Source organism: Rattus norvegicus, chromosome 11, assembly GCF_021556685.1.
Source record: "Rattus norvegicus strain SHRSP/BbbUtx chromosome 11, alternate assembly SHRSP_T2T, whole genome shotgun sequence".
NCBI classification, from domain to species: domain Eukaryota; kingdom Metazoa; phylum Chordata; class Mammalia; order Rodentia; family Muridae; genus Rattus; species Rattus norvegicus.
This window is the reverse complement of record NC_141544.1, coordinates 94,108,787-94,234,257: the sequence shown is the minus strand read 5'-3', so window position 1 is coordinate 94,234,257 and position 125,471 is coordinate 94,108,787. Positions and strand designations below refer to the sequence as shown.

The 125,471-nt window shown below is 45.7% G+C and overlaps 1 protein-coding gene and 1 long non-coding RNA gene across 15 annotated transcripts; one reads left to right on the top strand and one right to left on the bottom strand.

The window, feature by feature from the left end:
* Positions 1-15,298: 15,298 nt before the first annotated feature.
* Abcc5 (ATP binding cassette subfamily C member 5) lies at positions 15,299-109,515 on the bottom strand. Of its 14 annotated transcripts, none has more exon segments than NM_053924.2 (30): positions 15,299-16,692; positions 18,562-18,726; positions 19,546-19,659; positions 20,295-20,373; positions 24,170-24,329; positions 30,496-30,685; positions 35,238-35,327; positions 37,135-37,321; positions 38,477-38,605; positions 38,686-38,839; positions 41,185-41,314; positions 41,568-41,714; positions 42,157-42,341; positions 45,080-45,179; positions 48,639-48,782; positions 50,200-50,403; positions 52,008-52,080; positions 52,205-52,329; positions 63,257-63,328; positions 66,061-66,417; positions 69,739-69,846; positions 71,973-72,121; positions 73,640-73,787; positions 74,293-74,466; positions 74,591-74,824; positions 79,229-79,376; positions 79,973-80,128; positions 80,311-80,468; positions 105,998-106,175; positions 109,411-109,515. In NM_053924.2, coding segments are annotated over 29 exon segments (4,311 nt in total). In that variant the 5' UTR covers positions 106,127-106,175; positions 109,411-109,515; the 3' UTR covers positions 15,299-16,590.
* A 5,090-nt stretch (positions 109,516-114,605) lies between these two features.
* On the top strand, positions 114,606-121,625 carry LOC102547398 (uncharacterized). The gene is made up of 4 exons (XR_015633686.1): positions 114,606-114,663; positions 120,258-120,360; positions 120,476-120,523; positions 120,653-121,625. It is a non-coding gene; the product is annotated as an uncharacterized LOC102547398 (long non-coding RNA).
* Positions 121,626-125,471: the final 3,846 nt, after the last annotated feature.

Here is a 125,471-nt window from a genome sequence, read left to right as displayed (position 1 = left end):
CGTGGTCCCCTTGCCTCAGTTTGGAGCATGGACGGGGTAGGGCATCCACAGATAGAAGGCCAGCCACAGCAGGAGCCACTGCCACCCCAGGCTTCTGTCTGAGAAGACAGAAGAGTTCTGGAGGCGGACAGCGGTGACAGCACCACAGTACAAACATACTTCCCGCACCGAGTCACACATCGAAGCTCGCTGAACTGTCTGGTCTGCATTGTGGTTTACTATACTCTAGTCATTTTATATTTCCTTCAGAATGTCATACATGCATACTTTTTAAAGCCTACCTACCCCTACTCTCAACTTCTAATTCTTACTGGTACCCCAAACACAGCACCAAACTACTTCATGTCCTTTTAAAAGAATTATTTTGATCACACTACTATGTCCAATTAGTGGTGCTCATACAAGTGTGGATGTGGGACAGCCACTGGGGCACAGGCAACCTGTCAGTGGTCATAGACACATGAAACTGGTGCTCCTTCCCCAGCAGCCAGCAGCTAGCGATGGCTCCTCAAGAGGAGGTGAGACTTCATAAACCCGTGGCCCCTCTGTGCTAGAGTAGCTTGACCTTGCGCAGGTAACCACGGCTGTGGGGAGTTCATGGGTGCAAGAACCATGCATGTCTACGAGACAGCCTTTCACAGCACCCTGGCTCTTAAAACCTCTCTGCCCTCTCTTCTACAATGTTCCCTGAGCCCTGGGTGGGAAGGCACTGATACAGATGTTCCTTCGGGGCTGGGCACTCAGCAGTCACTTGCTCTCGGCACTGTGACCAGTTACGAGCCTTTACTAACCTGGGGCTGGGAGAAGCTGATCTGACTAATCCGGGTTGGTTTTGTTTTGAGAAGGGATCTGGAATAGTTCAGACGGCCCTCAAATTTGCTACCCAGTGGTGGATGACCTCCTCCGCCCAAGTGCTGGAGTTACAAGTGTCCACTCTGTCCAGCTTTTACTACTATTTTTTTTTCTTTTTGAGACAGTGTAAGTAGCCTAAACTGGTCTTAAGCTCTAAATAGATGAACCTGGCCTTGAACTCCTGATCTACTTAACTGTACCTCCCGAGTGCTGGATTACATGTAGTGCTACCATGGCCGGCTTTGTAAAAGTGTCATGCGGGGTACTGATGGAGGACATCACAGTTTCATCAGAGGCGTTAGTGTAGGTGAGGGTGTCCATGCAGCAGCTGAGGTGACGACTGGGGAGAGAGAGAGAGAGAGAGAGAGAGAGAGAGAGAGAGAGAGAGAGAGAGAGAGAGAAGGAGGGAGAAGGAGGGAGGGAGGGAGAGAGCGAGAGCGAGAGAGAGAGAGAGAGAGAGAGAGAGAGAGAGAAGGAGGGAGAGGGAGGGAGGGAGGGAGGGAGGGAGGGAGAGAGAGGAGGTAGGGAGAGAGAGAGAGAGAGAGAGAGAGAGGTGAAAGAGAAAATGGCTCTGTCCTGTGCCTGCATGTCCCGCCTGGGCACCACTGATCCAGCTACCTGGAGCAGGCATGTTCCCCAGAGCCTTCTCAACAGACACAACATTTAAAGATTTTTCTTTATGACGGAGAACCTATCGCCCTACTGGGAAAGGTGTGCTGGCCTTTGACAGACTTCCTCCCTCCCTTGCCAGAGGATTACAACATTCTGCCTGCTGGGAAACACATCAGTCCAAACCTCCCAAGTGTGTTAACCTTTGACAGGTTTCTTCCCTCTCTTTTCCAAGCGTTACAGCATTCTGGCTGCTTAGGACGGGATGCGGTTTCCAAAACAGACACTCCCAGCACACCGGGCCACTCTATTTCAAAGACAGAAGGTGACAGGAACATGGACGCCCCCAGGGACAAAAGTCTCTACTTCTCAGCCTCAGTGACTAAGCAGTGGCCATGTGGCTCTTTTTAGGGGACTTCCCACGTAGCATATGGATGACCTCGGTCTAGCTGCCAACAACTTGTTCCAGGCCCTTGATGGACTCCTTAAAGTCTGTTATCACTGCAACCCAGGCCATGTGGCTCTTTTCTCTTTAAAATTCTGGAACAAGAATGGACAAAGCAGATCACCCCCCATGCCATTATTACTCTAACAATTGTGGTAAACCAATATGCCCTTTCTGAGGCATGCACACATATTTTTTAATTGCATTTTTATTTACATTTTCAATGTTATCCCATTTCCTGTTTCGGCCCCAAAAACCTGCTCCCCCACCCCCACTTGTATAAGGGTGCTCCCTTCCTTACCCACCCACCTACTCCCTCCCACCTCCCCGCCCTGACATTGGGGACATCGAGCCTTGACTCCCTCCCACCTCCCCGCCCTGACATTGGGGACATCGAGCCTTGACTCCCTCCCACCTCCTCGCCCTGACATTGAGGACATCGAGCCTTGACAAGGCCAAGAGCCTCTCCTCCCATGGATGCCCGAAAAGGTCATCCTCTACTGCATATGAGGATGAACCATAAATCCATTCCTGTGTTCATCCCTGGGAGCTCTGGGGTGGGGTGGGGGAGGTCTGGTTGGTTGATAATGTGTTCTCCTTATGGGATTGCAAACCCCTTCAGCTACTTCAGTCCTTTCGCTAACTCCTCCACTGGGAATCCTGTTCTCAGTTCAATGGTTGGCTGCTAGCATCCGTCTCTATGTTAGTAAGACTCTGGCAGAGCCTCTCAGGAGACAGCTATAGTAGTCTCCTGTCAGCATGCACTTCTTGGCATCTACAATATTGTCTGGGTTTGGTGGCTGTATATGGGATGCATCCCCATGTGAGGCAGTCTCTGATTGGCCTTTCAGTCTCTACTCCATACTTTGTCTCCATATTTTCTCCTGTGAGTAGTTTTGTCCCCCTTCTAAGAAGGAATGAAGCACCCACACTTTGGTCTTCCTTCTTCTTGAGCTTCATGTGGTTTGTGAATTGTATCTTGGGTAATTCAAGCTTTTAGGTTAATATCCACTTACCAGTGAGTGCATACAATGTGTATTATTTTGTGATTGGGTTACAGCACTCAGGATGATATTTTCCAGTTCAATCCATTTGCCTATGAGTTTCATGAAGTCATTGTCTTTGATAGCTGAGTAGTAGTCCATTGTGTAGATGTACCACATGTCTGTATCCATTCCTCTGTTGAAGGGCATCAGGGTTCTTTCCAGCTTCTGGCTACTATAAATAAGGCTGCTATGAACATAGTGGAGCATGTGTCTTTGTTGTATGTTGTAGCATCTTTTGGGTATATGCCCTGGAGTGGTATAGCTGGGTCCTCAGGTAGTACTATGTCTGAAGAACTACCAGACTGATTTCCAGGATGGTTGTACCAGTTCGCAATCCCACCAACAATGGAGGAGTGTTCCTCTTTCTCCACATCCTCACCAGCATCTGCTGTCACCTGAGTTTTTGATCTTAGCCATTCTGACTGGTGTGAGGAGGAATCTCAGAGTTGTTTTGATTTGTATTTCCATGATAACCAAGGATGTTGAACATTTCTTCAGGAACTTCTCAGCCATTCAATATTCCTCAGCTGAGAATTCTTTGTTTAGCTCTGTAACCCATTTTTTTTTGGTTTTTTTTTTTTGTTCTTTTTTTTCGGAGCTGGGGACCGAACCCAGGGCCTTGCGCTTCCTAGGCAAGCGCTCTACCACTGAGCTAAATCCCCAACCCCTGTAACCCATTTTTTAAGAGGGTTATTTGGATCTCTGGAGCCTAACTTCTTGAGTTCTTTGCATACATTGGATATTAGCCCTCTATCAGATGTAGGATTAGTAAAGATCTTTTCCCAATCGGTTGGTTACCATTTTGTCCTATTAACAGTGTCCTTTGCCTTACAGAAGCTTTGAAATTTTTTTTAAAGATTTATTTATTCATTTATTATATATAAGTACACTGTAGCTGTCTTCAGACACACCAGAAGAGGGCATCGGGTCTCCTTACAGATGGTTGTGAGCCACCATGTGGTTGCTGGGAATTGAACTCAGGACCTCTGGAAGAGCAGTCGGGTGCTCTTAACCGCTGAGCCATCTCTCCAGCCCAGCTTTGAAATTTTATGAGGTCCCATTTGTCGATTCTTGATCTTAGAGCATAAGGCATTGGTGTTCTGTTCAGGAAATTTTCCCCAGTGCCCATGTGTTCCAGGCTCTTGCCCACTTTCTCTTCTATTAGTTTGAGTGTATCTGGTTTGATGTGGAGGTCCTTGATCCACTTGGACTTGATCTTTGTACAAGGAAATAAGAATGGATCGATTTGCATTCTTCTACGTGATGGCCTCCAATTGAGCCAACATCGTTTGTTGAAAATGTTGTATTTTTTCCACTGCATGGTTTTAACTCCTTTGTCAAAGATCAAGTGACCTTAGGTGTGTAGGTTCATTTCTGGGTCTTCAGTTCTATTCCATTGATCTACCTGCCTGTCTTTGTACCAATACCATACAGTTTTTATCACTATTGCTTGAGGTTAGGGTTGGTGATTCCCCTGGAAGTTCTTTTATTGTTGAGAATAGTTTTCGCTATCCTGGGTTTTTGTTATTCCAAATGAATCTGCAAATTGCTCTAACTCTATGAAGAATTGACTTGGGATTTTGATAGGGATTTCATTGAATCTGCAGATTGCTTTTGGCAAGATGGCCATTTTTACAGTATCAATTCCGCCAATCCAGGAGCATGGGAGATCTTTCCATCTTGTGAGATCTTAAATTTCTTTCTTCAGAGACTTGAAGTTCTTATCATACAGATCTTTCACTTGCTTTGTTAGAGTCACCCCAAAGTATTTTATATTATTTGTGACTATTGTGAAGGGTGTCATTTCCCTAATTTCTTTCTCAGCCTGTTTATCCTTTGAGTAGAGGCAGGCCACTGATTTGTTTGAGTTAATTTTATATCCACCCACTCTGCTCAAGTTGTTTATCAGGTGTAGGCGTTCTCTGGTGGAATTTCGGGGTCACAAATATACTATCAAATCATCTGCAAATAGTGATGTTTTGACTTCTTTTCCAATTTGTAACTCTTTGATCTCTTTCCATTGTCTAATTGCTCTGGCTAGAACTTCAAGTACTATATTGAATAGGTAGAGTGAGAGTGGGCAGCCTTGTCTAGTCCCTGATTTTAATGGGATTGCTTCAAGTTTCTCTCCATTTAGCTTGATATTGGCTACTGGTTTGCTGCATATTGCTTTTACTATGTTTAGGTATGGTCCTTGAATTCCTGATCTTTCCAAGACTTTTAACATGAAAGGGTGTTGAATTTTGTCAAATGCTTTCTCAGCATCTAATGATATAATCAAATGGTTTTTTTTCCTTTGAGTTTGTTTATATAGTGGATAACATGGAAAATCTGGATAAATGGATAATTTTCTAGACAGATATCAGTTACCAAAATTTAATCAGGATCAGATAAACCATCTAAACAGTCCCATAACTCCTAAAGAAATAGAAGCAGTCATTAAAAGTCTCTCAACCAAAAAACAAAAACAAAAACAAAAACAAAAAACAAACAAACAAACAAAAACAAAACAGGACCAGATGGGTTTAGTGTTGAATTCTATCAGACCTTCATAGAAGACCTAATACCAATACTCTCTAAACAATTCCACAAAATAGAAACAGAAGAAACACTACCCAATCCCTTCTATGAAGCCACAATTACTCTTATACCTAAACCACACAGAGACCCAACAAAGAAAGAGAACTTCAGACCAAATTCCCTTATGAATATCGATGCAAAAATACTCAGTAAGATTCTTGCAAACTGAATCCAAGAGCACATCAAAACGATCATCCATCATGATCAAGGAGGCTTTATCCCAGGCATGCAGGGATGGCTCAATGTACAGAAAGCACACATATTTCTCAACTACTTCATGAAGTACTGGGAAGTGTGTTTCACTTCTGTTTGCACTTGGTGAGGTGAAGTCACTTGCTAGAGGTAGGAAAGCTGTAATGGAAACCCAGGTCTTCTGTATCCAATTCAGGGCTCTTTTCAAGGTTGTCTCCTGATGGGGCAGGGGAGGCTGTGAACCAACACTGGCAAAGGTGAGCACCTAAAGGTGAAGAGGTCATAGACAGAGACAGAGAGACAGAGACAGAGACAGACGTAGACGTAGACATAGACGTAGACGTAGATGTAGACGTAGACGTAGGCATGGAGGACCCCAGAGTTTACCATGCTTGTGTGGTTCTAATGCAGCCCCAGAAGAGTAGGCTGCTGCCTGTCTCCTGTGAGTAGGTATATCCATAATTCTCCTAGTGCCAGGAAGGTAGAGGGTCCCTGGAATGGCCACTCCTTCCTCTCCACCTACAGAGTCATCAAGAGCACTTTCCAGGACTCAGACAGTGGATATGGAGAATTACAGCCTGAGCCACAGCAGCCAAGCTCCTCTCCACACATTGTCTCATTGTACAGTGTGCCCCAGTGCTGCTTATGAGTCACAGGACAAGTACAAGTGACCCAAGTCCTATGGCCAGGATGTGAAATCTCAATAAGAGAGAAGCCATTTCTGGAAAAGGTTTGGAGACCTAAAGACTCCTAACTTAAGGACAAACTCCGAGCATATCAGGTTTGCGGACTATGCTGTCGGCGCTCTCTTTCCCCCTCAAACACACACGCAAACTCTACAATACCTCCACTGAGCGTCCAGTTGTGCAGTTCAGGAACATGCTGTGAAGTCTGCCAGCCTGGCTCGAATTCAGTGCTGAGAATCTACAGGGTCGCTCAGTGGGATCTCAAACTCAGTCATGAAGAGAGGGGGGCCAACAACAAAAGACTTCTGCATCATGCCACGCTCCAAGGTGTACGAGCTCAGGGATCGAAATAAAGTTTCACGTCCAAAAGGTGCGGAGGTAAGACCCCAGCATCCTCACAAACCGCCGTCAGTCCTACGCACAATGCTTTCTGCTGTTGAAGAATCCCACCTGTGGAGCTGGAGAGGCGACTCGGCAGTTACAAACTTCTCCAGAGCATCCGACTTCAATTACCAGCACCAATGTTACAGCTCACAACTGCCTTTAACTCTAGCTCCAGGGTATCTGACACCCGCTTCTGGTCTCACTGGGCACCTACACACATGTAAGAGGGACTGGGGAGGGGCACGTGCTCCAGAGCTCTAGAATTATTCATCGGACCAGAATGTCTGTGCTGTAGGTAGGTTTTCAAATATTAAATATACTCAAGATAACCACAAGGATAAGGGGAACAAGCTGAGATAAACACATGGCGTGAAACACATGTGTTGCAGAGCTCCTGAACTCAGCCTGAGAAGCCGAGACTTTACCTGGGATCAGACTCTGAAAACAGACTGGACCACTCTGTGCTAGGCACAGCACCAACAGAGCAAAGCACTGATGACTTCCTGTAAAGGCAACACGGCGGGGTGCTCTGGTGGGGTGTTCTCAAGGCAGGTGAGATTTTGTAGGAATGGGGGATGGTGTACACGGTCTCAAGGTGTCATTTCTTTTAGCCAACATTGCTTTACCTAGTTAAGTATGAATGCCAATATAAATGGTATACCAGTAGACATGGCTGTCCCGGCCCTCTATTCTCCACTCGTTTACAGAGGGATGGGCACAGAAGTGTCTTTATCTCAGTGCCAAACAGTACCTGGCATTTATTGGATATTCAATAAATATTTTTAGGGAGTTTGCAGAACAGACTAAAGTCCAGGTACCAAGAAGCTGTGAGAGAAGATGGTAGTGGAATGGTAACTGAGGGTACTGAGGACCGGAGGAAGCACAGTAAGATGGGGTCGGGGTAGGCCCAAAGCACACTGCTTCTCAGCACCGTCAGAATGGCTCCAGAGCACGCCAGCTAGATCCTGTCAAGACCATAAAAATGGGCCAGATCTATGTCCCCAAACCTTGAAACCTCTAGACAAAATCAGTATATTCACTCCAAGTAGTACATGTCCACAGGTCTACCTGGATGATACTGGGCCAGTCTCTATGAGTTCAAGGTCAGCCTGGGCTACCTAGCAGACTCCTGGCCATCCAAGGCTACACAGAGGGACCCTGCTGCAAAACAAGAAAACAAATCAAATGTAAAGACAAGCAGGAGGAGGAGGAGGAGGAGGAGGAGGAGGAGGAGGAGGAGGAGGAGGAGGAGGAGGACACAACTCGACTGGGCATACAAAGATTGGTCAATAGTTATTTTCTCACTCTTTTTTTTTTTAGTTTATCTGATGGTTCAGGACCCCGAGATTGTAACTGTAATGAAGAAGGGAAGGAGGGGGCAAGGGGAGGACTGGAAGTGAGTGACTCTGGAGAAGGAAGGACACTGTGAGTTAGCTCAGTGATGCAACGCTGAGTTAGTAACACTCACTACTCACATCCTTCCTTCTGAAACAAGGAATGGAGAGTTGGAGGTAAGCTGAGGGCCGCACCCATGGTGATGAGGCAGTGGCACTGTAAAGCAAGGAAGACTGCTGAGGTGCCTGGTGTGGGACATGGTCGTGGGGTCCCCTGGCAGCCAGTGACGAACAGTAAGAGAAGCCATACTTGAATCTAAGGACGCTTGTCCGGTTACCAGAGAGGAAAGGACACAGATAGACAGGACGGTACTTTCTTTTGTGGTATGAAGCAAGAGGAGCATAGGAGGGGAACCAGGAGATGAGAGAACAAGTCAGAAGAAAGTTGGTGTCCATGCAGCAGCAAGCGGAGCAGGGAAAACAGTGTGGACGTCCCCTCTCATGTTGCTTCCCTCTTTGGAAGATGAACTCAGTGCATAGCAGCACTTTAGTATAGATCAACTCTGCCCAGCAGCGCTTCTGTAATTGTCCTTCGCCATGTAACACAGGAGCCAAGTGCTGCTGGCTCAGGAGGAGAGGCAGATAGACCTCTGGGAGTTGCAGGCCAGCCTGGTCTAACAAAGTAAGTTCCAGGATGGCCAAGGCTACACAGAGAAACCTGTTCTCATGAGAACAAAAATCAGAGAGGGAGGGAGGGAGGGAGGGAGGGAGGGAGGGAGGGAGACAGAGACACAGAGACACAGAGACACAGAGAGACAGGAGAGAGAGACACAGAGAGAGACAGGGAGAGACAGAGAGAGACAGAGAGAGACACAGAGACACAGAGAGAGACAGGAGAGAGAGACAGGGAGAGACAGAGAGAGACAGAGAGGAGAGAGACACAGAGAGACAGAGAGAGACACAGAGAGACACAGAGAGAGACAGGGAGAGACAGAGAGAGACAGAGAGACACAGAGAGACAGAGAGAGACACAGAGACACAGAGAGAGACAGGAGAGAGAGACAGGGAGAGACAGAGAGAGACAGAGAGGAGAGAGACACAGAGAGATAGACAGAGAGAGAGAGACAGAGAGAGAGATGACAGTTTTGATTTTCCTCTCTTGAAATAGGCTCTTTCTTTTTTTTTTTTTTTTTTTTTTTGGTTCTTTTTTTCGGAGCTGGGGACCGAACCCAGGGCCTTGCGCTTCCTAGGTAAGCGCTCTACCACTGAGCTAAATCCCCAGCCCCGAAATAGGCTCTTTCTATAGCCCAAACTGCATGGAGCTTGAGATTCCCAAGAGCTGATTCGATATATAATATTTATACCTTTAATTTTTATTTAAAAACATATTTTTTCATACAGTGTGTTCTGATCATGGGGTCCCCTTCCCAAGCTTGTCCCCACCTCCACAGCCTCCCAACTCTATATCCTTTCTTCCTCATTTGAAAACAAACAGGCAACCACAAACCTAGAACAGGACGAAATAGACAAATGGGGAAAAAATAGCCAAAGAAAAATAACAAGAAACACATACAGAGACACACGCACTCATACACACAAAATCCTCATCGAAACACAAAATCAGAAAACATAGTATAGAAGCAAAAGATCTCTCAGGTTAAAAGAAGGAAGGAAGGGAAGGAGAGAAGGAGGAAGGGAGGGAAGGAGGGAGCAAGGGAAGAAAGAAGAAAGGAAGGACAGAAGAAGGTAAGGCAGGTCCAGACAAAGCATTGCTTACCTTTGCTCTCTGGTACTATCCAGGCAAAAACTCCAAAAACACCAGACTTTGTTTTGTTTTGATCATCAACTGTTGGGCATGGTGCCTGCCTTTAGGTGTGATTTGTATACCTGGTGATACACTGTTGGAGAAATCTAATTATTCCTTTGTGATCAGGTGACAATTGGCAATAGCCTCTGGGTTTGTGCCAGGAGTACCCTCAGGACTGGTACTCCATCTGGGTTACGGTACAGGCTGTTGTCTCTGTAAATGCATATATGTCCATCTGTCCTATTGTATCTGGAAGCCACTTTCTTTGGTGTCTTTCATCCCCACCAGCTCTTACAATCTTTCTGCTGCCTCTTCCATAGAGTTCCATAGACTCCTGAGGTGAAAATTGCCCTTTCAATTTCCGTAAAGAATTCTGTTGGAATTTTGATGGAAATTGTACTGAATTGCTTTTGGTAGGATACTATTTTTCCAATCTGAACCATGAGCATGGGAGATCTTTCCGTCTTTTGGTACCTTCTTTAATGTCTTAAAGATTTTATAATACAAGCCATTCACTGGTGTTGAGGTGACCTTCTGTTTGGCGAGTTATCCCAACACACACACACACACACACACACACACACGCTTTGAGGTTACTGTGGAAGGTAGTGTTTCTCTGACTTGTCATTTGTACATAGGAAAACTACTGAGTTTGTGTGTTAACTTTGTATCCTGCTACCTTGCTGAAAGTGTTTATGAGCAGTAGATCTTAGGGTCATTTATGTATAATCATCTACAAACAAAGATACTTTGACTTCCCTTCCTGTTTGTATCCCTTTGATCTCCTTCAGTTGTCTTACTGCTCTAGCTAAGACTTCAAGTATTATATTGACCAGGGTTGGTGAGAGTGGACATCTTTGTGTTGTTCCTGGTTTTAGTGTAATTGCTTTGAGTTTCTCTTTGTTGGGGTTAAGGTTGCCCGGGGGCTTGCTGTAAAGTGCCTTTATCATGTTGAGGTATGTCCCTTGTAGCCCCAGTCTCTCCAGGACTTTTCCCGTGAAAAGGTGTTGGAGTTTTGCCAAAGGCCTTCTCTTCCTCTAATGAGATGCTCATGTGGTTCACATGATTTTTCTTTCAGTCTATTTATGTGGTGGATTATAGCTTTCAATTTATGTATGTTGAACCATCCTTGCATCTCTAGAATGAAACCTATTTGATCATGGTGGATGAATTTTGCATGTGTTCATGTATCCAGTTGGCAAGTATTTTATTGAGAAAATGTACATCTATGTTCACAGAGAAATTTGGTCTGTATATTTTTCCTTGGTTGGGTCAGGATAACTGCAGCCTCATAGAATGATTTGGCCAGTGTTCCTTCTGCTTCTATTTTGTAGACTATTTTGAAGAATGCTGGTGTTAATCACTCTTTGAATGTCTGGTAGAATTCTGTGCCGAGTCTACCTGCACCTGGGCAGATTTTGGTTGGGAGACTTTTAATTACTGCTTCTATTTCACTAGGAGTTGCTGTCTGTTCAAATTGCTTACGTGATGTTGATTTAACAATAGTAGGTGGTATGCATCAAACAATTTATCCACTTCTTTCAGGTTTTCCAATTTGATGGAGTACACATTTTTTTAAAGTACATCTTTATGGTTATGTCCCCGTTTTCATCTCTAATTTTATACATTTAGATCTTCTCTCTCCATCTTTTAGTTAATTTGGGTAAAAGTTTATCAACCTTATTTTCTCAAGGGAGAAATTATTCCTTTCATTGATTTTTTTGTATTATTTTTGTTTCTACTTTATAGATTTCAGCCAAGCCCAATTTTTTCTTGCGATCTACTCCTTTGAGGTGTGATTTTGTTCTAAAGCCTTCAGCTTTTAAATATATTGTTGATATAAGCGCGCGCTCTCTCTCTCTCTCTCTCTCTATATATATATGTGTATATATATATATATGGCAAGTTTGTATAGCACTAAGTGCCTATGATATATATATATATATATATACATATATATGTGTGTGCGTGTGTGTGTACATATATATATGTATATATATATATATATATCCTTTTAGAATTGCCTTTTAGAATTGATTCTGAAACCTTTTTTTTTCTTTTCTTTTTTTCGGAGCTGGGGACCGAACCCAGGGCCTTGCGCTTGCTAGGCAAGCGCTCTACCACTGAGCTAAATCCCTAACCCCGATTCTGAAACTTTTTAATTTCTTAATTTGCCTTGACCGATTTTTCCCTCAGCGGAGCACTGTTCAGTTTGCAGGAATGTGTGCTTCCTGTTGTTGATATTCAGCTTTAACTGTGGAGGTCAGATAAAATGCATGATGTTGTTTGAATTTTCTTGTATCCATTGAGACTTGCTTTGTGTCTGAATATGTGGTCAATTTTGGAGAGAGTTCCATAAACTGCTGAGAAGATATATTCTTTTGTTTGGGCAAAATGTTCTGTAAATATCTGCTAGGTCCATTTGATTTTGTCATCATTTAATTACAGCATTTTTGTTTAGTTTTCTTTGGATAACCTGCCTATTAGAGAGCGGGGTTTTGAAACTGCCCACTATCACCATGTGATGGTCAATATCTAATTTTAGCTGTGGTAGTAGTGTTTCTTTTATTAACTTGAGTGCCCTTGTGTTTCTTTCGCAGATGTTAAAAATTGCAACGTCCTAGTAGTCGTTTTTTCCTTTGATGAGCTAAGTAGTGTCCTTCCCTAGCTCTTATTTCTGGTTTGAAGTCCTACTTGGTCAGATATTAAGGTAGCCATATCTGCTTGCTTCTTAGTTCCATTTACTTGGAATATCTTTTCCCATTGTTTTTCCCTGAGGTCATGTCTATCCTTAGCGGGAAGAAATGTTTCTTGGATGCAGTAGAAGCATGGATCCTGTTTTCTCATGCAAACTGTTAGTCTGTGTCTTTTGATTGGGGAACTGATACCATCAGGGTGGGAAATGGTCACTGAGCAGTTTGATTCTTGCTGTCCCGTGGTGGTGGTGGTGTGTGTCCCCCCCCCACCCCCTTTTGTTTGCTGGTCTGGAATTATTATTATGTTTTCTTGGATGTAGTTAACCTCTTCAGGTTGAGTTTTTCCTTCTACCACCTTATGTAGAGCTGGATCAGTAGACAGACAGACAGACAGACAGATCGATACTGGTTAAATTTGGTACTATCATATATTTTTCATCCATCTATTAAGATTGAAAGCTTTGCTGGGTAGAGTAGTCTGGGCTGGCAACTGCAGTCCTTATTAGAGTTTGTAGAACATCTATCTGTCCATGTCCTTCTGGCCTTTGGTCACTGTTACTCTAAAGGCTCTGGGTTTTGTATGTTATTTGCCGTCCAGTCATTCTTTGTTCCGTATGCTTTTAGCGTTTGACTATCGTGTGTTGTGGGAAATTTCTTGTCTGTCTCCGTCTGTTTGTCCTGTAAGCTTCTTGTACTTTGATTGCTACCTCCTTCTTTAGGTTAGGGAAATTTTCTTCTGTGTTTTGTTGGAAATATTTTCTGTGCCTCTGACTTTTTCTCTATTACTATTATTCCTAAATTTGGCGATTCAGTGTCCCTGATTTCCTGGATCTTTTTAGGTTCAATGTTTTCTTTGACTGCCATATTCATTTCTTCTACCTTATTCCTCACGCCTGCGATGCTACTCGGGCATCCTGCTGAGGTTTCTGTCTGACACCCCAAAGTTTGCATTAGTGGTTTCCTCTCAGTTTGTGATCATCTCAGATACTTAAGTTCCTCTCACCATCATTGCACTGTTGGGTGTTTTTACAAACTTCACATCCATTCATGTCCTCTTTACAGCTCTTCAAAGTCTTTGTCTTGTGCTTCAGCTGGTTGAATTTCCCATGCTTCTGTAGTAGGGCTGCTAGGTCTCAGTGGAGACACATTGTCTTGGGGGTCAATGATAGTGCTTTCCTGCTGGTGTCTAGGTTTCAGATGATTGTGATTCTAAGCAGCAATTATCTGGTCTTTGCTGTGTGGGTGTTCCGTTCCCTCGTTTTTGTTGCCCTCTCTGGATCTTAGGAAAGTATGGTGGCTGTGGGTGGCAGTCCCTGCCAGTCCTGGCCACCTGGGGTCCAGGGTAGAGTATGTTTCTAGGTATTGGGGACTGACACAAAAGAATGGGGATGGACTGACTACACGTGGGGGTTGAGAGGATCCTCAGGAAGGAGGAGAGCTGGGTCCATTATAAGGTTTGGTGGAGTCCTCAGGGAGTGAAGTCAGAGATGGAGGACAGGAGCCTGTGAGCAGTCTGCTATAGACTGGGGATGAGATGGGAATCTGCAATGGAGGACAGGAAAGTAAAGATCACCTACCCAGTGTCTAGCCTGATGTGGCCACTGGCTTCCCTGGTGGTTCTAGCTTTGACAGTTGACTCAAAGGAGCCAGACTGGGCGAGAAGTGGGTGGTTGATAGGGTCCACAGGAAGAAGGAAAGCTAGGTCCACTGTGAGATGTGGTAGAACTCCCAGGGAGTGAAGACAGAGAGGGGGACCAGCAAGTGGTCTGCTACAGACCTGGATGAGATGGGAATTTGCAGTGGAGGACAGAAAGGCCTACTTGATCCGCAGGCTGGGAAGGCCGTGGGTTCCCAGGTAGACTGCACCTCCAGGTAGTGGCACTTGCACAGGGGAATGGATGTGTGCTGTGAGGGGGGCGATGAAAGGGCCCACAGCAAGAAGCAGAGCTGGCTGGGGGGGAGGTGCAGCAGAGTTCCCGTGGAGTCTTTTCATGCTTTAAAGATAGAGTCTCTGTCTTTACACATGACCCGTGGCTAGCATGGAATCCACTTTGTCGATGAAGATGGCCTCAAACTTGCAGACCTCTACCTGCCTCTGCCTCCCAAGTGCTGGGATTGAAGATGTGCCACCACCCCCTGCCAATGGTAATTGATTTTAAAAAGTAATAAGGCTAGGTCTAAAAGATAATTTCTACTAGTTGGTGGCAGAATCAATATTAAACTAATAGTTTAAACACATTTTTGAATGAATTCAACCTAACACAAAAGCTTTAGGCTGAGCGTGCACCCTTCTGGAAAGGCCTTCTCACTCACTGGGTGAACCTGAATGAAGCAGATGAAAGGACAGTTACAGCCTTCCGGTTGCCACAAGCCCTCAGTGTAACTTGATTTCAAACACACACACGACAGCCACCCTGGCTGCCCCACTCTTCATACTCTCTGACCTCTGACAGAAGCGGGTGCTTCGTTTGGTGACTATGCAGAGGAGGCTGCAGAGACCAACGCCCATCACCCAGGGTTGGAGTATCTGGGGCCCCTTGGCCCTTGCAAGCAACCCTTCTGCAGATGAGATCTATCATCAGATATTAGGATCCAGGGCTCCAGTGCTACAAAGCCATTCAAAAGGACCTCACACCGTCTCCAGACAACTATTTTATACAACAAGAGTTTTATAAATCCAAAATAATTTTATTCACTTTTTCAGATTTTTGCTTTCATAAGGTGTTTAGCAAACATGCTAAGGCGATAGAATGTCTAATTGGTCACGACATGCAACGCTGACCACTCAACTGGTGACAGTGGCAACCACACCCACCCAAGCTAAGAGCCCCACAACACAGGGGGTCTGCAGGAGCGCACCAAACCACACAGCAATCAGCAACCTGAGGTAGGTCTCTTTACAGTACAAAAAACTTCTACACCAGTGTGAGACACTGATTAGCAAGAGCTGCTGAGGGGTGCAGACTTTGCAGAGGAGACTGAAGTGAGGAAGAACGGACCCCACACTCCTGAGCCCTGTTGCTGAGCTCTGGAGCTGTGGGGTCAGGCAAATGAAAACGCCACCTACAACAGCAGCAGCAGTGGAGCCCGGGTGGGGGCTGGGAACCAACTGGCCGGGGAGCTTGGGAGCTCTGCGGTGGCCAGCCTCAGGAACCTGAAGCACGGAACACTGGCAGCAGACTGGACCTTGCTTAGAAATGACAGCAGAAGAAGGGAGGCAGAAAGAAGCTCTCCCCTCTGAGGAATGCTGGAGTTCTCATTCCTGAGAGGGGAAGGGGGTGGGGCTTTGCCCGCTGCTCTAACATAAATGGCAACTGACAGGGAGACAGGAAAGCAGGAGCCCTGAGAATTCACGGTGCTCTGCAAGGCCTCCTGCAGCCCACTGTACTGGGTTTCCACTGGGGAGCCCACGGAGCAGGCCATGGAGGGCCCGCTGCTGCCAAGTGTCTCCCCCTGGACACCTAGGGAGCCCAGCACCGTGAAACGACCAGCTGGAGAAGGAAACACTGCCTTTCCTACAGCTAAGAGCAAATGAGATCTGTAGTGCAGTCAGCTGTACAAAAACAATAGAAATGAAAGCGCACTGTGTTAGCACAGTGCTCGCTTTAATAGAAAATAAACCACTTACATTTACTGTAAATATAGGCTATGTACAGAATTATATATAGACATAGCTACACGTATAAAGCTTCGTTATAGGCCACTGATACGTTATAGTAATGGTTCCCTGAACCTCTTAAGAGTGCAATTAAGAACAAAAACTAAATTTCATTTAAGTGAATAGGGAATAAATACAATAATCAAAATATGATTTTCCTTAAAAGTGAGACACACAGCTAACCCTGAACTGTCGTGAGAGAGAAAACCAGGAAAGGCGAGGTTTCAGCAGGACAGGATGAGGGCCCAACCAGGAAGAGAATGGCAACGCTCCAAGGAAGAGACTTCCAGCGTGGGAGGAGTCAGCCCTTGACAGCCACCTTGTTCTCTGCAGCAGCACACATGGCATAGAATCTTGAGCTGTCGTTGGACAGAAGGACCGACGGGGTGTCAAACTCCACCACCTGCAAAGGAAGAGGCACATGAGGCTGTGACTGCGGGGGTCTCGTGGACTCGGGGTCCACTGCTGAGCACCCATGCCTGGGGACAGAACGGAGGACTGAACTGACCCACGGAACCCAGGGAGCCAGGGAAAGATGGCGAGAAAGGATGTGAGCTTCCTCCACAAACATCCTAGTTCTCTCATCTTTGGAAGAAAGCAACATCAGTATGGCTCTATAATAGAAACTACAGCGGAAAACTACAGCTCAAGGTGAGGGCGAGTTGATCTGACTTCGGTCAGAAGAGGAGGAAATCAGGATTTGTAATTGACAGAGAGAACAAGGAAGCCAGGGATCAGCACAAGCACAACAAGCGTCCACTGCTATGCTGGACTTCATGCAGCAGAATTCTGCAGGCAAAGGAATGAGTCGCCGGCAGGGCTGGTTCCTCATGGCAGCGGCAAGCCTGTGTCTGTTCCTATATCCTTTGCCTAGATCAGTGGTTCTCAATCCTCCTAATGCCGCGGCCCTTTAATATAGTTCCTCATGTTGTAGTGATCCTGACCATAACATTATTTCACTGCTACTTCATAACTGTAATTTTGCTGCTGTTATGAACTGAAATGTAGATATGTGACATGCAGGATATCTGATATGTGACCCTCAAAGGGGTCATAGCACACAGGTGGAGAATTGCTGGCTTGAACAAAGGCAGGGTGCTAGAGAGGTGTCAGGGGATCTCTCTCAGTGCTCCTAGCAGAGCTAATGGAGAGGAGCACATGGAGAAACAGTCTGTCCTTTAGACATGGTGCTGAGGTGTGATGGTGGATGAGATGGGATCCCGTATCTGGTGGGTAAGGGCGAGCACTGATTGCTAGTGACGCAGAGCCTGGGCTGGCTGAGCTGCAGGCTGACCACGCGCTCACTGCCCTCGAGGGTTCAGACCTCCTTTCCTGGGTTTGTCTATGTCTAGGGCAACAGTTTCTCACCTGTGGGAGTGCGTGCATGTGGTGAGAGAACTGCAGGGGTGACTGTTACAGGCTGGCCTCCTGTCAGGGTGCTGCTGGGTGACTGGTACAGGCTGGCCTCCTGTCAGGGTGCTGCTGGGTGACTGGTACAGGCTGGCCTCCTGTCAGGGTGCAGCTGGGTGACTGGTACAGGCTGGCCTCCTGTCAGGGTGCTGCTGGGTGACTGTTACAGGCTGGCCTCCTGTCGGGGTGCTGATAGGTGACTGTGTTTGCTTTTGTCTGTGCTGGGCGCTCTGTTTAGTGATCCACAGTGCACCACTCAGCTAGGGTTCAATCCTTAAGACTAAGAGGGACAGAGGCTCTCCAGGGAGGCAGAGGACCATTCAGCTGTGGCGAAAGGGCTACAATGGATGGATGGATAAGGCTCTGGGGAGTTGTGTGGAAGCTTTGGCATTTAAGTAATGCTCTTTAGGGACTAGCGGTTTTAAGCTGGCCAGTGGGATGGTCTGTGTAAAGCACAGAGGCTGTCCATGGGCAATGGCAGCTGAGAGTGATGTGCAGAGGTGAGTTAAGACCAGACCATGCCAAAGTGTGGAGAAACAGGATGAGAAGTCTGGCACCACTCCATGGTGGCAGAAAGAAACCCAGGGTGGCCACTGCTTTGACTTTGGGAAGCTCTTGTGTGTGAGGAAGTCACTGAAGTGCATGTACTCTGTCTGGCCTGTGTCACAGTTTATGTGCCACAGAAGAGTAGGAGCATTTCTGGGCCACAGGGACCTGTCTGGTCAACACAAACCAGAACCAAGTTGCCATGGCTGTTTGGTGAATGTCCAGGAACATAAAGAAGGCAGGCAGCCCCTCCCCAACCTCTTTTCTTCCCATGCAAAGCCCCATGCCAAGCAAGAGCTCCTGAGGAACTTAATACCTGTCCCTGGGCCAGCACCATGATCCTATCAGAGCCCAGAACTGTGTGCAGGCGATGGGCAATGGTCAGCATGGTGCAGTCAGCAAATGCTTCCCGGATGGTCTCTTGGATCAGTAAGTCTGTCTCTGTGTCCATAGCGGCTGTAGCTTCATCTAAAATCAGAATCTGCCAGGGAGCAGAGGACAGACGGACCCAATTACTTCCCCAAGCATTCTTGTCCACCTCAAGTTTACTAAGAAGCATTTCAGCATTTAAATCCTGTACTCTGCACTATTTCTTCTTAGTAGGTTCACACGTGGACGTGAAAATGCCCTTGGCTTAGAATTCATATAAGTGTGGCAGTGATCTGCTCAAACATGCCCGCTCTCCCCATGACCTTCATGAATACATTAGCTTTTCTGGATGGCAAGTTCCATCCCATGACGGCTCCTGCAGTCTTTAATCTGATGAATCTGCAGTTCTATCCTTAGCCAGAAACAAAGTTGTACTTGAATTCCAAAGGCTTGTGGGAAATTAAGAAAAAAAACAACAACAAAAAAACAAAGCCCAGCTATGGTGGCCCACACCTTTAACCTCAGCACTCGGGACGCAGAGGCAGGCAGATTTCTGTCAGTTCCAGGCCAGCCTGATCTAGAGTGAGTTCCAGGAAAGCCAGGGCTACACAGAGAAACTGTTTCTAAAAACCCCAAACAAACAAAAATAAAAAAAAAAAACAAAAACAAAGGGGGCATGATGGGGGAATGTGTTCAAAATATAATTCATACATATGCGAAAGCCTGAAGAAGAAAAAGGTTGGAGCAAAGATTTCCTTGAAACAGTATGGCAGGTGGTGTTACGACTGACTGGGAACCTGCTGGTTAGAAGGTGTCACTGGGCTCAGAGGCAATGGACCTCAGAGTCTGGTGCCTGTAGACAGAGCTGCACCACAGGACCCCAGCTCCTCCCCACTGCCCACTCACTCGTGTCCCCCACAACGCCGCTTACCTTACAGTGACGTAGCAGGGCCCTTGCTATGCATAACAACTGCCGTTCCCCAACAGAGAAGTTGTCCCCGTTCTCCATTACTTCAGATTCCAGTTTCAGAGGTAGCTGGGCAATCTAGAAAGAGAGCAGAGGGCAAAGTGTGACGACTCAAGCCAGACCTCTCAGAGTCCACAGGAAAAGAAATCATTATAGCCTGGTGTAGAGGCTCACACAATAACCTAACACTTAGGAGGCTAAGGCAGGAATACTGGAAGTTCAGGTCAGCATGGGCTATAAGTGAGACACTATCTTAACACACACACGTGCACGCACACACACTTCCACCTCTGACCCATGCATGAAAAGAAAGAAATTATTCTGAAACAGATGAAAAAGAATTACTCAGGCTTCCAACCAATGAGTACACATAGAAGGACCCATGATTCCAGCTACATATGTAGCAGGGGATGGCATTGTCCGGCATCAATAGGAGGAAAAGCCCTGGGTCCTGTGAAGGCTCATCTCCCTAATGTAGGGGAATGCCAAGACTATGAAGTTGAAGTGGGTGGGAGGGATGGGTGGGAATGGGAAAATCCTCATAGAAGCTCATAGAAGGGGGAGGGGAGGGCTATGGGAGAGGGGGAAAGGGGATAACATTTGAAATGTAAATACATAAAATATCCAGAAAAATAAAATTAAAAAAGAATTGCTCTGGCTTATGTGAAAGACCCACGTGGTCACACATGTTTAAGGACCTCAGTTCCACTTACACATTCCTTCATGTGTGTTCTCTCTAGGGCATCCCAGATCTGCTCTTCTGTGTACTGGTTGAAAGGGTCCAGGTTTGATCTAGGGAAAAGTATAACAGAAACTTCTCAGAGGCCAATGCTTAACAAACAACATTTTTTTTTTTTTTCTGAAGCAGGATTTCTCTATATAGTCCTGATGTCCTGGAACTCACTCTGTAGACCAGGCTGGTCCCAAACTCAGAGATCCACCTGCCTCTGCCTCTCCAAGTGCTGGGATTAAAAGCATGCACCACCACCCCCTGGCAACAAACCACATTTCAATGGCTGTCTGTGGTTAAACAGCACACATAGAACACTGGGTATCAACTCCGAAGGTCACAGGCCCCCATGGACTCACAGGACATCACCTGAGATTGGGGCTCCCTGTTTTATAAAACATAAAGTTTATTATTTTAATTACCCATCATGTTAGCTGTAAAAATTTTTATAAATACAGATATAAAAACACAAAGGAAACGCCTCTGATGCCTGGAAATACGATTTCCTTCAGATATATCCCTCTATGAACAAATGTAGAAAATGCCTTTTTTCCTCGATGGTTATCTGAGAATTTCATGTAAGTATTTCGATCATATTCATGGTGTTTACTCTGACTCCTCCCAGATCCGAGCCCCTTCACAAGCCAGCCAACTATGTACATAATTAAAAACCCATCAAGCACCATCTGTATTGCCCATATACTCTTCGACATACAGCTTCCATTGGAGAATGGTCTCCCGGCAGTGCCCATCTCCCCTCTCCACACTGGCTTGAGCTTGCCCAGGTCTTGTGTATGCTGTTTCAATCGCTGTGAATTCCTATGTGTAATTACCCTGCTATGCCAAAAAACAGTTTCCTGTAGTCATCCTGTGGCTCTTACAATCTTTCTTCCCCTTCTGAGTCTGCAGTGATCCCTGACCTTGGAAAGAGGGGCGAGAGAGATGTCTCTCATTTCGGGCTGAGCACTCTCTAGTCTTTTATTCTCTGCATTAGTCACCACCTCCTCTGATGGGGGATGGATTAATCTCCAGGTCTAATGATGAGTCATTAGAAGTCAGTTTAATATCGTGTCCATTTAGGACGGTAACAGTAGTAGATGCACCTCTAGGACCTAGGACATGTCTAGCCACGGGTTCTTGGTACCAATAAAGATGCCGTGTGTAGGCTTCAACTTGTGGAGCAGCCCTTACGCAATCAAACTGGCTGGTTACTCCATGCTCTTAGGGTCACTACTGCACCCTGGGCATGTCTCACCAGGCAGTCTTTGTTGTAGGTCACAGGGTTCACGCATGGTAAGACTGGTGATTCCTTTGCATCTCCAGTGCATGTTCTGTGACTCAAGGCTGTGGTGTCCTCAACACCAGTGTCCTACAGACAAGCTCTGAAGGGCAGCCAAGAGCATGGCGACCGTCTGCAATGCTTTCTGGGGGAGGCAGGTAAGGGCCTCGCTTGCCAACATCTCCAAAGACATACTCCATTCCGGCGTTGGCTTTTGATTTGTTAGCCTCTGGTGTCCAGTAAGCACACAGTGCCCTGTTATAGGTGATTCCACTGAGACACTTTGGCTATGTGTATGTACATATTTTAGGACGTTTCTTCAGGTGGCTTCGTATTTATTTGAACCAGTGGTCATTTCCCTCCTCAATTACCCTTCCCTGTTTCACTGCTCCCCTGGAACTCGCCATACTGCTGCTCTCCATCTCCTCTCCCTCAAAATGTGCGCACAAGTTCCTGATCTCCGTGGCTATTTCTAATGGAACACACATATCTGGGGACTTAAATGAGAAAAATGTCTATGGCATTTGCCTTCCTAAGTCCAGGGTACCTCACCCAGAATGACTAATTTCAGCTCTACTCATTTACCTATAAAATTTCATGGAAAAAGTTTAAAAGATATTGTTATGGATGGGTATTTTGTTGCATGTTTGTACACTGCCTACATGGTGGTGCCCATGAAGGCCAGACGAGGATGTTAAACCCCCTGGAGTTTAAGGATGCTCCCACTCCTTCTTAAAAGGGGGGAAAAATATCCATAGGAGGGGATATGGAGGCGAAGTTTAGAGCAGAGACTGAAGGAATGGCCATTCAGAGCCTGCCCCACATGTGGCCCATATACATATACAGCCACCAAACTAGATAAGATTGATGAAGCTAAAAAGTGCATGCTGGGCTGGAGAGATGACTTAGTGGTTAAGAGCACCGACTGCTCTTCCAGAGGTCCTGAGTTCAATCCCAGCAACCACATGGTAGCTCACAACCATCTGTAATGAGATCTGGTGCCCTCTTCTGATGTGTCTAAAGACAGCTACAGTGTACTTATATATAATAAATAAATAAATCTTTAAAAAAAAAAGTACACGCTGAAAGGGACTGGAAATAGATCTCTCCTGAGAGACACATCCAGAACATGTCCAATACAGAGATCAATGCTAGCAGCAAATCACTGAACTGAGAATAGGACCCCATTTAGGGGAATTATAGGAAGGATTGAAAGAGCTAAAGGGGCTTGCAACCCCATAAGAACAATAATGCTTCCAGGGACTAAACCACTACTGAAAGACTATGGACCCCCAGTGCAGGGGAATGTGGGGGAGTGCGGTAAGGGAGGTGGATGGGGGGAATACCCGTATGGGGGAGGGGGTGGGGATGCAGGCTTATGGACAGGAAACCGGGAAAGGGAATGACATTTGAAATGTAAGTAAAGAAATATATCTAATAAAAAAAATTTTTTTAAGCTGCATATAATAAATAAATAAATACTCATATAATAAATGTGTTTGCTTTGGAGGAGACTTTCTTTAGTCTTTGAATTGGAGTTATAGAGCTGATAATAATAAAATCTGCCCAATTTGTACTTTCTGTGACTCACCTTGTAACCCTAGACGTGTAATAAAAAAATTATACACATAATCTGTACCTCTTAGATAATCATTAGTCTGTCTTTGTTCTGTAAAATCTGTATAAAGAAGCCATCTGATTGCTGGTCAGTCAGAGCTGCAAGATTCCCCTGACCACCTTGCCTGACTCACTCCTCCCTCCCCTCACCAAATCCTTATCTCCTTCGAGGGTCAAAGGTTAGGGAAGGCCCCTGTCCCCTGCCCTTAGCAACCTGACTACAAAAACTTTTATCTGTCACCTACCTGTACACCTTTGTACACCCAAAGGCCAGGCTCGCTGCCTCACGCTGTTGCTTGTGAGGCTGCTGCCCCATCTTGTGGTTGCAGAGTATACAGTGAGAGTGCGAACTGGACTCAGGACCAAAGCCTTTCAGGACTGCCCTGCCTTTAGTCTACCAGTCTCCTCTCTTCCTCTCTCAATGGTGTCGGAGGGCTTAGTCTAGAGATTCCCAAACAGCTTCAGTCCCCAGCAGATAAAAGGGGAGAGGCATCAGAGCAAATAGGACGTGAGGACGGACAACTGGGTGTTGGCGGAAGCTACTGGGGAAGGTACTACCGCTAGAACGGTAACTCCCAGCCGCACAGTAGAGATAGAAGGAAGGGGTGCACAGGAGCAGTGGTAGTGGCCACCATTTCTGCCCCTATCGTTGGCCAGACTTGGAATTTACAGTACGAATCGATTCAATCTACATCACAACTTAAATGTATCTCTACTTTGGGCTCAAGAGTAGTATCCTGTTAAGAGTTCGTGGGACAGAAATCTGAGTCAAATCTCTGATCTCTGGATGCCTGTGGCAAAGCCCGGCTGAGGTACTTGGTTAATTAAGCAACATACATCACAGGAGCTGCCTCATCACTGCAACAGAAGTCACAAACTCACGGGAAATGCAGGACCCAAGGCCATGGGATTTCCGCTAACCGTGGTGGCTCTGCCAGCATCCGGTCCTTACAGGCTCTCACCTGACTGTGCCGCTGAACAGCACTGGCTCCTGAGGGATGATGGTCAGTTTGCTTCGGAGGTCGGCCAGGCCAATGTCACTGATTCTTACTCCATCGATCTTGATGCAGCCTCCAGATAACTCCACCAGGCGGAAGAGGGCCATCCCTAGAGAGGACTTCCCTGGGGAGTAAGAAGAGGCAGAAGAGCAGTGCTGTGAGTAACTTCTGGAAAGATAAAACTGGCTAACATCAACATGACAACATGTGAATCAACTAGGCAGTTAAGCACCTAGGTGAGGGGCTCTCTTGACCGGATCCTCTGAGGTGCAAAGAGCCTCCTAAATCTGGGCCACACCTTTCGGTGACAGCTCACACGAAAGGAGGAAGCTTGTGCTCTCTGCCTGCTTGCCTTCCCTCTCTCCATGGCAAGCTCGTCTGTCCTGCTATTAAGATATTCCTTTGCTTGTGTTAGAATTCCATGTAGACTGATGGCCAATTGAGACATACAGCCTTGTGGACTTAGCAACTACCAGATTCTTGGCCTTTCTGTCATTTCAGCCATTGATAGATTAGCTAGACCACACCTTATGCCACTCTTAATAAATTCTGTACCCATAGATATCCATTCTGTCATCTCTGTTCTATTAGAGAACCCTGACTAATACAATCTTGGTACCAGGAATGGTTCGAGAGAGATAGAATTATAAGGCTAAAAGTTTTAATGTATCTGCTGGAATAGGCTTTATGATCTGCCAATATTTGAGTTACTGAAGGCTCTCCCAGAGGCATGAAGTGTGCTAGAAATTCATGTCGTGAACTACTTGAATAACCTATTGAGTTTGTGCCACCTCCACCTCCCCACTCTATACCCAGACGTCCTATAGCCTCTCCAGGGTCTCACCCCTGACTACCTCAGGCATTGTCTTTTCTGTAACCCAGCAGATCTACCTGGGACCTACAACCAGGGCAGTGGCCTAGTCTGAGGTTAGGATCCTCCTTACCTGTCTCCCAAACCACAGGACTCTCCACATCATATTCAATCTTTCTGCATAGATTTAGCCACCCCCACACTCCCTCTGTACCAGTCTACTCTGCCCACCTGATTTCACTCCATCCAAGCAATTCCCAACCTCTAGACTGAACCCACCTCAGCATCTTCTCTTCTCCCTGATCCTGTCTATCTGTAACAAACTCAGAACAAAATAACCAAGAAAGTCTACATGGCCAGATCTCATCACAACATGAACACCAACAATAGCAATAGTCAAGTCAGTATCTTCTCCACAAAACCTACCAGCCCTGTAGCAATGCTTGCCCATGAAAATTACACAGATGAACTATAGGACACAGAACTTAAAACAGTAATCAGAAACCTCGTCAACAAATGAAATCAAGGAGAAAAAAAACGCCCACATGAACTCAGAAAAGACAGACGGAAGGCTGGTGGAGGTGATCCAGAACCTGAGGACAGAATTCAGTCTGGAGACAGAAATGCTGAAGAGAACTCAGGCTGGAGTTGAAGATGGACCAACAAACCCCAATGCCCAAGTAGGAAATGCAAATAGAACAAGTCAGGCAGAAGACAGAGAATCAGTTCTTGGAGATAAAACAGAATCTAGATCAAATGGGTCTGTTCCCATGCAGAAACAAAGTCCATCTATCTGCAGCCTACAAGAAACACAGCTCAGCTTTAACCATCACTGCCTCAGAGTAAACAGAGGACTGAAGAACCAAGCAAACAGGACCAGGAGCAACAAGGCGTTACAGTCCTACACCTGACAAGACAGACTTCAAACTAAAACTAATCAGAAGAGGGCGAAAGGCCGCTTCATCCCAATCAAGGGAACAGTTAACCGAGATGTCATCGCTATCCTAAACATGCACATCAAACACCAGGACACCTGATTTCATTTAAAAATAAAAAAAATGTCCACTACTGGAGCTAAAGACAAGATAAACATCAATCCATTAGTGGTAGGTGATTTCAGTATTAGGTTATGGAAGAAACAAATGTCCTCTCTCCCTCCCTCCCTCCATTCCCCTCTCCCCCCTCCCTGTCCCTGTCCCTGTCCCTGCCCCCACCCCGTCTCTCTGTGCCTGCCTGCCACTGCCCTGTTAGCAAGCCGACTCTTCACTGGCATTAGAGCCTACTTTTCCAGGATCCCGGCATACGCTGACGACCAGCTGAGACATCCAGCCTCATGGACAGAACAACAACTGAATTTTGGACTTTCTGTTCACAGCCAGCCATTGTTGGATTAGCTAGACTGAAGCTTGCACGTCATTCTAATAAATCTCATTTCTATACAGACTCTATATTATGGATTCATTCTTTAAGTTCTGATACTCTGACGTTATCACAGAGAAAGGAGCCTCCCTTGAGGAAATGCCTTCATGAGACCCAGCTGTGAGGCATTTTCTCAACTAGTGATCAAAGGTGGGAGGACCCAGCCCCTTGTAGGTGGTGCCATCCCTGGGCTAGTGATCTTGGGCTCTGTATAGAAAGCAAGCTGAGCAAGCCAGGGCAAGCAAGCCAGTGGGCAGCATCCCTCAATGGTCTCTGCATCAGCTCCTGCCTCCAGGTCCTACCCTGTGTGAGTTCCTGTCCTGACTTTCCTTGGTGATGAGAAGCAATGTGGAAGTGTGAGCTGAATAAACCCTTTCCTCCCCAACTTGCTTCTTGGTCATGATGTTTGTGCAGGAATAGAAACTCTGACTAAGACAGGCGGTGAAGTGATCAGCAGAATTTTGGCTCAAGACTGACTTGTAGTAGTAGGTCAGAGAGTCCATAAACTTATGTTATTTCCCAGTCTCAGAAAGTCTAACTGAAATAAATATACTTAGAAGTTAAGAGAAGCTCCACTTGGTTCCATGGCCTGTAAAATGAGGACTATTATGCTTAGAAAGGCCAAACGGAAGCCACTGCAGTCACCTTTACTAGGGAAAATAGTACAGCAAAGCCAGTATCCGCTCACTGGAAAAATGGGAACAAACAATCTGAGATCCAGTAGTGGTAGCCACCACATATCTCCCTCCAGTGCTCCAATCCACGCTGTGCAGAAGACAGACAGACCCCAGAGGATGAACTCGGACGACGTTAATCAAGCAGTGATCCCAACTGCAGATGTTCTATGAGATGCTCACCACGCTGACATCCCCTGTTACTACTGCAACTACTGATCCCAGCAAACGCCCTCATCTCTGTACCTAGCCACAGGGACTACCAGAATCAATCTGCTTTTAGCTGGCAAAGCCAAGAATATACCTGCACAGTTTAACCTTAAGGGTCTGTTAACTCTGCAGCACAGGTTCACAACTTAGTTTGAAAGGATATTGATCATCTGACTCTTCTACAAATATCACGTCAGTCCACGATACTGATGACATTATGCTCATTGTTTCAAGTGAGTGTGCATCAGAGGACAGGAAATAAATACAACAAAAACTGGAGGACCTTCCACCCCAGAGAAACGTCTAGGAGTCAGGTGGTGTGGGCAGGCAGATATTCTCTCCTAGATGAAGGATAAGTTATTGCACCTGGATCCTCCTACCAGCAGGAAAGAAGCACAGTCCTTAGTGGGTGTGGTGTTCTGAATAAAAATGCCTCCCCCTCCAGGTTCACACGTTGGAATAATCAACGTGTGATTGGTCCCCAGTCAGTGGAACTACCTGGGAAGAATCAGAAGGTATGGACTAGCTGGAGGTGGTGTGTGTCTGGAGGCAGGCTCTAGGGGTTCAAAAGCCACAACGTTCCTGGTTAGCTCTTTGTTGAGGTTTGTCCTGTTGCTATCTATTGTAACGCTAAATTCTGTATCTGAAGGTCTAAGCCTGAAAGTCTCAAAAGCCTAAGGATTCTACTCCCACTACAATACCTGCCATTCTCAAGCAGATACCTTTAGCCTCATGGGCGTGCCATATGATTGACTACAGAAGACAAGGCTAGGGCCTGGTTTACTGACGGTTCTGCACATCAAAAAAGAACTACCAGAAGTGATCAGTCACAGCATTATAACCACTTTCTAGCACAAGGCTGAAAGACACTATGGTGGTTTAATGAGATTGCCCCTCAGCCATTGCTCCAGTTTCATGGCTGCCTGCTTGCCATCATGTTCTCTGCATGATGGTCAAGTAGTAACCGTCTGAAACTATAGGCAAACCCCCAGTTAAATGTTTTCTTTTGGGGTTGGGGATTTAGCTCAGTGGTAGAGCGCTTGCCTAGGAAGCGCAAGGCCCTGGGTTCGGTCCCCAGCTCCGAAAAAGAGAACCAAAAAAAAAAAAAATGTTTTCTTTTGTAAGTTTCTTTGGTCATGCATCTCATCATAGCAACAGAACAGTTACTAAGACAGACACCATGAAGAGAAATCTTTGCATTGGGCAGAACTTTGGCTAGTATACATAGTCACACATTTTGCTTGGAAGGAGGAATGGAGGGAGTGTGGTTATTTACTGGGTCACGGGCTGCTGCCAATGGAGTGGCTGAGTGATCAGGGATCTGGAAAGAACATGATTGGAAAATCTGATGAGAAAAGCATCTGGGCAAAGGATACTCGTGTCCCATGTAAATGCTCATCGAAAGGTGACTTCAGCAGAGTTCAGTAATCGGGAAGACAGCATGGCCCACTCTGTAGGCAGTCGGCCTCTCTCTCTCTGGCCACCCTCGTCTTTCCCAGTGGCCCGTGAATAAAGAGGCCACAGTGGCAGAGAGGGAGACTGCGCATGGGCAGGACGGCATGGACTTCCACTCACCAAGGCTGGCCTGGCTGCAGCTATAGCTCAGGGGCAGATTGGCCAGCAACAGAGACCAACACTGAGTCACTGACATGACACCATTCCTTAGGGGGTTTATGAGTCTGTCACTTAGTGGCACCTGACTACCCTGGACCACTGAGGTCAGAAGAGGGCACCAGATCCCCTGAAACTGGAATTATAGACAGTTGTGAGCCTTGGGTGAGGAGAATCAAACCCTGGTGTTCTGCACGTGCAACTAATCTTAACTGCTGACCCACCCGTCCAGACCCAGAAATGGCCTTTTGTAGACACAGTATCATCAGGTGGCAGTTGCCTGGAGGAGAGGGGACAGGGTTCTCCTGAAGGCGATATATGCTTTGAATAAGCATCATATACATATATGTATGTATATACATATATACATTTACTTTTTCATATATATTAATTACAGTTCTATTTTCCCAAAGCTGGGATTCACAGGTCTAGGAATTGGGGATAGGAAAGGGAACGTTTCTGTTCATTAACACCCCTAGTAACCCACTAGGAAAATATTTAATTCCTGTTCCCAAAACCTTAAGTTCTGCTAGCCTAAGATTTTTGGCTTTCCATAGGAGGGTGTTCCTGGAGAAACAACAAACATTTTATTAACCTGGCAGCTTGGGCTTTTCCTGGCCACTGTGAGCTAATAGTGTTGAAGAGGGTGATTGACCCAGACTACCAAGGGCTATTTGATTACTTCTCTACGGTGGAGGGGAAAACGATTATCTAGAGTGCAGGAGATCCTTTGGGGTGTCTCTTGGTGTTACCATGTCCTGATTAAAGTCACTGGAAAACTATCACCCAATCTAAGCAGGATGACAAAGGGCTCAGACCCTGCAGAGACGGAGGTGTGCATCACTCATCCACTGAAAGAACCAAAACCTTCCCAGGTACTGTCTGGGAGTACAGAATGGTTAGTAGAGGAAGGCGGTCATAAATATCAGATAAGGACATATGACTAGATGCTAAAACACTGTACCTGACATTAGTGTTTCTAATTATTGTTAAGACTGTGCATATACATGCACATACATTAAGCAGATCTTTGTGTTTTCTCTACATTAATGTAACATACATACACTGAGATATTAGTGGCTACTGCTATATTTAAGTTGAAAGGCATTACCTCTTCTAAAATACAGAACTAGTTTGCAGCTGAATGTAGTTAGCTGTGCAGGAGTATGACACGGTTACTGAGACATAAGGAGATTGACTGTCACGAGAGGACCTATGATGACTCACCTTGGTTAACGTGACCACATCTGGAACCAACTAACAATGCAGCTGCTAGGCAGGCCTGTGGGGGATTTTGTTTATCTGTGGTACTACGTTCTGGATGCTTTTGTCTACTGAACGTTGCCACATGCTGTTCTGAGACTGACTGAGAAAGCACTGCCTGTCCCAAGAGCAAGGCGAAAGGCAAGCTCAGAGAGCTGGCTTTAGAGGGGCCTGAGACAATAGTGACTTGTGTAGCGGGGATTGGGTTTGTAAAGATGAAAGTGATCTTTGACAAGCTGCCATGTGCTGACCAAAGATTAAATCACTTCCAACGTTCCTCCAGAGACCAGAGCCGTCCTTACCTGACCCTGTTCGTCCCACAATGCCTATCTTTTCCTTGGGCTTGATGGTGAAGGACACTTTCTTAAGGACCAGAGGGAGATTTTCCCGGTATCTCATTTCCGCATTCTCAAAGGTTATTTCTCCCTCCTGGGGCCAGTCATGGGGAGGAGCCTTGTTCTTGATTCTGGCAGGTGCTTCCAAAGAGAGAGTCTGAGGAGAGAGTGAGTGCTTCAGATGCTTGTGGTGTAGCAAAGTTTATCGGAGAGGGCAAGCAGGACAGGCAAGGCAGCTGCCACCGTTGGCCCGAGCTTGCTATAAAAAGGAATATTTTGACAGTAAATGTTCACACCCCACCAACTCAGATCGAGACACAGCACATGACCACTACCTTGGTCTGCAACTGCCTGATTGTACAACACTGCCATGGCCTGAGGAAAGGCCTTCAGGTGGAAATGAGGCCTTCCTATCCCTCAACAGGTTTCACTGGAATTCTTTGAAAATATTCCACTTGAAACAGAATTACACCACTGGTCTGAATTAAAACTGAAGTAAGGTAATTAACATTTATTGAACATCTAAATATGTCGACCAATCCAAGGACTACAGGCTACAATTCCAGCTTTACCACCCACCACAGTGTGACCCACACAAGCCATTTTGCCTTTCTGCTCTTTAGTTCCTCATTTTCAAACTGTGCAGAACTGATCTGGACCTGGGAACACATGCCTACACTACAAAGGCTGTTAGAACGTCCTGTGCAATTTTGTCATAGCTGCCATCCCTCAGTGGTTTAAAACTTCTGTGGCAAGTAGTCATTGACTTCATACCATTAAGGTAAAGAGCACAAGGGAGCATGCATGTGATGTGTGTGTGTGTGTGTGTTCTGAGTGTGTATGTGTGTGAGTGTGTGTGTGTAGAGGAATGAAGTGTGTGTGTGTGTGTGTGTGTGTGTGTGTGTGTGTGTGTGTGTGTAGGAATGAAGTCTGACATTCCCAGCTGGAAGGACCGTGCTAGTACAGGAATCTGGTTGCAGACTGGCATCAGGAAAGCAATCTTCAAAAGAATCAATCACTACTCTGAGCAGTGTCCACTGTCCCTCCACTGTCTGTCATCCGCTGTCTTCCAGCAAGCACTATCTACTCAATGCTGCACTATACATGTGCTCACCACAGACAACACTGTGCAAAGTAGCATCAGCTAAACATGCAGAACAGCTGTCTTCAGGTACATCACTTTTAACGAGAATAGTCGTTTCTTGTTTAAGAAATATCTGATAAAGCCAGGTGCGGGTAATGCAAACCTTTAATCCCAGCACTCTGGAGGCAAAGGCGGGCAGATCTCTGAGTTCAAGGACAACCTGGACTACAAAGTGAGTTCCAGGGTTTTAGGACAGCCTGGGCTACTCGAAGAAAAACCTCATCTCAAAAAACAGAAAAAAGGGGGCTGGGGATTTAGCTCAGTGGTAGAGCGCTTACCTAGGAAGCGCAAGGCCCTGGGTTCGGTCCCCAGCTCCGAAAAAAAAAAAAAAAAAAAAAGAACCAAAAAAAAAAAAAAAAAAACCAGAAAAAAGGAAAAAGTATGTGATAGGGGCTGGCAAGACGGTTCAGCAGGGAAAGGAGCTTGCTGCCAAGCTCAACAATCTGAACTGGATCCCAGAAACCCATAGACTAGAAAGAGGGAACCAATTCCACACGGCCTCTACATGTGCAGTGTGGTGTGTGAACCACACACACACATGCAAACACTCACTAACCAAATAAATACAATGTATACTTTAAAAAATCTAGGTGAGCCACGTATGGTGGTGTGAGCCTATAAAGGCCAAGGCAGGAGGATCATGACTTCCAGGCTAGCCTGAGCTACACAGAAAGACCCTGTATCAAAAGAACAATAAGTAAATAATGTCTTCTGATAACCAACGATGTTCATTTTCAAATTAGTAAAGACACATCTGCTAGAACATACAGGTCTCAGTGAGAAGAGTTCTTCGAAACCACCTCACCATCGACTTTTTAGAACATGAGGTGTCTCCGTCACTGTGAGTAATGATGTAAATGTCCTGACTCTCAGGGTAGTTACAAAAAGGTGATCTTAAGAAAGGAGCAGCCCTGAAAGTCCCCACCAGCCCCACAATGCTGCTTTCTACGCAACAGTGTTCGGGGACGGTGGGAAGAACCAATACTCAGTAACAGCCAAGGCAGGCTCCTACCTCAGACCACATTAGTCTACTGAAATGAGACCCACTCTACTCTGTTGGTCTTGTGCTCTGTGCATTCAGATGCAGATTTCTGAGCCTCAAGATCTAGTTACAGTCTAGACATGGGCACTGTCATGAATGTTTGAAGAATCTCTTGTTCAGTGTGGTATAAAGAACGCTCCCCAATCATCTCTGATTGGTTAGTAAAAGGTTGAACAAATAACTGGGCAGAGGGGATAGAAAGGCTGAACTTCTGATCCTAACCGGAGTCCCAGGGAGAAGAGCTGGAGAGAGGCACTCGAGGACCCAGGAGAAGAAAGTTGCCATGAGGTTGAGCAGGAGAGGAGCCAACAAGAGAATCTGCCATGGGCTGGAGAGATGGCTCAGTGGTTAAGAGCACTGACTGCTCTTCCAGAGGTCCTGAGTTCAAATCCCAGCAACCACATGGTGGCTCAAAACCATCTGTAAAGGGATCCGATGCCCTCTTCTGGTGTATCTGAAGACAGCTACAGTGTACTTATATATAATAAATGAATAAATCTTAAAAAAAAAAAAAAGAATGAAGGAAACTGCCTGTTAGTGATGGCACACACTTTAAAAAAGAAAAAAAAAAAAAGAGAGAGAGAGAGAATCTGCCATGAGAATACAGACAGAGCAGCTCTAACTGAGCCTAACTCAGGTGTGTGGCTGGGGAAGTAGCTAGAAAGCACCTAAGGTTAGGAATGACTGCTCAGTTATTGGGCTTAAAGCTTGTTGGATAAACTTAATAAGTCTTAGTATCAATTATTTGGGCGCTCTCTAGGTGAGGAAAAATTGCCACCTTTAAATTTCATCCTATACTAATCTCCGTCAAAGGTTCAGCAAGGGTTCCTGGTGGCCAGCCTTGGTCGAGGACAACTAGTCTAATTAATATATTTTATTCTTTACTTCAGAAACAGAGCCAGAGTCCCCTGAGCTGAAATTTACCTGAACGCCCCCTCCCTGAGGATACAGCTACAGAACATTTCCTCCAAACCTAAGGCTTGGGGAAGTTTGTAGAAGAGGAGGCAGAAAGACTGGAGGAACCAGAAGATCAGAACCTTTGCTGTGAGATTATGTCTCCTAGTAATATCAAAAGCTACATCCATAGAGTCTCACCAAAATGGTTCCCCAAACATGAACTGAACAAGCGTAGGCAGGCAAAGCCTAGCATTGGATGAGAAGGAAGGTAGGCAGGGAAAAGGGCTAGGAAAGAAAGAGGAAGAAGAGAAGAGGAAATCAAGATGGGGGTGGGGGCAGGTGGTCTTGAATTGCCAAGGTAGCTGGGATGGATTTCTGTAGGCAAAGTTATCTTGTCTATGCGGGTGGTTCTAAGTTTATTGTGTGGATGTATTGTGGATTGATAATTTAAAATATAAATCTGATTGTTGGGTTACAGTTTGTTGAGCCTTGATTTTACCAGGTAGTTGGGAGTTTATACTTTAACTACTGGGAGCAGTTGCTGGGAGTGTGGGCAGAGCCCATGGCAGGGAGCCTCAATAGGCCGGCCACTGCTGGACTTCTAGAACCATGATTTCCCCAGAGAGTTTGCAGAGAGCTGCCGGGAGAGATACTAATCTGAGATTAATTAGTGCTAGTTCAAATGTCCTCGTTGAACAGGGACTAGCAAACACCAGGGTAAGCACGGGAACTGTTCTGCCGCTTTATTACCGCAACAAACAAGGGTGACACCAGTGCATGTGCCAAACTCCACAGGAAGAGCACGGGGAGCCTCAACCCTATGCAAAGAACTACAGGCAACTGATAGAGCTGGGAGTGGGGGCCCTCCCCAGGGAAGAGCACCAGCTGGTACAGTACCGCCAACCAGTCAGTCCTGAAAACATACACACACGGAACACTGTCTGAACTCAACCAGACCAGATCAAGAATTAAAATGATGTATGGTTTGTACTTCAGAGACAGGGCCCAGAGAGACCCCCTAACTGGATGCCTCCTCCCTGACAATACAGCTACATATATAACTCAGTCATATTTTGGAATATATATATGTGTGTGTGTGTGTGTGTGTATAGTGTATATATATACACACATATGTGTGTGTGTGTGTGTATATATATGTGTGTGTGTATACATATATCATATAGTACATATATGCAATTACAATTGGTGGAACAGGGGGCCATGAACTTGAGAGAGAGTGGGGAGAAGCATATAGGGAGTAGGGGTGGATGGAGAAAAGGGAAACAAATATTGTAATTAAACCACAAGCTCAAAGATAAATTAAAAAATTAAGTATAGAAAATGGTGTGTGGGGGGCTGGGGATTTAGCTCAGCAGTAGAGCGCTTGCCTAGCAAGCGCAAGGCCCTGGGTTCGGTCCCCAGCTCCGAAAAAAAAAAAAAAAAAAAAAGAAAATGGTGTATGGTTTTAATCAGTATAAGGAAGATGTTAGGTTAGCCCGACTGAGGAGAAGGTTTCTTTCTGAATGTGTCACTGTTAACTCTAGAAAGCAGCCAGTGAACATGGCTCCTCACCCACATTCAGGCCAGCAAGAACAGAGGGAGCCAGGAAGGCTGCGCCGTCCTGACCTTTATGTAGTGGTTGATCCTCTCCACTGAGGTGAACCGTGCTTCTGTCTCCGACGCCAGTCTAACGGTAAACTGGAAGAGTCCGGTTAACTGCAAGGGAGAAACAAAAGCGGAGAGAGCCTGTCAGTACAGGGCAGGCGGGCAGGCAGAGGGAGCCTCCGAAAGCTGCAGGGCCGCAACACAGAACCAGTCGGTGCTCACGCGAGCAGCATGACGGCTCCGGGCCTGCGGCTCTTCTTGCCCTTACAGCACCACAGCCGCTACCTCAGGAACACAGCGCTGACACGCAGGTGCACCATGCTCTTGGGACCATCTATTCTTTCCCAATAACGCGTGTCTGAAGCTGTGTAACCTTTGAACCACCCACCTACTTTACCTCAGCCTGTTCCTGGCAGCCAGAACAAATGAAGACTCAAACCTATAAGCCAATACTGAAGACACTTCCGGGGAAGTGCCATAAGAGACAACACTGCCCCATGCACCTCAGACCGTAGAGTGACACTGGTGGCTAGTAGGTCTAGACAGAAGCCTGGACATCCACGAAAACGCAGCTCGTTGGAGTTCATTCATTTGCCTTATTTTTATCTTTGCAATACGTTAAAAAAAAATAAAGCAAAAAAATCACACAACAGTACAGTACTAAAATAAACTCCTGGGGGACAGAATTCTCCCTTAATCCACTTATAATCAACACAGCTTCCTGTGCACTTTGCCGCTCCTAACGGTTCCATTCCATTCTGTGGAAGCAGAACCCCAAGACTCTACCATGATATGTCTCAGCTCATGTCTCTCTAAAATATAACGACTCTAAAACAGAGAACTGCAGTAACACTTTTAAGTTTGATAGGAATTACTTGTGTGGACTGATGTCAAATATCTTCTAAGTAGTCAGTGGTCACATTCTCGGATTCATTTTGAGCTATTTTGGACCTTTAATCATCCCTAAAAATGAGAATTCTTATTTATCCTACTGGGAAAGACAGAATTCTAATCAGAAAGTCCATGTGAGCAGCAAATACCGGGGATGGTATAATACTCAGAAGAGTAGAAAGGTGCCAGAGATGAGATGGTGGTGAGCACACCTGTAATTACAAAGTCTCTCTTACACGTTTCCTTAGAAAGATAAAGTGTATCTCCTTTCTTTCTTTGAGACAGGGTCCTACTTGGCTATGTTCACAAGGCTGACCTCAAATCACATGGACTCCATCCAATGTCTCTGTCTCCCAACTACTGGTATTGAAAGCATATATTTCTGTGCTAGGCATGGTAGCATATAGCTTTAACCCCAACACTCAGAGGGCTGAGGCAGGCAGATTTCTGAGTTCAAGGCTAGCCTGATTGTACTGGCTGGCTTTGTGTGTCAACTTGACGCAAGCTGCAGTTATCACAGAAAAGGAGCCTCAGTTGTGGAAATGCCTTCATGAGATCCAGCTGTAAGGCATTTTCTCAACTAGTGGTCAAGGGGGGAGGACCCAGCCCATTGTGGGTGGTGCTGTACCTGGGCTGGTGGCCTTGGGTTCTATAAGAAAGCAAGCTGAGCAAGCCAGGGGAAGCAAGCCAGTAACTAACATCCCTCCATGGCCTCTGCATCAGCTCCTGCTTCTTGACCTGCTTGAGTTCCAGCCCTGACTTCCTTTAGTGATGAACAGCAATGTGGAAGTGTGAGCTGAATAAATCCTTTCCTCCCCAACTTGCTTCTTGGTCATGATGTTTGCGCAGGAACAGAAACCCTGATCTACACTGATCTACATACTGAGTTCCAGGAGAGCCAACGCTAAAAAGTAAGACCCTGTCTTAAAACAAAGAAGCACAGGTATTTAATTCACATAGCAGATTATTTTAGATTCTACCCCCCGGCTCTCTTCCCTGCTCAAACACCCACAATGTGGACCCCGACCTGCACAGCGTAGGAGATGGCGAGGCCCGCGTACGCTGAAGGGATCTGCCCGTGCATGAGAACAATCATGAGCCCCGTGGTGGTGATCAGGGCGATGCTGATGAGGTCCAGCCGCACTGCCAGCCACCTCATTGCACAGGTGAACAAGAAGAAGGGGGCTTGGTTGTCATCCAGAAGCTCCTGATACCTGTGAGAAAGAGGGAACGGCAGAAAGGACAAATAAAGTACCCCACAGCCCCACTCGAACGCCCAGTGGACCGCAGTCCAGAGCAAGGACTTTCAGGTCTTCAACCACAAGAATGGCCTGGAAGCTCCAGAAACACAGACCTCACATAAGAGGACACATACAGGGTGTTCTAATGTTGGTTACCCTTTGAAAAACACTAAAACCCACACTAGAGATGTTAGGGAGGGCAAGGTGTGGTGGTGGACACCTTTTCTCTCAGCATTTAGGAAGCAGGGGCAGGTGGGCCTCTGAGAGTCTGAGGCAAACCTGCACTAAATAGGGAGTTTCAGACCAGCCAGGGCAGCAGAGTGAGACGTGGCTTTTTTCTTTTTTCCCCAGATATGGTTTCTCTGTGTAGCCTTGGCTATTGTTGAACTTGATCTGCGAACCAGATTGGCCTCAAACTCACAAAGATCCTCCTGCCTCTGCCTCCCAAGCACTGGGATTAAAGATGTGCACCGAGACCATGTCTTTTAAAAAAAGCAAAAATCCTAGGGGCTGGAGAGATCCTCAGAGTACTGTCCTTGCAGAAGAGCTGCAAACAAGGCAGCTCACCGACCACATGTGGCTACTATATACAATCCAGAGTACTTAACACCCTCTCCTGGCCTCCCGGGTTCCTGCACATACATAAGGATTACCAGTGAGCTGCCCGGCCATGCCCGTGGCAATCACATGGGTCCTAGGGACCCAGTCCTCAGGTTGTGTATGTAGCAAGTGCTATACAAATTACACAGCCCTTGAAGGTAAAAACATTCACTACAAAAAGTCAGTCTTTTTCTTACCAATTTCTGGGTACCCAGTTCCTCTTTCCATAGACAGCTACTACTTCTTACATATCCTTTCAGAGAGATCTAAACGTACACATACACATTCATTCTCAAAGGGAGCATGTCATATAACCATGTTTGTCTCCTGGTCTGTTTCCAACCTCTCATTTTCCCAGAAGAGATCTTAGCAAGTGGCTGAGTTCTAGTCACAGATCCACTGCATCGATAACACTGTGGAAGATGAGCTCTCCGATCCCAGCTCTGGCCATGAATGGCCCCCGAAGGTCATTCTAACTGTTGAGATGCCAGGTCCCCTCCGAAACCTTTGGCCCCCAGCAACACTGACCTGTGTAGAAACTCCTGCCTTTTGTTATAGGCATGGATGGTGGCGAGGCCCTGAATGCTGGACGTGATATGGGAGAGGAAAGGAGATTGCGTGATATTGTCCAAGCGCTTCAGCTCCCGAATCAGGACCCTGTAAGAGAACAGATTCTGTGTCACCGCAGGAAACTAGCAGCCATGCCTCATCTCCAGCCCTGCACACATCCTGCTTACCTGGAGACAATGTGTAGAACTGAGAAGAGGATGAGGAGAGGCCCCACTGCCACAAGGAACCATGGGAAGACCCCTGCGATCATTCCAACACAGAAGAACACCAGGATCACATTCTGGATAAACATCTCAGCCTGGAATGGCAGACGCACGTCCACTGCGGAGACCACAAGAGAACAAGTCTCAGACTCTCGGGACCCCCCAACAGGAAATTGAGCTTAGTAGATTTTCTTGAAAGCTTTATGAAATTTCTGAGGCCTGAGATTTTAATTGAAGCATTTTATCAAGGAAGAATGAACCCGGTTGCTGTCACTTTCCTGTGAGTGGCCTTCTTCTCCGCCCTCTCTTTCTGGGTCAGTTTTTCCTACTCCTCCTAAACGGTTCCCCTCTACAAAGTATTATATAGCTACAAAAAACACTTGGGGAAACCAACATGAAAGGAGAACAAAGATCATCTATGTTCTTACCAACACACACACACACACACACACACACACACACACTCACCCACACACACACACATACACTCACACACACACTCATAGTCACACACTCACTCACACACACTCACACATTCACACATACACACACTCATTCACACTCACACACACACTCACACACATACCCACACACACACTCACACACACTCACTCACACACACTCATTCACACTCACATACACACATACACACTCATACACACTCACACTCACACACACTCACACACACATACACTCACACACACTCACACATTCACACATACACACACATACACACACATACCCCCCCACTTATACATACGTATACACACGCGCACACACACCCACACTCAATACACACACATACTCACACACACGCGCACACACATACACACACATACCCCCCACACTCATACATACATGCGCACACACACACACACACACACACACACACACAAACCCTGAAACATGTAATCATCAAAGACATGTACAATGTACAGAACCTTCAACGTCAACATCTCCTCTTTTAGCTACTTTCCCCTCCAGCCCTTTTTTGGGGCAGAGGTATCTTCATGAAAACCACAGCTATGTTACAAGCACTGTTATTTTTCTTTCCTTTGTGAGATAGGGTCTTAAAATAAAGCTCAAGATTGCTTTAAACTCGAAATCCTTTCACCTCAGACTCCCATGCAAGGACTGAACCAAGAGGTCTAGCTCTTTTGTCTTTCTGCTTATGTGTGCTGTGTGCAGGTATGCACGTTTGAATGTATATGTGTCTGTGCCTCTGTATGTGCATGTGTGTACATGTGTGTATGTCTGAGTTTGCATGTGTCTGTGCAAATAATATACAGAGTGTGCCTGCATGTGTATAGAAATTGAAACATGTTACACAGCAGTTCTGGTACTGAGCCTGCTCCTGGTTCCTCTGGCCATAGAATTCCACTGACCTACTGACCCCTCAAAACAAGTTCCCTGAGGTTGAGCACTGTGCAGTAGATAAATAAAAACTAACTCTGAGGTGAAAATCTGGGCCCAGTTCCTAACTTGGTCACCCTACAGCTGTATGTATGATCTTGAGCAAACTACTTAACCTTTCTTATGTACTGGACGGGCAAAGCAACAGATGCCTCACAGAGCTGTCGTGAGAATTAGGACAGGTACATAAAACACCCAGTGTTGTTCATTGCAGGATGCAATCCTAGATTCTGGATGATAGACACCCAAGAGTTCCGGTGCTGGCACAGATGGTGCTGCATACAAAAAGCCATCAGACGCTGCAGGTCTGCTCGGGGACTGCAGACAATCCCTTCCAAAGCCCCTCTGCTAGCTCAGCTCTCTGCCCTTGTGTTCAAGTTAGATAGGCAGAAGGAGAACTCAGACAAAATACTGCTGATGTGTTTTGATATATATTGTAATGATAAGTACTGACCCCCAAGGCCTGGCTGCTCCCAGGAATGAGAGAATCACACATACAATGTGACCTTGCTCCTTGACTTAAAACTATTGGTTAAATAAAGATGCTGATGGCCAATAGCTGAACAGAAGAAACATAAGCCAGGTTTGGGGTTCCTGGACTTGGGGTCAGATGAGACTGCGAGGAGAGAGGAGAAGGTGGAGAGAGAAGACACCATGAGCTAGGAATCTTAAAATCATGGCCATGAGAGTGGCCTGTTAGAGGTCAGAGCAGCCCAGATGGGACATAGTAAGGACTAACTTAGGGTTATCAATAGGAGGGATTCTAACAGCATAGAGAGTAGATGTCTGCCCAGCTTTAGTGCCGATAAAAGCTTAAGTAATAGTAAAGTTGTGCCTTTTATCTGGGAACTGATCAAAGGCAGGGTGAGTGAGATTAAATATATCCACAACACTGATACAAATGCCAGACTCTCAGCTTTAGGAGAGACCGAGCTGCATATTCTCTCTACACTGGAGGAAGTGGGGGGATAGGGGGGTTGGGGGCTTGGCACCAGAGGCAGTGAGCAATGGTTGGACTCCAGAGTGTAAGAAAGGACCAGAGAGAGATACCTTCATCCATGTCTTTGGAAAACCTGTTGAGAATCCTTCCTGTTGGGGTAGTATCAAAAAACTTCATGGGGCTTCTCAGGATCCTCCGGAAGAGCTCATCATGGAGCCGGGAGGAGGCTCTCAGTGTACCCTGGGGAACAGAGACAGAATGGTCAGGCCCAGAGACCCAGGAACTCAAGGAAGGCTCACTTCCCATCCCTGTAGGTGACCACTGTGCAGGACGTCCATTCTCAACGCTGGGGGAGCACAAGTGGTCAGAAGTCATGGGTGCCTATCAGGGTCCACCCTACTGCACGGACGTACGCGCTTACGAGGGCACATGGCACACCAAGATCCCACGTGCCCTGGGGAGGGGTGCACCGAAGCCCCGCCCATTGTGATACCTTGACAAAGACAACTCCTCGGATGGCCTTCAGGATCAGCATGACTGCCATGGAGAGAGCGTAGATGCTGGCATAGTACTGCAGGAAGGGGTTGTCCCTCATGCTGTCACTCACAGAGCTTCTGTTCCCTTCAAACACCGTGCTGTTCTGTTTGGAGGTGAGGAACCATGGAGTAAGATTCCTGAGGCAGCTAGGTCACTTTCAGTTCCAGGAGAGAGCCACAGAGAATGACCTAGGGCCTGGCCATGGCATATGTAACACAGTCTTGCTACACACTGCTTGTTCTAGTGGGTGAACACAAAGAGTTGGAAACTGCCCCACTTACTGACTAGCTCCATAGCCCCTGCGTTAGCCGGGGACGTTTTTTTCTGTGAGACTGTATTACACATCTCTGTCCACCGCTTTGTCTCCTTAAAGCATCTTTTAACTGATACACAGAACAAAGTGATGAACGTTACTGGGGTATCCCGTGATGTCTCCCAGGCTTCTTGTCAGTGAAAACTACAGGAGTTTCCCTAAGAACGGTCAGGGACTAAGGGAGGCAGGGCCGCATTATCAGACACGTAAGTCTCGGCGATGAGTATCTCACCCCGCTTCCTTGCTTGATCCAGTAGCTTAGCCACCAGGTGCTGAAGGCAGTGCTGCCCACATTGAGCATGAAGAGGACCATGATGACCAGGAAAGCCAAGGGACCCCCTGCAGCCTGGATGTAGACCCAGTAAACTGACCAAGGCACGGAGCCCTGCCCTTTCTCCTCCACCTGCACGAGCTGCCCTGGGAAAGAGGAAAAGATACATGACCTTAGAAGGGAATGGTGCTCAAGAAAGTTTGGTGGAAGCTGTGGATGTGACTGAAGCGCCACGCTCTGCCCAAGACCCATTTATCACTGGGTTGTCATAGAAACCAGCTTTGGGGCGGCAGGAGGATGGACATAAGCTAACTGGCTAGGCTACAGCCAAACTGTGAGGAACTGGCTAAGTTACAGCCTGTTACACTGTTCTCCACTCTGAACTTCTGCACCTTGTTCCTGGGTCTGGGACCGTCCAACGGGTGGATCGTTTTCCCCAAATGAACTCTGTTGCTTTCACCTGTGTAGGGAATGCCCCTTTACGAGGCTGTTCCCCTCTCACTAAGGCACATATACGGCAGCAGAATAACAGAACCTTTAGCCTCAGAGGACGCTGGATTAGAACCATCTACTCTGCATCAAAACACTTGTTCACTGAACATCTTCTCAGCACCATGTACAAGATGAGGCCTCACGGGGCCCTCACTGAGGACGCGTCACAGTCTGAAGGCCAGGCCAGCGAGACTCGGAACACGTACCAAGTGCAATAGCAGAGTCTATTTCATTCGCCTTTAGTCTGAGGATGAAGAGTAGGCCACGTTCCTAAACCTGCATGTGACAGCTAACATGATGTTTTACCTTTCACTCACTGTGCTTAAGTGTGTAAAGCAGAATTACCTCTTGCTGAGTTTTCAGACCCAGCACAAGTAGCCGAGATGCCTATTTAACAGATCAAAGCAGACCCTCAGTCCCTACCTGTTACAGGGCCTGCATGGCATTCCCTCTCTCGAGCCAGGAGCTAGGCTGCCCTTCCCACAGAGGCCTTATCAACCCAGGCATTTTGGTTACCCACCCCTTTTGTGTCTTTGACCTCCTGGCTGCTCCAGGTTCCCCTCTCCCCCCTCCCTCCCCACTTGGTTCAGGGTCATGACCACTGTGGACTCTCCTAGCTGTGCTGCCTCTGGCTATGCTCCTTTTTACCTACAACAATCTTGTTCCTGCAGCATACCCAGGAGCAGTCCAGTCCTTTCCTAGCCTTTTTATCTTTTTTTCTTTATCATTCATCTCTAACTTAAAAGCCTCCCTGGGCCAAAGGTTGGCTGGAATGTTAATGGCCATCCTTATCTTTTTATCGAAAGTGTTGTTTATGCATACTGTTAACCTCGGCTCCTGCAACAATGTGTGGTTATACTTAGACAGAATGCAGCCTTTCACTTGCAGGATGTATGACACACACAGAAGGAATGTAACCTTTAACCCTGATTGCCTGTGACTTGATGCTGCACCCTGGGAATCCAAGTGCCGGATGCTGAAGCCCGGGCAGGCTAGGATCTCAGGAAGAGCCTCTTTGTTAAAGTTGCTCTTGGTCAGACCCCAGACCCACAAGGCCGGCCGTTCCCACCCAGGAGAGTAATTATCCACAGAAGCAGGGCTGTGCCCCGAACACAAGTGATCATCTTGTAAAAACCAGGCAGCTCCCCTCAGAGCGAGGCCCAGGACCAGCAAGAGGCACTCTGACTAGAATCGCCTCATCGTGTACATCATGTGCCCAGGTCTTCCTCCATTTAATCCTAAAGCTCATGTCAGGGCCACACGGGTGACCGTGGTGTCACTGGACCCCGTTATCTGTGCCCCTCCCCAAGGCAGCCACATTGAATAAATAAATGTCCTCTCTTGGTTCTCGTCATTACTTGGTAAACTCAGGACTGGTAGCTGAACCATTATCGGTGCTACCAGAACCCAGCTTTTATCCTAAAAATTCCCATTACAAGGTAAGGAGGTGACTCAGCAAAGAGATCATTAAACAAACTGCATTTTCTTCTGATTTCGAGGGCGATGTGTGCTTCATAGTCACAGTGATGAAAATGCCCACGTCACTGCAAACCGCTCTCAGACCATCCGGATATGGTAAGAGGTCCGAGCAGGCAAACGGCCGCCTCTAACTTCTGCAGACTTCTCTACAGACAGTGCTAGGCCAGGCACTGAGCCCACCGGTCTGGCACAGACACTGAAAACAAAGTGCTGGACTTGGACTCCAGCTTTAACTGCGATTCTAACTGTAATAAACGGAGTAAAAAATGCCTTTTGGACATGGAAAACTTCCCCAGGACACCAACGGCTGCATTTGATAACCAGAATTTGGTGACATTACTTGCTCAAGATAACCAGATACAGTGCCAGAACCCCATGCACAATGCACAGCATATAAACAGAAGCCAAGAACGATGTTCTGCACATCTGAAGAACCGTGGTCGGCCCTGCAGATGAGGAGTCTCCCCTCGGATCCTGATCCTCAGTTCAGAGACGTCTGCCACAGACTGGACCTGTCCTTAGCTAAGACCTGCATTTCTTGCTCAGGACACCAATGCAAGTACAGAGGGGAACAGAAGGAAGGAAGAGGGGAGGGAGGAAAGGAGGGAAGAAGGGAGGGAGGGAGGGAGGGAGGGAGGGAGGGAGGGAGGGAGGGAGGGAGAGAGAGAGGGAGGGAGGACAGGTCAGCAGGCTCACCCAGGACGATTCAGCTGTACATACCCACAACTGACTCCACCCCTTGCTTGAAGAAAAGGCAAAGGACCAATCATCTGACTTCCCTTGTTTGAGCACACCCAAGGTCCCTCACCTAAACTATCTCAGAACTTTGCTATTCTAGAAATGTAGACGCAGTGGTGGGAAGCATTCTCTCACATTATTCCTGAAATAACAACCCTCTCAAAAATGTCCTTACCTTCCTCCGACTTCACTGCCTTCTCCTTCTTCACTGACCCTGGCTTAGGGCCCTTGTCTTGTGATTTTTGTGAACCACTAGCTTCCTTTTTTGAATTAATCTAATAACATAAGAGAAAAATTCCAGTCGTGAGATGTTCAATCAGATGAATGTCTACAGGACCCATACTAGAGAAGCGTTCACTGAGTAATAAATAAAACACATATGAGTTCTTATTTATTCTTGATACCAAGTGTCTGGGTCAGGCTGACATTGCCCCTGATCTCGCTCAGCCTCTTGAGTGGTGGGATCACAAGCCAGACACCATGCCCACACACCTTTCTCTTTTTAAAGCTATTAGTATTTTTTGCATTTTTTATTGGATATTTTATGTATTTACATTTCGAATGTTATCCCTTTTCCCCTCTCTTTCATCCCCCATCTCCCCTCCCTCTACTTCTATGAAGATGCTCCCACTCCCACCTACCCACTCCAACCTCAAAACCCTGGCATTCCCCTACAATGGGGAAAGAAGTCTTCACAGGACCAAAGGCTTCTCTTCTTATTGATGCCAGGCAATGCCATCCTCTACTACATATGTGGCTGGAGCCATGGGTCCCTCCATGTGTACTCTTTGGTTGGTGGTTTAGTCCCCAGGAGCTCTGTGGGGTCTGGTTGGTTGATATTGTTGTTCTTCCTATGAGGTTGTAAAATCTTCAGCTCCTTCAGTCCTTCCCCTAACTGCTCCATTGGGGTCCCCATGCTCAGTCCAATAGTTAACTGTAAGCATCCTCATCTGTATCAGTAAGGCTCTGGCACAGCCTCTCAGGAGACACCCATATCAGGCTCCTGTCAGCAAGCACTTCTTAGCACCAGCAATAGTGACTGGGTTTGGTGTCTGCATATGGGATGGATCCCCAGGTGGGGTAGTCTCTAGATGGCCTTTTCTTAAGTCCCTGCTCCACTCTTTGTCCTGTATTTCCTCCCGTGAGTATTCTGTTCCCCCTTCTAAGAAGGACTGAAGCATCCACACTTTAGTCTTCCTTCTTCTTGAGCTTCATGTGGTCTGTGAATTGTATCTTGAGTATTCCGAGTTTTTGTGCTAAGATCCACTTATCAGTGAGTGCACACCGTGTGTGTCCTTCTGTGACTGGGTTACCTCAGCCACTCATCAGTGAGTGCACACCATGTGTGTCCTTCTGTGACTGGGTTACCTCAGTCAGGATGATGTTTTCTAGTTCCATCTACTTGCCTAAGAGTTTCATGAAGTCACTGTTTTTAATAGCTGAGTAGTAAGACAGCTTCCCTACAGTAATCTACACTAATTTCCTGTACTAACAAGCTCTTAAATTTTTTGCAATCCTGCTAGTCCACTAACATTCTCCACTAAGCTGGTCAAGACCTAATCTCCCAAAACAGAGTTTATTAGATTATCCTCTAATTTGTCCTAGTGATAAATTCACAATGGAATCATGCCCATTCCTGCTATCTCTAACCTGCCTGCCACATTCTCAGTCCATCCCCAATGGCCACCATTTCCCTCTGCAACCACAGAAACCCAAACTTGTCTGCTAGCTTCCGTGAGCTCTCTGCACTCTGGCCCTGATCTTTGGGTGGTTGGGTCCTCTCCCACTTCACAGCTGCCCACAGCTCCACTCTGCAGCCATACTTGACTTTACATCAGTCCTTAGCCACAGCTCAACTTCCCACAGCTGTGCCCTGTCCCCCTCCTCCTTCCAATTTCAGTCACAGCTGTCCCTACTCGGATGGGTTCAAATGCTACATTTTTGGTAAGGTGACCTACACTCCTGTGCAGTAAAGCCCGGGTGCCCTCAGGACTCTGGGCACACTGCGGTCAGTATCTGATTAGTTACCTTTAAGAGCAGGAAGGCACTGGTCTGCCCTCTATCACCTAACATCCTTCAGGGACAAAGGGATTCTCGCTGACAGTCTTCTACACGGTGCTCACTGCCAGCTCTCCGCAGAACGAGGCCCAGCAGTGATCACCAAACAAACAAAAGACCCCCACAAAACTATTAAATGCTCCCTTTGCCAAGATTCTGCTACATTTTTAGAAAATCTCCTCCATTTAGGTCACTGAATTCAATTTTACATGATACAGCACTGAAAGCTGGCCCCTCTGGGTGGCACAGGTGGTGGACGCAAACAAAATCCAGCAGGCTTACCAACTAGACTTTCTAAACACACAATGAAAAATTTAAAGTATGAAATCTCTAGAGAGCTGAATCTGGGACAGAATCTAAGGCTTTAAATATATTTAGTACAGTACGGGAGTGAATGCACTGTCTGAAATAACATTCCCGTAATCTGTGGACCACTTACTGGGATAAGCACTGGGTAGTATTACACATTACCAAACGCGACAACTGTAAGCAGCCACTATGATGTACATATCAGGGAACACGTGCTACGGTGCACAAGTGGAGGTCAGAAGACAACTTTGTGGGTTCTGGGACCTGAACTCAGGTGGCCAGGCTCACAAAGCCAGTGCCAGTGTCCACTGAAGCCGCCCGCTGGACTCCTACCACTGAAGCATCCGGCTGGCCCTGAGTGACATTCAGAAAGCATTCTCTCCAGCTAAACATCCATCTGTTCAGGACCTATTCTTCGCTCCTTGGACAATCCAGTATTTTAGCTTCTCTCCCTCTGAATTTCCTCTCCAAGTTTACAAGAACAAGGCAACAATCCGAAGAGGGCAAAGCTTCCCAGAAGTCATAGCAGACCATAGAACTTAAATCTCTATCACGGTGTCTCTTGGGAAGTCATTGGTGATCCCAGCAAGGCAGGGGGTCTATCAAAAAGCCTATCAAACCAGTTATGCAAAAGTGAACCGCTGAGGTAAGACAAGAGCGGAGGTCCCAGTAACGTCCTGCGCAAACCTCAAAGTGACCTGGCAAGCAACAAGGAAGCTCAAAGCCCCGCCTACATCGCTCTCGGGACCCGAGGAGAGTGGGATGTTGCCAGGAAGGAAGCATCGCCTCTGGGACTGCTCCATGCTGAATTCTGAATTCTTGGAGCCTGTGTGATGACGCACTGACAGCTGGCCCCTCTGGGTGGCACAGGAGGTGGACGCAAACACAAAGAACTGGAGAACCAGACTATCCTTATCGGCAAGCTGCTTAGCTCACCTGAGCCCCAGTTTTCTAAGAGTGGGAAAGGGCTGTATTTGACCACATAACTAATAAAATGTCTAATGAGATAGTATCTATTTAACCTAGTACCCTAAGTGCCAAATCAGGATCTGAGATACCATGGGTCATTTCCAAACACACACAGTATTTAACTCCCTTCCCTGACACCTTGTTCACTTGTATGTCCAAAGAGAGCCTCACACTGCTTTAGTCAGCTTGAGGAGCGAAGCCGTGACCACATGCTGATGCGCAACCTCTCCGGTCCTCACCAGCTCCTCATCCTGCTCTCCCACAGGAGAAGGAGCAGGTGAACACGGCACAGCAGTGTGGTCCTGGGAACCACAGGCTGTTACACCGAGCTCTTCCGGCTTCCGTGTCATCATGGCTCCCTGGGTAGAAATGAGACGCACAAACCCAGTAAGCCTTACCTCGACCGGGGGTGTCTCTCCCAGCAACAGGTTATTAAAAATGGTAGCGTAGTCTCCATTTAAGTTCATCAGCTCCTCGTGGGTACCTCTCTCTGTGATACAGCCTTCTTTCATGAAGATCACCTCATCACAATCGACCAGGTACTGGAGACAATGGTGAGAAAACACAAAATTGCAGATGCTCATGCAAATGCGTGCAGACATCCAGTCTTAACTCAGTGAGTCTCAACCAGAGATGCCTTGGCCGTCCGTCTGACAACATAGGTTGTCAATATAAGACATCACCGGGGTAGAGTGGACCAGGACCTGAATGTGTACGGCAGACCGCTCCCCACCAAACAACGAATCGGCAGTCTACAGTATCAAGACTGAGAGACCCTTAGCTTTAGTTTACTGTGCCCTACGATATAGGGCAGACAGTATTTCTTATGTCTTCTGATGTTGACGATTGGTCTTCTGCTATCCATTGTAATGTCAAGTGAGGGCCCCAAGACCTGTTGTCTCAGAGACATGAGAGTCCACACATAGACCTTGTCCCCAAGTTATTTCTGATTGGCGAATAAAGATTCTGACAGCCAACAGCTGAGCTGATTAGGCATCGGTGGGGTCTGGGGTTCCTGGGCTTAAGAGCAGGGGAGAACAACAGGAGGAAGAGAAGAAGGTAGGAGAGAGAAGCTGCCATGGGGTAGGTGAGTCGTGAAAATGCCATCCTGAGGGCTGGACAACTAGAGTCAAGAGCAGCCCGGATGAAACACAGAAGTAATAACTCGGGGATACCAATAGGAATTAGATTCTAGTGGCACAGAGGGCACATCTGCCCAGCTCTTGTGCTGACTAAGGCTTACTGTAAATAAGGGTTGAGTGTGTCTTTTATCCAGGAACTAAATGGTCAAAGGCAGGGTAGAAACCCCAGGACAGAATCAGATAAAGTCTCTACAACATTCTGATGAAGGAGCTGCACAAGGTTCCCATTACAGTTTAAATCCTGGCTGAGGGTGGTGGCCCAAACCTTTGACCCCACACTCAGGAGGAAGAGGTGGGTGAGCCAGCCTAGTCTACAAATCAAGAGCCACACACAGTCATAGATAATCAGCAAGTGTCTCAAATAAATTAACCAATTCAAATCCTTTCACTGCACGGAGAAGTAGATAAAACTTACAAAAAGGGAAACTGGGCCCCCAAACTTAGGCTGACAGCTCGGACACCTAGGCAAGCGCTCTACCACTGAGCTAAATCCCCAACCCCTGACAGCTAAAGTCTTAAGTGAATTTCTGAAAGGTCTGCGTGTTGTGATTGATGGGGAGAAGGTACAAACTGTGCTTCTCATCCACAGATGCCATCTCGGTGCTTTCTATGACTAACTCGCTTCCGAATGCTTTTAACCTGTAGATCTACTGCAGGACCAGAGTGTTCCGGGGACCCCCGATTCAGGTGGCCAACTGAAGGACTGCTACACTGGCTGTTTGCTGAGGAGATGGAAAGTTACCTCTAGGAACCTCTGGCCCAAGCCCGCCTCTTTACCAAGCCCACGTGAGCAGCCTAGGAGAGAGAGGTACCATACCTGTAACTGGTGTGTGACAAACAGGACCGTCTTAGACTTGAGACGCTTCCGGATAGCACTGTTGAAGATGTGGTTGCCCACATGGGCATCTAAGGCACTGAGGGGATCATCCAAGATATAGATGCTTCTGTCACTGTACAGGGCTCGAGCAAGGCTGATTCGCTGGCGCTGCCCACCACTCAGGTTGGCTCCTCGCTCTCCAATCTATGAACCCAAAAGGAAAGCAAAGGAAAGCCTCTACCTTAAGTCCAGAGCAGTGTTTAACGGGCACCCCAGTCATCTTCCTCTCCCTTCCCGAAGCCTACACAACCTGCCAGCGTGAACCCTCGAGGACTGAGGAAGTCGCCCTACAACCGTCAAAGTGCCAATCAGACATCCATGTGGCTTTGACACTGCCCCGGGTCCCCCTCTTCTACCTGAAGAACGTCGTAAAACAAACAGCACCCTTGCCTAAAACTCTTTAAGAACCCTGAAAGAATCTAAACACAGGTACCCTGAGATTTAAAACGTGTAAATTACGAACCCACACGACGCCATGCCTTTTTCTACACGGTGCCTGCATCATCTCTCCTGGGACATTCTTCCACCCTCTTCTAACTCTATCCACAAAAGACGGCCCTTCTACTCTGTGCCCGTTTATCTGGCTCTCTTGTTCCCTTAACTGAAAGCTTCTTACTCACACAAACTACCGTCCTACTCCTTTATAGTCTAAACACTGGACAACCACAGAGGGTGTCACACACACACACCTGAGAGATGCCACTGTCTGAACAAATGAGTCATTCAATCGTCAAACGCTACCTGGTGTTCTGCTGCTCTTTAAAGTGTTATCCTTAGAATAAAAGCATATACATATATAAGCATATATATATACATATGCATATATATACATATGCATATATATATATATATGCATGCTATTGATCAGAGGTTCTCGAAGCTGGTATGTATCAGAATGACCTGCAGAGGTTATTATAACGGAATGCTCATGAGTATACCCTAACGATGCATTTCTAACAAGTTCCCAAGTGGTACTGATGCCACTGATCTGGAGACCAAGAGTTGAGAACACAGGAACTAATTAACCCATTACCAAAACTGAATTGAGGGTTCAACTGAAGTCAGCTAAGCAAAAGCACCAGACCCAGAGACCACGGGACAGGTCACAGGAGAGAAGCATCACCAAGGAAGCACACAGCGGGCCCTGAGGCAGTGCTCCGAGACTGCTCAGCACAGGAGAGAGAACGCTAAGGCTCTCTCTATCTGGTAGAAGGCAGTGGAACCTCAGAAAGACCTCAGCGTGTACTTGTTTTTGTTTGACTTGCAGTTTCAAAGCCATCTATGCGTTTCTTTCCACCACCCCCACCTCTCAGGCGGCGTCTCAACAGCCCTGGAACCCGGTATGTAGACCAGGATGCCTCTGCCTGCCTCTGCTTCCCAAGTTCTGAGACTAAAGGCAGGCACCACTATGCTCTGATAAAAAACATATTTAAGCGGAGCAAAAACAAGACGAAACGTTTGGAATTGCAGTGGGGTAGACAAGCTGAAGATCTGCGCGGCGTACGAAACGCTCTTTGGTCTGTGGTATGTAGGTACAGAAATACCTACAAGAAGCAGAGCCGACATCCTTGCACTGCTCAACAAATGCTTCACTACTAGAACAGCTCAGTGGAAACAGCTCCCCGTGTGGATCTGTCCGAGGACGGGCTGTCCGAGAGGACGGGATTCTGCCATGTTCTTGCGAAGCCCTCCAAAGCCTTCCCTGCTACCTGTGCTACAGTGGCCCGTCAAGGGCAGAAGGCTCGTACCTCAGTCAGGTCGCTGTTGGGGAGAATGGCCAAGTCAGGCCGCAGGCAGCAACTGTTCAGCACTGAGTTGTATCTGAAGGACACAAAGTCACAGAAAATTAGACACTTAGTTATAAAAAAAAAAAAAGGCTACCAAAGGATGGGCTACCTTCTCTCACACACACAAACAAAGATGGCAGAAACCAAACATATCTCACCTCTCTTCATCAAATTCCTTCCCAAAGAGAATGTTGTCTCTCAGCGTGGCGTTGAGAATCCAGGCCTGTTGGGCCACGTAAGCAAAGGTCCCACTGACGGCAATGCTGCCCTCCAAAAGCGTCATCTAGGGAGACAGACACGACCCAGTGGTGTAAATCAGAACATCGCCCCAAACCAACACACAGCACCCACACTGTCGATGGAGAACAGAGGGGTCTAAAGCTTTGGCTGTTTCTAGGACGTTTTCTTGGTTGGACTTTTTTGGATCGCACATCTCTTCTGAAGACAGCTTACAGCAACAAAGAACACGGATGCTACGCTTATTATGTGAGAAGGGAGCCTAGCACAATTCACAGTATGACTGCGCACACAGCCCGCACTCAGCCACCCACAGCTGTTACTTACTCTCTAACAGTAAATTGATGTCACTGCAAAAGTATAACTCTGACGGCCATTCTTGGCTGTCAACTTGACTATATCTGGAATAACTAAAAACCCGAGTACCTGAGCACATCTGTTAGAGATTTTCTTGACCAGATCATTTGCTACCCTAACGTGGGCCACACTCTGGTGGCAGCCCACACACAAGGCATGGAAGAAGTTTTTGCCTCTGGCCAGCTCAAAGCCTCCCACTCTGCTGACAGTCATATAAAATCTGTTTTTCTGACGTTTTTGCTCTTCTTTCTGCCCTCTCTACCTCACCCAGATAGTCTTGACAGTTTGATCCTCCCAAACCCTTCCTTTCTACCCATGGAGGCATTCACTTCAGTGGGTTCTCTGAGCCCCTGCGTGGGGGCGGGGAGGCACCTGCATTCTTGTAGGTATTTCTGTACCTACATACCACAGACCAAAGACCTTTCAACGCTGTTTTTTCTGTACCAGACCCTAGGACTGGAGATGCTATGTTGGATTGGATGAAATTAATGCACTGGGCTTACTGGGCCAGGAGAAACACGGTCCGCCTAGCAACACAGAATCACCAAGGGGAAAATGATGTGCACACAGCCTGACCTGTAACAGGCAGCAGAGGGAAAAGGGACTTTTAGGGTAAGATAATTCACAGGGTCCTTAAAGTTACCATGTTCCCAAGAAAGAAATACTGTATCCTTGAAGAAGCAACAGAAATAAGTGCCACTGTAAGACCGTGAATGATGCAGTTCCCACATCTCTTAATGCTCTGATCTGGCCCACGCAGAAGACAGCTAGACTGCGGAGAATGACTGTCGACGTACCGAAAATTCAATCAGGTAGTGACTGCTGCTGTACCAGATGTGTCTTTACTTGACCAGACTAATACATCTGCCGCTACTTGGTATGTAACTACTGATCTAGCAAACGCCCTTTTCCCGTCCGTAAGGACAAGAAGTAATTTGCTTTTGCTGGCAAAGCCAACAGTATACCTTCACAGTTTTACCTTGAGGATATATTAACTTTCCAGCCCAGTTTCCTAACTTAGTTCAAAGAACTTACTGACTTACTGGACACAGTTTTACCTTGAGGATATATTAACTTTCCAGCCCAGTTTCCTAACTTAGTTCAAAGAACTTACTGACTTACTGGAGGGATTAGAGGTAGCTGGGTTTGGAGTGAGCTGATTGGGGGTGAGAGATGAGAGGAGGAGGAGGAAGGAGGAGAGAGGAGAAGCCTACAAGAGGGGAGATGGACCATGAGGCATATCCAGGTGAAACAGCAAGTTGCTGAGGCACACCGTTTGTTGGGGGGAGGAGGGGTAGCCAAGCCAGCAGTTAGAAGAGTAGGTTAAGAGTTACCCCCAGTAACTGTCAAAGCCAACAAACGACCATAGTCTGAGTCTCGTTTATCTGTAAGCTAGTTAGAGGTAAGCTGACTATGTGCCTTGTGTTTGAGGATCAGGGCACGGCTCTCAGCTACTGCTCTACCCCCAGACCTGCCCGCCTGGGCCATGCTCCTGCTGGTCACGGACTCAGTCTGTGAAAATGCAAGCCCAGTAAAATGTCTCCTCCACAAGCCACCTTGGTCATGGTGTCTCTTCACGGCAACAGAAGAGCAACCGTGACAGGGGGCCTATTAGGGTTCTGGAGACAGCACATTCCTCACTTGGATGTGCTACTCAGGCCCATTTACCAAGTGACTTGGGAAGCTGCTAGCTGGGTGGGGCCTGGGACAGGAGGAGGCTCTTCAACAGCTCTAAGCTGCTCTAGCCCTGGAACTATATAATCCAGCAAACCTAACGGTGCCTGAGGAGGCAGTGGCAGACAGAAATGCTGTCTGGGGCCTTTGGCAGGCCCTTGTAGGTAAATCACAGAGGAGCCCCTTGGTATTTTGGAGCAAAGCTCTACCATCCCTCTGCCTTGGAGAGACCGCTCTTGGCCTGCTATGGGGCTTAGTAGAAAAGGGACATTTGACAGTGCAACTGAGCTGTTGATCATGAACTGGGTGTTCTCTGACCCAACAAGTCATGAAGTAGGACATGCATAGCAGCAGTCCATTACCGGATGGAAGTGGTAGATATGTGAGTAGGCCTGAGCAGGCCCTGCAGGCACAACCAAGTTACATCAATGGTTTGTATTTCCATTACAATGCCTTCTGCTCACAAGCATGCATCTATAGCCTCATGGGGTGTGCCCTATGATTAACTGACTAAAAGACAGAAGCCTGGGACCTATTTTACTGGTGGCTTGGCACATTATACAGGCGCCACTCAGAAACTGACAACTGTAGTTTCACAACCCCTTTCTGTGACAACCCTGAAAGAAACTAAAGGGAAATACCCACAATGGGCAAGATACATGGTTGTGTATTTTGCCTAGAAGGAAAAGTGGCCAAAAGTGTAATTTATTTTTCATGAGCTATATCCAATGGGTTAGCTGGATGATCAGGGGCTTGGAAAGGACATGATTTAAAATGTTAAGAAGAACATTTGGGGGTTGGAGAGATGGCTCAGCGGTTAAGAGCACTGACTGCTCTTCCAGAGGTCCTGAGTTCAATTCCCAGCAACCACATGGTGGCTCACAACCATCTGTAATGAGATCTGATACCCTCTTCTGGTGTGTCTGAAAACAGCTACAGTGTACTTATATATAATAAATAAATCTTTAGAAGAAGAAGAAGGAGGAGAAGGAGGAGGAGGAGGAGAAGAAGAAGAAGAAGTAGTAGTAATAGTAGTAGTAGTAGTAGTAGTAGTAGTAGTAGTAGTAGTAGTAGTAGTAGTAGTAGTAGTAGATGATCAAGATCATCATCATTTGGAGAAGTGGAAAGTGTCCAATGGGCAAAGGATATGAAGATACTTGTGTCCCATGTAAATGCTCACCAAACCTTGACTTCGGCAGAGGAGTTCAATAATCAATAAGAGGACCACCTATTCTGTCAACAGCCAGCCTTCCTAGCCACCCCTGTCACAGCCAACTGGGTCTATGAACAAAGCAGCCCTAGCAGCAGTGATGGAGGCTATGTGTGGTGGTTTGAGTGACAATAGTGCCATAAGCTAATATGTTTGGATACTTGGTGGCCAATTAATAGAAAGGGAAAGGGTTAGGAGGTGTGCCACTGAGAGTGGACTTTGAGGTTTCAATAACCCACAGCAGCCCAGTGTCTCTGCCTGACTGCCTGTCTGCCTATCAGGATGTAAGCTCTCACTCCCATCCCTGCCTGTTGGCTGGTGTGCTTCCTACCATGATGACTATGGACTGACCCTCTGGCCCTGTCAGCCAGCCTCCAACTGAATGTTTTCTTTTGTCAGAGTTGCCTCTGTCGTGATGTCTCTTCACAGCAGAACAGTGGCTTAGACAGAAGGTGGTAGGTGCTGGGCACTGCTGTGGTAGGCACAGCCATGCTGCTCGAGAAGTATGGTAGGCTTTGGTTTAGGAGAGCAGCCGAATGCTGTAAGCAGGGCTTAATGGGCTACGTGCGCATGGAAAACAGTGGTGCTGAGAGCAACGTAGACTACGGATGCTCAGCTCAAAGGTTGCCGGTAGGGGACTATTAGAGACCATCCGTGTGGTATTTTAGCAAAGACAGTGGCTGGACGTGTTTTGTTTTGTTCTGTTTTGTTTTTGCTATTGTTGTAAGATTCTGCCAGAGGATAAGAGAAGAGTTTTGGACTAATGTCATTGGCAGAAGAAACTTCAGAAAGCTCAGTACTGACCATGTCACATGGTTATTAGTGACCACTTATGCAGATCCACAGTGAAAAAAGAAGAACAAGCTGGGTAAAGAGAAATACAGACTGCACAGAAAGCAGAAGAGGAGCACCAGGAAGTGTGATGCTGGAACCAAGCACTGTGTTAAAGGAAATGAGAAGCTAAAGAAAGGTCAAGTGTTCGATGGAATGAAGGGAATGGTGACCTCAGAGCAAGGCCCACCCAGCTAATCCTGCCAAAGCAGCAAGAGAAGCCATCAACATGGAAGGCTTCTGTAAATGTAATCCATGAGGGGGGCCGATACAAGTGGAGACTTTGGCAGGTTCTGGGTTTAGAGTCAAGGAAGATATAACTGTAAAGAGGTTCTGCCATCTTCCCGGTTAAGGACACCCACTGAGGCCAGCTATGTGTCTGAGAAGTGTCTGCATGGAGTCCCAGAGGAGCCATTGTGTCAAGCTGTAGAGGTGAAACATGAATTCTATTGGAGACCCAAAAATGTTGAAGATGCCAGCACCATGGAGTATCTGCCATGGAGAGCTGCCAGCAGATATGGAAACATCCCAAGGGAGAGAAGTGTGTTTCAGTCAGCAAAGCTGAGAATGAAGAGCCATCTAATAAAAGCTTTAACGTCAGACAGTCAGTGTTCAGGACAGTTTTATGTCAACTTGATATATGTCGCCTTCAAACATAAGAGCCCGTGGGGGCCATTTTCATTCAAACCACCACATTCCACTCATTGCCCCCAACCCCCATAAGCTAGTAGCCATATCACCATGCAAAATGCAGTTAGTCCATCGTCAAAAGTACACACAGTCTTTCACAGTTTCTAGAATGCATAAAAGTCCACAGTCTCTTCTGAGACTCAAAGCAATCTCTTAACCCATGTAAAATTAAAATAAAAAGTAGATCGCAGGGGTTGGGGATTTAGCTCAGTGGTAGAGCGCTTACCTAGGAAGTGCAGGCCCTGGGTTCGGTCCCCAGCTCCGAAAAAAAAAAAAAAGAACCAAAAAAAAAGTAGATCGCATGCTTCTAACATAAAATGGCACAGAATATATATTACTATTTCAGAAATGAGGAAGAGGGTCATAGTGAGGAAATACTGGACTAATCCTGAAAACCAGGGCAAACGCCAAATACCACAACTCTATGTTTTATCTTAGCTAGGGTTTCTATTGCTGTGATGAAACACCACGACTAAAGAAACGTGGGGAAGAAAGGGTTTATTCTGCTTATAGTTCGTAGCACTGTTCATCATCAGAGTAAGTCAGGAGAAGAAGTCAAGAAGAGCAGCCTGGGGGTTGGGGATTTAGCTCAGTGGTAGAGCGCTTGCCTAGGAAGCGCAAGGCCCTGGGTTCAGTCCCCAGCTCCAAAAAAAAGAACCAAAAAAAAAAAAAAAAAAAGAAGAGCAGCCTGGAGGCAGAGCTGATGTAGAGGCCATGGAGGGGGCTGCTTACTGACTTGCTTCCCATGGCATGCTCAGTCAGCTTTCTTATAAACCCAGGACCATCAGCTTGGGATGACACCACCCACAATTGCCTGGGCCTTCCCCCACCAATTAGTAATTAAGAAAATGCCCAACAGGTCTGCCCACAGTCCAATCTTAAGGTTCCCTCCTCTCAGGTGTCTCTCCTCCAATGTTTTCTTTTGTAAAAGTTGTTATCTTGATCATGTTATCTGTTCACAGCAACACAACAGTAACTAAAACATTATGCATGAACAACATAGACAGCCACTCACCAAGGCTGACCTGCCTACAGCTGTAGGTAAGCAGCAGATTTGCCAGTAACACTGACCACCCCCAATAGGCACCATTCTCTGGGGTGACCAGCCAGTGACCTGGTAATAGGTTAACTACACTGGATCTCTTCCTGTGAGAAAAGGGTCAACGTTTGTCATTACCAGAACAGAAACTTATTCTGGTTATAGATTTGCCTTTCCTACCCATAATGCTCTGCTAAACCACTACCCAAGGATAACATGAATGCCTACCTATCATTATAGTATTCCATACAGCATTGCTTTGACCAAGGAATTTACTTCACAGCTGGAAAAGTGGAACAGTGGGCACAGGTTCATGGAATCTACTGGTTTTACCATGTTCCCCACCATCCTGAAGCATCTGGCCTGACAGAATAACTGAATGGCCTTTTGAAGACACAGTACCAATTAGGCTGAAATAGGCTAAGGACCTGGGTCAGGGTTCTCCATAAGTAGGCATATGCTTTAAGTCACCCTCTAATAATCATTCAGACCTATTAGGTAAATTTCAAATTCTGTTTTGGAGACCTTTGGTTCTGGTGGCCTAGAAGTTTGGTTCCAGGGGATGTGGCTCCTGCCAGGAAGCTCAGACTTCTTCGTGGCCACTGTGGGCTTCTGATACTCTCAAGCCAACAGGCTAAGAAAGAAATATCAGTGTTATAGGCCAACAGGCCAAGAAAGAAACAACAGTATTAAGGGCGGTGATTGATCCAAATCACCAAGAAGAAATTGGATTGCCTCTCCACAACTGACGTAAGAAAGATTAGCTGAAGTGCAGGGACTCTTTTAGGGCTTCTTTTGTTACCGTGTCCTGTGTTTTAAACCAATGGAATAAGAAAGGGCCCAGACCCTTTAGGAAGGGTCATTCCTCCAGGAAAAGAGCCAAAACCTTCTGAGATGCTTGCTGAGGGTGAAGAAAACACAGAAAGTACAGAAAAGTAGTTATAAATACCAGTTAAGTCTGGTTCTCAACCATCCTAATGCTGTAGCCCTTTAGTAGAGTTCTTTCCTGTTGTGTTGACCCCCAGCCATAAAATTATTTCCTTTGCTACTTCATAACTGTAACTTTGCTAATGTTACGAGTCATACTGTAAATATCCGATATACAGGATGGTCTTAGGTCATCCTAAGGGTGATCCTTAGGTGTGAAGGGTCGTTTGATTGCCTCCAAGATCATGTGATTACTTGCTAAAGCTTGGACTGTAAATGACATGGGTGTTTCTGTTCTGTTAAGAATGTATGTATTATGTGTATACATGTACATTAAATGATATATGTTCTTCATTTCTTCCTCATGTAATATAATACTGAGTTAGTATCAACAGTTATCACACTTGTTAAAAGACAGTAAAAGACCAAGATTCCTCTTTCTTTTCTGGTCCCAGGAGTTGCGGGAGCCGCAGGTTACTGTGCAGACAAGGCCAAGTCCAAGAACCACATTACACACAACCAGACCCACAAATGACACAGAAACAGCATCAAGAAATCCCAGTCACAGGGGCTGGGGATTTAGCTCAGTGGTAGAGCGCTTACCTAGGAAGCGCAAGGCCCTGGGTTCGGTCCCAGCTCCGAAAAAAAAAAGAACCAAAAAAAAAAAAAAAAAAAAAAAAAAAAGAAATCCCAGTCACAAAGATACGAATCTCTTAAGGGGGTTGACCCCAAGTTCCTGAGGAACATGTGCTTTGCCAAGAAGCATAGTAAGAAAGGCCTGAAAAAGATGCTGGACAACAATGCCAAGGCAAACAATGCCAAGGCAATGAGTGCATATGCAGAGGCCATGAAGACCCATATAAAGCCTAAGGCTCTCAAGCCCAAGATGCCAAAGGGCCCCAGCTGCAAACCCATCTGGCTTTCATTGCTCACTCCAAGCTTGGAAAGAGGATTCGAAGCTACATGGCCAAGGGTCATAGGCTCTGCCAACCAAAGCCCAAGGTTCAAACCAAGGCAGAGGCCAGAGCTCCAGCTAAGGCCCAGGCTTCAGCTCCGGCTCAGGCTCCCAAAGGTGCCTAGGCCCCTGTAAAGGCCCCATAGAAAAGGCTCCTGCCAGTGTGAAGACAGACGGACTGCTGTGACACACCTACCTACACACTATTTACAGATGACTAGTATCTATGCTGTTTTTACAAATAAACTTGAGACAAGAAAAAAAAGGCCAAGATTCCTCAACAATATCACCACCTACTATAAAATATGTAGTTTGAGATTATACGTGGGATAGTTACATCCTGATATGCAAACTTATGACCTAGTTATTGTTTTTTCTGTGGAAAGTAAGCATGACATAAGATGTAAGTATGTGTCAGGTTGACAAGAGGTGGGCTTACAATGGGTGACCTTGGTTATCAGCTTGACAACATCTGGAATCAACCAAAACCCAAGCAGCCAGAACACTTGTTGGGGATTTTCTTGACTGGATCATTTGAGGTACAAAAACTTACTCTAAACCTAGATCACTGAGGGGCTGGAGACCCACTCTACATCTGGATCACCGGGCACGCTTTTGGTGGTAAGCCACACAAAGGGACATGGAATAAGGAAACTCTTACTTTTTCCCTGTTGTTGAGTTATTTTATCCTCCTGCTGCAGCATTATTTTGCTGGTATTAGAACCTACTTCAGAATTTCAATGTAGACTGAAGATCACTGAGACATCCAGCCTGGTGGACTGAAAAGCTGCTAGAAGCTTGGCACTGTCAGGAGCTAGTGATTGTTAGACTAGCCAAACGGAGCACAGCCTGTAAGCCATTCTAACAAATCCATACATACATATATGTTATACTATGATATAACATAAACATATATTTGTATTATATATGTTATATAATACATATGAATGTATGTATGTATACATTTATTTTATCAGATCTGTTCCTCTAGAGAACCGTGATCAATAATACAGCAAGCAAGAAAGCCTCTTTTCGGAGTTTCCTGGGGATGGTGCCATAAAAATTTGTAGCCAGAACCTGCCTCACAGCGAGGGTGGCCAACTTGGCTGCTTCTGTGAAGTGAGTAAGAGAGGGAACAGAATTTCAGGTGAGATATCTACTAATGGGAACAGCATCCAAATAATGACTGCAGAGTTTCCTTCCTTCCCACATGAAGAGGCTGCGTGAGGAGGCATAGCTTTGATGTGTCTCCTTGTCTTTCTTTTTAAGATTTATTTTATGTATATGAGTACACTGTCGCTGTCTTCAGACACACCAGAAGAGGGCATCAGATCTCATTACAGATGGCTGTGAGCCACCATGTGGTTGCTGGGATTTGAACTCAGGACCTCTGGAAGAGCAGTCAGTGCTCTTAACCACTGAGCCATCTCTCCAGCCCAAAAGCTTTTTGTTTTTGTTTTTCATTTTTTAAATGATTTATCTATTTTTATTTTATGTGCCTTGGTGGTTTTGCCTAAACGTATGTCTGTGAGAATATGTCTCTCAGATCTTGGAGTTACAGACAGTTGTGAGCTGTCATGTGGGTGCTGGGAATTAAATGTGGGTTCCCTGAAAGAGCAGTCAGTGCTGTTAACTGCTAAGCCATCTCTCTGGCCCCTTGATGCGTTTTCTATCACAGTTTGATACCAATGAATACACCACTTGGTATCATGGTTCTTTTTAATACCAACAGTAGACACCTGTTTGGGTTAAGGATGCCAACGCTGTGAAGCCAAGTCTCATTGGTGAGTGCATGGATACTTGACAAATAGGCTTGCCCTTGTGAACACCATCACACATGACGTGTGTTTTACTGTTCGCAAAGACCCTTTGCTGAGCCCGGGAACCAGACAAAGAGGAACACAGCCCCGTGCTCTAGGAGGACCACAACACACTACCGAGCAAGACCAGGAAACTGTCCCCAACTCACGGGTCCCACTGTCCTCAACAGGGTGAACAGAGTTCAGAAGACCACACCTGCCAGGAAGTGGTACCATCTGCATGGCCGTCTTCACCCGCATCTAAGTCAAGCTTGCTTGACTGTACGTGGTGCCTGTTCTTTTCGGGTGACTGGGTTCCACGTGCTCGCCCTTTCCCCTCACTCACACACTCACGGTGCTGCATTTCCCTCTTGCTGTGTCACAATGTACTTGTGCATCCGGATCACTGAGCCTCCTCTGGATGTGAGTTCCCTATATGACTAACAGTCTCAGGATTTAAGTCAAGTGAGAAACGCGCTTCGAATCTGTAGTGTGGGTGTTTGCTCATCTCTCTCATCTCTGCTACTTCCTCTCCTAGCATACAGAATGCAGCAACCAGTTCCTGAATGAGAAAAGACGGTGAACAAATGGCACTGGTGGGGGTCTATTAGCCAGTCACCAGGCACTTGCTGCACCCTTCCAGACAGGAGGCTGTTAAAGGTGGAGAAATGAAGGAACACAGAATAGACCACCTCTGCTGGACAGTGGAACCACGCCAGGAAGCTTCTGGTGAGCACACACCTGAGACTTAGGTGACTCCCTGCTCCCTGCCAGACTCCTGAGAACAGAGTGCTCCATGCTAATGAGGTGCCTAGAGGCTCTGAGGGCTTAGCCAATAAGTTTCCTTTCCCAGACATTCCTCCCTGCAAAAGGTGAATCTCAGGTCCAGCCTGAAAAGTGGGTGTGGTACGTTATGCATCCATTTTCCAGCCAATAAACTAATTTAGAACCATGGACTGTTTCTTTCATCGAGATCTGTTGTGGGAGCCATGGAGAAGGCATTTGACTACAGAGTGGCAGCTTAATTCTCCTGTAGAAGCCCTCTCTGAGCTCTGCATTCCCAGCCACAACCACCACCAAGCCTGCCTCCACCAAGCTAAGGACAATCACCGCTGAGACAAGCCTGAACTCCCCCCTCACCCTTCCACCCACTTCCTCCACCACCACCACATACATACACAAGCGCCACCCCGGCTCGAGGCTAGACACTGTCCCCAGCCTGCAGGTCCTCCAACTCCATTCTCCGCTCTTCTGTGACTCCCAGCAGCGCCTGGATTTCCAAGAGTCTAAGAACCCCACGGTCCCGGGTCTCGGAATCCCTGAACAGGCTTGGCTTTCCCACATCTCAGACTGCACTTTCCCACCACAGAGTGGTGTCTTGCAGCTTCCCTACAGCACGGTGGAGGCTAGAGAGGCTGTGCCCAGCAGTGGGGCGGATGAGGACCAACACACCAGAACCAGAAAATACCGAGGACATAACAAACATCTTACCTGGCCTAAAATGGCGGAAATCAGAGAGGTTTTTCCACTTCCCACACTGCCACAGATTCCAACCAGTTTGCCCTAGACAAAGCACACAGAGAGAGGAAGGACATCAAGACACTACCAGCCACTCATCCTAAGAACCTGCCATTGGTCCATCAGTATCAGGACAGAAGCCCTCTGGAAAGACTGTCACACATGGTACACCACAATCACTTTCAGGAAGTTTAAGCCGCTTATCAACTCTGCTAGTATAGGAGTTTATTTTTTAAGTTTTTTTGGTTTTTTGTTTTTTTGCAATTCAGAATTCTTTAAAATTACTTTATTGTAAATTTTATTTTAGTTCTTACTAATATAATTTTTATTTATTGTTTTATTTATTATTTTGTTTGTTTGGTTTTTCAAGACAAGGTTTCTTTATGTAGCCTAGGCTATCCTAGACCTCACTGCTTAGACCAGGCTGGCCTCGAACTTGGAGATTCACCAAATGTGTCTTGCCCTCATGTGCGCCTACATACCACTTGCGTGCCTGGTGCCGGCAGAGGCCAGGAGAGGGAGTCAGAACCCCTGGGACTGGAGCTAGTTGTGAGCCACCTGTGGGTCAACAGTTGACTTTAAGTAGAGCCATTTGCTTGGCAGTCCTGTGTGATAGTAATCGAGTCCCCAACAGAAGGAGGGAGGCTATGGTAGCGGTGCAGAAGGATCCCAGACTTCGGGCAGGCAGAATGCAACAGAGTTCCAGCTCTACCTACATCTGCTAATCGAGTGCCCTGGTATTCCAAACCAACCTGTGTCTGTTTCCCTCACTGGGCTCTGAGCTCAGGAGGAAGGATGAATTCCTCACTGAATCAAGTATCCCATTACCAAATGGAAGAGTAAATTTCAGTTAAGTATGAGAAGCCATTTTCTAAAAGAGCTGACTAGTGGCACAGTGGGGCGGCCACAGTAATCAGTAATAGTCATCGAGTGAGCTTGCTGCTAAGAGTGAAATAAACACCACAACGGCCTGTGGCTGATAAACCACACAGACAGTTTCAGGTGACCACCTGCTCACGGCTAAGAGCAGGAAGCTCTCTGATGTCTCCTTAGTGCACCCCTGGATCTGCCCAGGGTGCCCCCGGCCAACTGCTGTTTGCTGCACCGTTGCCTCCTTCACTCCAGCACTGCAGATAAGCTTTTCTCACCAGCGCTGTCGCCATCCCTCTCCCATCTCTCTCCTGCACTAGAACGGGAGGGGCAGCCCCTTCGTTCTCTCTCTTCTTTCCTTCCTGTCTCTCTGCACACTGTTCTGAGGCCAGCAGGTCATTAGGTAGTCACAGGCACTTCTGTCATCCTTTCTCCTCTCGGGCTGAAGTCAGAGCCGTATGTGGGAGGCTCGGCCCCACTGCTCTGCATCTTCACGGCCGTCATCTCCCTCAGTCATCCTGGTCCTGTAACCGCACACTCCTGAGGGGCAGCCTCTGCTCTCTGCTTCTGCCCTTTAGCTATGACCCTCTCCCCTGGACGGTCTCATGACTCGCTCCCTCGGATCTCTCCCCCTTCCCTTTCTCCTCCCCTCTCTGACTGGAACTACTGTTTACCTGCCATGCCCACTCTCACCGCCTTTTTGGTTAAGGTATCGCTATGTATCAGGGCTGGCTTCAGAGTCATAGTGATCTACCTCATCACCTTGGTTTGGTGCCCCAAACCAAGACTACAGACATGAACTACCAAGCCTAACACATCCTTTGAATGCGGTCTTCTCCTTAGACACTGTGTTAAAAACGCAAGCACAGCAGTCCCTGTCCCAGCTCCGCTGCCATCCTTTGCATGGTCCCCATCACGACCTGACACAATGTGCGTCACTTGCTTGTTCTTTGCGTCTGTCCACTGGGGCCGTAAACTCCAGAAAGGGGCTCTCACTGTGTAGTTTTGCTGCCGTGTTTGTTCTCAATCCTTCAGTAGGACTTGGTGTAAAGCTGGCACTTTAAAAGAAAAGCTACTAGGGGTTGGGGATTTGGCTCAGTGGTAGAGCGCTTGCCTAGCAACCGCAAGGCCCTGGGTTCGGTCCCCAGCTCCAAAAAAAAGAAAAAAAAGAAAAGCTACTGAGTGAATGTGTGAATGTCCTCCCGGGGCCCCCAGATGACATGGTCCTCTAGGCCTAGGGTTACTTCCCAGGCATGGTTTGAATCCTATGTCTTCAACCTGAAATCTGTGTTCTAAGAGGATCTCGAGAGTCCATGTCTACACTAGCTGAACTATGATATTATATACCCGAATCACCCTTCGCTGATATTTAAAAGATTTATTACAGTAAGGTTGTGGCTGGAGAGATGGCTTAGTGGCTAAGAGCACTTGCTGCTTTTTCTAAGGACCCTGCATCAGTCAGGTGGCTCACAACCACTTGTAACTCCAGCTCCAGAGAGCCTGACACTGTCTTCTGCCCTCCACTGGCTCCTGTGCTCGTGTACACACACCTGCAAACAGATGTGTAAAATAAATTTTAAAAAGAGAAAAGGCAACACTGAGAATACCTTTTACATGCCAAATTCTCTGTGACGTACAGTGTGGTGTTAACAAGGAACCCACGTGGTTACAGCAGTGGATTTAATTAGCACAGCCACCACCGCCAGAAGCCAAGAGAGGTCCACCTCGGTGCTTCGCCTCCTTATCAGTAAAGCGAGCATCTTATAAGTTATTAGTTCTGTTGCTCACTTCGGAATCAGAGCCCAGCCTCCTCTTGATTCAAAACTGCTCACGGCCAGAATACTCTGCTTCAGGGAAGGGTCCTGCCAGGGTGAAGTGGGTGGACAGGGCACAGGTAGGCGGCTTACCTCTTCAATCTCTAAGTCAATGTTGTAGAGTGTCCTCTGCAGACGCATGCTCCCTGCGTGGATCTGCTTGCCTTCTTCCTCTTCCGGACTGGGCCGCTCATCACTGTCCAGGAGGAGGTGTCCTTTCTGCTCTGCCAGCACCGCCTGGTGCTCAGTATGTTGCAGCTGCCTCGACTTCTCTTTCTTGCCCTTGGGAGCCCTCTTGTCTTTTTTCACTTTGGGGGTCAGCTTGGGCGAGCTCTGTGTACTGGAGTGGGAGGAGTCCCATGCCAAGGTGGCATTTTTCATCTCTATCTTGATGTGAGGACTGGCCGGTTTGTTCTTTATCATGTGAACCTCTTCCATTAGAAACAAACTCTGATAGGAGTTGTGAGAGAGGTGCAAAGATGAGACACTGGATCAAGACCAGGGAGACAAGCCTATGGCGTACACTCACGTAGCAAAACACATCAGGCTATACAGTGGAAGGAAGCTGAAGAGCAAAAGGTAGCTCATTAGTGTGGCCTCACCTCAGGGCTGACAAGGGGTCTCAGGGCCTCGTCCCCTGACCCAACCCTCTATGCTAGGTTACACACTAAGGAACCCTGCTTTTCCTGCCGGTCTAATGTGGACAAAAGGACATTTCATAACTGATAGGGATATGGTGCCCCGTGTACAGTAATTTGTAGGTTCCAGAGTACCAGTTGGAAAACCCAAGAGGGACACTGACCCTTTACACAGGCATCACCATGACAGGAACCTTCCAGACCACTTCTATAGGGCCGATGCCTGCACACTGCCCTCACCCAGGGCCTGGCACCTCTCAAGACTGAGACTGGCGCCTGCTCAATTGCTGGGCTTGGAATGACCTGACCTAAGGGCCTGTGTGGACAGGAGGTACCTCCCCAAGAATCGCCCTGTGGGAGGGGAATTAATCTTCTCTCCACTCACTCCCAGAGTCCTACTGAGTTGTTTCAAAGAGCAGAAAAATATAATATCAAACAGGAAAGAGTCTCCAAAGTTAGATCTAAAATTCTGATTTTTCTAGCTATACTTGAACCCCTCTAAAGCCAGGAAATCTTTACAGAGCAGTATTGTGGCAAGACTTTCAGAATGCTTTTTAAAAATTAATTTAACACATTAGAAAATCTTTAGAGAAAAGATGGCTTGCAGGATGAGACTCTGCTCAATTACTAAATATCCCAACTAGCTTAAAGTTCCGAAGGACTGCTGAACAGGGTGTATTATTTCCCTCTCTCTGCTGGACCCCGGCGTCTGCTTTTAAGAAGAATTCAGAAAGGGTCTTACTGAACTGAACAAGGACAGCAAAAAGCATGTTCCCGTGGATCGGGCGGGGAGCTCAACCCTACAGGCAACTGATGAATGCTGAGAGCAAGAGAAAGTCTTCTCCAGGGAAGAGCCCTCCCCCTCCACTGGTTATCTGATATCAAATGATCAGCTCTGAACACACACGCGTAAGGAACACTAGACAGACTGAGCAAGCTGTATTTATGTATTTAGGAACATATATATGTGCATATATATACATACAGATATACATATATGTATAGAACAACAATTAGTGGGGAAAAAAGAGGCCATAAGTTTTAAAGAGAGCAAGGAAGGGTATATGTAAGAGTTTAGGGAAGGGGAAGGGGAAGGGAAGGAAGAAATTATAATCTCAAAAGTAAAAGAAAAAATTATAATAAATCCTAAAAAATAAAAAGAAAGGATCTCATGTAGCCCTAGGCACCTGAAAATGCCATGAGCCCTGACCGTCCTGTCACCACCTTCAAGAGCTGGGATCACAGTGGCTATTCCTGTAAACCCCCATGTGTCATCAAGCTTAGGTGAAGCTCCTGTCTATGAGTGGCTGTGGAGCTCATATATTCAGAGCCTTCTGAGAGACGGGGCTGAAATATTGTCAACCATCCTGATCCCCATCATGGAGCAAACCCACGTGTGGGCAGAAGGTCCACCATTTCCCTCCCTAAAGATCCCTTAAGAAGGATGGAGACAGTGTAGGCCCCTATGAACTATTCAGAGAAACAGTGGTGCGTACTGGAGAACACAGCCTCCCTGCTCTTCCTTCCGGCTTCCCAGGGCCCTGACACGCTGAGACAGACAAGGGCCTCACAACACCTGAACTGGGATCAACTGAGATGTGCACCTGCCAGGACAGCGGTGTCCCAGAAGCACAGGACACACAAACCTCACCTTCCACTAGGATGCTGCCCACTGACAGTGCTTCCTTGCCCCATGGTGAGGTGTACACCAGTAACCTCAGTACCAAGGAGGCTGAGGCAGGAGAACCGTGTGTTAGCAGCCAGTCTGTCTCAAAAACAAACACCTCTAACAAACCAAAGAGAAAACACAGCTCACTTTCGCTCTTTAGAAGAGGGAGCACTTAGAGAGCTGCCAGATATAACACAACACACCGTTACACTAGGACTCCCATTAAAAAATGTAAAATTATTTTATCAGTATAAATATGCCTAGTCTACCAGTTAACACTCTACTCACTTAAAAGGAGACAATTCAAAAACAAGGTCACAAAACTACCTTTTCTCCCTCAGTTCTTATCTAAAACTCAACAAAATCCATCTACTACCAAGGATACGGAAACAAACAGGGTGCTTTGTCAGAACTTCCACTTTCTTCCATGACTGGATACTGTGGCTTCAGAGAGACGAAGCTCTGACTGTCATTACATCAGTCTTATGTGACCCTGGCTCTGGTCCTTTGAGCAGCTAGGAGGAGGAGGAGGATACAAGAGAAAGGGGGACATTCTGGAGGAATACTTTTCTTGGCCCAGTGCAAGTCACCTGATTAAGTGTAAAAGGAAAAAGCTGAGAGAAATCCCAGCAAACCACTCCCTCCTTTGCAGGGCAGCGCACTGTGGTTCCTGAGCCTCTAAGGTAGTGAGAGCTATGCTTCCAGCCCAGGGGCTTCAACTCTTCACGCCGCCAGAACTGTCCCCATGTTCACCACACCGGCCAAGGAAGGCCATCAGGCGTGAGGCCTTATCGAAGAACTCCAGCCCACACAGTGCTTCTCCTTTTTGGGAATTGAGTATTAACCACCTTCAAGTAAGTATCTACCTCCCTCCACCCCTCCCACGTCAGCCCCTCTTGTGTCGCACGGTTGTGTCATTCTGAAGGTACAAAGAACACAAAAAGGTCTGACCAACTAACCACGCAAGGAAAGGAGCTGATACTTACTTAACTGTACTTCTCAACATGATCTAGTTTTATGACTATTTCCATGTCACTGCATTCCCTGCCTCATGTAGTGGCAATCACTGGGTAGGAAAAAGAAATATCAAAAGGACTCAGCATAGCAACCAATCAAAGTGGCAGCAGGCATGAGAGGGGGTGGGGGGGTACCCGGCAGACACCTGGCTGTACTAGTCTACCTTAGGCCATTTGAAAGCTCAGTAAATGACAACGCGGTCCATGCTGGGCCTGGCGGAAGTGCTCACTATGGAGAGGGAATACAGCCCAGAACCAAGCGGGAGAGATGAAATGCCCATTCATTTTAAAGGGCATAACTCTCCTCCCTTGATTCAGTTGAATCTACCACCTCCTAAGCAAGCCAAAGTCAGGTGCAGCTGGCCTATGTGGACTCTCGGAATACAGGCAGCAAGCAAGCTGAACCAAGGGCAGCTCCTGATACAGAGCCGGGCAAGGTACCACTTACCTTAAATCTGTCAACAGCAACGGATGCTTCAGAGAGGGACTTCACTGAGAATGGTGTTACTTTTAAAGCAAAAGTCATGGAATTGAAGACAGTCACCACTGTGAAGGCCTTAAAATACAAAAGAGAGGTGAGAGCAAGCCTTGCGAGGTCACACAGCAGCCAAGGCGACACCACGCTCCTTCCGGGTGGAAGGAAGGCTGTAACTATCAAACGTTAGTGCGAGCAGTCACACACTAATTTGTTTTGTGTGCGGGTACATTCGGTGTGTCCCGGTGCATGTGCGGAGGTCTGAGAACACCTTGAAGGGGCTGGCTCTCCCCTTCCCCATGTGTGTTCTAATGACTGGACCCGGATCATTAGACTTGGTGGCAAGTGCCTGTGTTCACCTTGTCGGCCTCAATCACAGTTTCATTTTTAAATTGTGAGTGTGTGGTGTGTGTGTGTGTGTGTGTGTGTGTGGTGTGTGTGTGTGTGTGTGGTGTGTGGTGTGTGTGTGTGTGTGTGTGGTGTGTGTGTGTGGTGTGTGTGTGTGGTGTGTGTGTGGTGTGTGTGTGTGTGTGGTGTGTGTGTGTGTGTGGTGTGTGTGTGTGTGGTATGTGTGGTGTGTGTGTGTGGTGTGTGTGTGTGGTGTATGTGTGGTGTGTGTGGTGTGTGTGTGGTGTGTGTGTGTGTGTGTGGTGTGTGGTGTGTGTGTGGTGTGTGTATGTGTGTGGTGTGTGTGTGTGTGGTGTGTGTGTGTGGTGTGTGTGTGGTGTGTGTGTGGTGTGTGTGTGGTGTGTGTGTGGTGTGTGTGTGTGTGTGTGTGTGTGGTGTGTGTGTGGTGTGTGTGTGTGGTGTGTGTGTGTGTGTGTGGTGTATGTGTGGTGTGTGTGTCTTTGTGGTGTGTGTGTGTGGTGTGTGTGTGTGTGTGGTGTGTGTGTGTGGTGTGTGTGTGTGTGGTGTGTGTGGTGTGTGTGTGTGGTGTATGTGTGGTGTGTGTGTCTTTGTGGTGTGTGTGTGGTGTATGTGTGTGTGTGGTGTGTGTGGTGTGTGTGGTGTGTGTGGTGTGTGTGTGTGGTGTGTGTGTGTGGTGTGTGTGTGTGTGGTGTGTGTGTGTGGTGTGTGTGTGTGTGGTGTGTGTGTGGTGTGTGTGTGTGTGGTGTGTGTGTGTGGTGTGTGTGTGTGGTGTGTGTGTGTGTGTGTGGTGTGTGTGTGTGTGGTGTGTGTGTGTGGTGTGTGTGTGTGTGTGTGTGTGTGGTGTGTGTGTGTGGTGTATGTGTGTGTGTGTGGTATGTGTGGTGTGTGTGTCTTTGTGGTGTGTGTGTGTGTGGTGTGTGTGTGTGTGGTGTGTGTGGTGTGTGTGTGTGTGTGGTGTGTGTGTGTGGTGTGTGTGTGTGTGGTGTGTGTGTGTGTGGTGTGTGTGTGTGTGTGGTGTGTGTGGTGTGTGTGTGTGTGGTGTGTGTGTGTGGTGTGTGTGTGTGGTGTGTGTGTGTGGTGTGTGTGTGTGGTGTGTGTGGTGTGTGTGTGTGTGGTGTGTGTGTGGTGTGTGTGGTGTGTGTGTGTGTGGTGTGTGTGTGTGTGGTGTGTGTGTGTGTGGTGTGTGTGTGGTGTGTGTGTGGTGTGTGTGTGTGTGTGGTGTGTGTGTGTGTGGTGTGTGTGTGGTGTGTGTGTGGTTTGTGTGTGGTGTGTGTGTGTAGTGTGTGTGTGGTGTGTGTGTGTGTGTGTGTGGTGTGTGTGTGGTGTGTGTGTGGTGTGTGTGTGTGTGTGGTGTGTGTGTGGTGTGTGTGTGGTGTGTGTGTGTGGTGTGTGTGTGTGTGTGTGTGGTGTGTGTGTGTGTGTGTACGTGCGTGAATGTGGTGTCCTCGGAGCTCCTGGAACTGAAGTTGCCAATGGTTGCAAGCAGCCTACTATGGGTGCTGGAAACTGAATTATAGTTGTCTGCAAGAGCAATGTATACTCTTAACCGCTGGGCTATTTCTCTAGCCCACGTTTTTATTTTATTTTGTTTTGTTTTGAATGAGACTTCAATTAAAATCCTTAATAAACATGAAACACAGGTTCATCTATATTTACAAAACTAAACCCAAACCCGGGCTGACTGAAAAAGGCCACGTTATTCCCATATAAGACACTGCGTGGTCTTCCACTTCTCAACTTAAACATGAAGGAAGGAAATGGCCGAGTCTTGGTAGCGGTCCCAAAGGAAGTAACAAGAGGAGCGCACGAGCTCCGCATAGCACGTTTCTGTTCCTCACCTGCGCCGCTGTCAGGTCGAAGCCCAGGGTCATGTGGACGGAGAACGTCACCACGCTGGCGATCACTACGACAATGGGAGCCACTCCAACGGTGATGCTCTGAAAGTACCCGGCCTTCTCCAGGATCCGACGCTCCTCCTCTCGGATTTCTATTAAGAAGCAGCCCATCCTCAAAGCAAGTCAAAACACGCTGGGACACTGCTACTCCACCACCAAACAAGAATCAGGTTTCAACCACAAATACATCGTTTGTATTTGATTTTTGTTTTGTCTGTGTAAGACGAGGTCTTGCTATGTAGTCTAGGCTTATCCTGAAATATAGGTTTTCCCTCTTCGGCCTCCCAAGTGCCATGTTGCTAAGATACAGACAGGTTTTTAGAAGACGCTTTAGTACCAACGATGAAAAAGAAACCAGTTTAATGGGCTCTCGGCTCTGCTTTTGCCGGTTCTGTAGGTTGGACCTAGGGCCTCACACGTGCTAGGTAAGCTCTGCACAGCCCCCACCCTAAGACCATCGATTCTATCCTTACAACCGAGGTGTGAATGGAGCGACTCAAGCTGGAAGAAAGCTACCACAGCACTAGTCTGGCCCTGCCTCTGGCACTTATACATCTACTGGGCTTCACTGAAGGGAGCACTGCACTGCACCTACACCTGGCAGCTTCCTTTGCGGACCTGGCTAGTGCTTACTATTTGCTCTGGGAAAGCTCAACCACCTTACAAGATGCAGCGTCTGGATAAGCTCCTGAGAAAACGAACCAGCTGCCTTGATGTTAACAGAACACGTTTTATTCTAATTTGAAACTTTGTTGCTGTTTACAACATTTATAGTCAGTTACTATGTCATTGAGTCCGTTAACAGCCCAAATATCCTTTTCACTGAAATTAAGGTTAGACAGATTCTTTTGTAAAGCTTCTTCTTAAATGCCACTCTTTCTAAGGCCCTGCCTTCCTACTCAGGTTCAGACGTGTCTAAGTGCCGGTGTCACATTAGTTACCTCACAGGCGTGTGTTACAAGGGCACTTCACGTGTTTATGCCTGCACTGTGAGTGGAGCCGGCACTGAGAACACTGTACTAAAGCAGTCGCTTTAAAAGATGACAAAAGGAGCACTAGCAGGGCACAGAGGAAGGTGCTGAGCCCAGGCTTCTTGAAGCCCCAGCTCATCCCTCAGGGTCACACAACTATCTCTGGCACATATACAAGCACAGAAGAGAAGGGCTCTTAGCGATCAACTGAGAGGGCCTTCTTAGCCAGGCCAAAAAATCCAAGCACTGGTTAAGAGGAAGATTTGCATATATTATGATAGCTAGATGTGTCCATACTATTCTAGCTAGCCATGGCATCTGGGGCAAAATCAGTTTCCCAGGTTCGAATCCCTGAAATCTCTCTTTTTTTGTTGTTGTTGTTGTTTTGTTTTGTTTTTTTTCTGTTTTTGGAGCTGGGGACCGAACCCAGGGCCTTGCGCTTGCTAGGCAAGCGCTCTACCACTGAGCTAAAGCCCCAACCCCCTGAAATCTCTTTTAAACATAAAAGGTTCTATATGAAGTTATTAGGCATCAGAAGTCTGGTTTCTAGTGTGCTTAGGAAGTAAAGTATATGAATGAACAGACCCAAAGAATCCAAAATCCCTCTACCACATACACAAGGGAAGTCTTTAAACTCACTTTGAACACACTGAGAAAACGCTTTGACCCAGGCATACATTTTAATAAATTTAATGTAGGTAAGAACTTCATTCATCTTCTGGACACGGTCGTCTGTGGCGGCTACACACTTTCTCCTGAAATACGCGGTTAGCCGTGACACGAACATCTGGAAGGGAAAGCCCCCTGTCAGACCGAAGCACACCTGGATCTGCCTCGTAATAGTCTCAGCCAAACAGGCCCTGTTCCTGGGACAAACCTGACTTCACATGGTTGTTTAACTAAAGGGACCTCTCTCTAGAGTTAGAAAATATTTAATTCTCGTCTCCTTGTAAGGTGATGAAGGCAATTACTGGTCAGATCTCACAGACACTGGCGCCACCATGGTAGAATCATGCCAGTAGCTCCTGTGTTACCTCAGGGTGGGTTCACGTGGAGCCGTCCGCTCTACCCGGACTCACTCTGCCTTCACACGGCTCCTGTCTTTTATGCGAATGAAGGCTTACTTCCTCCCAAGCCAAAATCTGCCCATGTGAACTGAGCACTGTATAGCATCAGACTTTTCCAACTACCTTCCTTGAGAAGACGTCTATCCCCTTTCTATGACCCAGTACAAGTGCTGTATGTATCCTGTATGAAGAAGCTACCACGATGTGGCCAAGAGGCCCACTCACCATTGCCGGATAAAAGAGGATAAAGACAGCCGATCCCAGGAAGCCCGTTGGTCCTAGAATGATTACATTATAAATCATGCCCAAGATGGCGACAACGGGTCCTCCGGCCAGCAAGCTGCCCACAGCGGCTGCTTCAAACATCCTCTGCCCATCGTTGGAGCAGATATTGATAAGCTGTAAGATATGACAAAGAGTGAGGAAGCCTGTAGGACCTCAGGGGAGAGGTCAAGGACCAGAGGAAGTCAGGCGGACAGCGTGCCTGGCTTGCTCTGGCACAAAGCATGGGCTCGGGGCTCACCTCCCCCAGGGACTTTTCCTTAATGTTCTTTAGCTTCAGGATCTTCTTGAATGCCATGGTCAGGACAGCCCCCCGCAGCCGGACACCAGTGCGATAATTCAATGCCCAAGTCAGTGCGAGTGACCAGGAGCGTACAACCTCTGTCAGGAGGAGGCCTAGTACCAACAGCAAGCTGTACTGCAGGTTAGACTCTGTTGCCTGGGTGTACTCCAAGAGGTGCTTCACCACGAAGGCCTACAGGGAGAAATACATGCCACAGTCAACGTCGCCCCCGGTAACCCCACACGATGCCACAGTGTTATGTTAGGTTAGAAAGAGCAGGCTGCTCCCCAGCAGTGACCGGTGTGCAAACAAAGAAAGATCATGTGGTTGGACCAAATGTTAGTGGCAACCTGCCCACAGGTGAAGGGCAGAGGGACCGTTCGCTTTTCTCCTGAAGGGCGCCACTATGACCATTACTCTTTCTAATGTAACATAAACCTGTCCGTGAGCTGCGATCCATTCTAAACACATGGTCATCCAAAGGTAATGTATTGACCTTATTCCAGTATCTTCACACATGGCTACATCTCTTTACATGAGACCAAGACCTTTCTCTGTGCCCTTTCACACGTGCTTTATTTGATAAAAAGGAACAGTGTACCTACAGTTGTACAGAAGAGTGGGGAGTGCAAAACATCCCTGAAAACAAACAGGGGCAGTTTAATAGGACAGAAGAGAGCAAACAGTGCAAGCCAGCAAACTCCAGAGACCCTCCCTCTGGCCCTCCCCACGCCCACTCCCTCTCAAAAACAAAAACATGTTACCTCAGGTAGCATATGTCTAACACCACCTGCAGGGAGGGAAGACAGCCAGCCCCCAAGAACCACGAGTGTCACCTCCAGCTCTGAGGTCCTGCAACGCCGGAGCACACACTCACACAGGCACATTCAGCAACAGCAGTAAATACCAGCAAGTGGGAAGCAGTGTGCTTTTATTGAAAATGAAATATATATATATATATATATTTAAAGATACCATCTTCAAAGAGCATCTCACAAACACTGTACATTAGCAGGGGCATCGGGAACATTTGGTGGGGACATACAGAGTCGTACAAGGATAGCCATCACACAGATGGGCCAGCCTCCCACTTGTAACTGTACACAGTAGAGGAAATACGTGGCAGAGTCTGGAGTAGAGTACATCAGGACGGCAGCTTTCACCGAGGTGGGAATCCTGAAGCTGCAATGGAGTAGATTCTCTAGCAATAAAGACCTTGCTGCTAAAGGAAGAAGATTAAGGAAAAAAAAACTAAACTAAAATTTCCCTAAAGAGGTACCCTGCTTAAAACTGCAAGTGCTGTTTGCATGCTAAGCTGCGAGGAAACACTGCTCCTGACAGACTGCAAGGTTCAAGGCCTGCTGAGCAAGGCGCTGGCATCCTTCAGAGTCTTTTCGAGTCCTGGTAGCTAAAATTGATGTTGGCAAAAATCAAACCAAACCATAACAAAGGAAAGCCAAACCAGTGCCCACCTTAAAGGAAAAAAAGAAATTAAATCCATGCACCCATCTATCCTGGTTCCTACAGCATGGAGTCCTGTCTGCAGCTGGAAGATACTAAACGGCATATACAACAGAGGCAGATGTATCAGCCTATAGTGCCTATCGCTGAATTCCGGAAGCCAGATTTCTGGGGCAATTAGTCTCTTTCAATTTTTCTGAAAGAAACTTAATACCAAATTGTCTACTAGGTCCTATGAGGTCCCCTGGGGTCATGTCAAGCCCCAGTAAATAACCTGATCACATAGGGGACTTCAGATTCTGAGAACCACTGTAATCCACCCTTTCCCCTCCAGCAGAATTTTTAGAGCCCGTGTTTAGCCCTCACTGCATAGATTAACTAGCAAGAAGATTGGCTTCTTTTCCAGTGTGCATCCAAAATGTGGAACTGGGTCACGAGGCCAAAGCCTCTCTTCCTGTGGTGAAGCATTTCCCACACACAGTGGCAGCAGTGTGGAGCAGTCTCCGAGGGCAGCGGGTGTTGTCTGGGCTCCTTCCTTCCTATACCTTAGGGCGCCCCCTTCACAGCACTGGGTAAGCAATCAGCCCCTCCCGGAGAGGAGAAGGGAAGGTAAAAGACAAAGGTATGTTTTACACTATGCAAAACGTTCCAGAGGGGGAAGATGAACGAAGTAACAAGTATCCAACACAGGGTTTTAAAAAGCAACGACATTTCAAATGAGCTTGTATGGGAGAAAGAAAAGCAGGTTTTCAGGAAAAATCCAAACACATTCAGGTGTGTCTTTTAAGTCATGAGTTTATCATTTATTCTAAGTTCATTGGGAGGAAAACTGGAGACTATCAGCATAGCTGTCTTACTGGGGAAGGCATTCCCAGTGAATAAACATTACCTTACCTGAGCTCTTGGCGAGAGATTCTGCCCAGCTTGACTCTCTCATTCTGACCGCAGAAATAACAGCCATCCTGAAAATTCTGAAGAACAGCTTCTGTCACTGGTCCCACTACAGATACTCCCCCCCAAGTCCAGATCCTGACAGCACCGAGCAAGCTGTGGCTGGAGAGAGGTTGAAGGGTGGGAACTTACCTCTCTCAAGGCTTCCCAATACCCTTTCCCCACAAGGCCTGCAGCAGAGTTAGCACTCACGAAGAGATGGTGCTGCAGAAGGCAGCCTTCTCCAGCAAGTCTAGGGTGGGTGCGAACTCTTCAGACCTGGACTTCTAAAACTGACTTGGTCTAAGAAGGCCCCCAAAGCATCTGTATAAATGTAATGATTTGAGTAAGGCCTACACCCTTATAAGTGCTGGCACTGTGCTAGACTTTTCTTGGTCCTGAGGCACCTACATAGAGCACTGGTTGCCAGACTCTTCTGAGGTCAGCATCAACTGACCGAGTTTTTTTAAAAACAATGCACATGAAGACAACCTGACTGTGTCCCATCTGTTCTGTGCACAAGACCCAATGGGATGTCCCACGTATGGAATCTACAATTTAGGGTAATAGGACGAGCCAATCTGAAAATCATGCCCAATTTAGAAAATGTGCAAAATCTACCGCTGGATTTCCTCAGAAAGACTCACAGGTTTGCACCCTGCTAATGTTAATTTCTTTTTTTTTTTTTTTCCCAAAACCAGCCCGATTCTCCAATTTCCAGTCAAAAAAGAATTTATTGGGATTAGGGTTCCAAAAAGACATCTGCATTGCTTACACTCCTACATCTGTTTCACAAAAAGAGACAGCAGATGAGCCCACAGCTCTCTCAGGCCTACTGACTTCCCGGGGTTCTTCCCAAAATGGCGGCAGAGGGGAATGTGCCACCCGTCCCTGTTATAGAAAGGCACCCAGCTCTCCGAGGCCATCTAGAAGCACTCAATACATGTTAGCATCCTGGTTGCTGCATCAGAACTGAAAGAGTAAGAACTTAGCAGATGCTTAAAGGAACGACCTTCAAGACACCGACCAAGGTAAGCACACATTTTGCCACTACTTTTTGTGGAGTAAAAACTGTATCCCTGCCATCCAGGACTTTTTGTTTTTAAGAAAGAGGCGAAGAGTGAAGAGAGCCCATTATTGATGTACTACTACCCAGGCGAAAGACCTGTGTGAAGCGTCAGAGCGACCACCAGCTCTGTAGTGACACAATGACAGAAGCTCTTCTTGGGGGATGCTGGCTCTGAAACATGTGGAACATGTGCCATTTTGGCTAAATAACACTTCAGTTACATGGTCCCTTTTAGTTAAAATGTATATGAAAGTGTTAGTCGGTCAATTAAGAAACCTAATACCAAAACTTTTTATTAAAGATCATACATTAAAAAGAAGAAAAAATAAATAAATAAATAAAAACAAAACAAAAAACAAAAAAACCTCCAAAGTGTGAATTAGTTTCACCTAGTCACCATGCATCTTGGACACATACTTACCCACCATGAACCTCCAGCTTACCCACACACGGAAATGCACAGTCTAAACAGTACTACCGGTCCGATGCCTCAAGGCAAATATGTAGAGAATAAATTCAATCACAATCTCAAGTGTCAGACAGCACAGAAATGCAAGAAAGGACGCCCTGAGAACTCCTGCCCAAAGCTCCCTTAGCTACTGTACTCATCCACAGCGGCCGCCCAAGTCTGCCACTTCAACACTGTATCTAAAACTTGAAAGGCACTGTCAAAAACCCTGGTGGGTTCCTAGCTTTAGGGATCCATCGTTAGAGTCAGTAAACATGGCAACTCTGCCTCCGGGCATGTGATACGTCGCCAGCAGAGGCTTGCTAGCCCTTGCCACACAACGCTCAGCTTACTCAAAGCACTGCCAAGACATGGCTGCCCTGAGACGGTTGCTTCACAGTAGCATCTAATCAACAGGCAGGTGCTATGTGGGACCCGGATCAGTTCAGATTCCTGCAGCCCCAGGAAAGCAAGCCAGCGGTTTCCTCTTCTGCAGCTCTTTGTTCTTAACAGTCTAGCTGACAAGCCACCATTCACTCCCAAATCCACTGACCCTGTGCAATAGCCCAGAAGCATCTCTAAGGCTGCTAACTAGCTCAAAACGATCATTACCTCTGCAACAGAAAAACAGGGTTAGAGCTGGCCGTGGCCGGCCTGGAGGTGTTCAGAAAGGATGGTCAGAACTTACTGGTCCACTGAAGCCAGCCAACTGCGTGATCATCAGGCACACGATGGACAGGATGAGCCTGGTGCGGCAAAAGATCCACACAACCCTTCGCAGGGAGGCGGCGTCTGGCCCGACTTCATTCAGCTCTTCTTGCCACAGTCTCTCTAGTCTTAACAAGGGCACATGTCCTGTGTTACACATCTCCCCCGGGAAAGGGATGCACCCTAGCCCACTTCCCCCCATCACAGGCTCTCCCTTAAAATTATGCGCACAGCCTCCATCTTGTACAGAAAACTCCCATCCTGGCCAAAAGGGAGTGTTAGAAATACAAAACACAAGAGGAGCAGGAGTCTTTCCTTCCACTCCTCAAAGATCTCTCCCTGAATAAAGTTTGCAGATAGAATCTTCCTTTTGCAAGGTCACCAACCCTTTCTGAAGGATCCTGTGATAAAATGCAAAACTGCAAACTAGACTTTAATCAGACAATCAACTACCACCAAAAATGTACTCTGTCACAGGGCAGCAACAAAATCTCCCTGGAGGCTCAGAAAGTTCTAGAAGTGGGGCTGAGAGAGAGAGAGAAAGCCCTTGGTTAAAACACAATTAGAGGGAAATAGAGATACGGCAAAGGGAGGAGAGTCCACAGGTTGCCCACCCTCAGCTGAGGGTCTTCATGGGTATGGAAAGCCTTAGACTCCACGCTGCTGGCCCACCCACTAGCTCAGGCCTAGCACCCAGTATATAAGGTGGACCAGAGACGCCTACCTTCTGCAGTTCACATCAGAAGACTCATACTTGGACAAAGGCCACACATCCTCCATTAACAGCTCCCCCTTCTTGTGAACCACTTGGGCCAGAGGAGAGAGCCATGAAAAGGTCATGTAGGAGAAAAGGCCAGCATTGTCCACTGGGTGCTGGTGCCTAGAGGAGAAATCCAACCGTCAAGTGTCAACACACACAGAGAGGCTGAGCATAAGTGGAAAACACCTTGGTAAACAGTTCTTGACAAATGATGGTCCTCCCCAGCTGTCCTCACTGTGGCCCAAGATTTCAAAACTGCTTTTAGTGCTTTGTGGATGAAACAGTAGCCAACAAAGCCTTACTTGGTGGTGGTCCGGAAGGGCTTCAGGGCGCTTAAACCATGGTGGTATTTCCCCTTCGTATGTTCCTCGTCCAGAATTTGGAGATGAGAATGCACAGAGATGTCCAGGGAAAGACCCTCAACTCGGGCTGCTGTTTCTAGGGCATCTTGGCATTCCAACTGTGGTGGAGAGAACAGGTAAAGAAAATTAATACAGAGAAGAGAGGCAAATCCAGCTGACCTCAACTCAAAATACACCAATAGCAAACCAGTCCATCAGCATTGGAAAACCCTAGGACACAGGGTTAGACTAAATCTGCATGCTCAGACTCTATTAAGAACATTCACACACACACACACACACACACACACACACACACACACACACACACACACACCAAGTTTTTTTTCGGTTTGTAGAATGGGGTGGAAAGTACAGTTCTCATACCTGGCCCATCGCCTCCACCCCCTTCTCCTATGTTTGATCTCCCATTAAATGGTACCAGTGTTACTACCATAGGCCAGTGCTGACACAGTAACTGAAACCCACCTTGCACTAGGTTCACTCTTTGTGTTATACATTCAAAACGTATATTTTTATAACCCAAGTCTTTTATTAGGGGCTGGGAATATAGTCTAAGGTAGGGGCTTCCCTAGAACACATGATCCCTAGCATGGGAACAGAGGGAGGCAAGAGCAGAAAAAGTCACACACAAAGATAAATGATTTTCTTAAAGATTTGTTTATTTTATGTACATGAGTACACTGTAGCTGTCTTCAGACACACCAGCAGAGGGCATCAGATTCCATTACAGATGGTTGTGAGCCACCATGTGGTTGCTGGGAATTGAACTCAGGACCTTTGGAAGAGCAGTCAGTGCTCTTAACCCCTGAGCCATCTCTTCAGCCTGATAAATGATTTTTAAAAATCAAATATTTGATCTTCTTTTTCCTGAGAGTCATATTCTGAAAGTCAACTCTTTCAATGACAACTGAAAATTGTATTGCTAGTTTTCTACTACAAAATTTCAAAGTCAGTCCCAACTAACCATAACAGCCAGGATGTCCTGTCTCCCTCTCTCATCAGCTGGTTGCCCACCCAAGCAACCCCAACATTCCCAGTCCTAAATGTATAGCCCCCATGATGGTTCATCTTCGTTGTCAACTTGACTGTATTTGGAATCAAACAAGCACTGGTTAGTCTCGATTGAATCATTTGAGGTAAAAAGACCCACCCTAAATTGAGGCCACACTTTCTGGTGGAAGTCCCCACAAAATGACAGGGATGAAGGGAGCTTTTGTTTTCTGCCTGCTTGACTCACTCTCACAGTAAGCTCACATCCTGTTGCCAAGGAATCCCTTCTCTGACATGAGAACACACTTCCAATGTAGACTGAAGATCCGATAAGATGTCCGCCTGGTGGACTGAACAACTGAATTCCTGGCCCTTCCACTGACAGATATTGTTGGGCAGACACACACACACACACACGCACGCACGCACACTCTCTCTCTCTCACACACTCTAGCAGTTCTGTTCCTTTACAGACACTAACTATGCAGCTTCTGTGTACTCGCTGACTGTACTAACAGAAGCCTGCTGCTTAAGGTGGGACTTCTGGAAGGGAGGGTGGACCAAGAGGCCTGGACACATCTCATGTATTCCTCTGGGCAATTTGTGCTTTCCTCAGTTTCCTTCTTCCCTTTCTCTCTCACACTGTCACAAATGTTTCTAGTAATTATGAGACAGTGACAAATAAATAAGAGATCCCCAATCAAGACGAAGTGGTGCAGAACTTGGCACGCCATACTCCTCACCAAAGTCTCTGGTTGTATATGCTACCTCTTTTCCAAAATACACAGGGGCAACTCAAACATCAGGATGTTCTGTACAAAGGAGTAAGGTTTAGTTAATTGAATCTAATAGCTTTAATTCACAGACCAAAAGTCTATCAGCATCAGGAAATAACACAGTTCTGGGAAACACATTCACTTCCTGTCAATGGAAAGAGAGGCGGGATTTCAAAAACAGCACAAAATGTCAAATGAGTCAACAGGGTTTTCCATGACGTCTTCATAAACGATTTAGTGGGTGGAGTCTAAAACACAGGAAGCAGTGGAAAGAGGAGGAGAGCTAGACACAGGTGTGTGGGTGGAATGAGTGCATACAACCACAGGGAGGGAAAAAGCAAAAACACAGAGAGCTAACGGGCTGAGAGAGGAGAAGGGTACACTAAGACGCCAAGCACGCCTGGGGCTGTGTGCAGAAGTCACACCCCAGTCTGACCTGCACGGACATAGCTGACGAGACAAAGGACATAGAACAGTACTTCACAGGCACACAGAGTACTGTGGCATGGACTGCATGCTGCCACAGAGCAAACCTAAACATTACTTAAGACAGACGTCCTGCAGTGTGTGCAGTCACACTGCAAGTTAGAGTCCAGAACAAAGACTCCAAGAAAACCCCACATGTTCAGAAGCTACACATTTCCAAATAATGAATTATTAAATGGAAAATAGGAAAAATTTTTGCCTAAATGATAAGAATTTGCAATACAATCAAATACATGGATCACGACTAAAGCACTGTTAAGTTTGAAATGGATTGCTATTTTAAAAAAAATTTTTTTGTTCACTCCGAGAACAAATAATTTAGACCTTATGGAGCAAGAGACAAAAATCAAGGACATCAATGTAGATATTTCTATTATACAAGAAAGCAAGGGTTTCGGCATTGACTTCAGTGGCCATTTCTGGGAAGAGGTGCTCTGCTCTCAGGGCAGGAGGGACAGCAGCACTGCCCACCCTTGCCCCATTCCTGGCCTAAGAGGAAACTGTGTACGGCCTCTGGGAAACGGAAGATAGGGGCACTTAAGCTGCAGGTGCCCTGCGGTCCAGACTGCGCCTGGATCTGAAGGGACCTGGTCAAACAGCTCCCTGCACCCAAATCCCGTGGGAGGGAGAGCTAGACCTTCAGAGGGACAGATACGCCTGGGAAGCCACAGGAGACTACTCTCTGCCCACATTTCTGACTCTAGAGGAAAAGCCTTGCGCCATCTAGGCCCCATGTGCATGGGGATAGGAGAGAAGGTGGGGCAGGCCCATCTGGTTGCTGCCCTCACGGAGAGCTGAAACCCAGTCCCGAGGAGTGACTCCAGGCCAGAGACCAGAGATAAGACCAACTTTTCTGCTCCAAGTGACCTGCCTGGTGGACTCAGGACACACGCCCACAGGAACAGCTGAGGACCAGTAGACAGGAAAAACTACACGCCTGAAAGCAGAACACTCTGTTTCCATAACTGACTGAAAGAGAACAGGAAAACAGGTCTACAGCACTCCTGACACACAGGCCTATAGGACAGTCTAGTCACTGTCAGAAATAGCAGAACAAGGTAACACCAGAGACAACCTGATGGCGAGAGGCAAGCACAGGAAGCCAAGCAACAGAAACCAAGACTACATGGCATCATCGGAGCCCAATTCTCCCACCAAAGCAAACACTGAATATCCAAACACACCAGAAAAGCAAGATCTAGATTTTAAATCACATCTGGTCATGATGATAGAGGACTTCAAGAAAGACATAAAGAACTCCCTTGGAGAAATGCAGGAAAACACAAATAAACAAGTAGAAGCCTATAGAGAAGAAACACAAAAATCCCTGAAAGAATTACAGGAAAACACAATCAAACAGGTGAAGGAATTAAAAATGGAAATAGAAGCAATAAAGAAAGCACAAAGGGAGACAACCCTGGATATAGAAAACCAGAGGCAGAGACAAGGAGACATAGATACAAGCATCACCAACAGAATATAAGAGATAGAAGAGAGAATCTCAGGAGCAGAAGATTCCATAGAAATCATTGACTCAACTGTCAAAGATAATGTAAAGCAGAAAAAGCTACTGGTCCAAAACATACAGGAAATCCAGGACTCAATGAGAAGATCAAACCTAAGGATAATAGGTATAGAAGAAAGTGAAGACTCCCAACTCAAAGGATCAGTAAAAATCTTCAACAAAATAATAGAAGAAAACTTCCCTAACCTAAAAAAAGAGATACCCATAGGCATACAAGAAGCCTACAGAACTACAAATAGATTGGACCAGAAAAGAAACTCCGCCCATCACATAATAGTCAAAACACCAAATGCACAAAACAAAGAAAGAATATTAAAAGCAGTAAGGGAAAAAGGTCAAGTAACATATAAAGGCAGACCTATCAGAATTGCACCAGACTTTTCTCCAGAAACTATGAAGGCCAGAAGATCCTGGACAGACGTCATACAGACCCTAAGAGAACAAAGGTGCCAGCCCAAGTTACTGTATCAGGTAAACTTTCAATTAACATAGATGGAGAAACCAAGATATTCCATGACAAAACCAAATTTCTGCAATATCTTTCTACAAATCCAGCCCTACAAAAAGTAATAAATGGTAAAGCCCAACACAAGGAGGAAAGCTACACTATAGAAAAGGCAAGAAACTAATCGTTTTGCAATGAAACAAAGAGAAGACAAACACACAAACATAATCTCACATCCAAATACGAATATAACAGGAAGCAAAAATTACTATTCCTTAATATCTCTCAACATCAATGGACTCAATTCCCCAATAAAAAGACACAGATTAACAAACTGGATATGCAAAGAGGACCCTGCATTCTGCTGCCTACAGGAAACACACCTCAGAGACAAAGATAGACACTACCTCAGAGTAAAAGTCTGGAAAACAACTTTCCAAGCAAATGGTCTAAAGAAACAAGCTGGAGTAGCCATTCTAATATCGAATAACATCGATTTTAAACCAAAAGTCATCAAAAGAGATAAGGAAAGTCATCAAAGGAAAAATCCACCAAGATGAACTCTCAATCCTAAATATCTATGCTCCAAATACAAGGGCACCTACATTCATGAAAGAAACATTACTAAAGCTCAAAGTACACATTGTACCTCACACAATAATAGTAGGAGATTTCAATACCCCACTCTCATTAATGGACAGATCATGGAAACAGAAATTAAACAGAGACATAGACAGACTAAGAGAAGTCATGAACCAAATGGACTTAACAGATATTTATAGAACATTCTAACCTAAAACAAAAGGATATACCTTCTTCTCACCATCTCATGGTACTTTCTCCAAAATTTACCATATAATCGGTCATAAAACAGGCCTCAACAGATACAGAAAGATAGAAATAATCCCATGTGTCCTATCAGACCACCAAGGGCTAAAGCTGATCTTCAATAACAATAAGGAAAGAATACCCACATGTACATGGAAATTGAACAATGCTTTACTCAATGATAACCTGCTCAAGGAAGAAATAAAGAAAGAAATTAAAGACTTCTTAGAATTTAATGAAAATGAAGGTACAACATACCCAAACTTATGGGACAGAATGAAAGCTGTGCTAAGAGGAAAACTCACAGCTCTGAGTGCCTGCAGAAAGAAAGAGGAGAGAGCGTATATCAGCAGCTTGACAGCACACCTAACAGCTCTAGAACAAAAAGAAGCAAATACACCCAGGAGGAGTAGAAGGCAGGAAATAATCAAACTCAGAGCTGAAATTAACCAAGTAGAAACAAAAAGGACTATACAAAGAATCAACAGAACCAAAAGCTGGTTCTTAGAGAAAATCAACAAGATAGATAAACCCTTAGCCAGACTAACGAGAGGACACAGAGAGTGTGTCCAAATTAACAAATTCAGAAATGAAAAGAAAGACATAACTACAGAATCAGAGGAAATTCAAAAAAATCATCGAAGCCTATATTCAACAAAACTTGAAAATCTGGAGGAAATAGACAAATTCCTAGACAGATACCAGGTATCGAAGTTAAATCAGCAACAGATAAACCATTTAAACAACCCTATAACTCCTAAAGAAATAGAAGAGTCATTAAAAGTCTCCCAACCAAAAAGAGCCCAGGTCCAGATGGGTTCGGTGCAGAATTCTATCAGACCTTCATAGAAGACCTCATACCAATACTATCCAAACTATTCCACAACATAGAAATAGAGCACTACTGAATTCCTTCTATGAAGCCACAATTACTCTTATACCTAAACCACACAAAGACCCAACAAATAGAACTTCAAACCAAGTTCCCATATGAATATCAACGCAAAAATACTCAATAAAATTCTTGCAAACTGGGTTAGGGATTTAGCTCAGTGGTAGAGCGCTTGCCTAGCAAGCGCAAGGCCCTGGGTTCGGTCCCCAGCTCTGGAAAAAAAAAAAAAATTCTTGCAAACTGAATCCAAGAGCACATCAAAACAATCATCCACCATGATCAAGTAGGTTTCATCCCAGGTATGCAGGAATGGTTTAATATACGGAAAACCATCAACGTTATCCACTATGTAAACAAACTGAAAGATAAAAACCACATGATCATTTCATTAGATGCTGAGAAAGCATTTGACAAAATTCAACACTCCTTTATGATAAAAGTCCTGGAAAGAACAGGAATTCAAGGCCCATACCTAAACATAGTAAAAAGCCATATACAGCAAACCAGTAGCTAATATTAAACTAGATGGAGAGAAACTTGAAGCAATCCCACTAAAATCAGGGACTAGACAAGGCTGCCCACTCTCTCCCTACTTATTCAATATAGTTCTTGAAGTTCTAGCTAGAGCAATCAGATAGCAAAAGGAGATCAAGGGGATACAGATTGGAAAAGAAGAAGTCAAAATATCACTATTTGCAGATGATATGATAGTATATTTAAGCGATCCCAAAAGTTTCACCAGAGAACTACTAAACCTGGGGTTGGGGATTTAGCTCAGTGGTAGAGCACTTGCCTAGCAAGCGCAAGGCCCTGGGTTCTGTCCCAGCTCCAGAAAAAAAAAAAAAGAGAGAGAGAGAGAGAGAGAGAGAGAGAGAACTACTAAACCTGATAAACACCTTCAACAAAGTGGCTGGGTATAAAAATTAACTCAAATAAATCTGTAGCCTTCCTCTACACGAAAGAGAAACAAGCCGAGAAAGAAATTAGGGAAATGACACCCTTCATAATAGTCCCAAATAATATAAAATACCTCAGTGTGACTTTAACCAAGCAAGTGAAAGATCTGTATGATAAGAACTTCAAGCCTCTGAAGAAAGAAATTGAAGAGGATCTCAGGAGATGGTAAGATCTCCCATGCTCATGGATTGGCAGGATTAATATAGTAAAAATGGCCGGGCTGGAGAGATGGCTCAGTGGTTAAGAGCACTGACTGCTCTTCCAGAGGTCCTGAGTTCAAATCTCAGCAACCACATGGTGGCTCACAACCATCTGTAATGGGATCTGGTGTGTCTGAAGAAAGGTGCAGTGCACTCTCATACATACAATAAATAAATCTTTAAAAAAAAAATGGCCATTTTATCAAAAGCGATCTACAGATTCAATGCAATCCCCATCAAACTTCTAATCCAATTCTTCAGAGACAAACAGTTTGCAAATTCATCTGGAATAACAAAAAACCTAGGATAGCTAAAACTATCCTCAACAATAAAAGGACTTCCGGGGGAATCACTATTCCTGAACTCAAGCAGTATTACAGAGCAATAGTAATAAAAATTGTATGGTATCAGTACAGAGACAGGCAGATAGATCAGTGGAATAGAATTGAAGACCCAGAAATGAACCCACACACCTATGGTCTCTTGATTTTTGACAAAGGAGCCAAAACCATCCAATGGAAAAAAGATAACCTTTTCAGCAAATGGTGCTGGTTCAACTGGAGGTCAGCATATAGAAGAATGCAGATCGATCCATGCTTATCACCCTGTACAAAGCTTAAGTCCAAGTGGATTAAGGACCTCCACATCAAACTAGATACACTCAAACTAATAGAAGAAAAAGTGGGGAAGAGTCTCAAACACATGGGCACTGGAGAAAATTTCCTGAACAAAACACCAATGGCTTATGCTCTAAGATCAAGAATCGACAAATGGGATCTCATAAAACTGCAAGCTTCTGTAAGGCAAAGGAAACTGTGGTTAGGACAAAACGGCAACCAACAGATTGGGAAAAGATCTTTACCAATCCTACAACAGATAGAGGGCTTATATCCAAAATATACAAAGAACTCACGAAGTTAGACCGCAGGGAGACAAATAACCCTGTTAAAAAATTGGGTTCAGAGCTAAACCAAGAATTCACAGCTGAGGAATGCCGAATGGCTGAGAAGCACCTAAAAAAATGTTTAACATTCAAAAGGGAAATGCAAATCAAAGCAACCCTGAGATTGCACCTCACACCAGTGAGAATGGCTAAGATCAAAAACTCTGGTGACAGCAGATGCTGGTGAGGATGTGGAGAAAGAGGAACACTCCTCCATTGTTGGTGGGATTGTAGACTGGTAGAACCATTCTGGAAATCAGTCTGGAGGTTCCTCAGAAAATTGGACATTGCACTGCCTGAGGACCCAGCTAAACCTCTCGTGAGCATAGACCCAAAAGATGCTCCAACATATAATAAAGACACATGCTCCATTATGTTCATAGCAGCCTTATTTATAATAGCCAGAAGCTGGAAAGAACTCAGATGCCCTTCAACAGAGGAATGGATACAGAAAATGTGGTACATCTACACAATAGAGTACTACTCAGCTATCAAAAACAATGACTTCATGAAATTCATAGGCAAATGGATGGAACTGGAAAATATCCTGAATGAGGTAACCCAATCACAGAAAAACACATATGGTATGCACTCATTGATAAGTGGATATTAGCCCAAATGCTCGAATTTCCCTAGATGTACAGAACACATGAAACTCAAGAAGGATGACCAAGGGGTTGGGGATTTAGCTCAGCGGTAGAGCGCTTGCCTAGCAAGCGCAAGGCTCTGCGTTCGGTCCCCAGCTCCAGAAAAAAAAAAAAAAAAGAATGACCAAAATGGGAATGCTTCACTCCTTTAAAAGGGGAACAAGAATACCCTTGGGAGGGAATAGGGAGGCAAAGTTTAGAACAGAGGCTGAAGGAATACCCATTCAGAGCCTGCCCCACATGTGGCCCATACATATACATCCACCAAACTAGATAAGATGGATGAAGCAAAGTGCAGGCCCAAAGGAACTGGATGTAGATCTCTCCTGAGACACAGCCAGAAATGGCAAATACATAGGCGAATGCCAGCAGCAAACCACTGAATTGAGAATAGGACCCCTGTTGAAGGAATCAGAGAAAGGACTGAAAGAGCTGAAGGGGCTTGAGACCCCATATGAACAACAATGCCAACCAACCAGAGCTTCCAGGGCCTAAGCCACTACCCAAAGACTATACATGGACTGACCCTGGACTCTGACCTCATAGGTAGCAATGAATATCCTAGTAAGAGCACCAGTGGAAGGGGAAGCCCTTGGTCCTGCCAAGACTCAACCCCCAGTGAATGGGATTGTTGGGGGAGGGTGGTAATGGCGGGAGGAGGAGGGGTTAGGGGGATGTTGGCCTGGAAACTGGGAAAGGTAATAATAATTGAAATGTAAATAAGAAATATCCAATTTAATAAAGATGGAGAAAAAATTGAAAAAAAATCTTTGTATCTTTGTAGATGTAAAATTTTCAATAAAATCTTTTTGAAATTTAAAAAAAAAGTAAATTTCTAAAAATTTTCCTAGCAAAATTAAGTCTGTGATAAGTTTTCTTTGCTTCTGTTGTTTTCTTGCTTAATTTTTTTTTCTTTCTTGCATTATTTTTTTCAAAACAGGGTCTTGTGTATCCCAAATTGGCCTTGAAACCTCTGTGTAACTGAGTACGACTTGAACATTTGATCCTCCTGTCTCTACCTCCCAAGTCCTGGGATCACAAGAGTGCATCACTGTGCTTGGGTTATAAGGAGCTATGGATTGATCCCAAAGTGCAGACACACACAAACACGCACGCACACAGGTTGAGTAGCAGAATATCCCTAACCTTTTCAGAGTTGTTCAAGATATTTTATTTGTTGATGTTGTTGTTGTTGTTGTTTCTGAGACGGTATTTCTCTGTGTAGCCCTGGCTGTCCTGGAGCTCACTCCTTGAACTCACTAAGATCTGCCTGCCTCTGCCTCCCAAATGCTGGGATTAAAAGCATGAACTACCACAGCCTGGTTTGGTACCACAATTTACAAATTCAAACATTCCAAAACTTCAGTCTCCTTAAAATATCCAAAATCTAAAATTGCAAGGTTTCTCTAAACTACCCAAGGTCTCCTAACTGTGAGCTCCTGTAAAATAAAAACAAGTGTCATACACTCTAACAACTGGCTCTCTGGGCTGTCTTCTGGGACTCTGACTCTGCCACATGATACCAAGCCTCAATTTCTCTCGATTACACTTTCACCCTGGACCTTGGACTCAACCAAGGCCATACTCTCACCAACTGCTTCTCCCAAACTCTCTGGAGGGCCACAAAGTGCCAAACACTGGCTAGTCTCCACGACCCCTTCATGCCTTTGAAACTAGTACTGCCTGGGCGACATATTACCAAGTTCAAATCCAGCCTAAGATGCAGAGTTGGGCCTTCTGAACCACAGCTTCTGTATGCTGACCTTGAAGAAACACAGATTTTTACCTCAGCGACGCTTGCTCTTCTTAATCACCACTAATTTCTCAGAGCTGACTGTCTCGGCGAGGCAGAACTTACACTTTAATGGTTCTGGTCTCATTAATCACAGCAGATTCTTTAGCCCCAGCTGACCAGAACCACAGACTCTTAAAACTCAAAGTATGCTATGGCTTCGACAGAGAATGAGAGATTAGCATCCTTCCAAGGCTCCAAAGGGCTGGCCTCCATCCTCTGCACTGCCCTCGACATTATCTCCCAAGCTCTCATAGAACAGCCAGAGCTCTGGGCACTCAATGACTTTCCCAGCCCAAAGTTCTTCTATATCCTCCCCAAAAGAATCTGGTCCGTGTGTAACAGTAACACCCAATTTCTGGCCCTACTTTCTGTTTTAGTTAGGGTTTCTATATTGCTGCGATATAATACTGACCAAAAGAAGGTTGAGAAGAAATGGGTTTATTTCAGCTCACAGCTTATCTTAGACACTATTCTATTGCTGAGAATAGACATCAGGACCAAGGCAACTTATAAAAAAAAAAAAGCATTTAACCAGGCGTTTGCTTAGAGTTCCAGAGGGTGAGTCCATGAGCATCATGGCAGGAAGAGCTCACATCCTGACCCGCAGACAGGAAGCAGAGACAGGGTTCCTACTGTTGAGGTGACATTACTGTGGCTACTTAATAAAGGAGGACATTGTGAGTGGGACTGGCGTACTGTTTTAGATGTTTAGCCCGTTATTGTCAGGGCAGGAATCATGGCAGCATGCAGGCTGACAGAAAGAGCTTGACAGTTCTACATCCCAATCTTCAGGAAGCAGGAAGAAAGTCCCCTCGCCCCCCCCCCCCAACTCTCTCCTCCCCTTCCCTCCCCCCTTCCCTCCCCTCCCCCTCCCCCGCTCCCCAGGCCTGGCTCGAGCATGTGAAACCTCAAAGCTCACACACAGCAACACACCACCTCCAGCAACACCACACTCACTCCAACAAGGCCACAACCCCTCAAAAGAGTGCCGCTCCCTAAGAGTCTACTGGGCCACTTTCATTCAAACCACCACACGCCTCTTCTAATGAGACCATACATACTTTCTAATCCTTCCCAAAGAATCCTAAACCAACTGGGAGCTGAACATTCAAATATATGAGCCTACGAGGCCATCCTCATTCGAACACCGCCACAAAGTTTGTAGTCGAGGGAAGTCGAGACAGAAACTCAAGGCAGGAACCTGGAGGCGAAAACTGATTCAGAGGCCATGGGAGTGCTATTTACTGGTTAAACTCTCTCATAACCGTTCAGCCTACTTTCTTATAGCAACCAGGACCAGTCCAGACATGACACTGCCCACAGTGACCTGGGCCTTCCCACATCCATCGCTAATCAGGAAAATGTCCCACAGGCTCTCTGATAACACAAGAAGCTGGTAAAGGGCATTTTCTCAGTTGAGGCTCCTTCCCAAATGACTCTAGCTTGTTGAACTAAAACTAGCAGCACAGTGTGCCATCCCTAGTGCCCTTACGTCAGGCGTGAGTACTAAGAAAGCACGAGAATCATCACATCTTTTACCTCAGTCTTTTAACAATGAGTTCCTGAGCACTCCTGATGTGTAAACCTGGACGGTGGGAAGAGAACATGAGGATGCAGATGTGTACAACCTGTTCACTTCATCTTCTTCATAAAAAAACAACACTTGGCTAAGATTAAATGTAAAATGGGTATTGACAGGTTAAACAAAAACAAAAACAAAAACAAAACAAAAAAACAAAAAACCCTGACAGCCTGGGTTTTGTTTCTTTGATCGCATCTGATAATACGTTCCTTACCTTCCGGTGTTACGCTGTTTTATGTACAGGCAGATCCAAACTTGAAAAAACTTTGAACTATTCGAGTGAAGAGTCAGGAGGCAAGACTGTTTGCTAAGGGTTGTGTATGCCATCAGTTAGTTGCACAACAAGAAGGCCAGGGTTCTAGAACATGGGTTCCCTAAAATCTTGCCCTGACAAAGGCAAGCCATCACAAACTGGCTGACCCTGTGTAATAATGATATGGAATATCCTATGTAATAAGAAAACAGGGGGGTGGGGATTTAGCTCAGTGGTAGAGCACTTGCCTAGCAAGCGCAAGGCCCTGGGTTCAGTCTTCAGCTCCGAAAAAAAAAAGAAAGAAAGAAAGAAAAAAGAAAACGGAGAGTCCTATAGTTAAGGAATATACAAGATTTTTTATCTGAAAATTAAAACTGGCTGCTGTTGTTCCGTGTCTGACACTCTTCATCAACAGTTTCCAGAGGGACAGCCCTGCTGTGTCCATGCACTGCCCATGTCACAGAGGGAGAGTGTGAGGGAAGGACACATGGTCCTGCTGCACACAGGCACCTGGGGGCTTCAGAGATAGACTGAGTTCCAACAAGGAACACCAGATGCTCAGATTCTGGCAAGAGCTTTACAATGCTAACATTAAAAGAAGGAAGGGAAGAGGGAGGGAAGAAGAGAGGGAGGACAAACAACAACAAAACACCCAGAGGATAGAGTTTCTTCACTGTAATAAAATCATTTTCTTTCACGGACTTAAAGGATTCTTCTGTGACTGGAGGCCACAGTACATGCAGAGACTTTGAGCATAGATTTTAGAAGGCAGGTGTGGGTTGAATGCTGACCCTGGCCACCAGCCTTCAGCCTGTTACTGGCCACACTGCGAGCTTCAGCACTCACAGTACTTGTGTGTGAACCTATTACACCATGTTGAAAGCAATTAAGGTTACATAAGTGCTCAGCAAACATTTAATACGCAGGATCTGTATTACCTTTCGAACAAGGGCAACACCTCGACTATTTCCTCCTTCCTTAGGTTATCTGCCCCTCAGTCACCCACTAAGTACCCCAGCGTGTGTGACACAGGGTCCTGCCAGTAAGAGTGCCTGAAGGGTGTTTGTATACAGACACCTGTTATTGAAAAGGCAAAGGATGGGCTGGAGAGATGGCTCAGGGTCAACCTGACACAGGATACAGTCATTCTGGCAAGGGAGCATCAACTGAGAAAATGCTTCCACCGGGCTGTCCTGTGGGTAGACCTGGGGAGCATCTCCTTGACTGATGATGTATGTGAGTGGACTCAGCCCACAGCAGGAAGTACCACCCCTGGGCTGGTATAAGGAGGCGGGCTGAGCAAGCCAGAAGCAGGGTCTCAGAATCAGTCCTGCCTCCAGGTTCCTGCCTGCAGCTCCTGCCCTGACTTCCTAGGATGATGAGCTGCAAGCGTTCTCCCCTTTTCTCCCCAGGTCGATTCTCAACATGGTAGGTTTTTTTGTGTTGTCTTTGTTGGTTGTTTGTTTTGCTTTGCTTTTGTTTCGTCACAGCAATAGAAGGACCAGGAGACTGAAGAGTGAAGACCCTAACGGTTACGCGGGTCCTCAGTTTGCCAGTTACTTCACTGCTATTTGGAACCTGTGCCTTCCGCTACTGCAGAAGCCTCCATTAGCTGTAAATTCTCTACGGTCTAAGGTTGAAGGGACTGAAATAGAAATGAACCAGGAGGACAACTTCACTAGGTCTGAGCGATGTGTGCTTATACACGAAGGCATAAACAACATGGCGGGGTAGTGACGGGAGTCGGTGAGTATAGCAGGGACCGTCAATACCCAACTGAGGACACAGTAAGAGGCCTAGGTTTCTCACAGTACAGTAACACATTTGGAATTAAGCCTAAAGGGTTACATTAAAATGATTAAGTAAATGGAGGAAAATTAAACAGCAGCTTAAGCTGAATGGGAGATAGCTTCCGCTCACCCCAAAAGTCAAAAACGTGTCAAAGATGGATGGGTTTAGATATAAAAATAAAAACTTAGTGAATTAAAATGAGTACTAAAGGAGGGGGAGAAAGGCAAATGGAGAAAGAGATGGCTAATGTATTTATATTGATAGACTTTTTCTGAAAAAAAATGTATTTTAGTCTATTCATTGAGTAGATTCTTAATTAAGGGCCTACTATCTCCAAACAGTATGCTAGGGGATCAGGACATACAAAAGTAGGGACAGGGGTTGGGGACTTAGCTCAGTGGTAGAGTGCTTGCCTAGCAAGCTCAAGGCCCTGGGTTCGGTCCCCAGCTCCGAAAAACAGAAAAAGAAAAAAAAAAAAAAAAAAAAAAAAAAGAGGGACAGACACATTGTCACTGTCAGAAACATAAGCTGAATTTCAAGATACAACTACCTACTTTAATAAAAACAGAGAGAAACCCAGTACCAAAAACGGGGAGTTTAAACAAGAGCCCACTGTGAGAGGACCTAACGGAGTCTCTTGTCACTGCAAGAAGAATACTGAAAGCAGTTAACATCTTCTGGATAACATGTCTCCACAATTTCATTGTATGGAGGAACATTTCCAAAGAGGAGGAAATCGTTTAAACCCAACAGCTTCTAGAACTTGAATGCAAGAATAACATTAAATTACAGCACCCCGTCACTGCAGCTCAGCGCTGTCAGACAAACCCAGCGCAAGCCTCAACCTACACCTGCTCATGCGATCGGAAATTCTCACCATCTTTGGAATAAAGGTAGCATTTTAATATCTTTTACTTATTAACACGTCATAAAAAGTATCACCTTTTTAATATATAATCACTGTAACACTATTGGATTTCCTTAATGAGGAATTGTTTTCTGTGGTAAAACTTAGCATTTTGTTCTGAGGGAAAGCTCAGTTTACACTGGAAATGTTTCAGATGTCCAAGAAGCCTCATGTGGCTAGCGGCTGCTATACTGGGCAACGCAAACAGTTCTCATGCGAGGGTGGTTTGACTTTGTTTTTCCAGAGGCTATCTGGGGACATGTAGTTGTCACCGGTACAGAGTGCTGCTAGCTGTCCTAGGCAGAGGCAGGGAAGTTGATGGACACCCCACACCACACAGGGCCACCCCACAACAGAACTCTTATGCCACAGTGTTGGTGCTCAGATTACAGGTATGCCAACACACTGATGCTGAGAAAGGAACCCAGGGCTTCCTACACACATAAGCGGTCCAGCAAATGAACGCATCTTCAGCTCTCAGAAGTAGCTCTTAGAGCTTTTCCTGAAACAAGATGGGGAGCAGAGGTATCAAAGGTTCTCCGTAGCCAGGTGCCCACCACATGCACAGGCACTGCAGTAGTGACTTCCAAAGGGAGGTGACAGGGACCCAACAAGAAGATGCTGCTACCGGCTGTGTCTGTTCTACGGCTATGTGACTTGCACATACTGAATGCCCTACTACTGAGGACACGAGGAGGAGTGGCTATAGACACTGCAGGGGCAAAAGGGGACAAAAGTTAAAGTCCGGATTCTGCCAAAACACAGGTAGAGATCAAGGACCTGCATCATGTGCTTACCTGGGAAGATCCAGAAAAGCTGACCCACAGCACACAGAGCTGCTGGCACACAGACCTCTGCCCTTTGTGGGAGCTACATTTACCTCCTTACGTTTGCCATCTTACCTTTGTCATGATCCGTGCACAGAGCACATACACAGCTACTGCATGCCCGGGCTGCCCATCTCGTTCTAGGCTGCCCATTTGCTGACAGAGCACAATGTGCTTGCCCTGCAATGATCAGGGACCAAGAATCATTCCCCTTAGAGCAATCCCAAGCCTTCCTCCTGACAAGCACGCCACCCTGGGAAAACGGGCCCATGTCGGCTCACACTCCCATGCCCGCCTGTTAGTACAGTCATAAATAAGGACAAATGCATAAGGACAAAGGACACAGTATGGTGCCCGCATGGTAAAACTGGTATTTTCTACAGGCTGTAAACTGGTGTTACCTCACAATGAGGAAGAACTTAAGTTGCTGCGTAAGCTTGATCTGAAGCAATTAACTCAAAGTTCCTATCACAATGGGGGGGATCTGAGATTAAATTTGTTAATATCATGATTAAGTTTCAAATAACTTAAACTGAAAATGAATTGCAGGATGAAGAAGTGCTTGGAGCTCAATGCTTAAGGCAGGGGTTGTCAACCTTCCTAATGCTGCAGCCTTTAATACAGTTCCTCGTGATGTGCCGACCCCAGCCATAAAATTATTTTTGTTGCAACTTCATAACCATAATTCTGCTCCTGTTATGAACTGTGATGTAAATGTCTGATATGCAGGATCTGATATGCAATCCCTCTGAAAGGTCATTTGACCCACAATGGGCGCATGGCCCACAGGTTGAGAACCACTGGCTTAAGGAATGAGAACTGCCTTTATTCTATGAGATCTCAAGGGTCATGGTGTAGCCACACCAGGAAGCTTTAAAACTCCACCAATAACTTCATTGGGCTACAGGGACGTGTGTATCTAGAATAGGACTCTAATACTTTTTAACACTCTGCATATGACCCTAATGTCTGACTTGAAAAGTACTCACTTAGATACTAAAACTTGTAAATGTTGGCCTTGATGAGAAGGCCTTCAAGATTTTCAGTTTTGAGCTTTGGAAAACAAGAACACAGAAACAGAATTTCCTTCATGCTGAAGGTCAGCCCCAGGTATCACTCCTCAGGACATATCTATTTTATTTTTTGAGCTAGGGTCTCTCCCGGGGACCAGACTATGACAATCAGCCCTGGGGACTCTCCCACCTCCCTCCCTCGCTGCTGCTGCTGTTGCTGCTGTACCTGCCTTTTTTTTTTTTTTAAGATTTATTCATTTATTATATATAAGTACACCGTAGCTGTCTTCAGACACACCAGAAGAGGGCATTGGATCTCTTTACAGATGGTTGTGAGCCACCATGTGGTTGCTGGGAATTGAACTCAGGACGTCTGGAAGAACAATCAGTGCTCTTAACCACTGAGCCATCTCTCCAGCCCCTGTACCTGCTTTTTACATGGGCTCTGGGACTCATACTCACAACCTATAAATCAAATACTGTACCAATGGAGCTGCCTCCCCAGGCCCTGCTTCATGGACGGCTTAAAAGTCACATGACTTCAGCTTTTATAGGCACTCAGACTATGTACCTACCTCTTGAAAACAAATATAAGTATTCCTATGACACAGCATAGCACACAAATCCATTTGGCAATGTTTGCTCCAGAAACAAAGACATCTTGAAGTTAGGTGCCATGCATGGTCAATACTGTTGACTTTGGCTGGCTCTCCCATTGTCCTTCTGATGGTCCACACACTGGGCCAGAACAAGAGGCGGGTGAAATTAAAGTTTCAGATAAGCCAACGGCTCTGCTCTGAGTCACTTCACTCCAGAAACACCACACTGAGCTGAACACACCACCCAGCTTGGGTCTGCTGATAAATTCTGTTGAGCCACACCCACAGGGAGGGGAGGCTGCAAGGACAGGCTGGCCAGCGCTTAGCTTGTGCGAAGGACACTCACCTGTAAATCGGTCTTGCTTCAGGCCTTCATGAACGGCCTGCGTCAACCGTGTTTTCTAGAATTTCTGCCAAGATCAAACTATGAATGCTAGGTGCAGAAAATAATCTGTTTGTTGATTGGAAACATGTTTTACTGCAGCCCAGGCTGGCCTTAAATTTGGGATTATTCTTCCACCTAAACCACCCAAGTACAAGGATTAGAGAGACCCGTGCCCAGCCAGAAAAGTCTTGAATGATGAAAGCATACAAACATCTAAATAGCTAACTCCATCTTTTAAAGATAGGGAGAGAAGGGCTAGACGAGTTTAATTCTAACTATCGGACTTCAGTGAACCAGAAGAAACTATGTTTGAAACATATAGGTTCAGCCATCGCAAGGACTTGCACAGACAATGTCTGTCCTCAGCGCTGACCTTTTGTGATCAGACACAAGGGGAAAGGCAACAGGAGCCACCGACCACAGAGCCAAGCTTTACCAAGAGTTTCACTGGCCACTTGTCATCTCCAAATTATTTCAATGACACTGGTGCCTGAAGCTACTTAAAGAACAGTAAGCTATGTCTACTGTCATGGCATACACACACTTCATTCCCAGCACTCAGAGGCAGAGGCAGACACATCTCTCTGAGTTTGAGGCCAGCCTGGTCTACATAGTAAGACTCTGTCCCACACAAAAAAAGAAACGAACAAAAACTACAGCAAGCTCCTTGTAACAATTTTCTTTTCAGATGGGAATCGGTGACTTGTCACTGTAGACACAAGCAGCTTTCACTGGCAACAGCACTGTGGCCATCTCTCCTGGGGCTGTGGCCAGCACTGAGACCGGCATCTGACTCGAGGCCAGCAACCAAGTCATGCCGCCAAGCCTAAGAAACTCCAGAGCTGGGGTTGGGGATTTAGCTCAGTGGTAGAGCGCTTGCCTAGCAAGCGCAAGGCCCTGGGTTCGGTCCCCAGCTCCGAAACAAAAGAAAAGAAAAAAAAAGGAAAAAAGAAAAAAGAAACTCCAGAGCCTCACAGAGCTGACAGATGCTTACATGGAGTTAAGAGCCTTGGGGGCAGGGGCTCTCACACCCCAGAAAATGCACTAACTTACCACAGAGACGCTCACGCAGAGACATGAAATACTAGTTGTTCTGCCCTCCTTCCTAAACCAGGCTGACTCACTGGGCACTGTTCTGTACTCTGAGAACCTAAGAGCTGAAAGAAAATCACATGCCCTTCAGCTGTAAAAGCTTGCAGGGTCAAATGCTCTCAAAGTGTAAATGTCATACAAAGAACTCCACGAAAACGATCCTACAGGTGGGCAGAGGTGATTTCGTTTTCTGGTGTGATCGATTGTACCTCACACATTTCTGCAATAGGCTCCTATTTCTTTCGTAATAATGTCTTAGAATAATTTCTGTAAGAGATTAATTTACATCCTTAATCCCTAAAATATACCTAGAACTCACCAAGATCTAACTATGAGAACCAGAGCCGAGGCTAAGAGCCCAGCTAAGTGTTAAATGAGGATCCCTGGATGTTCAGAAGGCTGATTCTGTTACTTTCCTAATGCAGACTATTCTAACTCAAAAGGAAAATTCCACCAATGAAGAAAAGTAATGCAATCACAATGGCACATGAACTCTAGCTGACTTCTGGTTATTTTCCACTCTTCCTCGTGTCCTCAACTCAACAAGCTTGTGTAAAACAAGTCACTCTGAACTTTAGACTCAGTCACCAAGAGTAACCACATAAGTCAAGTTTCACCTGACAGCCTTATCTCACTCAGGTCAAACACGCAATAAATCCAGGACCTATGTGTGTGGGTATGTGGAAGTTCTATCTCCACGGTCGATCCTTTCTCCAAAGGCTGTCTCTCTGTTCTCCAGCTAAATGCTACCTTCTCCTAATGACTTCCCTGAGAGAAGAACTTGTTCCTCATTAACGTCCAACTGTATATGTATCCAAGTTAAAATTCTATAGGAAGGCAGGGCCTGGCATCGATTCCACGGTCTCTGCACCAGAGAGATGGTGGGTAGCATCAGACATGTAGACACACTACAGAGAGGTTGCATGATTGCTATCTTAGCCACCGTTCTTTTGCTGTGAGGACACATGACCATGTCAACTTGTAAAAGAAAGCGTCTAACTGGGGGCTTGTTTACTGTTTCAGAGGGTGAGTCTGAAGGACCCTAGCCTTACACACACCCTCCTTGGATGGCCTGCCAGGTTTGCAGGAACATTCCTAAGTAGAAAATTCTCAGAGAATATGACTGATGCTTGCTAGCCAATAGCTTTAAAGGTCAATATGCTTAGCCAATACATTGGAACTGTAACCTTGCTGATGTAACCTGTGCCCCTAAAAAGTATAAAAACTGCTTGTAGTAGCCATTCAAGGTTGCCTTTTTGTCCTTTGCCTTGAGGGACTGACTGAAGGTTGACCTTGACTCTCTTGCTTTTGCATAGACCTTGGTGTCTCACTCAGGGATATCTCAAAGTAAGTAGCACTGACCGAGGGTTGGGATCTTACAAGTCCTTGACCACCGTGGCAGGGAGGAGGGTGGCAGCAGGCTACTGTGGTGCTGGAGCAATAGCTGAGAGCTTACCCAGCGAGACAACCACCAGACAGAGAGAGAGCTAACTGGGAGTGGCAGAGGCTTTTGAAACCTCAAAGCCCACCTCCAGTGACACACAACCTCCAACAAGGCCACACTTCCTAACCCTTCCCAGACAGTTCTAGCAACTGGGGAACTAAGCATTCAAACCCATGAGTCTATGAGGGCCATCTCATTCAAATTACCATGCTTGTTAAACAAACAAAAGCATCACACGATTTTTAAAAAAAGAGGGGAGGGGACTAGGGAGGAGTAGCATGTGCGTGCCTAGTGTGCACAATGCCACCAGGTCACCAACACCACCAAAACCAAAACTCATCCATCTGAGCTCCTGGACTTGTGCTTTCTCCATGTGCACACAGTGAGCACATAGATGCAAAAGAGCACATAGAACATGATGCAAAAAATAAAACAGGCTGTGCTCAAAGAACCGTGCTTCGAGCTAATGACAGCAGTGGTCCGAAGAGAAGTCTACACATAAGCTCAAATAATGCCAACCAACACTCATTCTTAGATCAAGGACCAGACACAGAAGATGCCATTAGCACTTGAGAGTAAAGCATGCCCACTTGGCCTCAGATTACATGTGACAACCCACACTAACTTTATAGTTCTCAGGGGTATGGATGTTAGCTTTACCCTCATTAACTCCAAGCATTTGTGATAAACTATAGATACTTAACCTAACTAACACACTTTTCCCAGAATATCTTTTAAAGATCACAATACCAAGAGCTATAAAAAGCATGTTTTTAGGCCCTTTCTAACACACTGGTTTCCTGGTCCTTTTTGATTCTGATATCATTTTGTTTTGTTTTAAATATATTCTCTTCCTTAAAAGCTGAAATAACTAACATGAATATCATTTCAACTTCTGGAATCATTCTAATTCCTCTGCTAGCAAGCTTACACAGCCTACAAGCTTGCAGTGAGCATATTTGAGAAATCACAGGTTTCACAGGGGATATTCAGAAAGTATACGTACTTCTCAAAATACTGAATAGCTATACATTCATTATAACTTATGTACAAAAATAAGTTGAATAAACCTATGACTTTATTGCTTAGGTCAAGGTTAAGAAGAACTTTTTAAGAGTAAGTATTTCTTAACTATTTTAAGCCAAAAAATGTTAAGGAAAGAAAAAAAGGAGCAAACACAACACATTGGGAAACAAGAAAGAATTCCTGAAATTTAACAGACTTACTACCAACCTTCTTGTCCAAGCCTGGCTTCCTCTGCAGTTCCTCTCTGTCTACAAAGGAAAGGCCTGGAGGAGCCAACCAAGTCAGTAACTTCAGCAAACTGGACAAGACTCAATGTTAAATGTTGGATTCCCACATTTCCTGTAAAAGTCACTCATTCTCACACCTTATGTTAACCAAGGGGAGCAAAAGTAATCAAAATCACTACTCTTTTTTTTTTTTTTTTTTTTTTTTTGAGCTGGGGACCGAACCCAGGGCCTTGCCATTGAGCTAAATCCCCAACCCCCAAAATCACTACTCTTTCTTCCAGAATTTCTGTTTCTTCAATTTTAAATTTTAGCCAATGTCAAATATCTTATCAGCTTCCAGAGACACCCCCAATCTTCTCCTATATCTCTTTCCTCACCTGTGTTAGAAAGTAGACCCCAGATTTGCCCACATGGTCTGCATAGTGGCCACCTGATGGTCCTTGTATTTATTCCTGTCTCTCCTCTGTCTACAGCTTTTCTCCACTGTTTCAAGACAAATCCAAGATAAATATATACATATACATATATAATATTTTTTTAAATATATATAATTTGTGTGTATATATGTGTGTGTTAGTGTGTGTGAGTGTGTGTGTGTATATATATATACATATACATATATATATATATATATTTTTTTTTTTTTAAATCTCTTTTCAGCTGGGCATGGTGATACACACCTGCCTTCATGAGGCAGCAGGCAGTGAGTTCAAGCCTGGTCTACAAAGTGAGTTCCAGGACAGCCAGAGCTACATAGAGATCCTGTCTCAAAAAAAAAAAAAAAAAAAAATCTCTTCTCAGTTGGGTGTGTTGGCCACACCCCTGAAATCCTAGCACTAAGGATGTCTTACAAGGAGTTCAAGACCAGCCTCCAGCTATATAGGGAGTTCAAGGCTGGCCTTGGCTTCAAGAGAACCTCTTAAAAAAAAAAAAAAAAAAAACAAAAAGGAAAACAAAAGTTCTTTCTCAGAGGCAAGGGTAGTATCTCACACCTGTAATTCCATTATTTAGAAGGCTACAGCAGGAGGATCAAAAGCTGGATGTCAGGGGAGTACAGGATATTGTCCTTCCTACATGGAGAAGTAGGGCAGCAAGGCCCGAATGCACAAGCCAGATACTTGGGTATAGTTCAAGGCCTGCCTGGACTACAGAGCATGCTCTAGGCCAAAGACATAACTCATTGAGAGTGCTGGCCAGCATGCAAACAATCAAGGATCGTCCTCAATACTGGGGCAAAACAATGACATTTTAAAACCCCTTTTTATTTCAACACCAGTTGCCATTGGGGGATGCAAGTGAGGACCACAAAGAGGTCTCAGCGACACCTACCAGACTGTGTGAAATGAAGGTGGCAGCCACCCCCAACATGGGCAAGAGCAGGGAAAACTCAAGTGACTGCTTGAAGGGTATATACTAATACAGCCACTCTGGGGAAGAACCAGTGTGCAGGTGAACCCACCCTGTGCCTGGGTGAAAGTGGAGATGGACTCTGGGCATTGTCCTCTAGTCTCTATTTATTCATCTACTTGCATGTGACTACAGAAAATAACACCAAAAACTTCCTTTTTTAGGTTCCCCCAGTATTAACATCTTGCATAACGACATTATAACATCACAAGAAGACCTTGTCTCTTCAACCCAAACTCCTGAAGCTTTAATAAAATCAGTGTCCTGGGTCACTGTCAATCAGGAAGTGATTTTCACTATTATTTTTTATAATAGCCCATATAAATTTAGTTATCTCAAAATTATCAATTTTTAAATCTCATTAATTTCCAACAGTTTCCTAATGCCCCCCCTCCCCGTCCCCAAAAAAGGACTTCTTAGCATGGCAGGCAGACATTCCCTGACCCACCCTCTTCACACATGCCACACCATGGACAACTAGTCCAAGAGCAAATTGTTTACTGGCACTGACCATGCCAGGCACCGCTCGCAGTATCTTACATGTATTATCTCACTTAACCCGACTGTACATAAGGCACAGTGAATGAGCAGCTTACTCAAGGTCCACATGCCATGTCCTTTGCCTGTCCCTCTACGCCTTTATCCCTGTTGCCTGAGAGACTTCCTCAGCATGCTTCGAAGCCCTGCTCCAACGTACCCTTAAAGCTTTTCCAGACCTAACTACCAGACAATTTCCTGACAAGTACTAGACATGCATTCAGGAAATGTTTGATTAACACGAGATGTAGATAGTAGGGACACAGAGTTACAAAACTGGTCCCGAGAAGCACTGGACACGGAAGGATGAGGCATTTTCTAATTCTCTAGTACAGTGAGCACAGAGACGCCCATTAAGAACAACAACAACAAAAACTGACTGACACAAGCAATGGCTCTCATCCACCCAAGACGTGATGTGACTAGTGTTCACATGGCAAAGAGGAGACGGTTGCTCACACAGCAAACATTCGACAAGTGTTCACATTGCATAAACCTGAAACTCCCTAATCCTAGATGCCTTCCTACCTTACTGGTTTCTTTTGCAATTCCAGGAAAGATATAATGCTTTTACTTTAAACCAGAAAAAAAAAAAAAAAAAACCACACCCACTAACTTAAAAATTAAAATGTATCTTGGTATTCCTATCGGAGGAAAATTAGATCATTACCAAAAGTGCTTTGTCCATAAATTCACGTGCAAAGCTTACCGATTATCCCACGGCTATCCAGAATAATTATTCCAACCATCCTCTTGAATTGATTCCTTTTCTCATTTCGCTTTGTTGACTGCGTAGACTAGCTAGTTCTATGTCAACTTGACACAAACTAAAGGGAACCTCCATTGAGAAAATGCCACTCTCAGATTAGGCTGTGGGCAAGCCTGTAGGGTAATTTCTTAGTGATTGATGGGGGGAGAGTCCAGCCCATGATGAGTGGTGCCATGCCCAGCCTGATGTCCTGAGTGCTATAAGAAAGCAGGCTGAGTAAGCCACTGTGAGCAAGCTATTAAGAAGCCCTCCATGGCCTCCGCATCAGCTCCTGCCTCCAGGTTCCTGCCCCGCTTGAGTTCCTGTCCTGACTTCCTTAGGTGAATGACATAGAAGTGTAAGCCAAATAAACCCTTTCCTCCCACCTTGCCTAGGTCATGGTATTTCATGTCAGCAATAGTAATCCATATAAGACACAGGGTCTCTCTGTGTAGCCCTGGCTATTCTGGAACTTACTATCCAGAGCAGGATGGCCTCACACTTGTAAGACCTTCCTGCTTCTGCCTCTGAGTGCCAGTATTAAAAGGCACACAATGTCGTGTGTGCCTGGCAAAATAATTCCTATTTTAAGCACAGAAAACAAAGACATGAGAAAAAAACAAAAACAAAAAACATTTGGAGTATATGGAAGAAATGGTCCACATTCCCACTGTCCTCTGGCTTTCTCCCCTCCCTAACCCCACCCCAACCTGTCTGTCTTTTTCTTTATTCAGTTATGGCTACCAAACCCACCCACGGCTTTATATATACCAGGCAAGAGCTCTACCATTTAGCTACATCCCCACTCGTCTTTTTAATCAAGGGATTTTCAGCAGGTAAGAAAAAAAGAGTCAATGAAAAAGAGAGAAGCCAGGCACGGTGCTACAAACCTCTCACCTCAGGCTACATAGTGCGACCCTGTCTGTCTGTGTCACTGTCTGTCTGTCTGTCTGTCTGTCTGTCTGTCTGTCTCTCTCTCTCTCTCTCTCTCTCTCTCACACACACACACACACACACACACACACACACACCACACACAAGCAACACAAGACAACTTCTCCATCCTGTTAACTGAACAAGCTCCTTCTTGTGGTGCTGGGGACTAAACCCAGGGCTTCATGGAGACTCAGTCCTCTACCACTGAGCCGCACTCCACAGCTGAGGAATCACAAATCTTAACACTGACCTAAGACCAACAAAGAAAGATAAAGTGATAAAATATGTATCATATGAAAAAAAAAAAGAAGAAGAAGAAGAAGAAGATATGGTGTAGGAACCAAATCTGGGGAAGGAAGCACTCACTGATCTTGTTCTCCGGAACCTGGGTTCTTCACGATCGCCGTGTTGTCCCGGGATAGTGCTTCTGTCCCTGACGCTTCTGTATCCGGGACTGGGGATGATGTATTCTTTTCCCATGTCAATATCCTTCATCTTCACTCCACACAGGACCAGGGCTCAGGCTCCTCTCACTTTAGAATTTCTGAAATTAAAATTTTACAGAAGCAGACACTTCCTAATCATGCTCAAAGCATGCTCGGAATGCCGAAGTGCTTTGGAACAGGAACAAAAACATTGACACCTCTTCACCAATACGCTACAGAACTATTTTAAATACCCCTTCAGCTTCTTGTTTTTTTGTTTTTTGTTTTTTAATGAGAAGAAGGTTCTAGCATCAAGAAAAATTACCAAGCCAGGCACAGTGGTGCTCAACTTTAATCCCAGGCCTCGGGAGGCAGAGGCAGGCAGATCTCTGAGTTTGAGGCTAGCCTGGTCTATGGAGCTAGTTCCAGGACAGCAGGGCTACACAGGGAAACCCTGTCTCAAAAAATACAAGAAAAAAAGATCTATGTTCTATCTTTTTAAGTATTGCCTGGTCCATTCCTAAAACTCTGCTCTGTGTTTCTACATCACTGCCTGCCTGGCTAATTCCAGTCAACATCCTGCATCAACTCTGGTCACTTGTTTAAAAAGTTTGCACTTGTTTTATTTACTCTGTGTGCGACAGACAGAGAAAACAAAGACAACCATGTGCCCTGAGATCAAAGGGCAACTTGCAAGTCAGTTCTCTCTTTCTAACATCCAGGTTCCGGAGATGGAACTCCAGTTCTCTGCCTGGCAGCAGGCCATCTCACTGGCCCTCTGGCCACTTTCTAAAAAACCAAAGCACACTTGCCCCTCTAAAAGGTTCCCCCATTGTCAGAAGCTCAGATTCCCGAACGCCAGATATAAAACCACCGCAGACGTATGGCCATGCTGCTGTAGTCCCTAAGTCCAGCCATGATGGCAACTGCTTAAGGACTGTGTCTCCTGCAGCACAAAATTTTGACAACTGTAATCTATTTGTTGTTTTTGACACAGGATCTCAAGTAGCCCAGGCTGGCCTCCTGATCTAGGTCTTGGAAGGATGACCTTGAACTTCTGATCCTCCCTCTTGATTCTACACCCCAAAGGCTGGGGTTTCAAAACTGCTCTACTGTGGCTGGTTTATCTGGTGCTAGGGATCAAACCCAAGGCTTTGCACATCTCAGGCAAGCACTCTGCCAGCATCCAGCATCCCAAGCCCCTGTCATTCATTTTTAAATCATCAGAAGAAAAATACTAATTAGTCCTTGAAGTAAAAAAAAAAAAATTTAAAGCCCCTTGAATCTCCAACGAGGGCCAGACATTTTGCTTGTCAGAATTCTGGTTCAAACACCGGAAATTGATACAGATAAGTTGTTTACTAAAAAAAAGAGCACCTTGCCCAACGACTGTGAACACCATAAACAAAACCTGCTTACTAAGCAAAAACAGTGCTCGTGTCTCAGAGGCCTTACGAAAGCTAAGCTATAAACAGATCTGGCATCTGCCATTGTCCTCTGGAAGAGGAAGATTACTGCTACTTCAAAATCAGGCAAGAGAGGGTTGGGGGAGCTTAAAAGGGAGGAGTCCGAGGGAACCCAGTCACAATACCAAACCCGTCAAGAACAGGCGAAGTTATCGAAGGGCTTTAGGAGGCAATGCTTTTTCAATCATATATTATGATATCAGAACCTGTAGCATGTATACACACACAGGCTGTGGTGGCAAAGACCCGGGGTAAGTTTTGTGACAGAAAACAACTGTTTTCCTGAATGGCGAGATGAGATGGGACTTCAGTGGCCTATTCTAACACCCCTATCCTTCCAGACAAAGTTAGTTTCTATAGGAAGGGTATGGGGAACTGTTGACCCCTGTGAGCTACAACATTGCTACAGCTTCACTTTCATTAAAAAAAAAAAAGAAAAAGGTAAGCGCTAAGTATGCAAACACCTGAGAAGCCATAAAGTTAGTGTCACACTGAGCACAAGGAGGACACCACCTTCTGTGTGTCTGGGATGCGACGGGCACAACACACAGAGGCTGGCCGGAGTAGTGCTCCGTGGGGAATGAACATGGGTATGAAGCAATCCATTAGAAAGGATTACTACACCAGGCCCCTCTCTGGCACAACTCGAGCAATTAGTACTTCCCTATTTTCTGGACTTTTCCCTTGCAGTTAATGTAAACTCTTTGTTTAAAAACTAAAGCTAATTTAGGCTCAAGGATAAACCATGTAGTCCCCAGCCCTGCCAGATCCAAAGCTAAGGGCTCATGTATCAGGACTAGGAAATCCCCATGTTTGCATCTAAGCCAGAGCTGTAAAGGGAGAAAGGAGAATAAACGAAGTGAGGGCTCTCGCATTAATACCCCAACCCAAAACTGATGGGGTTGGGGGCCGCCTGGTTTTGCTTAAAAATTCCCTTTGCAGTGATAAAGGGGTGGACGCGACGATTCTGCAGGGGGAGGGGCACTGCGTAGGACTGGAGAACTGTAACTAGCCAAACTGCTGTTTCCAAGTTATGTTATCACAACATCTCTCAGAGGTTTTAGGCGCCTCAGGAAGCTTCTTCATGTCCTGCAGCTACAGAAGCAAGGAAGCTGAAGGTTGTCCAATTACCACGCCCCCAGGACCCACCTTTCCCTCCAAACTCCCTCATCTGTCACTTACTCCAGAGACCCCAGTAAAACCTATCCATTTCTCCCTTCGGAACTCAAACTTCCCAGGTCATTCCTATGCCCGTCTGTATCGAACTTCCACATCTGTATGAAAACACCAGATCCAGGTGTTATAAACACAAAGCCACTAGCTGCTCTGCGTGTCAGCACTGAAAAGGACACCGGTGACAGGAGATCTGGGCTCCCATCCTGGCTCTGCCTCAGCTTCGCTGTGCGTGCTGATGCCACGTACCTCCACATACGTCGCAAAACAAAAACAAACAAACAAACAAAAAATCGTAGAAAATTACTTACGTAGTGGGTGGCTGACAGTCAGCCTCCAGTACCAGAGGGAGGTTGGGGCTTCTCTCTGGACAGCTCCGCCACCCGGCCCTAGGGCGTTCCCACGCCAGCCCCGGCCTGGCGAGCACAGGCTCCACGACCCACCCAGAGCGAACGCAGCTCCCCCTGGTGGCCGCGCCGAGAGTGGAGCCTGCCGCGACCACCCATTAAACCTCCCCTCCGGCTTTCTAACACCTAGACCCCGGGCACAGCCCGCGAGTTCGCCAACAAGCCCGGAACGGCGCAGATCAGGGCGAGACAGGCCCCGTTTCTCCGGTCCAAGGTTTCCCATCTCCCAACACGCCTCGGAGAGCCCAAAGGAGTGAGCCTGTGACAGCATCCGACACTGCATGGAAAAGGCAAGAACCGCTACCTACCTGCATCCCAGCCTCCCCACACGAAAGCAAACAGCCCGGGCACGCTCGCGAACATCGGACCCGGAGCAAAACAAGCCTTTATAGCGGCATAATCCCCCACAATGCGCAAGCGCGATGCACAAAGCTTGCGCAAGACCGAAGGGAATCGTAGTCCCTCATCCGGCAGCCCCCGGCGCCGCACACCGCAAAAGACTACGTTTCCCAGAAGCACCGCTGATGCCCGGGGGTGCAGGCTGCTCACCGTGCCCGCACGCATCCCGTGCTGCCCCATCCTTTCCCGGCTTCTGATACCGGGTCTGGAATCTTCTCTGCCGTCCTGAGTCACCAGGGCTGGGCAGCTGGGTCGGGGTGGCTGGTCGCGCTGTATTCTCTGGCAACCAGAGGTTCAAAGTCAAGAACTTCCAAATCTATGCGGCGGTTCCACGTGCCAGAAAACATCGTGAAGGTCATCGTAGCCTGCTTCTGTTCAACCCCAATTCTAAGCTGTGGTGTCACTTAGCTGGTGCATGAGTCCTCCACGTTCTGAATGAACGATACCTTTGGCTGTCTTCTCTATCACAGCTGCATGGCTTCTAAGGAGTTTCCAAAGTGACAAGGGATGTCAAAATGATATGTTAATCAGTTTTTATAAATAAAAGTGAAGCTCCGGGGGCATTAGTCGTTTTATTTTTCTATTTTATCTATTTTAGTATCGTAATATAAGGACTACTCTGTTGAGTGCCTCCCCACCTTTAGAGTCCCCCAGGGTTTGTTTATGGTTACTCATTAAGAGACTTAAACAGAAGGCAAAATAGATTGCCCACCATGCAACTACCTAGTTAGCTACTGTGAACACTGCCGTAAGGCTGGACTTATTGACACACAGAAGGAGTAATAGACCGGTTCTGTAGAATTAATAGCCTAGGCGCTGGGAAGATGGTTCAGTGGTTAAGAGCGCATGCAGATCAAACATGAGGATTTGAGTTCGAATCCTCCACACCATGGAAAAACCCAGGTGTGGCTGCGCTTTCACTGCGAGGCTAGGGCTGTGTGGAACAGAAACGGAAGAATCTCTTGAACCTGGGGGCAACCAGGCAAGCTGCACAGGCAAGGAGAGACCTTAATTTAAGACAATAAGACCCGAGTAAAACAGGATGCCCGAAGCTGTCTTATGACTTCTAGGTGAGAATGGGCACTCACACTTGCACATATACACAACACACATACATATACACATACACGCACAAGTAAAATTATAGTGTAGGAAAAGCATGGTAGAGTATCGTACTTCCATCAACCCGGCACTTAGGAGGTAAAGGCAGGTGAATTGTGAATTTGAGCCAGCCGGGGCCACATAGAAAGTAAAAGGCGAGATGGAGCATTGTAGAACATACCTTTAACGGTGGCACTGGGAAGGCAGAGGGGCATATGGGTCTGTGTGAGTTTCAGGGTAGTCAGAGTTACATGGTTAGACACTGGAAAGGGGAGGGAGGTCTCTAGGAAACAGACTTCTGCATAACTGTAAATTTCATGTGTAACAGAATTGTACAAGTCAGCAAGGAAACGAAGCAAGTAGAAAATACTAGGACAATTGGTTATCCATATAAAAGGAAACGCTTTGCTCAATACCAGGTCCCAGGCAGATCAAACATCTAAATGTGAAGCAAACTGTGAAGTTGAAAACTTTTGGAGAAAACGTGAAATACCCTTATGAATCTGAGAATAGGGGAGAACCTCTTAAGGTTGACAAAAGATAGTGATGGGCGTTGTGTGTGGACACTAAGTATCCCCAGAAGGCTCAGGAAGTGAGCAGTGTTCAGAGCTCACCTTTCGGGATGTTGGATCATGAAGACTCTTGACTCAATGAGTGGTTTAATATTGATTGATGCATGGTTCCCTGTCACTATTGGAAGCTAGTGAAATGTTAGGACTTGGAGTCTTGTTAAAGGAAGTAGGTGACTAGAAGTATACCTTTGAGTGATGTATGTTATCCCTGGCCCCTTTCTGGTTTTTTTTTTTTTTTTTTTGGTTCTTTTTTTCGGAGCTGGGGACCGAACCCAGGGCCTTACGCTTCCTAGGTAAGTGCTCTACCACTGAGCTAAATCCCCAGCCCCGGCCCCTTTCTGTTTTATAGGCTCCCTGCCATGATGTTCAGCCTTGTGCCAAGCCCATAGTAACAAAACCAGTACACCATGGATGAGAATCTGAGCCAAAATAAGTATTTTCTCCTTTAAGTTGATGTTTTCTTGGGTATTTGTCACAATAACAAAAAGCTAATAAAATAATAAAAAAAAATACATTTGGGGTCCAGGAATCGGCAGACAAACTACACAAACACTGACCTCAGTCAGACAAGGATAATTTATTGAGCATTTGCCCCAGTACTGATTGATCAGGGCCAAAGACCAGACTCAGAAGGTGACTGCAACCTTGAGCGCTACAGAGCTTTTAAGTCTGAAATCCACAAACATGTGTGCCAAATTGTTCCACCAATCAGGATTTAGGGATAGGGGATCTCCTTAGGAACATGTCTCTCTCTGTTGTACACTTTTCCTGTTCCCATTGGCTGGGGTATTCATCTCTGGTGGAACAACTCACATCGCCTAATACCCATGTCTGAACTCACCAACCAGGATATCGGTTACACATGTACATATATCTCTTTCTGCCATGTAGAACGTCAACTCCCAGGGAGTTCTTAGGAACTTAAAACTATTCAATCCCTACTCGAAACGGAAGTCTTACTTCAAATAACTTCTTATATTGGCGCAGGCGTCTCTCTTATGTTGGGGTCCATCCCAGGAGAAGCTTACAAAAGCAAAAACAAAAAAACAAAAAAACAAAAAAAAAACCAAAAAACGTAAAAGCTCATACACAGGTGCAGGAAGTGCTGCCGGGCCATTGGCTCAGGTCCAGGATCACTGTGGCTCGCTGCTGTAAAAGCAGTTCTAACTGACCTTTATTATGATTGGCTCCCAGGAGCTTCAAAGCACAGAATATGCAGTCAACTCGGGCATGAGAAGGTTTCCGTGTAGCAACATTAGCAACCTAAAACGGTTAGACAGTTACACAGGCTTTAACACAGGCAAGATGTCTTTAACTGAAAAGATAAGCCACAAACTATAACTGATTTTTCTTTGCTTAGTTGAGGCAGAATCTCTGGGATCTCAGAAGCCGAGCTTGCTATTTAGGCAAAGGAAACCCGCAGCTCTGGTCCTCCTGTCTCTATTTCCCTAGTGCTGGAATTACAAGTGATACACAGTGCTGGGGACTGAGCCCAGCATGATGTGCAAGCGCTCTGGTACCTAAGTTACATTCAGTGATAGATTGTTTGTTTGTTTGTTTGTTTGTGTGTTTGTTTGTTTTTGTTCATTTGTTTTCATCCCCAGCACTGCTTTCCTCCCAGTCACCCACCTCCCACAACCCTTCCCCCACACTCCTCCCCTGAGTAAGTGGGGGCCCTCTAGGGTTTCCCCCAACTCTAGCACATCAAGTCTCTGCTAGGCTGGGTGCATTTTCTCCCACTGAAGCCAGACAAGGCAGCCCAGTTAGAAGAACATATTCCATATATAGGCAACAGCTTTTAGGACAGCCCCCACTCCAGTTATTCAGGACCCACGTGAAGACCAAGCTGCACATCTACTGCATATGTGTGGCGGTAGGCGTAGGTCCAGCTGTTATGTGTTCTTTGGGTTGTGGTTCAGTCTCTGAGAGCCCCAAGGGTCCAGGTTAATTGATTCTGATGGTCTTCCTGTGGAGTTCCAATCCAGGCTGCAATCCTTCCTCCTGTTCTTCCATAAGCATCCCCAAGCCCCATTCACTGTTTGGTTGTGGGTGTCTGTATCTGCCTGAGTCGGCTGCTGGGTGGAGTCTCTCATAGGACAGCCATGCTGCTGTCTGCAAGATAACAGAATATCATTAATAAGGTCAGGGATTGGTGCTTGTCCGTGGGATGAGTCTCAAGTTGGGCTGGTTATTGGTCGGCTGTTCCCTCAGTCTCTTCTCCATCCCTAATCCCTGTTTTTCTTATAGATAATGTAAATTCTGGATTGAAACTTTTGTGGGTGGGTGGGTATTCCTATCACTCTTCGGTTACTGACTGGCCATAGAAGGCAGCCTCTCAGGCTCCATATCCCCAATGCTGTATGTCACAGCTGGGAGCAATCCCATTGATTCCTGGGTGCCTCTCCTATCCCAGGTCTCTTCCCAACCCCAAATCCTCTCATTCCCCTCCTGATTCCCTCTCCCACCCAGTTCTCTCCCTCCATCTGCCCTCCATGACCATTCAATTTCCCCTTCCAAGCCTTGCTTGTGCTTTCCTTCCTGTCCAGCCTCCTTGGGTCTGTGGAGTGTACATGGTACTTGTGTTTTATGGCTAATAGCCACTTATAAGTGAGTACATACCATGTATTTCTTTTAGGACTGGGTTACCTAACTCAGGACGGTATTCTCAAGATCCATCCATTTGCCTACAAAATTCATTATGTCTGTGCTTTTCATAGCTGAATAGTATTCCATTATGTAGATGTACCACATTTTCTTTATCCATTCTTCAGTTGAGGGACATATAGGTTGTTTCCAGTTTTTGGATATTACAAATAAAGCGACTATGAACATAGCTGACCAAGTGTCTTTGTGGAGCATCTTTTGGGTATGTGTCCAGGAGTGGTAAAGCTGCGTCTTAAGGTAGCTCTATTCCCAGTTTTCTTAGAAACAACCAAATTGATTTCCAGAATGGGTGTACAAGTTTGCACTCCCACCAGCAGTGGAAGAGTGTTCCCCTTGCTCCATGTCCTCACCAACATGTGCTATTGGAATCCCAGAACTGTTTTGATTTGCATTTCCCTGATGACTAAGGACTTTGAACATCTAAGTACTCCTCGGCCATTTGAGATTCCTCTGTCGAGAATGCTTTCTGTGGCCCATTTTCATTTGGGCTGTTGGAGTCTAACTTTTTGGGTTCTTTGTAAATTTTGGATATTAGCTCTTTCTCAGATGTAAATATTCTGGTAAATATTCTTTCCCAATCAGTAAGTTGGTGTTTTGTCTTATTGACAGTGTCCTTTGCTGTGGGATGATGTCACAGGTGAGGCAGATACAAGATAGAAGGAGGTCTGTCATTGGACGAGAAGGAAGGGTGGGTGGGAGAAAAGTTTGAAGGAAGAGGAGGAGACTGGGACGGAAAGAGGAAGAGACAGGAAGGAGAGAGAGAGGGCAGTCACGGCAGAGAGAAAATGGAAGCTGATGTTAAGATTCCACTCTGTGTATTTACAGGTTGTTATTAATGTTCTTAAGGAATGGATGTGTACTGGGCTTTGTATGTTTAGGTGGGCAATTATATCTTATCATTTGGCCAAAGGTTATTGTGTTGTGTGTTCTTTCATGTAGCAATTTAAGTGTAAGAATGTGTGTGGCGGCTGGGCTGGGCTGCCACAGAGTTGGGATGTGTGTTTCTGGCATGGAAACCTGCCTTGGGAACTAGATAGGTAGAGAGATTGCTACCAGGCTCAGAGAGAGGCCTTTGGCAATGTGATATGGGATGGAGCAGAGTGGGTGAGACGCTTTGCTGACTGAGAATTAAGATATCCAGCAGACGATTTAGGACACTGTGGTGTGGACCTAGTGAGATAAAAGGCAACCTCACATTTTTTTTTTATTTTTTATATTTTTACAACACTTTGCCTTACAGAAGCTTCGCAGTTTCATGAGGTGCCGATAATCAATTGAGAACCTGAGCCATTGGAGTTCTGTTCAGAAAATTGTCTCCTGTGCCTATGCATTCAAGAGTGTTTCCCTCGGGGTTGGGGATTTAGCTCAGTGGTAGAGCGCTTGCCTAGCAACCGCAAGGCCCTGGGTTTGGTCCCCAGCTCCGAAAAAAAGAAAAAAAAAAAAAAAAAGAGTGTTTCCCTCTTTCTCTTCTATGAGATTTCATGTGTCCAGTTTTATTCTGAGGTCTTTAATCCATTTAGACTGGTAGTTTTTGCAGAGTGATAAATATGGATATATTTTCTTTCTTCTACAGGTAGACATCCAGTTAGTCCAGCACCATTTGTTGAAGATGCTTTCATTTTTCCATTGGATGGCTTTGGCCTCTTTATCAAAAATCAAGTGTCCATAGGTGTATTTATTTCTAGGTCTTTGATTGAATTCTATTGATCACTGGATATGTTTCTGTACCGATACCAGGCAGTTTTTATCACTATTGGTTTGTAGTACAGCTTGAGGTCAAAGATGGCGACTCCTCCCATAGTTTTTATTGTTCAGGATTGTTTTGACTCTTCTGGGTTTATTGTTTTTCAATATAAAGTTGAGAATTGCTCTTTCAAGGTCTATAAAAACTGCGTTGGAATTTTGATGGGGATTGCATTGAATCTGTAGATTGCTTTTGATAAGATGGCCATTTTCACTATGTTAATCCTGCCTATTCATGAGCATGGGAGATCTTTCCATCCTCTGATATCTTTTCCAATTTCGTTCTTCGGGGACTTGAAGTTCTTGTCATAGCGACCTCTTACTTTCTTGGTTAGAATCACAGCAAGATGGATGTTGTTTCCCTAAGTCCTTTCTTGGCCAATTTATCATTTGTATAAAGGCGGGCTACTGATTTCTTTGAGTTAATTTTGTATCCAGACAGTTTGCTGGAACTTTATCAGCTCTAGGAGTTCCCTGGTAGAATTTTTGAGGTACACTTTCATATTATTCAAAAGATACTTTGACTATTGCTTTCCCAGTTCGCATCCCCTTGATATCCTTACTTGTCTTACTGCTCTGGCCAGAATTTCAAGTTTCATTTAATAGATAGGGAGAGAGTGGGAAGCTCTGTCTTGTCCCTGATTTCAGTGGGCATGTTTTAAGTTTCTCCCCATTCAGTATGATGTTGACTATTGGTTTGCTGTGTGTCGCTTTGATTGTGTTTGATTATGTGTCCAATATCTCTGACTTCTCTTAAGACTTTTTAACATGAAGGGGTACAGGATTTTCTCAAAGGCTTTCTCAGCATCAAATGAGATGATTATGTGATTTTTTTTTCTTTCAATTTGTTTATATGGTGGATTACATTGATGGATTTTCATATATTGAACCATCCCTGCATCCCTGGAATGAAGCCAACTTGATCATGATGAATGATGTCTTTGATGTGTTCCTGGATTCAGTTTGCAAGACTTTATTGAGTAGTTTTGCATCAATATTCATTTAAAAAATCTGCCTGAAGTTCTCTTTCTTCATTGAGTCTTTGTGTGCTTTAGGTCTCAGGGTGACTGTGGCCTCATAGAATGAGTTTGTCAGTGTTGAGGAGTATGGGCATTGGTTCTTCTTTGAAAGTCTGGTAGAATTCTGCACTAAAACCATCTGGCACTGGGCTTTTTTGGGTTGGGAGACTTTTAATGACTGGTTCTCTTTCTTTGGGGGTTACAGAGCTGCTTAAATAGTTTACCTGATCTGGACCTAACTTTGGTGTCTGTCTAGAAAACTATCCATTTTATTATGATTTTCCAATTTTGTGGAGTACAAGCTTTTGAAGTAAGACCTAATGATTCTTTGAATTTCCTCAGGATCTGTTGTTATGTCTCCTGTTTCATTTCTGATTTTATCTATTTGGATACTATCTCTCTGTCTTTTGGTTAGCTTGGCTAAGGATTTATCTCTCTTGTCGATTTTCTCAAAGAACCATCTCTTGGTCTCATTGATTCTTTGAATTATTTTCTTTTGTTTCTAACTGATTGATTTCAGCCCTGATTTTGATTATGTCCTGCCCTTATGTATTCCTCTTCAGAACGCTTACTTCTTTTTGTTTCTGGTGAAGTTTTAAGTTGCTGGTATAAGAATTTTCTAATTTCTTTATGAAGGCACTTAGTGCTACCAACTTCCCACTTAGCAAGGTTTTCATTGTGTCCCATAAATTTGGGTATGATGTGCCTTCATTTTCATTGAATTCTAGAAAGCTTAAATTTCTTTATTTTTTTTCCCTGACCCAGAGATCATTAAGTAGAGAGTTGCTCAGTTTCTATGAGTGTGTAGGCTTCCTGGTGTTTCTGATGTTGAAGTCCAGCATTAATCCATGATGATCTGATAAGAATCAAACCATTATTTCAATTTTCTTGTATCTGTTGAGGCTTGCTTTATGACCAACTATACAATCAATTTTAGAGAAGAATCCCGTGAGGTGCTGAGAAGAGGTATATTATTTTGTGTTTGGGTGAAATATTCTGTAGATGTCTGTTAGGTTTATCTCATTCATCATGTCTCTTAGTTTCATTATTTCTCTTAGTTTGTGACTGGATGACCTGTTAATTGGTGAGGTGTTGAAGTCTCCCACTACTAATGTGTGGAGTTCAATGTGTGATTTAAGCTTTAGGAAAGTTTCTTTTACAAATATGTTTGGGGCAGAAATGTTAAGAATTAAGATACCATCTTGGTAGATTTTTCTTCTGATGAGTATAAAGTGTCCTTCCCTGGCTCTTTTGGTTAATTTTGGTGAAAGTCTATTTTATTAGATATTAGAATGACTATTCCAGCTTGCTTCTTGGGTCCATTTGCTTAGGAAACTTTTTTCCAGTCCTTCACTCTGAGGTAATGTCTACCTATCTTTATTGAGAAAGTATGTTTCTTGTGTGCAGTAGAATGATGGATCCTGTTCTCACATCAATTCTGTTACCCTGTGTCTTTGTATTGGGGAATTGAGTCAATTGATGCTGAGAGATATTAATGACCAATGATTGTTATTTCCTGTTATTTTGATGTGGGAGGAGTGTGTGTGTGTGTGTTCTTTCCTTGCTTTTGCTGGTGTGGAATTACTTATTTCCTGTGCTTTCTTGGATGTAGTTATCCCCCCGCCCCCAGCTCTCTCTGTGTGCAGTAACATTCCCCAGGCCCCAAATCAGGCACCCCCTTTATAGGGTCACTCCCTGCTCTGTACTGGGAGGGGCACCACTTTCGCCATTAGTTTTCAGACTAGGGCTAGCATGGAGTGGATTCTGGTGTGTTTGACAGAACAAGCATCATGCAAGTAGCAACTACACCAACCCCATTCAGACCAACATCTCGCTCACTCTGGAAGTGGTAAATCCTGAACCAATATTGCAATGGTAAAGCACACTCCTGCGTGAAGAAAGAGACATAAAAACCACAATGAGGTCCCATTTCAAGCCCAGCAAGATGGCTCTTTAAAGAACCAAATCCACCTACGGCAATGCGCTCCTATAATTCCCAGTCGAATCAGGGAGACTGTGTGCTGGAGACCAACCTGGGCCAAGGGACCCGACTTCAGAGAAAAGGAAAGCCCAGCGAGGTTGGAGTCTTGTGTGCTGTCGGCAGAAATGTAAAGACTGCAGACGCTGCATAAGACAATTTGGCATTTCTTCATAAAGCCAAAATAAGCCGGGTGTGTTGTCTTCTACCTGTAATCCCAGCACTCCGGAGATGAAAGCAGGATTTCTGCAAATTCAAAGAGAGCCTGGTCTACCAAAACACTGTCCCAAAAAATAAAAATAAAGGGCTGGAGAGATGGCTCAGCAGTTAAGAGCACTGACTGCTCTTCCAAAGGTCCTGAGTTCAATTCCCGGCAACCACATGGTGGCTCACAACCATCTGTAATGGGATCTGATGCCTCCTTCTGGTGTGTCTTCTGGTGTGTGCTACAGTGCACTTATAGATAATAAATAAATAAATCTTAAAAAAAGAGAAGGCACATCTTTAAAAAAAAAATAAACAAGATTGCCATATATCTCAGTAATTCTACTTCCAGTTGTATGCTGAGAAGAACTGAGGGGCCAGAGTGACGGCTCGATGGTTCACAGCACTTACTATTCTGCCAGAGAACCTGGGTTCAATTCCCAGCACCCACATGGAGGCTCACAATCATCTGTAACTCCAGTCTCAGGGGCCCAGACATCATCGTATGGCCTCTGACACTGCATACATGTGGTGCACAGACCGACGAGCAGTTCATACCTACGCATAGCCAAAGCAACTCTACCCATAAAGTAAATTAATAATTTAGGCTGGGAATGGCAGTGTACTCAGAAGGCAAAGGCAAGACAATCTCTGTGAGTTTGAGGCCAGCCTGGTCTAAATAGCAAATGCCAGGACAACCAAGACTACATAGGGATCCTGTCTCAAAAAGCAGAGTGTGAGAGAGACAATAAAGATTGATTTATATCAGAATTATTCACAAGAATTATACATAAGAGCAAGTCGACTTGGAGGTGGATACCTGCAATCCCAGTACTTGAATTTGGGCCTAGCCTGGTCTACAGAGTCTGCCTCTCTGGAGGAGATGTATATGTATGTGTGTACATATATATGTATATGTGTATATATATGTGTGTGTGTGTGTGTATGTATATGATGTGTGTATATATATATATATATATATGTGTGTGGTGTATGTATATATATCCATGCAATATTACAGTATGTATATACACATATATATGTACACAATGGATCACTATTCAGCCTTTAAAAGGAAGTAACTTGTGATATATATTCCAACATGAACAGACCCTAAGGATATTATGCTGTGTGAAATAAGCCAGCACAGAAGATGGAAAGTGTATGATTCAATTCATGTGAGATACTAAAAATAGCCAAAATCACAGAGGAGAAAATAGAAAGGTGGTTGTTAGGGGTCAAGGGAGGAAGAATCGGGAATTATTATTAAATGGGTTAGAGTTTCACTTTGACCGTCTGTCCCATTCTGGCAATGGGTGGTGACAGTAATGGACAACAAGGAGAGTGTCTTTAATCCTCCTGAACTGTACACTGAGAATGGTTAGCAAATCAAGTTTTAGATTGGAAGATTATTTCAAGGGTTTTCTTTTATTCTTCCTTTTTTTTTTTCCCCTCAATGGGGATTCATTTTCCAGGATGGGGAAACATGACTGAACATTGCCGTGACATCAGAGAGGGTAAAGCCCGTTCCTTTCGAGACTCTATGTAAGAAGCTTTCCCACTGGGCCGTCCAACCAGGTTTTCAGCTGCCTTCAATTCATCTATATTATCTATCTTACCTATATAATCATATATATATGATTATACCTACATATATACCTATATAATCATCTATATTACCTATGTTTTTCAGGAGCTCATGATTCCAAAAGTCAAGAATATTCATGGAATATTCTGGAGCGTGAGTTCGGGAAATCTGTCCTTGGGCCTGCCTTCGTGGACCTAATGACCCTGAAGGAGCTATCATCCCGTGATGAATGGATTATGAGGGGATGCACCCACTTGTTTTCTGTTGCCTCCCCTTTTTCAGGTGGCCCCAACTTCCAACTACGCTAGATTGAGCCAAGGCGCCCTTTCTTGTCCTCTTCCTCTTGCTATCACAAACGCCGTGCACAAAAGACGCTTAGGTGAGGAAAGGTTTATCTGATGTACACTGCAGCACTGAGGGAAGTCAAGGCAGGAACCCGAAGGCCAGACTGTGTACTACTACAGGAGGCATTGTCTCCAGCTAAGGAATTCACCTCAGCCAAGGATGTACAGCAGAAACCTTGGAGGCAATGCGTGTTGCTCATTTGCTGCTGTAGAGGAATGCTAATCCAGCAACATGGCTCTTTTGGCAAGGGATCCTATCCAACAACCTTCTAGACATATGTGATCAGCTGGACTGCAGACACACACCACACCCTGGACTGGAATCCCTCTGACTGGAATACAGGCATGCCCTTAGAACATTCCTTTAATCCCTAATAGTGAAGGTAAGGCAAGTTTGTAGAAGGAAGCAGCTGTGCTTGAAAGTGATGCGGGGTAGATAAAGTGATGAACCAGGGGGAAAATTTGACAGAACAAGTCTGAGATTGGATAAGCCCAACTCTCATGAGAACAGCACAGGAAAGAGAAGCCATTTCGGAGCAGTGCAGGCAGAGGTAGACAGTTGGGAATCAGTTTCAGTCAGTGCAGTACATGCAAGACAGTTGAGTTTGTGAGCTCTGCTCAGTCTGCGAAGCTCATGTAGTGCAGGTCAACGATGGCAGTAGAAGCTAAGGAATAGGGAGGAGCCAGAGTATTAGAGCGAATTGGCAGAGTTAGTTATGAGGACAAGCAGAGCAAATCAGTGAGAAGCCAAGAGAAGCCAGATTGAATCAGCCAGCTTGGAGACAAGTTTGAGCCAGGACAGCTAAAGTAAACCAGCCAGAGATCAGAAAAAAAACTAGAAAGGTGATCTTATTCAGCAGAAAGCCTCCAAGACATTTATATCTGGTAAATAAAAGATACACTTACATGCAGGCTAATGTTTCTCTAGCCTTCTTATACTGACCAATGATAGCACTGCCAATATTGGGCTAGACCCTCCTACATCGACTAAAAAAATCAACAACCTTCCCATAGACATGTCCATAATTCAACCTGATCGAGGTTATACTTCAATTGAAGCTTCCTTTTTCAGATGACTGTAGTCTGTGATGTTGACAGCTAACGCTAGCAAGGACATATCCCTACGTTAGTCAAGATCAGACAGTAAGAACAATGAAGAAATACAAACTTTCTGATAATTCTTCCTGTCAAGGATTAAAAAGCTGGAACACAAGGAAAACACAGCATAAGTCAAGGTCACGAACACTGATATTTAAATTGATATATCTAGGAGGCTCAGTTATCTCTTCCACCTTGACTTGGCCTAAAATCACCTCGAGGGAAAAAGTCTTAATTGAGTTATTGTCCTTTTCAGGTTGGTCTGTTGGACTTGTCTGAGAAGGAATGTCTTGATTATTGATTAATAGAGCAGGGTCCAGCTCAGTGTGAGTGGCACCATCCGTGGGAGAATGGGCTGTGTGGAGAAGGTAGTGAGAGCTCCATCGAGCAATGCTCTTCCCAGATTCCTATCTGTAGGCTTCATCTCTGAGGTCTCCGAGTGATGTGCTGTGGCCTGGAAGTGTAAGCCAAACAACACCAACTTGCTTTGGTCATAGTATTTGTCACAGCAGCAGATATCAAACTAGAATGCAAGTTCAAGATCTCCCGAAAATACTGAGGGAGGAGCAGAACCAAAACTTTGTTAGTGACATTTCAATAAGGTCACCAGAAGTGACTAGAAAGTAACGGCCTGAGCGGGGCTGTTGGGGGAGTATAAAACTGCAGGGAAGATTAAAAGGAGACCCAACCCCATGTTTCTCTCATGCCATGATTTCTCTAGATCTTGTTCAATCCATTTATAAGGTGGAGCCCAGGTGAGTATGGCTATATCAGTATGACATCCAAGAACCTGTGGCTTCAGGATTTCCTCATCAAGGAGCTATATTAGGACTGAAAGAATCAAGAAAGAAATCATATCCGGAAGGAAGAACACCATGTAGTCGTTGGGGTCTAAGATTTGATTTAAAACAACAGATTTTAGAGGCTATGTGAGGCGGCTTAGAGGAAAGGGTGGTTCCCATCAGCTCACACATTTGATTCTCAGTTGGTGGAACTGGTTGGGACATGTGTCACTAGGAGTAGGCTTTCGGGTTTCAAAAGACTTCCACCATTCCCAAGCCCATCTCTGCCTCCTGCTTGCTGGTCATAGGTGAGCTCTCAGCCGTCCCTGCTACCATGCCTTTGCTCTACCATTACGGAATCTCACCCTCTAAAGCTCTGAGCCCCAAATCAAATACTTTTTTTTATAAGTTTTTGTAAATTTCCTTGGCCAGAGTGTTTTGCCACAGCAGTAGAAAACTAATTAATATAGAGGATAAAGATGGACATGATGACACACACCTTTAATCCCAGCACTTGGGGGGACAGAGGCAGGCAGATCTCTAAGTTAAAGGCCAGCCTGGTCTATAGAGTCAGTTAGTTCCAAGACAAGCAAGGTTGCACAGAGAAACCCTGTCTCAAAACAACAATAATAATAAAAAATATAGATATAATAGATGGATGGATGGATAGATAGATAATAGATAGATGGATGGATGGATAGATAGATAATTAATAGATAATAGATAGATAGATAGATAGATAGATAGATAGATAGATAGATAGATAGATAGATAGATAGATAGATAGATACTAAGTCTGAAAACCATCTTGAATTTAATGTCCTGGACCCATATGGTGGAAGGAAAGAGAGAACTGATATGTGCAAGTTCTTCTCTCCATGTGACCACTATAACATTTGGGTGACTTGGGTGTACACACAAACACACACACACACACACACTAAAAAATAGATCCAATAAAAATGTTTTTAAAAGACAGTTTATTGGATAGTTACAATGTTTCAGATATTGGTGGAGAAGTAGAAGGGAGAATTCTGTGGGAGAGACAGAAACCAAAACTGAGATGGCCTAAGAAAGAGGGAGGGCTGAGTTGTTGGGACCTCCTTGGAAGGAGAAAACGCGGTACTGGGTATGAAGAAAATATTCTGTGATCCCTCAAATACACCGTAGAAGCCCGCTGGAACAAGAGCGCATGTGTGTTTCCAGCACCCCTCTAGTCAGCAATGAACATTGACTGTGGTCACCAACCAGAAGAATCAAGTTACTTTCGTGCACTCCGAGGCCGTGGTTACAATGTTCGCTGAAGAACCAAGGCTCGATGCAAGCTCCAGAAGTTGGATCTATAATTGATAAACCTCCAGTTCTAGAACAGCACCTAGCGGTCAATAAATACCCATCAGATAAACCTTCTGGGGGGTGGGGGGTGGGGGGAACACAGGCTCCCATTCCTTAAACACTACTGGAACATTTTTTTCCCATTTTGTATTGCTTATTTTATTTATTTTTTCTTTTTTTTCAGAGCCGGGGACCGAACCCAGGGCCTTGCACTTGCTAGGCAAGAGCTCTACCGCTGAGCTAAATCCCCAACCCCAGTTTTTTTTTTTTCCGCTTATTTTATTGATTGACATTTCAAACGTTATCCCCCTTGCCGGTTTCCCCTCCACGAACCCCCTATCCTCTACCCCTTCCCCCTGCCTCTATGAGGATGCTCTCCCACTACTACTGGAGCTTTTAAAGAGCAGGAATTTTTGTGTTTATTTTTTTAAAGATTTATTTATTATATAATGAGTATTATATTATATATGAGCTGTCTTCAGACACACCAGAAGAGGGCATCAGATCTCATTTTTTTTCTTTTTTTTTTTTTTTTTTTTTTTTTTTTTCGGAGCTGGGGACCGAACTCAGGGCCTTGCGCTTGCTAGGCAAGCGCTCTACCACTGAGCTAAATCCCCAACCCCATCAGATCTCATTACAGATGGCTGTGAGCCACCATGTGGTTGCTGGGATTTGAACTCAGGACCTCTGGAAGAGCAGTTGGTGCTCTTAACCACTGAGCCATCTCTCCAGCTCTGTGTTTATTTTTACAAAGATGTAAAAGTGATTTTTTTTTTAAAGTCTTAGAAGCTGTGGTGGTTTGGATAAAAATGACCCCCACCCACCCCCATAGGGTCATAGATTTGAATGTTTACTCACCAAGGCATGGCACTATTAGGTGTGCCCTTGTTGGAGGAGGGGCAATAGTGGTAAACTTTGAAATTTCAGAAAGCCCAAAGTACCACCCGCCCCCCTCCAGCTCCCTCCTGCCTGCTGACCTGAATGTAGAACCCTCGGCTACGTCTGCCCTCCAGCTGCCATGCTCCCCACTATGCTAATAATGGACTATAGTGGTAAACTGGTAATCCACACTGAGCTCCTGGCAGGTTAGGCACACTCTGCACCCACCCAAGAGTCCTGGACTCACAAATGAGAGAGAGAGAGAGAGAGAGAGAGAGATTGATTGATTTTGAATATACCTTACCAGCTCAATGGTTGAGCACTTCCTGAACCTCCCCCTGGCTGGCATTCATTCCCCCCCCTCCAGTATTCCTGAGTTAACACTTTCTAAATCTGTATTTTATCTTTGCTGCCCTGCCTCCTTCGGGACTGCCCTCCCATGGGGCTGCTTTCTCTTTGTACCTACATTTCAACAGTCTCACCCTCCTCTCCTTCACCGTTGTGATAGGTCCTACACCCCTCTCACAGCAGAATTCCTTCTTCCTCTCCCCTGCATTTCTTGCCCAGGAACTCTAAAAATCTTGCCTCTTTCACTCTGTCCAGCCATTGATTGTTGGCTCTTTATTGTTAATCAAAAAAACAATTGGGAACAGGGACCTTAAG

Coding starts and splice junctions, on each gene's coding strand:
- Abcc5 (XM_087575253.1), bottom strand. CDS start 66,405: ATGGAAGAGGTTCACATGATAAAGAACAAACCGGCCAGTCCTCACATC. Junction 63,329..66,060: donor TTGACTTAGAGATTGAAGAG/GTAAGCCGCCTA, acceptor TGCTTTGTCTAG/GGCAAACTGGTTGGAATCTG. Junction 16,693..18,561: donor TGGTGCTGGCCCAGGGACAG/GTATTAAGTTCC, acceptor CTTCCTTTGCAG/GTGGTGGAGTTTGACACCCC.